Source organism: Streptopelia decaocto (assembly GCF_964273445.1).
Source record: "Streptopelia decaocto genome assembly, chromosome: Z".
Taxonomy (NCBI): Eukaryota; Metazoa; Chordata; class Aves; order Columbiformes; family Columbidae; genus Streptopelia; species Streptopelia decaocto.
In genome coordinates this window covers 61,707,575-61,851,753 of record NC_138657.1, presented here as the reverse complement: position 1 = coordinate 61,851,753, position 144,179 = coordinate 61,707,575, and the positions used below count along the sequence as shown (strand labels likewise).

General features: G+C 41.4%; 5 protein-coding genes across 8 annotated transcripts; 2 read left to right on the top strand and 3 right to left on the bottom strand.

Moving 5' to 3' along the window:
* Positions 1–603: 603 nt before the first annotated feature.
* On the top strand, positions 604–18,535 carry IL7R (interleukin 7 receptor). 2 transcript variants are annotated; one of them, XM_082075226.1, is made up of 9 exons: positions 604–704; positions 6,352–6,490; positions 8,304–8,458; positions 10,133–10,287; positions 11,364–11,387; positions 11,472–11,541; positions 12,282–12,372; positions 14,306–14,381; positions 15,662–18,535. In XM_082075226.1, the coding sequence occupies exons 1-9, from the start codon at positions 614–616 to the stop codon at positions 16,163–16,165; spliced, it is 1,305 nt and encodes a 434-aa protein (XP_081931352.1). In that variant the 5' UTR covers positions 604–613; the 3' UTR covers positions 16,166–18,535. The 2 variants fall into 2 exon arrangements, with proteins under 2 accessions (XP_081931352.1, XP_081931351.1); XM_082075225.1 differs by having other exon boundaries at positions 11,364–11,541.
* A 2,567-nt stretch (positions 18,536–21,102) lies between these two features.
* Positions 21,103–35,139, bottom strand: CAPSL (calcyphosine like). Its single transcript, XM_082074906.1, has 6 exons — positions 34,918–35,139; positions 31,211–31,347; positions 30,239–30,416; positions 29,168–29,377; positions 26,824–26,964; positions 21,103–21,360 (listed from the first exon to the last, which is right to left on the bottom strand). Exons 2-5 carry the CDS (start codon positions 31,345–31,347, stop codon positions 26,863–26,865), a joined length of 627 nt encoding a protein of 208 aa, XP_081931032.1. The 5' UTR covers positions 34,918–35,139; the 3' UTR covers positions 21,103–21,360; positions 26,824–26,862.
* An 18,159-nt stretch (positions 35,140–53,298) lies between these two features.
* LMBRD2 (LMBR1 domain containing 2) lies at positions 53,299–91,648 on the bottom strand. 2 transcript variants are annotated; one of them, XR_014186284.1, is made up of 19 exons: positions 91,454–91,648; positions 82,452–82,681; positions 81,919–81,998; positions 80,559–80,654; positions 79,646–79,813; positions 77,949–78,159; positions 74,742–74,816; positions 74,293–74,406; positions 73,543–73,726; positions 72,710–72,891; positions 71,828–71,961; positions 71,507–71,612; positions 70,648–70,745; positions 68,669–68,772; positions 67,415–67,461; positions 65,521–65,623; positions 64,107–64,236; positions 59,723–62,397; positions 53,299–55,188 (listed from the first exon to the last, which is right to left on the bottom strand). XR_014186284.1 is itself a non-coding variant. In XM_082075505.1 (18 exons), the coding sequence occupies exons 2-18, from the start codon at positions 82,623–82,625 to the stop codon at positions 62,337–62,339; spliced, it is 2,067 nt and encodes a 688-aa protein (XP_081931631.1). In that variant the 5' UTR covers positions 82,626–82,681; positions 91,454–91,648; the 3' UTR covers positions 53,299–62,336. The 2 variants fall into 2 exon arrangements, 1 of the variants encoding a protein (XP_081931631.1); XM_082075505.1 differs by having other exon boundaries at positions 53,299–62,397.
* An 851-nt stretch (positions 91,649–92,499) lies between these two features.
* Positions 92,500–105,987, top strand: SKP2 (S-phase kinase associated protein 2). The gene is made up of 10 exons (XM_082075855.1): positions 92,500–92,600; positions 93,360–93,619; positions 94,427–94,538; positions 94,807–94,950; positions 95,520–95,654; positions 99,800–99,898; positions 101,448–101,575; positions 101,956–102,007; positions 102,559–102,666; positions 103,832–105,987. Exons 1-10 carry the CDS (start codon positions 92,593–92,595, stop codon positions 104,043–104,045), a joined length of 1,260 nt encoding a protein of 419 aa, XP_081931981.1. The 5' UTR covers positions 92,500–92,592; the 3' UTR covers positions 104,046–105,987.
* A 615-nt stretch (positions 105,988–106,602) lies between these two features.
* NADK2 (NAD kinase 2, mitochondrial) lies at positions 106,603–139,111 on the bottom strand. 2 transcript variants are annotated; one of them, XM_082075851.1, is made up of 12 exons: positions 138,598–139,111; positions 123,379–123,467; positions 122,931–123,019; positions 121,410–121,491; positions 120,001–120,084; positions 117,769–117,905; positions 116,683–116,761; positions 114,246–114,389; positions 112,032–112,087; positions 111,895–111,948; positions 111,324–111,447; positions 106,603–109,418 (listed from the first exon to the last, which is right to left on the bottom strand). In XM_082075851.1, the coding sequence occupies exons 1-12, from the start codon at positions 139,093–139,095 to the stop codon at positions 109,280–109,282; spliced, it is 1,575 nt and encodes a 524-aa protein (XP_081931977.1). In that variant the 5' UTR covers positions 139,096–139,111; the 3' UTR covers positions 106,603–109,279. The 2 variants fall into 2 exon arrangements, with proteins under 2 accessions (XP_081931977.1, XP_081931978.1); XM_082075852.1 differs by having other exon boundaries at positions 114,246–114,341.
* Positions 139,112–144,179: the final 5,068 nt, after the last annotated feature.

Genomic DNA, 144,179 nt, shown 5'->3' with positions numbered 1-144,179 from the left:
GTGGCTCCTCAGGCCCCTCTCCAACAAGTCCATATCTTTCCTGTGCTGAGGGCTCCAGAGCTGGACACAGGACTCCAGGTGGGGTCTCACCAGAGCAAAGCAGAGGGATAGAATCACCTCCCTTGACCTGCTGGACATGCTGCTTTTGACACCAATGCTTAAAGAATAAATAACAGCAATTACATTTAGTGTTTCATAGTTGGAAGATTTTTCTCCCTTAGATCTGTCTATCTTCACTGAGATGAAAGTGGATGAGAGGAGTAAACCACGTTCTCGGGGAAATCGGCAGCAAATGTCCCACTAGCCAAGAGAAGAACATCGTGCACGAAACACACTCCTTACTCACTGGACTTGACCAGATTTGGTCCAATGTGCCAACGAGCCTGATCCAGAAGGTCCTTAGTTTTGAAGTGGGAAGCATGTTTCAAAGTAAAAGCTCTGAAAATATCTTTATGTGGGCTTCCTGCTCTCTGCCACTAGTCATCCTTGTCGGCATGTTTACATTTCCCCTTGCCTGCGGTCTCTTTATCATGGGTTTGTTCCGCCTCTAGTATAAAGTGAGTGAGTGTGGGTTTCTTGCACACACATACTGCACACATGCAGGGTGCTCAGGATGACACGGACGAGTACAGTGTTGAGCATTTTCGTCTTGTTTCTTCACACCACTTTTGGCGAAAGTGGTTGCACCTCAGTAGATGGTGATGGTGAGTCATTTAATGTTCATCTTTCCACTTGTGTATGATCTTGAAAAACATGAGTTAAGAGCTCTAGATGCAACTGCTGGGTTAAATGTGTTATTGTTTTAGCCTCCAGTCACTTTCTTTTAGTGACAGTACCTGAGGTGAATGTGGAACTGGAGGATAGCTATTTAATTTAATCCCCAAGTCTGCTGTCCTTGTAATATCCAAATCCTTATGAAATGTGGGAAACCATAGCTGTATGCAGATGACATGCGAGCCCAGACCTGTTAATCCTCTTGTTGTATCTAGTGCTCATATGAGGAGTGCTCATCCTGGGAGGGGGGAGCTGTGTCCCTTTTCGGCAGTCCATGGTCACTCCGAGCTGCCATCAGAGAGAGGTGAGGTTCTGACTTCCCTTGCTGTTGGCAGTTTCCTCCAAATAAAATATTTAAATGTATCTCAAACTTGGCCCAAGCTGTTCCACTTCTAAAGTTTGGTGGGTTTTTTTTCTCCTTGTCTTTAAGAAATTGCTTATTAAGTTATATCTGGGAATAGTCCCAATCTCCATTGTACTATGCCTGAAGCAGCAGCTCAGTCAGGGTGTTCTCACAGACCATGACTAAAAGCATTCATCCCTTATTCACCAAATCACTATAAATCAATTCAACAGTTTAAATTCATGCTTATTGCACAGTTCATTGCCTCATGTAGACAAGTGAAAATTACTTAGCAGCATCAAAATTAAAAAATCAAAACATAAAGAGCAGCAATAAAACCATTGTTTTCGTCTGCTGTCCCTTTTCTCAAAAGCAAACTGAAAAACTGGATTTAGAGATTCAGTCTCCAATCTGTTAAACTCTTACTTGTCTAATACTAAACAAACAGCAGTGACAGACCTCATTGCACTGTGCCTGAAGGACATGGGCAGTCGCTCAGTTGCTGACAGTTTTAGGGCTTCATTGCTTGGAAGCAAAAGAGTTTCTGCGTTTTAGGAAGACAATGGCTGTGTTCCTATGGTATCTTACAGATAGGGAATCTCATTTTCCCCTGTCTGTCCTGTCTTATACATGTATGTATGTACACATATATGCATACATACATGGAAAGCATATGTGTAAGTTTTTTAGTTAGGAGAAAACAGGGAGTGGCTCAGAGCTGCATCTAACAACCTTGTGTTTTTCTGTTTGCCTTTTATTTATACAATCTACAGCTGTTCAGAACCAGCTTTGGTGAGCAGCTATGGTGGTGAATAGTCAATGCTAGTGATTTATCGCTAGTGTCACTGAAATCTTCAGGGCTTCCCAGAAGCATATATGACTGAACCCTTCTTTGTGTTGTCACTAACTTCCAGTAAACAATAATTAACCTTTTGCTTAGAATTAAAGACAAACCAATTCACAAAATCCCCATTGAGCAATTAGCAGTTTTTATGATTTCTTTATGAGTCTTGTGGGTTTGGCCAACAAATTAAACAGTCCAGGGTAAAATGACCCATGATGGATGTTTGGCTTTTACTCTTTGCCTTTCCAACTCACTCTGCCTCCTGGCAAAGTGCCACTGGCTGATGCAGGCATGAGCTCTCACCCTTCTGGTGGGCAGAGGATGGAAAAGCTCACTGCAGCACTTGGTTTCATCACCTTTTCAGGGCAGCACACTGCCTCCTCAGCTCTGTCTCCCAGCCACGCACAGATGGTGTAAAACCCTGAAAGCCCTAAGACAGATACAAGCAGAGCTAAGAAAGGGCAGCCGTGGAGGCACAGGAGGATGTGGGCAGGGGGAGCAGGAGGCCACAGACTGCGTGGCCTCATGGGCAGGATGGCTGGCTCCAGTGGCCCTCCTACCCAGAATTGCATGATTTGTCCAACCCACATCAAAACTGTTGTGATTAAAATGAGTTCTGCCTGGATCAGATCAGCACTAGAGATTTCACACTGTCCATGGAGATGGTCACTTCAGTGACTTTGGACATTTGGCCCCTGATGCTGCAGGCGCTTACTGGTGCCTTTGGTTTCACATGTTGTGGTTAGTTCTGGTGGCTTACATCATAAAGCTCAAGCACGTCCATAACCTCTGGGAACACTCTTCTCTTGGTAAAGGCTCATAAGGCCCCTGCTGTGATTTGAACCATCCTGCTAGGTGTTGTCCAAACCCAAGAGACAACCATTTCTGTGAAGGACCTGCCATAGCTGTAGTTATAAGAGCAGATTTTTCCCACTAGAATCACCCCATCTCAAACCCTGCCTTGATTTCAGCAGGACCAGGCTCTGCCTGGTCTGGGCTTCTCAAGGAAAAAGGTATTATCTTGTAATTCTTTTATTGCGTAAGGAGTCCTTAGCAGTGTGAGTCATTTTTGAGTCATCAAAACCCTTTACATAGCAAACACATTTGTGTATGGTGGTTCTAAGGTTTTGGGAAGAAGTGTAACTGAGGCTACATGCATATTTATGTCAGACAAAAAAATTACTGTCAGCTCATGGAGGAACCATACCAGAAAATGCATTTCACATTGCTTACTTAACACCATTCATGAGGTTTAATTATCATATACTCTATGGTTGAGATGTTATTTCCATGAATAAGGAACCACATAATCATTTGGAAGTGCAGCGTCAAAGAGGTAAAGTCAGATTTCCTTCCAGTCTGGCACCAAAGTTGCACCGTGCTGGTTAAACATTAAATGGCTGTTTGAACTGCAAGACAAAACATTTTTATTTCTTTTCACTTTGCAGTCAGCCTGATAGAGAATGAATTAAAATTTCTGTCACCTTTCAGCAAAGGAGCTGCAGACAGCTGTAAGGGGTTTTTTTCTCATATTCTATTAATACAATGATTATCTATTTTGTGTGTTAATGCAAAATCTGGTGTATGTGGTTTTTCTATACAGAGACCACCAAGCAGTCTCTCTTATATAAAGGAAGATCAGTCATTTTAATTCATAAGTTTAATGTTATCTTAAAGGAGCTATGAGTATAAATAAGCCAATCATCTCCTGGCAGTTGCAAGTAAATTCTTAGAGATGCATAAAATGTGATACGTCTGTGCATGTGAGCTGTTTGGTGTACCTATCTATGTAAAATCTGGACTTTTTCCATTTTATGTAAATTCAGTTCAGCTTACTTGTTATGCCTGGAATTTCGAATATACGTATATCTATGTGCACACACTTTTACCCACAAGTATGTAGCCTTATGTAATATACATTTCTGTACATATGTGTCTGCCCAGTTGGCTCAGGGCTGTGTTGGTGAAGACTCTGACCTGTGTGAAATTGCTTGTTCTGGAGTTGCGCTGACCTGTGTCTCCCTCTTAAATGTGATGGTCGAACAGAGCGTCTGCTTTGTCTGTGTCTGTGCTGCACAGGTTAGCCCCTCAAAGCAGCAGCGCTGGTAGGTGATGGATTTTATCGTCTGTCAGGGAGTTCTGGGCTTCTGTTGGGACAAACACTGCCAGAGCTGTGGTGGGAAGGGAAGATGGGTATCTGCTTTGTAGCAGCAGTTGCGCATGGTGGCAAACAGCCACTCAATCTTAGCTCGAGGGATAGATCTGCCTCTGGGTTCTGGATTCTTGCAGCATCAGATGCTCCTGTCCCTCCCGCTGCCCACCATGGGTGCTGGTGGCAGTGGTCCCCTTCCTAGCCCCTATCCGCGCTGCTTTTGCATGTTTCTTTATGTTCCTGAATTACTTCTGAATTTCTTCTCTTTCTCAAAACCTGATTCAAGATGCAACTTGACTCTGAGGTCAGGAAGAAGCACCACTGATAGCATCCCCGGGGGTTGATGCTCTTTTACTTACATTTTAAAGCAATCACAAAAACCTCTCCCTTGCTTTCTCCCCACTGTCAAACCATGACTGTTTTGGATCTTCAGGTGTGCTCCCATTCCAGACAGGGCCTGGGTCTCCCTGCATGCTGGCAGGATAGGCCAGGGATCATACAGCATTACTGGCAGGACTATGAATCATGGTATCCAAGTATCTGGTCACTCTCAGAGATCTGATTGACCTGTGTACCAGCATGGATGACCATCATTTTCTCTGGGAGGGATTTTCCATTGGAAATGTTTCCACAGGCATTTCCCCACACTGTTTGTGAGTGTGAGTCACTGATACCCCTGGAGCAGCCAAGGTCTTGTTCTCGTGGCAGCAGGTAGCCCCATCGCCAGGGCACATCTGAGGAGTGCGTAGGAGAGGAGCAAGCAGGGGATCAGGAGTAGTCCCTGATCATGGCTACTCTTAATCACTGCTAAAAGGGAATAGAGGCATTCCTGCCCTGAGGATCTGCTCAAGGGGTCATGGCAATAACCCTTTCCCTGTCTGCTCAGCTACGGTGGGTGAGATTTCATGGAATGAGGCTGAACTGGAAGTTTCTGAGGGGAGGACTCCTCTCAGAAGCATCAGTTTTTGCCTCACTGACCTCATACACACCAAGTGTAGGACTTGAGACATATGCTCTTAATCAAATCGCAGTTGTTTTATGAGTCATCAAAGCAAATTTGCAGGAAGCCATGCACTCTGGCAGAAAGTCTGAGCTTTACCTCCTGGGCCCAAGTTTGTGACATTTCAGAAAACTTTGCAATACAATCAAAATGGGGCTTAATTACCTTGTAACACCAAAATACTCTTGCTTTCCTAAAGCCAATCATATAGTTTTCCAGTCTTCCCAGGAGCCTGGTGAGAGGCCAGACCTTCACAGCACAGGCATGGGCAGGGCAGAGGCAGGAGGACACAGCTCTCAGCTGTCTGCAACATGGCTGGATGTGATGCAGATGAAGCAATGGCAACTGCCAAGTGTACATCCTCAGCTGTGGGTCTGCTGCTTCGGAGCTATGAGGTGTTTGGTGTACTTTCAGGCTGTCCTGAGCTGAAATTCCCATTAAAATAACTCTCATTGAATCTAGCCCTTGTTCTTGAGCAGACATTAATTAGCCTGCAGCTTCTGCTGCAGACACCTCTGGCATTAACTGTGCTGAGCATATCCCTCAGAATATGTTTCTGTTCTGTCTATTTTCAGAAGTTTTTTGGTCCTTGACTTGATATTCTGCTTTTAAACAGGCATCAAGAATGTGTCTTCCTCCCCTTGCATGCTCAAGGAGAGCATTATTTTGTGGTTCCTAATAGGAAAACCTGTTTGATAAAGTCCTGAGATCATTTTCACATGGAGTAGGTCCTGCTTTTATTTTCGTATAAAGTTCGCCCATAACTTCTTAAATGAGAATTCACCTGTCCCTGTCTCAAACTTAGAAGGAATTACATTGCAGAGTGGACAATGTATTTTCACTGCTTCACACTTGATAATGGATGTTTTAACAGAAATTTCCAGGTTGACATCAGCACCCCTTTTTGCCTGTGATTAATACAAAAGAACAGACATAGGATATCTCATCTGACCAAACCATCTGCGACACTACGCCTTTTTATAGTTCGCAGACAGATGATGCAGAATGTACCTTTATGTGTGGTAAGTGAGTGGGCTTCACTGGTATGCAGGGAGAGCAACCTTGAAAGATGAAAGTGGCTTTTAATTTCATTTTGAACAAGCTTTCTTTGCTTCTTACAAAACAGGTGGGTTGATCCTCTTCCTTTCAGGCAACTATGCGAAGAGGCAACATGCTATACAATGGAGCTGCAAATCAAATACACTCACTGGTTTTATTCAGTGCAAATCTTTCCTTAGGGACTTTTGGAGATGATGAACCAGACAATTTTGACATCAACTGCTTCAGCCAGTTGGAATTTAAGGATTCCTATAGCAGCCTGACCTGCAATTTTATCGAGCTGCCTCCTGACAACACTAACTATACTCTGGCCCTGTGGTAAGTGCTGTCAGTCTGTCCTTTGGTAAACTGGGAAGCAAAATGCTAAGTACTAGTGAGTCATGCTGCCACATGCTGGGAAACACAGCAGAAAAGCTAGACAAAATTCTGTTTCAGAGTGTTTTACCAAATTTGAATACTATATTCAGCAAAGAAGAACAGTTTAGTGGAACAGAATATAGCTCCCTAATAAGAAAAAAAATCATCTGGAAGTGTCTGTAAAGGTCATTATAATGCCTCCAATAGTCCTGATCATACCTCTGTTGCTCTGATACACCTGTTAATACTCCTGTTGCCCAGCGTGAACTGAAAGCATTTTCTTTTTAATTAAATGGTATTTAAAACAAACAAACAAACAAACAAACAAGGAAAAACAAACAAAACACAAACAAACAAAATCCCCACCATCTCAGCCTTTATCAAGTGAAAAGTAAAAATGTTTTCAAAGAGGTAGATCCTTTCCACAGAAAATTCTTCGTCAAGAAGGCTGGTTTCTACTGAAGGGAAAATGCCTTTATCTACGTCAAGACAAAAATTAAGCAACTGTCTTCGCATACACAGACATGCAAAAAACACATTAAAATGAGTATACAAAAACCTGACAGTTACCAAACCTATCAGCCATCTCTGCTTCTCATTGAGGCCTTGAAACTCTTTTCCACCTTTTTATTCTAACTGACTGACCTAGCTGAAGAAGCTCAGATTTAGCACAGTTCTTTAGCACGGTTTCTTTAACACAGTTCTGCTTTTCCCTTTGCCTTTTTTTCTGAAACTGAAAGTTCTACTGCAACCAGCAAAATAAGTGTGGGGTTTTTTTCTTCTTCTTATTCTAATCACAACTTCATTTTTTCCACTTAGTTTATTAGAATTTTTCTGGTTTTGTGGGGTTTATTCTGGATTTTGATTGAAATTTTATGACAGTCCTCAAATACTTGAGTCACACAGATGGTGAAACACACAGATGCATTTCCACCTTTGAAACTGTGCCTTCATGGCCTGGCCTACTGTTGACCCTGTACGTGTCACTAGTTCAGCCAATAATAAATTTCACAGAATCACAGGATGTCAGGGATTGGAAGGGACCTCAAAAGATCATCGAGTCCAATCCCCCTGCCAGAGCAGGGACACCTGGATGAGGTTACACAGGAATGTGTCCAGGTGGGTTTTAAATGTCTCCAGAGAAGGAGACTCCATAACCCCCCTGGGCAGCCTGTTCCAGTGTTCTGATACCCTCACTGTGAAGAAGTTTCTTCTCATATTTAAGTGGAATCTCCTGTTTTACAGTTTGAACCCATTACCCCTTGTCCTACCATTGGTTGTCACTGAGAAGAGCCTGGCTCCATCCTTGTGATGCTCACCCTTTATATATTTATAAACACTAATGAGGTCACCCCTCAGTCTCCTCTTCTCCAAACTAAAGAGACCCAGCTCCCTCAGCTTTTCCTCATACAGATGTTCCACTTCTCTTTGTCTCCAGTGAGCAACCAAATCTATTGCCCTATATTTAAAAATGACAGAAGCAATTTTTAATGATACAAAGGTTTTTAACATAAATATATACCCAATTTAATAACTTCATTTTTTTCTCAGAGAGCTCCAGGACTCTTACTGTGACTCACATAATTTTTTTATTGTACTCAAAGATCACAAGAAAAAACACTATCAATCTTTTAAACTCTATTTGACCAGCATTTTTTCTTATTTCACATGGAGTCTCACTTCAGTTAATGTGAAATGAGCAACCAGGATTCATCTTTTGCTATGTTATAGTAAGACTGAGAAGAAACTAACGTTGTGTCACTTCGGTCAACAGTAACAAGGAAGACAGTAATTACGTGTGCTTCAATATGGAGAAACGGGAAGATGCGTATTTCTTACAATTCACTGATATACTCTCAAATAAAGACATTTGCATGGACTCTGAGATGAAGAGAAGGGTCTGCAGGAGTCTGGTTGTCACTGACATGGGTAAGACACTTAATATTTGGATATTTTTAATACACAGGGGTTACTGGGGAAAAAATAGCCCAGCACAAAGCCCAAGTGTCAGTCTGGAGAACAGTCAGTATAAAATGGTGTCCTAGCAGGGCATGGAGCCTGGATTGGGATGTTAGCAGAGTGTAGTACTCCCCTTGCTTCAAAGCCAAACATGATTAATGTTCATTCAAAATGAGAAGCTGAATTCTGGCTTATTGTAACACTGCCCAGGTCTGGACAGTGTTAGACCAAATCATGCACATGACCGAAGTAGCTGTGGCTGACTGTGGATGAATTGTCAAGCAGGGACACATTGTTCATCTCTTACAAGGGACTGCACAGTTTCAGGACTGACCACCCCAAGTCTAGTGTGAGCTCGATAGCACAGGGACCACAAGGTAGCAAGATTTCACTTTTTCACACCTTGCTTCTTGGTGGAGCCTGTTGTCTGAATGAGATCCTCAGGCATCCTGCTGCACACGAGAGTTACCAGAAGCCCATGACTAGGCTCATCAAAGTCACATTTGGGACCTATCTGAGCCAAGAAATAGGGGACTCAGGAGAAGAGGGGCTCCTTAGGATTTACCCCTTTTTGGAGCTGCTCTCATTTGAAGGCTGCAGAGAAGCGCATGTAGGACAGTTCTGTTCTGCTCTGGTGCCACATTGTTTTGCCTTCCTTTGTCAACAGGCACTGTGACATGTCTCTCTTACAAAACCTTTCTGCCTCAGCCCAACAGTTCTGTAATAATCTTACATTACCTCTCAGATTATGGACCAGCTTGGACCATCTCTGGTGCTCTCTCCTCTAGAAAGTACAGGTTCTGCGTGGAAGAATTAAGTATTTGAGGGTTGCAGAAGGAGCAGTCAGAATATTTTCTGGCTATAAGTATTTTCCTGAGAGGAGAGAGGTTTGAGTTCTCTCTTCCTGCAAGAGCTGATGTACTTTACATGGCACATTCAGGAAGCCTCAGCGGCACAGACACAAGTCTCTGCAGACCTCAGGCACATGCAGCTCAGGAAGGGCTTAGGGATGGTCCTGGGGGCTGCATTTTGGACTTGATGTACTTGCACAGATGGTCATTTGACAGAGTCTCCTTCTGCAGACCAGGTCAGGTGTGGATTCATAGCCATGTCCTGGAGCCACAACCTTCTCTGCTGTATCTAACATTCTCATGCTTTATCCCTTTGTCTGCCCCATCTGCCCCATCACTGCCATGATGGTCAGCAGCAATTGTACCCATACCCAGTTTGCTCCCTAGTGCCTTCCTCCCAGAGCAGCAATGGGTTTTGCCATGGAGTCTCTCTCTGAGAGCACTTGTTAGAGAGACTGACTCTCAAGTCTTCAAACAGTGCTACTGCAGGGATGAACACACTCAGGAATTACTTCCCAAGACTCAAAGTCACATCCCTAGGAAGCACTGTCACTGCTGGTCACACTGCAGCTCCAGCAGATCAACACAAAGCCCTTCTCAGGACCAAGGTGCAAGGATGAGCTGGAGCTTAGCGTAAGGCTTGCCCAGCTCAGGCCATATCTTGCTCAAGGTAGGTGACCCCACAGGGGTGTAACTTGAAGGGGACTTTTTTTTTTTTTACTTTTAAAAACCTGTTTATTTTGTAGTAACATAATTCTACTCCTGTTATATCCTGATTTGTTATCATTTGCAGTTAAGCCTGAAGTACCATTCAATGTAAATATCACATACCAAAAGGAGGCAAATGAATATCTCATTCATTATAGCACACCACACTCATGGAAGAAATACTTACAGGACAAGTTGATACATCAAATAGCCTATCGGCAGGAAGAAGGCACTTGGAAGGTAAGTGATGATGTATTGGTGAGTTTACACTAATTTCTGAAATTTAACATTATCAGACATCCCATTATCATGTAAAAACCCTCAAATCTGCATTTTTACATTTCTCCAGCTGAAAACTCAGGAAGGTGAAATATTTGGCATTTGAAATTTCATCAGTCGAAACAATTCCAGACTGACAGCACCCATGCCTGTTAGACACCTCCCTGGGCTGATTAACTTTCATTCATTTGGGGTTTACAGTGGGAAGAGAAGACACAAGGTTAATAGGCATACAGAGCCATCCTCAGTGCTTGGGTGGCTTGCTCTTCACTCTTATTTTCTGTGTTCATCAGTCAGTAGATCATATGACCCCTTTTTTAAAATTTAGCGACAGTTTCTTCATGTCCCTCTTTCATTGAGCCTCTCCAGGCTTCAGGTACAGTCCAGCAGCTCTCCCACACCCAGAGCATGTTTTGGGCTGCCGCTGCCTGTGAGCTGGATCTGGTCTGGGCTGCACAGCTGCTGGAACCTCAGTGTCCCCTGTCACAAGAACAGGCTTGCAAACACTGGTCCAGATGAAGGTGGTTTGAAAGCATGGACTATACCTGATTTTTACAGAGGGAACACAGGAGAACCGTAACTACAAAAAGAAAATTATTCAGACAACAAAACACATACAGATAAAGAACGCCAGAGCTGCACTGTGGGATTTCAGCTTCTTTCCTGTAACTGCTCTTTCAGAAGCTGTCTTTTTGTGCCATACAAATATATTTTTTTCCCCTCTCTCTTCTGGGCCTTCCCAGGGAAGTATATGTTTCCTACTGTGTTGTTAACAGCAGCAAAGCACAGTTAATACTTCCAGCTGTTTCCTAAAGAGATTTTACCCAGAGTTAGTCTCTCTTCTCGATGTTGCCTGGACTACCTAGCTGCTAAACTAAACTGACATTGTGATGACCACCTAGAGATCATCATAAGCAAAGAGAAGGAATAAACAGCACAGTACTGCTGGGATGTACCTGATCTCGTGCATTTTGCTGAAACTAAAATATTTTCCTGTGTCTTCTGGAAAAATAATTGGATTTTTTGTGTCTGTTTAGACAATAGAGTCACCATATCTTCAGGTAAAATTACTGGGGAAAAATCTCGAAAATGATGCATCATATGAGGTGAAAGTACGTTCACAACCCAATGGAGATTTTTTTAAGGGCACATGGAGTGAATGGAGTGCTTCCAAGAGCTTCAGGACCACAAGGGAGCAGAACTTCATGGAGAGCTGTAAGGGCAGAAACTACTTCTTTCTACCTAGAAAAAGCAGAGGTGGGAGCCCTTGACTCCCTGGCCAACCCCAGCAGCAGCCGTGACAAAAGCATTGAGGAGGGAAGAGCCCACGGCCACAGCAGGGTCAGCCCGCATGGGCACTGGGCAGCCCAGAGGAGATGACCCAGAATATGGCTGTATTGCTCTGTTCTGGGGCTGGCTATTCCCATGAGGTTAAATCTCACTCGAGAGCAATAAAATCAGATTAAATGTTGCTGTAAGGGCATGAGGGGTGTGCAAAGGGAGGTGGAGGCTGACTCACTCCTTTCTGCCAAATGATGTGTAGGGAGAAGGACCAGTTTACACTGAAGGTTTCAGGTAAGGCACAAAGAGCAGTGAAATAAGACACATTTCAGGGCCCTGGATTTGCATGCAAACCTGGCACTTGAAACACGAATACTATATAGGATAAAACCTCACCATTGCACTTGTAAATACAAATAATCCTTCTGGTCCTTGGGGTCCCTTCAGTCCCCAGGAGCACTTTGGCATTACATGTGTTCTAAGTCACTTTAGTGCTGCTTTAAGGACACAGCAAATGGAGGCAGGAGAAACAGAACACTGCACCAGTCCAGTGAAGGAAAAGTGCAATGTTTGTCGTTAATTCCTTATTTATTGCCTGAAGAGACATTAGGGTTACAGTGTCTTAAAAGCGAGGTATTTACATGCATTGCCTGATGTTCCTTGTTTTTCTTTAGACAGTAACGTGGTCCTGGTTATACTCTCCATCCTGGGATTCATGCTGTCTGTTGTCATGATTGTCCTGATTGGAACTTTTTGGGAAAACAGGTAATTTAAGTCTCTTACTATCAGAAAAAGTGCTGGAAGCCAGTCCTGTTCTGGCAGAATTGACAGTCTTACTGTTTTCATTGTTATACTTGTGAACTATTCTCTTCCCTTCTCTGGTCTTCTATATGAAGCCCAAGGCAGGCACAGAGTAGAAGTGGGCAATACAAGAAAGCGTGTTGGCAGGCAGAAGCTGACCTGCCACTTCAAACAGACTTTAGTCTTGGGCTCGAAACACTGGGACCTCTGGGGAGCTGCAGGCACCATGAAATACAGAGTCAGTGTCTCACTAGAGGAAACTTTGACTCAAAAGCTTCAGACATGATCCAGAAAAGAAAGCAACCTGTGGCTTTTAGTTAAGTCCCAGGAGGTGTGGAAACAGTGTACTGGGGAGATTGCCTCTTTCCCTTTCATTGTCTGTGTCAGCAGGCTGTTTGCTCTGCAGCATTTTCGGAAGCAGTGAGGCAGAGCTCTCTGCAACAAGGGCTTGATGGCATCAGCCACCAGCCCAGCCTGGTCCAGCTGTGTGGCAAAACCAGGCTCTGCATCCCCACCAAAACAGTCATGGCAGAGGTGGGACTAAATATACATTTTTTACACAGGTACTCCTTTGTTTGCATTGGTTTCTTCTCATATATTGGCTACACAGCAGTAGATGGATAGCTGTAAATATATTTTAAAATACATAGCTATATATCCCTATATAGAATAGATAGTTGACAAGATGAAGAAAACGAACAGATACATAGATAATTTGGCAAAAACAGCATCTGAAGGGAAAAAGTCCCAAGTTTAACTGTAGGAGCTGAGCCCCTCACAAGGCAGAATGCCCAGGGCTGTTTGGTGACATTCAGAGCAGCCCATCCATGACATCCAGATCCACTAACATCCAGAGAGATGGCTGCAAGTGAGTTGCTTTTTGGGAACAACATTTGGGCTGTGCCAGCACCTGAATTATACATGAGGATTGCTTGGCAATGTGTTAGTTGGCCCCAGTGAAACCATGCCCAAAACAATTTTAATAACTAACATTTCAGAGAGTTGAGTCTTCTGCCAGGGAATGCTCCCTGGTGCTATTTTATCTGAAAGTATAGATGTGGCTTGAGATTTCTACCTCTTGCTTTTTACTGTAGCTGAGCACCTGCAGTTCTCTAGCTTTGCTAGAAGTTCTGTGTACATAAAACTGCTGAAAAAACAGGCTTTTAGATAGTGAAAGTTTTTGAACCCAGAGATTTCCCTTTCAAAAAGGAGTTTTTACATATGTGTATGTATGTCCACATATACAGACACATAAAATCTAGATTTATATACATCTATAGCTGTGTTTATGTCATTGCAACGTTGAATGTCAGCCAGGCAATATTCTCTAGATGCATCACAGCTGAGAGTTTCCAGCCACACAACACGAGAACTTTTCTAATTAAGGCAGGAAAATGAGACCTGTGGGACAAAGATACAATATAGATATCTGAAGCACAGGTAGCTGGCCAAGGATTGGGACAATATGCAGTTCTTTGACTAATATAAACATGCAGAGGCAAATATAAGCAATTTGCACTTAAACCACAGCATGTTTTTTCACTTGCAGAAACTGTTTTTTTCATGCAAAACCCAATTAACACAGCTAGGTGCAAATGAGGTCTTTGTCAGCACAATTTGCTGCTTTTCCAGTACTTGGTGAAGATTCTTCCTCTAACTGTGACAATTTGTGGTCTCAAAGGAGCGATGACTATTCAGTGACCTTTGTAACTCCTCCTCTCCTCCTGTCATTGTTTTATTCTGATACTTCTTCATTGATATTGTGGGTAATGCAAGCCAGTTCTAGGGCTTTGTGAGAATTAGTAGGAATGATGCAATACAAACCTCTGATACCTCAACATGTCTGTCTTTTGCTGTTGTTCAACCAACTGCTTTTTCTCTACTATTGCTCTTTGAGGATCAAGCCTGCTGTGTGGCCAAACCTTCCTGATCATAAAAAAACGCTGGAGCAACTGTGCAAGAAGCCAAAAAATGTATGTACTCTCACTGTCACTTTCACCCAAGTATGACTATTGGGAACAAAACTAACACCCATGAGAGACAGTAAATGCTGCATGAACTGGGGCATCTTTCAGAAATTACTTCTATGTTTCACTGAAGACAGCCCACATCTGCACAGGCAGATGCTAGTGCCTGAGCTTTGAATTATGCAAAGTAATTACAAGGGCTAAGAAATTATATATGAAGAAAGGCTGAAGGAATTGAGTTTGTTTACAGGAAAGAGGAAGCTTGGGGAGGGGAGTACAAATCACAACCTACCAATACCTTAAGTGTAGGTAGAGGGAAGGGGAAGGTGCTCTCCTCACAAGGCTGCAAGGTGATAGGACCAGAGACAACAGACATGTGATGCTTCAGGGCAGACTTCATCTGCGTATAAGAAAAAATCTTCCTCCATGAGAACAATTAAACATTGAGTGGATTTCCCAGAGGAAAGGTACGTTCTCCCTTGCTGGAAATGTTCAAGGTTTGACTTGATAGGGCCCTGTATAACCCAGTCCAGGTCCTGGTTCAGCAGAAGTTTGGATCACCTGGACAACACAGGTCCTTTCCAACCAAAATACTTAGATGATTCTATGAAACTTTGCAAACATCTCTGGTGATACCCATGTACGGCACATGAACTACTCTGCCACATAAAAGGCAGATGGACGAATGTTACAAACTGTAAGGTGTGGAATTAACCCGTTGCCTTAATACTGTGTGTCTTGTGTACTTTTTCACCAAGATACTCATCAGTGCTGTTGTCTCCTGTTGGTACATTATTAGCATGTTCTTAATTTAACAAGAGGTCTAAGAAGACTTTCCCGCCACAAGGCCCCCCAGTGCAGGTATTCCTCATGTGTTTCAGGAAGTCATGACAAACTTTTACTTTCCTAACTGTTAAATTAGGAAGGTAAAACTTAAAGGAACTGCCTGGCTCGGCACACTAATTCCTATGAAATAGCAGTTGTGCAATAGATGTGTGGCTCAGAAAAGTCTCTGAAGCACCAGTTCCCACCACACTGTGTAGAGGTAAAACACTCTCTAGTGGTGCTGGCTTCAGCAGGCCACTGGATAGATTCAGATTAATATGGAAAAGGACTTTAAGCTATGTGATAATTCATTCTCTGCTAACCTATTGTTCAGCCTGCTCAGGGTTACTTTCAGAATTAAAGATAAATACCCTTCTAAAGTCAAATGAATTACCAAAGTACCTCTTCGGTTAATCTAATACACACTGCTAACTGATCGTACTGTTCCCTTTGTCATGCAGAATTTTGATATAAGCTTTAACCCAGAGAATTTTGGTTATGTTCATATCCATAAAGTGGATGACATTCAAGCAAAAACTGAACAAGAAACTTTTCTGCCACCATCAAATGCGCCAGCGACAAACCTTCCCGAAAAATTTAGGAGTGGATCAGACCTGAAGATGATCCCTGCGATGACAGACAAAAGCAATCCAAACCTGCCTGTGACTTATGGAGGAATCTGGCCAAGTGAAGCCCTGCACAGACTCCTGGGCACGTGCCAGACTGCAGTCACTGAAGGAAACTGCAGCTCCAGCACATACGAGGTGTGCCACAGCAGTGGGGTGCCCCTGCACGATGATGGTTTCAACCATTCTTCTGCTCCTTCCTCAGATGCCTCTGGCCAGCCTGGACCAGAGCCCCTAAATGCTGACACCATATCCCAAATGCTGCCAACTGGTGAAATGAGGTCACCGAACAACGAGGAAGCCTATGTCACAATGTCTAGCTTCTACAAAATTCAGTAAACCTTACAAGAATGACAGCGTAGCATTTTTTCTTGAACACAGGCAGGACACTGACCCCTTCTCTTTTCTTATGTCCTGTGTTAGTGGGTTCCCACCTCCACCATTGCACTCTGCTCACAGTGCAAGGCCACACCTGCAAGGAAGTGGGTTCTCCCACCTGTCAGTGATAAGTGGCCTAACTTCTAGCTCTCAGTATCAGTAGCAATCTCCACTGCAAGAGAAATGAAAATCAATTCAACCTGATTTTAATCTTCAGATCTGATTAATCCAGAGCAATGACACTGCACGTCCCAGCTGAGGATCACAGTATGACTTGTAAAAGTTAATAAATGCTTCTGTTAACCTCTTGGATACAGAATTAAGTTCCTGCTAATGCCTAAGTAAGAAATACAGCAACCAAAGTTAAATAGAATCTATTATCTTCCAAACAGCGGTAGGGCAAGAGTAATTCCTTTGCAGTCAGTGGAAGTCCAAGTTTGCAAAATGTCAGTAAAAGATTGTTGCTATCAAGCATTAATAGCCTGAGGATTCAGGCACTTGGTCACCACAAAGGGATTTTGCTGAGCCCCCAAGAAAAAGGACACATGGACTCACTTCAAGAATATGTTTTCTCAGACTATTTTTGTTTTTGTTTTGAGAGAAACTAAAATAAAGCAAAACCCTGCCACTACTTTTTGCTCTTGGTGAAGATCTGCCTCTGAGCCAATTTTATGATCCACAGGTACTTCTGCTATTGCTATATAGTGAATATCTTCAGTATTTCATGTACTAGTAAAGTTTAGGTAGGAAAACAAAACAAAACTGATGACTCTTCCTACAAAGTGAATTGGGGCTGTGAGATGCATGACGATGTCTTTTTCTGCAGCTCTTATGCAAGATATAGTGCAGCATGCAAGTTCTTTCGAAGACAGAAAGGCTGAGTGGGCAACGTGTGTTTACTAACATTATTCTCAATAGTTGTGGCTGCATGAGAATACTTTGAGTTTGGCCAGGCAATTTTCACATGCAACATCAGACCTAGGAAGATGAGTCAAGTGTCATGGATCCTGCCAATGATCAGAAGAACCGTATGGGTTTTTTAAAATAGTTCGTAAATTGCCTAGAAATAGTTGTGGTTTTTTTATTTCCACATTATGACAGAGGAAGACATCCTGTCACTTCCCATTGACCTTTCTATGGACTCTGTGCCCAGCTCTAAGGGACTCCCCATGTGCTGCCACACAGAGATGGCTGAACCACTTAGTCCTTCTGGGATGCTGCACATTACAGAGCACGTGCTTGGAGATAAAGCTGCTACAGCCGCATGGTTGCACGACAGCCCCGTGATGGGGCCATGGGAAATCCAAACCACTTTGCTGCGCTCTGGGATTGGGGTTCACCTCGCTGTGCAGTCTCAGTTCCTCCAGCTGCTTGAAAGTCCCCTTTATTGAAATGTATTCCTGTTCCCAGAGTCTATGTGTGAAAAGAGTCCTATCTCATCCTCAGAGCTGCTCAGATTATTTGTGACTGGTAATAATCACTGAGATGTCGCTGCATTTGATGTAGCCTGCTGGAGAAAAAACAACACTCCCGAGACAGCAGTCCACCTTACCCATCTCTGCCTGACACCAGGGAAACCTTCAAATGGTGACAACCTTGCGGTCCCTGCGCGTAAATGGGATGAGGATTTGGCTCAAGGCTTTCCAGTGACATTTTATAGCATAGCTTTTATTGCTGTTTCTCACCAAATCAAAAATTTATTAATGCAGCAGAAAAATATTAATTTCCTGGACATTTATTTGCTTTATAATGCATGTATTTTTTTTTTTTTTTTAAAAAAGAGCTGCTGTTAATGCTTACACTGTGTTGACTCGCACAGTGCGACTGTAGATGCAGACAGACTGTGCTGGAAAAACATCGTCTTCCAGTAACACAGTGACAAACAAAAGGGGGATAGAGGAAGAAGCAAAAGCACAGCAGAAAAATCCTGTACAGTATGTGCTATGCTTGTTTCGAACTTATACACACAATTTTAAGGATGAAAAGGGATATCACAAAGGTCTATTTGCACTATTTAAGCAGTAAGGTACCCATTTGTAATAGTCTTTCTGTTTGCTGAGGAAGATATACTACTCTTCAATACAGGAAATGTAGTAGAAACCTTATGTTTACTCTTTAATACAGGAAAAGTATTAGAAACCTGATGTTTATTTAGTTTGATCACTCTGGAATAGTTATATTTTTCCTATGCAGTACTCATATTTTTGCATAGCTGCTAATGTTTAAACATCCATTCTATTTTCTATGTCTTATATCTTATTTAAATAGAAGCATGTAATCTTGGTTTTATAAAGTTTTTACTGTATTAAAAGGACATGGCTATTTGTGTGACCTATTTATGCTGTTTAGTCTTCTAAAACACATCTATCAGGATAGGACTTATTCTGCCCTCACTAGAATTAGGATAACTCCATGGGCTCTACCTAGCTTCAAGCAGGATAAATTCCAAATTAATCCAGACAGCTCAGAGGTCTGAAAACACTGCAGGATAACAGCAAGCATCACCCTCCCTTCATCACCTCCACCCTGCGAACCAGGGAAGCCTCTCTTCAACTCCAGTCCCTGTGTTTTGGACTGGACATGCCTTTGTTCACCCTGACTCCACAGAATCACAAAATCACAGAATCACAGAATGGTTGGGGTTGGAAGAGACCTCTGGAGATCATGAGGTCCAAACCACCTGCTAAAGCAGGTTCACCAGAGCAGATTGCAGAGACTCCAATTGCCATCCAGCCCTTGTTATCCAGAAAACAGAGAGGTGACACCTCTGGGGACCAGGGAGGAGAAGCTGATTTCCTGTCAATGGTTTGTACATGCTCAGGCAAGCCAACAGTTTTGCTTAAGCCCCTCTGTGTGGTTGTGAGTCCACACCAAGAGCGCCAGAAAATCTCATGCTTGCGAGAGTGTAGGTATGCATACAGCAAGGCAAAGTCCTCTATATAGTGTCCTTAGAGATGGCACTTCATAATACACTGCTGAATATGCAACTGATAGAAAACAAAGCAGCCTTTTGTTAATTATGTTCATCCCAATGTAGCTTTTCTTAGTGTAGGATATAGGTTAACTCATGGCAGACATGGGGGTTACTTTATTCCCCACATGCACCTGGCACATGATGAAACCTACCTAGAAGAGTATCTTTCCAGGAAAGCAACCAAATTGAGGAGGGTTAAAGGCTAACATTAAGGTTTCTGAAGGACCCTGGGTCCCAGGCTTGGCTACGATACCTGTTCATTGAACCACATCCAGCTGCTACCAAGCCAATGCCAGTAACTGGGTCATTGCAGCAGTGTTCAGTCAGGTCCTGTCAGGCCAAACTTTTGGAAGTGCTAAGGTCCACTGAGATAACTGTGTTTGACGATTAGGCTGCTCTGAAGTGCACAGAGGCTAGCAGCTTCAGCTTTAACAATCTACCCTGAACTGTGGGAGCTAAATCTTTTGGAGAAATTGGTCACTGACTATTTTGCAGGTGCTGAGTTCCAATATTTGAACAGTCTCAGTGTCAGCACACTTGAACATTATATGTGATTTCACAGCCATCAACATAATTTCAATTGTTGCATACAGATCTACCAACTTTCAGCTGCCTTTTGGAAAAAAAGAAATCCAAATATGCACGAAAACAAGACAGTCCACAAGCATTTATGGTCCCTGGCCAGCTTTTAGAAGCCTATTACACGTATGAAGAGACAGCCAAAACTATGTGTCAACAACACTTCTCTGTGTCAGGACCGAGTAGTTTCCTTAATCTACAAGATGGTTTCCCCCATAGCTGTTCACAAATTCCCGTCTAACTCAACACCCACACAGGGTGATAACTCAGCTTTCACATTCTCCGTGCATCTTCTTTAGTTTAGCATAACCTTCCTCCTCCGCACTTTCTGCCTCCTGTGCTCATACTCAGCTGCGCACACACAAAAAGCTCAGTGACCTTGGTTTCTATGCAGCTGCTTTATGACACTGTGCCTGGAGCTATGAGCTCCTCTTTCTGCACATAGCCACCAGGCTCTGCTGCACTTGTTGTACAACACAGCCACTCTCCCATCTTTGTTTCTCCCCTCATATATGTGCAGCTCATTTGCACTATGCAAACATCTCCTAGTGGCACACAAGCGCTAAATAAAATAAGTCTTTTGCCAGTTATAACACTGAGTCACAGTCTAATTTTAATGACGCTGAAAAATGTTAATTGCCTCTCAAGGCAATACTTGTCCCCTGTTGAATTTATTAGTTTGTTTACCAAGTCTCCTCTTGTGCATGTTCATTAGACAGGCTGATAAAACACACAAAAAAATACGTGTGTGTCAGTGGGGCGGTAGAAACCTGAATGCAGAGCCATTTTAGGTGGGCACAGGCTGGCCACAAAGCCATCCCTTCTGGCAGGAAGGGACCTGGTGATGCTGGCAGGGTATTTCTGCAGGGCAGGAGTTCAGCCCCTATTAGGCTTCTTAGTAAAAGTGTTTATTGACTTGAAGGTCTGAATTTGTACAGCAGTGCTGCAACCCTGGGGTGAAGAGCAGCAGTTTTTTTAGTTAATATGCTTTTGGCTCAAGCTATTTATCTCTTTGGTTGCGGTGTTTCAACACAAAAGAGACGTACCATCTCTGTGAAGAATTATTTTAGGGTCACACAGTTCCCTATTAGTTGGCTCATGAAGCCTCACAAATTAGCAATCCTGTGGACATTGTGGACAATCCCAGGACACTGGCAAAACAAATCTAATGTACAGACACACATGAAAACAACTGATGGTGCCAGGAAATGCATTTGCTAATTTATACTGACTATCCCATCCCTTTGCTCACATGGCAAGCCCAGAATTCAGCACGCCTGGCTGTTCCTTGGCTTTTAGTCGTCACTTGTTGAAACATAACACTGCATGTCAGAGTCCAGTTCTGGGACACTTGTTTGTGTCTTCGAAACGCGCAGCTCTGAAAACGTTGTTCTGACAGGAACTGTCTGAAAAAAGAAAATAAACGCACAACAAACTACACAGTGTTTCACTTCTTTATAGTCTCTGATCCCAAAGAAGTTGGGGCAAATGTAAGCAGAAGTCAGAGTTTCCAGGATTTCTTCATCATTAAAATGAAGTAGGCATCACTGTCCACGGAAGCACTAACTCCAGAGTAGTAGTTCAAAAATTCATCTTTTGTGATCTAGGAATGAGAAAAACAGTGTTTACTACTGTGGCTCAAAGCAATCCATTTATGTAACACATCTCCATATTTTGCAAATTATTCTTTTGCATCTTCCAGAGGAGTCTGATTTTTAGGTCACACTGTCCTAATCTGACATTACGAAGTGTTGCTGCAGCAAGCTCTCACACAGCTATTGGTCCAGTGACACTGAGGTAAATGGGTTGAGTTTCTTGCATTGCTTCTTGCTACGTCCTTGAAAAATTATTCTGAGAAAAGTTATTCTGGTTATTGGTAAGTATTGTCACATAACTTAGATGTCACAATTAAATTAGATTAGTCCAATATTAGCATCATCACCAAATGAATGTTAAAGGCCCCAAAGGTTAGTCAAGCAAAAGAAAGTGAGAAACTAAGTAGAACTGCATTGATGGAAATATCTAAAGGAATAAATCTAGGCCACAAAGTCAGAGTTTCTCTAAAGCAATCTGCTCCCCCCCAAAAATGTACATAAAATAGAACAAACAAATAAACCCCTAAAAGTACATTTTGAATGTTGAAGTATCAATTGAACGTAAAGAATAAAAAAATGCAGCTTTTGGTAAAAATGTGATGTTTTCAAAAAAAAAAAAGAAAAATCAGATTTATCCCTGGAAAACAAACACTGATCGCATATTACCACAATGTCTGCTTTCCCACAGAAAACTGGGCTTGAGTTAACCTTCACAAAATGCTGCACTTCCTTTCTTTCTCATTTTTCCTACTTCCCAAGACATTCAAAAAGTCTGGGTCCTATCCCCATTCTTCAGCTGCAGCTCCCGTTGGGATCAGCATCAACGCTGAAAGCCAGGAGGAAGCCTGGGTCCAGGTTTTGGCAGAGACAGGGCTGCCGTACCTGGGGTCGACTGCAAACCGGAGAGCTGAAGCTTTTGCACCTTACGGTGCTCCTGCCTGCTGCAGCCTCTGCTGGCCTGAGAGCTGGAGAGGTGCTAGAGCCAAAACCAAGGTTTGTTTTGAGATCATGGGCACTTTAAACTCAGCTGGGGCAAATCACTGTGGCTGGGGTTTTTTCCAAATATCAAGGCTGCTTCAAACACCAAAGCTGCACTCAGCCACCAGAGGACTTGGTGTTAAGTACATGTCACTAGGAAACCCACTTTCTGCTCATCCCTTCCTCCTGAGCTGGTCATGAGAAAGGAATTCTAGAGAAATGGGAAGGGCTCTAACCACAGCAAAAGTCATAGGAAGTTGCCAGTCACTGGCAGCACAGGTTGCTCTCAGCGTTATCTGTTTCAGCAGGGAAAGCTGAGCATGCTGCTGCTGCTGCGGCTCTGGGTGCAAAGGACAGGAGCTGCCAGGCAAAAATAACCAAAATCAGCAGGCTTGCTGCTTTGGCCAGCCAGTGGCCACAGAGGTTGGGATCCTGCCTCTGGGTGGCTACAGAGGTCTGAGGCAGCACCATGTAAAAGCTGTTACATAAGGGCAAGTTGGCTTTCACGTGGCGATGTGTGCAGGTGGTTTCATTTGCAAAAACCTCAGCTGCTTCCATCTGCCTCTGCCGAGACAGCTTTGTGCCAGGAGACCAACAAAATTAATCAGATCAGTGGTCTAATTTCAATAATACCTTGTGGTCTGATTTCTATAATATATGCCAGTGAGCAGGGCTTGCATGAAAACTCAGTTGCTTGAACCAGAATTTTATGCTGTGGGAGAGAACATGAGCCAAACAACTGTTCTGAACTATATTGAGCCAAAAATTTCCCTTTCAGGACACAAACGTGAAGCCACAAAGGCACACCAAGGGGCAAGACTAAAATGCAGTGAAGGATGCTACAGAATTGCCACCTATCCCCAGGGAACATGCTGGAGGCAGAGGCTGTCCCCTGCCCCTCTGTCCCCACGCCTTGTGCTCTTTCAAGAGGCAGTTACAGTGATGTTCTGATGGCTCAGGTTGACATCAGAGCAGAGTTTGGGGGAGGTATAAGGGAGTCTTTTCCCTCTGTGGGGGGTCACAGGGTGCCACCAGTATTTTTGGAGCACACTCTAGGCGCTGCGTGGCAGACCTCAGCCCTGACAAGGCACTGTGCCACAAGGCAAGCTGTAGCTCAAGGTGCAGGCAAAACCTTCTCCTCTGGTATTGGCCCACAGCTCTGCAGACTCAGATGTTCCTATGGTTTATGCCATCCTGTTTAGCTTCTGTTGCACAATCAGAAAAAAAAAAAAAAAAGAAATAGTTCTTCGAACATGAAGCACCGACCAAGATCTGACAATCTTGATGCTAGCACCAGATACACTCGTGTGCATTGCCACCTATCTCCCAGCATCTGCCGTGTGCGCTGTGCAACCACAGACTAGCAGGACAGCCTGCATCACCACCTATCTGCAGCATCTGCTGGGTCTGTAACCAGCACACAGCAGCCTGCAGCTGAACATGGGTGCTTGAGCTTCAGTTTTGGCTCTCCCAGAACACAATGCAGCAGCCTCAGGAGGAAGGGACAGTGAAGTGCTAAAGGGCAGCTCTGGGCACCTGCTGTTAGCCCTGATATTCCTTCATGTCTGGTTCAAATACCTTTTAACTTGCCTTTAACTTCAGCAAAGTGCTTCCACTAGCTGAATCTCAGATTTCTGTTCCCAGTGTGTCATTACGGCTGCACATCTAGTAGAGATTTTCCTATCTAGCAGTTGATGCAACACCTGTGTCTGTTCCTGAATTTGCCCACATATTGATCAAATAACATTTTTTACAGCACAGATTCCAATTCATGTTCCACAGCATATGATTACAAGTGAAAAAAATGCAGGTCATTCTTTCCCACATTATTTCTTTTTCCTGAAAGTGCTATACCTTTTCTGCAGTTACCAGCTTTTACTCAGATTGCTCCAGGAGCAACTCTGTTCCCATGGAAGTGAAAGGAAACTTTGCCACCTACTTCAAAGGAATCTGAAACCAACCCTTGAAAACACGCTCTGTAAAAATTTTGAAATTAGTACATCGTGAAGAATGTTCTCCCAATGCTGAGAAACATATCCAGTGAGCAATGAGGTCTGCATACAGGCAGAGCTGAGGAGCCAGGAGCCGCTCTGGGGGCATCAGGGCTGCATCGTCTGCAGCTCCCACCTGCAGGGTGGGCACTGAGCTTTCCCAGCAGGATGAGAAGGCTGGAGCTCCCCTGGGTCACATCCTTCAGGTCCCCACACAAAACTCCGTTATTCAAGCTCAGTGCAGAAATTTCACCCTGGAGCACTGAGCTTTCCCCAGCCATCACAGGCTCCAGCTGAGGCTCCTGGACATTGGTGACAAAGCTTCTACTGGTTTTAGAAAAGCATAGTTGCGTCTAGTACCACTCCTCTCTTCTGAAAAGGTACATTGCACTCAGGATTAAGTAAAATTGGAAAGTGTTAGCACCGAAAAGAAAAACTGGTTGCAGTTATTAAGATAAAATCTTCTGCTGCACGTGATTAAATGTCGGCTCAACAGATCGCTGTGGGGTCTGAAGACAGGAGATAATGTGTCAGAAGGAAATAGTTTTTTCATTTTGCAATTCCTGCAGTCCATTCACATTACTTTTTATTTGAAACTGAGAGATAACATGACACCCTGTTGTGGAGCAGATTAATAAATGAAAAATAAATGGATTTTACTCAAGCTGCCAGGACATGTACAGCCAATATTTGACAGTAAGTTTGTTTTTAATATAAGGCAGGCTGGCACTTCAGTAGCATCATGGTAAGTAGAGCCTCCTCTTATGATTGTTGGCAATCATAAAAAGACTTTTTCAACCAGTTTCCAGTGTCAGCCCTTATGCAAGTTTCTGGAGGCTTTCAGATCAAATAATTGACTTTGCACAGTCTTGAATACAGTACTGCAAACAGCTATTGCTTGTACTGAGATCATGGCTGGACAAAACAAAAGCAGAATTTGCAAAGGCAGCAGGCACTCAGGACTTCAGTGTTTGAAATGTTAGCAACCCAGGCTAAATAAGAACTGACATTTCATGGAATGGTTTGGGTTGGAAAGCACCTTTAAAGGTCATCAAGTCCAACCCCCTGCAATGAGCAGAGACACCTTCAACTAGATCAGGTTGCTCAGAGCCCTGTCCAGCCTGGTCTTGAATGTTTCCAGGGATGGGGCATCTACCACCTCTCTTGGCATCCTGTGCCTGTGTTGTACCACCTTCCTCGTAAAGCTTTATCAGTCAAGCTCTTTTGAAAGTCCCATCTATAAGCCTATACTGCTTTTACTTGTCTGCCAGACTGACACAGAGTAGATGCTGCCATACAGAAGCGATTTGCTCTTCACTACAGCAGCAGCATCTCAGTCTGGGAGAGCAGCACAACAGTGTGAGAGAAGCAGAAAGATGACAAAAGGAAAAGGAATCAAGGCAGGATTAATAAGAGAGCACCTCCCCCTCCTGTCCCCCCAGCTTCTTTTTTTTCTTGTTCTTAATTTCCTCCAGTCTCCTTTGTGCACAATTTCCCCACTCTCTGTACTGCGAAAGGACAAAGACAGCCTCATTGGTGTGACCAGGAGGGCACGTTCCCATCCTTTTTTCAGCATGAGAAACAGAAAATGACAGGATAGTTACAAGTTCTGGAGTTCCCAGAAAGTTCCCTGAAGTCATAGCTTGGTCATAAACCCATATAAATACAAAAACCATTACACAACGTTTGGTGTAGGAGTGTACACACAACAGCTATCAGACCAGTAAAAGTTCCAGGAACAGTGAGAAGAAATACTGTAAAACACGTATGACCTTTAAAGAAAAATATTAGTGAGATGATCTCACAGTACAAAAAAAAAAAGAAAAAAAAAAACCAAAACAAATGAAAGTGGGGAAAAAAGCTATATGCAGGTTCACAGAGGTTTGAAACAAGGCACACACAGGAAAGATGTCTGTATGCTGAGTTGTAAGCCAGGGAGAAAAAAAGGAATTTAAAGAAGGTTTTGCATTTATTTTGGTCTGTGTCTCTCCTTCTACCTTTAGCCTCCTGGCACTGGGAAATCACATGTTCACAGCAGGAAGCTGAGCAGTTGCTCCATCCCACAAGTGAGACCAAAGAAACCAAGTGCTACAGTGCTGCAGGCAAGAGGGCTACGTGACCCTTTGCCTCAGACCACCACCCTTCCAGAATATTTCTGTTTCCTCCTCCTGTATCCTCTGTTGAACAGAGCTGTATCTAACATAGGAGGAGGAGATATGTTCAGGAGCCACAGGGACCTACTGCAGTTGCCTGAGAAGAAAGAGACAGCTTGTCTCAGAAAAGACAAGACATGTCAGGGACAGAGGGAGAAAAGGGACAGATCTGCAGAGTGGATAGATGCCAGATCTGCTCTCTGATTATGCTCATATACCCGGAGGCTGAGCCTACCAAAGCATCTGGGAATTATTTCTGCGGATTTACTGTAATTGGCACAGTTACTGGAAGCCGTTATTATGGAAAATGAGTGCAGTGTTGTGCATACACTTAATCATGAGAACCTACAAAAGGTGGAAGCAAAGTCTTGCTCCTTTAATCATATGATCAGAGTTTCCAAGCATTCTTCATCATGACGATAAAATAGACATCTGTGTCTATGGAAGCGCTGACTCCTGCATAGTAGTTCATGAATTCTTCTGTTGTGACCTGAGACAGAAGGATTTAAAATATCAAAATGAAGCTTTATTTTTTTAACACATTGAGAAGAACTCTAAATGAAACTTAACACCCACTATTTCATGTTGTTGCTAGTGAAAAGGAATCCAACAGAAAGAATGAAGACATTGAAAATTTGCGTAAGTTGACTTCTTTGCTAGAAATAAGAGCTCTTGTCCTCCAGGAACACTTGGATGAAGCATGCAGAAGTAAACTAGCCTTACCAGGAATTGTAGTTATAATCAGTCCTGCCCAAGAAGACCTATGTTTTAATGCATTTTTTTTTCCAGGGATGCTATAATCTGGTACTTTGCATTATTATTAATAAAAGTGGATGGATTTTCCAGTGCAGCACAGAGACAGCCTGGAGCTTTATATCCATTCACTAGAGAGAAAATATCATTGCTCTAAATGGGTCTCACTTAAAGAAGCAAACATTATTTCAAATACCTAAGAGCTTGTGATATCGTTCATGGGTATTTTGAGCTTGAATCACTTTTTAAACCACCATTAAAAAAAAAAAAAAAATCAGATTAGCAGATACAAACCACGCATATCTCTTGTGAAGCCTTAATTCTTGAAATTTACAGGTCATTCTTTGAATAAACATCACATAAAAAATGTTCGGTCCTGCTGCATTGTGCATTTGAGAGCTAAGTAAAACTTGACAAGGGGGAGAACTGAACACGGTTGACTGTTCTGCCATCAGGAACAGGTTACAAGCATCACTGACCCTGTGTATTTCAGAGGCACCCTGCAGGATCATGGTGAAGAAGACCTTTCCAGGAGATGCTTCGTCTTGGGGCATTTCTGCTAAAAACATTTTAAGTGTTCAGCTCACAGGAGTGTCATTAATGAGCTCTGACTCAGGCACAGGAAGGTCGCAGGCAGTTCTCGGAAGAAACTGCAATTGGGTGGGCTAATGTCAGGATTGCCGAACAAAAGGTGGGTGCTCAGAATAACTTCTCTATAAGCTCCAAAGACTGCAGTATTTATGAGGTACAAGGCACTGAACTTGTGGAGAATCATTCTGGAGACTCATTTAATGTGTTCAAGTATGACCTCAGCACAAAAGGCAGGAACATTTTGCTTGAGGTTTGCTAGACGTCAGGAAGGGGACAACTGGTAACTCTGACTATGACACAACAGGAAATGGGAAGAAATTCAGCTCTATCTAGTGCAAAGTCATGCCCAAGTGAAATAAAAACCATCACTTCCCTACAAACTGAGAGCATGCCTGTTGGAAAATAAATTAAGTGGAGGATCGGGGTGTAGTAGGAGTCACCAGTGTAGTCTAGCCATGAAAACCCAGATACAACCTGAGAAGTGCAAAAGACATCCCAGAAAACACTGATGAAACCTTATCTAGCTTGTTATCATCAACAGCTTGGACTCAGAATGTCAGCATGTGGACAGTGGAGATCCACAATTGCTCTGAGTTGGACAAACACATGTAAGTTCAAACCAAAGAAGTTTGGAGACATATAACAATGGCAAACAAAGCATGCTTGGCTCAAAGGTGGTGACAAAGCAGATGCGTAAGAACTCCATCACACAAGGTGCCCAGGCTTTGCACCTGCAGAATTGAGTGAAGGCTGGGGGCAGGAAGGGCTCCCAGCCCTGCCTCAGCCAGTGGCCCCTTAGGACACTTGGCTGGTGGCAGCTGTCCCAACTCCAGCCTCCCTCCAATGCTCTGTGGATGAATCTATCTCTATTACGGACTGATTTCCGAATCAAATGTCTCAGTAACTACACACACTGGAGAAGCGCTAACTGTAAAGTGTTTCACATACTACAGAACCTGCTTTTGACCTGGATCCTGGTATTTATTCTCCTACAAAGTGAAATATCCTCCAGTTTATGTGGATCTTGAAAAGCAGCAATCGTGTGGGTTAGTCTGAAGATATAAATACAATGACCTATGAAAGTAAAGCATTTAGGCTACATGCCTGAAAATGCAATCTCACATCTACACTTGCAGCTACTGCAGAGTCCCTTTCCCTTCAAATGCGTAATCAAGCTCCACCAACAGGCCTAAACAGAGGTTATGCATCCATTTTACACATTCTGCTGTCCCCCGTAAAAGTGATGCAACTGCATGTTTGGTACTGCAGTCACTCTCACATTTAATAATTTAAGTCGAATACTGAATCAGATAGTGATTTCATGGCTTGACATTAGATGTTCCACTCACCTTCCCATCTTTGTCATAGGGTGAATCAAAATTATCCAGAAAGGCCTTAAAAACCTGATCTTCTGTCCAGTCTCCATTTTGGTATTTAGGATGATGCTTTGCATTATACACGCCCCGTAAGTCTTCTATTGTTATGACACCATCTCCAGTCTTATCTAACTTCCTAAATGCTTGCATGATGATCTCTTTTCTTGCATTTGACATGGGAGGCTGTAAAGAAATATTAACAGAATAATTTTATTTCTGCCAGCTATTTTCCCAGTTCCAAATTCACGTAACTGCTGTCATTAATAGTAAACCTATTTCAACACACTTGGGACAACAAATTGCTGACAGTCTACACCATCCGTGAGCAAGGAAGGGCAATATATCCCCCAAAAAAGCAGTGTGATCAACATTACTCACTGTCTAACAATACAATAGTAAATGGATAATAAGAGACAAAATGCTACCTAGAACACTTTTCTATTCTACCATTTAAAATATTTTCTAACAAGAAATTACTAATTACTCAAAGCACCAATTATTTTCTCTCTTAATTGTTTAGACTTCAGCAGAGCAAAGAGGCTCCAACCAAAATCAGGCACACTGTGTCTAGTTAGAGAAAGCCACCACTGGATTAGTTCATGTTATACAGAGATGCATCATAAAATGATGGACAAAGAAGTGAGACTACTGGGCTGAACCACATCGGTACCTGGAATACAATATAGGTATGTAGGTATCTAAATCAAGGTGGCAATTCATTAAAAAAAAATCCATTTATTTCATTTATTTGCAACTATTCTTTTATATTTGTGAGGAGCCTTAGCTTTGCCAATGAATTCCAGAGATTTATTGACTTCTTAGCTCTCTTATCCACAGAGATGGTGTTTAGGGTAATTTTCTCCTCTAGCATATTTAGGTGGAAGTAGAGTAATTTAACTTCTCAAGAGTTACTGGCTTTTTAAATAGAGCTGTAGACTTTGACAATTACTAGGCACTAAAAGTGCTGTGTTTTGTGATCAGCTAATAATGAATCAAGGCTTTTTCTCAATTTAGTGCAGTAATAACATAAACCCACAGACTTACTCTCAGTGTAACAAGAAATTCATCAAAATCAATTGTTCCACTGCCATCTTTATCAAATATCCGGAAAATCTCTTGTGCTTCTTCTTTGTCTATCATCACAGCATAATCATTTAATCCTTTCACAAACTCTTTGAAATCCAGGGTCCTGCTGTTGTCATCATCCATAATTCGAAACACTCTGTGGAAAATGTGCAGTTTGAGGAGAATGCATAGGAAAATCTGGAGAACGCTGTAGTGGCTTAGCACAGTGCCAGAACGCAAGGGCACCTTACTGAGGTAACATTTCCCTTTTGTACAGTCTTCTGAGGTAAAACAAACAAGCAATAAACACCACACCAACTGATAGCAGACATGACTTGCTTAGATTGGGTGTCTGTATGTGACACAGTTGAAGTTACATGAGGTGATGGCTGCCTTAACTGAAGGAGTCTTCTTATTCCTTACATATTGAGTCATCTAAAAGGAGATGAAGTTTCACCTGGTCAGCTGGGATCCGCCTGGGGTTAACAGAGCTCAGGAGGGGTTTCAAGGCATGATGCAGCTCCCCTTTCCTAGGCGTCCAGCTTGGGCTGACTGCTGAAGGAGTCTAGATGCTCCCCACAAACTGGGCACCTAGCAGACCGCTATACACAAGGAATCACATCCCAAAGGAAAGGAAGCAAAAGATCCTCAGTATTGAGATACTTACAGAAAATACCAAAGAGTGAGATATGCTTTATGTTCCACTTCTCTCCCTGGCAGGAGTTGTTCTGGGTCTCAAGGACTCACATTCATCTGAGGGATTCAGGATCTTCTGTCCTTCAAGCAGGTCAGTCCTATCTCCCAAAACACAGAAGCCCCAAGCCCAGGCGCTGTGGGTTGTGGCATTTGCACTGGAACCAGGAAACTCAAGTTCTGGTCCTTGTTTAGACTGTGAGCCTCTTGCAGCTATAATTATCAGCCTGAATAATGGATTTGACTTTCTAGACCCACCTGCCAAGTCCTTTGATGCCTGCAGATCCCCTTGCTAAACACTGCAGGCGAAGTCTTTCCACGGGGTCGGTGGTTTTGGACAGATTTCTTTTGGCCTGGATTGCCATCTCTCGATCATGCCTTGCTGTGCCTGGCATCTGGAAGACCAAAGTGCTCATACACCATGGATTCACATACACAAGACAGAGCACTGAAACTTGCCTTAGTATATTGAGCATCCCAAATCCCTTTCTTGCAAGGTGCTTGCAACTCTCTCACAAAGATTCATTTGACCCTCTGCTTCCTTTTCGTTATATCCTTTTATCAGCAGGGGAAATGGCTAACATAGGCCACCAACCCTGAAGGAGGAGCTGAGCCAACTACCATGTGATTAACCCAGATGCAAATATGAAAATGTGGGTAAGAATTTGTGCCTACAGTGAAACACTGTGAAACACAAACACACTGCTGCCTCCACACCTCAGCAGCCCCACCGAGCCTTTTCAGCCTGGCTAGGTCTGCAGTCAGCACTTGCCCACAGGTAAACCTGTGACAGCAAAAATTGTCCTGGGTGAGGACCTTTTCCTTATGTCTGCTGATGTTCTACTGTGGTCCTAATTCTCCAGAGGAAGGCTTTCTCCCATTACATGTCTGAGCAACAGTGACCACCCCAAGACCTGACCTGCCTACAGGTGATACCTTGTGCTACTTTAACACAATTGCAGAACAAATACCTTAAACATGCATAGCATTTAGCACCCCAGTTCTTCAGGACACTGCCAATAGTCACAGAAGCCTTCCAGTTTTCCTCAGAGGAAGTGGAATAAAAGGTGGGAAAACCAGCCTGTGGACGCACAGCATGCCTGGGCTAGTGGAATGTTGCTCCTTCTCCCACAGAGACTATTTGTGTCTAGCGCTGAGGGCATCGTTGCTGCTGATGCCCACACTGACATTTTAGGGGCATGTTGAATCCTAGCTCCTGGGCACACGGTCAGGACCAGGACTGCTGCTCCCTAGCGTGGCTGCTGGGTCTGCAGATCACAAAGATCCCCAAAATATTCTCCAGCCTTCAAAGCATCACAGGACCAAGGTATGAAGGGGCCACAGAGGGACTGGGCTGAGTTACAGCAAAGCTCATGACTCGCAGGGCACCTGCTGCTCTGCTGAGGGTGTACTGTGGAGATGAAGAAGATGAGACATCACCAGTGCACGTTGCACTTCCAATCTCATTGTCATTGCATGTGCAAAAGTGTGAATTCAACCATTCAGAGAAACGTAAAATTAAACATCTTAACTACTCTGCTACTGTCTACAGAGCACTGGCTGCAGCAGCTGCCGATGTCACGTGTGCTGACTTTTGCAGCCCCTTCAGACAACAGCAGCTGGACTTGGAAAAACAGAAAAATAAAATGTTTTTTTTCCCCGCAGATGGTTTCAGTACTAGCTTATTGTAGAAGAGACCATATCGTCTTTTGCTTCAGCCAGAATGAGCAGAGTTCTGGGAACTCATTAACGAGTGACCAGGAAGACCTTACAGCTATGTGAGATAAATAAAAAAGTTTTCTGTCCACAAGGGTAAATGTTTAGCTGGCAAGAACATAAAATACAGTGAGGTTACATGAACACAGTGCAAAATTGTATTTACATTATAAAATTATGTACTATAGCTGATTTAGATAAATAATGACTGTGCACCTATATATAGAGTGTATAATGCTTGCATAGCACTGTACATTATTGGGTTCAGTGGCAGCATCACCAGTATACTGCGATACACTCAAACAATCATTGCAGCAAGATTCATTAATTGAGGCTAGGGAGGGATCATCTGATATGATATCTATTGTGATCTCCTGTACCTCAATAAAAGCCACTGAAACTGCCCAATCCTCAGTTATCTCTGCAATAAATACAAATTTAGCTTATACACCTACAGACATTTCTAGCTGAGAACTCACTATCTCTAGGCTAAATTGTTGCGGTATTGAATAATTTTATTTCTAAAACATGTTATTTGTTTCTAGTCTGAATTTGTCCCATCATCAGATGCTGATTTGCTTTATTTTACTAGATTAAAGAGCTACCCATTACAAACCTGTCCAGATGCATACACTTGAAGGTCCCTTTTAAAACCTCTTTGGCTAAGTGATTAGACAGAGCTTAGGACTCTTGCTACAAACTGAGTTTCCAGAAGTCAGATAATTCTGCTGTTGCTCCTGAACTTTCCTATTTTTTTCAGTGTTCCTTTTGAAGTGGGACAGAGCACTCTAATCATCTCACTAATGTCATAAGCAGAGGTATTGCAATTTTTCCCCATGTATCCTGGTTAAAAACACCAATAGTAAATATTTCTGCTGCTCTTTGCAAATCTCCATTCTCTGTAATGTTCAATAACAAAATCAGCAACATTATGTTGCTATATAAAACTCAGCAATTAAAGTCTGTAAAGTGATGGCCTCTTAACATGGCCTGGCTTCCCGTGTCACACAGCAGTATGCATTTGAGAATCTTTTCTATATGTTCAAGGAATATGGAAAAGCAGTTAAATATAAACCCTACTACATGCAAGCCTGGTCTGTAGTAACAAGACTACTACTTCCCTGTTTCTGTTGGCTGCTGGTTTAAGCTAAGGATAAATCCTGCTGCAAAAAGACTGTACTGCATTGTAAGAAAGCAGATTCTGAATCAGAGAAAGGAGGGAGGACACACAGCGATTCACATGCTCTCTCCTCTCATTTTGCTTTTGCCCGTTTGGATAATGTGAGGTAATTAAAGATACACTCAGGATTTACTGAATAATGACAGTTCTCTCTATACCTTACAAATGTGTTTTGTATTAGTAACCATTAATAAAGCAAGGAAAGGTTATAAATATAATTTTGCATGTTTTTAATTCTTATATCTCTTCCAAGATCATCAGGTGTCTCCTGAGGTGAAATGAAAAAGGGGCTGGTTAATTTAACTCTGACGGCTAGAGTGTTCTGTTTTGCATAACATCCTGGCCTGTGAGCAATTACAATACCTCACCTTCTCAGCATTGTTTGTTTCTAGGGGCAATGCTGTGTTGTGCAGGCTGAACAGAGATGGATGTGTTTCTTCTTAATGAGTACAAACATGAAATTTTGGGTTGTTTTTTTTTCCATAAGAACCTTGGGCTGCTCAGCAACAGCAGCCCTTACATCCCTCTTAAGCCTCAGGCTTAAAACTGGAAAGAGTCAGATTTAATCTAAGATCAGCACCGTTCATTTATATATTATTCTTCAGCTGAGCCCAAGATCCTCCTGTGTAAATCCTAAAAAACACCCTACTGCGGCAGACAGACACTCACATTAGGCCCTGGATTATCACAGGCTCCTGTAAGGCCCCATCCCAGCCAAAGGCATGAGTCACACACCACCCCCAAGCAAAAGATCTTTGAGTCTGGGAACAGATTAAGTGGCCTAAACCAATTACACACATTTGGTTATCCCTAATAAATTCATTGAATTATTAAGAGCATGAAAACTGTGCAAGTATTTGGTAATCACCCAAACCTCAGCCCCACTGATCCCTCTGTAACAGCTTCCCCTTTGCCTCTTCACCATCCCCAGCATCATCCAGGGGGAGCAGCACCGCTCTTGCTATTTTGATATATGCATATAAAAATACCTAACTCTTGGTTGAACCACAAGCTCAACTGACTGGAGAAGCTCACCGAGACCTAGCGAAAAAGAGAGAAAATCCTTTACCTGTGATGCTATCCCGCACCCAGGGTTTCCACCCAGGACTTGAGAAGTGTCAGGGGGCTGGGACGGCACCGTGTCCCACCTGCCTTCCCACTCACGGGTTCTTACAGGTTCAGGCCACAGGCTCGCTGCAGAACTTCGTTGTCCATCTCGTTTTGCTTGTTTACACACCCGGCTGCCTTGGCCCCCGCCTTTTTTGGGAGGCCCGGAGTTTACCAGCCGGTCTCCAAGGTGACACTGGTGGCTGCGGCTGGCCCAGCCTGCAATTACACCGCTTCCCTGGGCGATTGCTGCTGGGTTGCAAGAGTCCTTTTACTTAACCTCTTTTAAAATCAATGCCTTCCTTCTCCTCACGGCTGGGGTGTAAGCATGGGAGACACCTCCTGCTGCCCCTCACCGAGATGCCTGCAGATATCTGCAGCAGGGTGCAGCATTGCCATGCCAGCTTTGGCTATGGCAATGTTTTGATAACATGTTTCTTTGCTCCATAGTTCATAGGGTTGAAAAAACTTGCAGGTTCAATCCTTTACTCAAAACACAATAGGAAAAAAATCAGTAAAAGGCTGTTGATTGTTTCACAAAACAAACAAATGAAAAACCCACAAAAAAACAAACCAAACAAAAAAAACACAAACACATTGCTGGCCTATTTTTTTTTCCCTTCTGACTAATTGCCATTTTGAACACCCGCTGCTGGTGAGATCCTCTGGGGAGATGCTGAGATTGTGCTTATTTGCAGCAAGAAGAAAACTGAAAAGGCTGACACGGAAATATTGCTGTCTGCTTGGATACAGTTATTAACAACTCCTGCTGCAGAAGGTCACAAATGTTAGCTGTGACATAGTGTAACACACGGAGTAGAAATCAGTGCATCCATAGACTCCTCGGGGGTAAAAAATGGCCTGTGTTATGCTTGCTGGCCCCCTCTGGCAGCAACAAGTGTAACACACAGGATCATGTCTGGTGCCAGCAGCAGCTCCTACAAGTCTGCACAAGAGCACATAAGAAATGGAGAGGGAGCTCAGTTCTACCCATGGATAAAACACCGAGCAAAGAATGAATAAGTGCATTGTTTCCTCAGAAGAGCATAAAATTATTTTAGGCAATTACTAGAGTAATGACATTTGCATCCTGGTGTGCTGCTTATCTTTCATCAACAGGTACTTCCTGGTACCAAACCGTAGATTGTGCAAGACTTTGTAGACGCTTCATATCTCTCATCTGGCATCTGATTGTACCTTAATGCACAAGCAGGAAACAATGCTTATTTAATCATTCGGTGATTCAAAAATATTGACTTTGTGACAATGTAACATCCCCCCAACTGCTATCTTTGTTTTGTGAATTGATCTCCAGAGGCCACCTGGGAATGCAGAAGAGATAAGGGTCTCCGAATATGAGCCGGGCTGCCAGTGCAGGAGGAGCAGCCCCTGCCATCTGCCAGCACACCCTGCAAAGGCAAAACAGAGACACTGAAGACTGGAGAAATAATTTTCATTGAACAACAACTCAGTCCTTGAAATCCAGCATCTCACCTGAGTAAAGCAGTTCTTCAGATGCAGAATTTGCATTGATTTCAGAGGCATCCATGTAGATTGAAACAGCAAGAATGAGCTCTAGAAAGCAAAATAATAAGTTAATTTAACATCTGGATACTTGGCTGCCTTCTGCTCTGTTTTCTGCCTTTTGCCAGTGAGCACAGGCACACACAAACACATATGGATGTTCAGTCTACCTCCCACACACTCCTGAGAACTTGACTGTGCCATGTCTGAGCTGGTTAATGAGTTAGAGATCTGAATAATTATTAATGTGCTTTGAGGTGTCTCAGATTGCATCATGCTGTGATTAAGTTTATTTGATTGTACCTGCTTTGTTACTGTGCACAGAGATGTAAGCAGAGATTAGTTAATGCATAGTTTTTCATAAAGGTGATAGAGATTTCATCAGAACTCTGGAATTTTTCCTCCTCTTTTTCTAACTAGCACTGAATACATAGCTGTTTGCTTTTTGGTTTTCTTCAATCTGAACAGCCTGAACAGTCTGTTCAGTTTGTGGTTCAGCACTGGACTGAATCTACTGAGAAAAACATCTATGAGATCTAATGTGAGGTGCATACTCATGACAGAGATTGAGATCTTTTCAGTTTAGGTTCCCAAAAGTTCAGATTTCTTGTTGAATTTAGGCAGAAGGTAAGGCAGAAGAAATGCCTTGTAAGCATTATAAAAAGGACCTCAAAGAAAAAAGAGAAGCCACTGGGTATTTTGACGTAGATTTCACATACACTAGCATTGTTTCTTCATGTGCTGCCTGTGACCATCACTGCCTAGAACTGCAGCAGTGAGAAGAGTAGGTGTGAGCACACCCACTTGTACTTGATAGGGGAATCAGCATGGTGTTTAATTTTCAGTACAACTAAATTAATAAGTAAAAAACAACCAACCAACCAAAGAACCCCACCGAAACAAAGAAACCAAAAAAACAAACTTCAAAATCCCCAAACCAAACCAACCCAACCCACCATGAAGTATTAGAACACTATATACACCAAAGAAGACTAATTTTACAGGATAAACCTTTGTTTTGTTGTTGTTGTTGTTGTTGTCATTTTGGATTTTTTGTTTGGTTGATTTTGGGGTTTGTTTTGTTTTGGGTTTTCTTTGTTTTGTTTTGTTTTGTTTTGTTTTGTTTTGTTTTCTGCCATTAAAATTGAGAAAATTTCACATACACCAAAAAAGAAACCACCATAGTAAGTAACATTGTCAAGGGAAAAGTATTCCCGTTTTAAACCAAGCTATAATCCAATTAAATTGAACTTCCAATCCAAATGAAGTACTTTTATATCCAAAAATGCTGTCTCCCTGAGTGGTTTGTAGTTATCCATCTGAAATTAATTGCTTTCCAGAGCTGAGACCAGCTAGCACACGCAGCCCATGCTACTGAACTCTTTCTGAAGGGGTGGAGGGGTCACATCCAACCTGCTTGCTGAGGACGGTCTCTCCAAGTGGGTCTGACCCATCGCAGTGACCCTTGGCTTGTCCCCTGCCTGACAGATCCCTCTGCCACATCTTTGACACTCCTTACCTTTACCTCATCCTGCCTTACCTTTTCTCCTCACTCTGGGGAAGCAGAAACATTTACATTTTTTAACACTGCATCTGTTTTGTGACATGATATTTAAGGTGGTTTGAGATCAGGAATATTCCAGAAAAGAGAGCAGTTGTTTTGAAATAGTTGGGCTTTTTTTTCCTTGCCAATCTACCACAAATATGTTTTCAGTTAGAGAATGAAAAATTTGAACACTAGATACTTCTGCTTTTTAAGAAGTTTACCAACAAATATTTACAAAAAATCAATTATTCTTACCCTGTGCCTTGAAATAATGAAAATTTAAGTTTTAAAGATTTTACACAATGTGGAAAAAACTTATTTTGGGTGTTTTATTTAGTTTTATTCTCTCACATTTTTCAAAAATATTGAGCTTCTGTCAATCACAGTCAAACAATGCAATGAAGGTCTAATGGTAGAAACTTCTGTGCTCAAAGCTATGAAGGTCTGACATGCATGGGCAGCTTTTATGTTCACTTCCCTGTCTCTCTTTCCTCCAGAAAATAAAATAGCTAAATGGACCCAGCATTTAGTAGGATCAAATACCTTTTGATGCTGAAAAGCTGTGCTGGATCTTTGCAAAGGGGAGGAGGTAAGAAGGAACGGGAAAGCAGCCTGCAGTGTGCTGCAGCAAAAACAAGAACAATGTGTTCTCAGTGAAGAGGGCACAGAAAAGGCAGCCAAAACCAGAGAGGAGGTCTTGGTTAGTTGCTCCACAAAGAGGCCTCTCTAAAGATGGTCGTGACAAAGGGCTGGCACAGGCTGAGGAAAGAAGCTTTCTTGTGAAGACTCTGCTCTCGGCACAGGCCAACACGGGAAGTCTTCATCATTTCTTGACAAATCTCCAGGTCCTCTACACTGTGGATGTTTACAGGTATATGGGATTGCACAGGCCTCATTTGGCAGGAGGGAAAAAGGAGGAGGAAAAGCAATGCCAGCAGTTGTACAGGAGAGAGCAGAGGCTCTTTCTTGTAGGACATGGGCAAAGTGTTGGCTGCAGGAGGCGCTGGATGCTGCAGAGAGAAGTTGCATTAGGTGCCAGTGAGGGGAATGCTTCACCTGTCAGCCTGAGGAGTTTGTGTGTCTGCAATTGTTACTTCAGTGCAGGGATGAGTTAACAGACTAAAGACCCGGAGTTAGATATCAAAGCAGAGTAATGCAAAGTACTGGCATTTACCCTCTCCTAATGATGCAGTGCACAAAACCTTGTGGCTTGTGATCACCAGAACCTGAACATTTGACTCCTTGGAAGTACCATTGTTCAAAAAGGGCTCCCTCACCCAATTCTGACCTGCTCTCTGAAACAGTGAGAGTCCAGCCATACATACGTAGGGCCATTTTAGCCACCCAGGACACCCCAGGTACCTGCACAGAGGCATGCAGGACTTACCTGAGCTCTCCTGGGAGAGGAGCTGAAGGGATGGCAGAACAGCCAATGATATCAGATACTGGCATTTAGGCAACTGAATCACCCTCTAGCTGACCCTGCTATAGGTTTTACAGCATCATAAGAACATTTAAAGTCAAAAAATAATTTGTTTGGGCCAGCCCAAACATCTCCTGACCCAGTTTCTTAATCCCACAGTGGCTAGCAGCCACCATTGGGGCAAAAGCACTGAGCATGCCTATAGAGTTCTCTCCACCATCCACCTTCCAGCATCCAGGTATTTCCTGGTGTCCTGAGCTAGAGGTACCACATACAGAGTAATTCTCCATGACTTTATCTAGCCCCTCTTTGAACCCATTCACACCTTTGGCCCTTGTGAAAAACCTCACAGCAACAAATACCAGAGGTGCTGAGTTGTCACATCCTGTGGGTCACATGTGGTGGTGCAAGCAGCCATTCAGATTTTGGGGCATCCTCATGGGTGAGAACTAGAATGCAAGAGGTGATGCAACTGGTAAAGTCCAGAAAGGGTGTCTCTGCCAACAGGCCTCCCAGTATTGTGACAAGGGCTTTAACCCAGGTTTGCTGGGACTGGTGACCAAACCCTGTGGAAAAGGAGAGGCATGGAGAGGCCATAATACTTTCTAGCTGAAAGCAGCACACCTGGCAGCCACCTAAAGTGCCCACATAGCACAGATGTACACACTCCAGGAGAACAGAAGGAATTAAAAGTCTAAGTGACTCTTCTTTTACTGGTTTCTTCTTATTTGCCTGGGGTAGGAGTCAGACATGGGTTTGTAATTCCAGGCTAGGTCATCAGACACGGCTTTCCAAGGATGCTGCTCTTTAGCCTTGGTGGAATTAAATCTGCTTAGCATAAGCACTTTCATAAGCCTCTAAATTTTTGGCCTACGGGGAAGACTGTCTCTTAAGATGAAAGTCCCTGCAATTCCCTACCTAATCATGCACAGGTGCCTTCAACAGCCTCAAGGCAAGCCCAAGGGAGTTTGGTGTCTGGTTCTACTGAAGCTCCCAGGAGAGTGAGGCTCTCGCAGACGTTTTTGGGCAATCTGCCATCACAGCCTTGAGTCCTGATCTGAGCCCACAGCTTTCACAAAGCATATATATGGAATTAAAATGAAGACAGATTTCTTCTCCACTACCTCCTGGCACCTAATAGTTTAGCTCTGGGATTATATTTTCCAATGTTGTCCTCCACCATCCAGTCTGGATATGGTTTTCATTACTGGAGGAAGCAGACCCCTGACACAGGAGACTCCAGCTTGGGCTTGTGAACTCCTGCGGCTTGGTAAAGGATGATGGGGAGAAACTGCCAAACCTTACTTTCTCTGGGGTTTGAGAGCAAATTTAGTGCTTTTCAGATATCAGCAAGATCTAAATAACAGGCTCAGATGCTGCAGCCCTTGTAGCTCTGAGCCCATTTCCATTTTAGCAAAAATCACATCCTTATGACTCTTTCGCTTAGAGGTGACTGGGGGAGCACGTCTGCTGGCAGGTGAAAAGGAGAAACACACCCTTCCCTTTCAGATGCAATCCTGTGTTTGCTTTTCACTGCAAATGAAGACAAAAACACACTTGAAGTTTCTGGTGAAAAAGCTTTCTGCAACACCATTTCAGGTAAATCATAATGTCCACTTCTGATAAACCCAAAGTGCTCTGGTTCTGGCATGTATCTTACTGCACATCACCAGCCAGCCATCGTTGAAATTATGAAACACTGAGATGCTCCTCTTTCTTCTTTACAATTTGACATGCAAAATTAAAACAAAACAAAACAAAATATCTACCCTACTTTTAAAATTCTGAGGTTGTTTGTCTGTTCATTTGTTTCATGCTTTTTAACGTGGAATGAAATATAGGTAATTCCTTTCAGTAGCTGCACAGGATCTCAATTCTACAGGCTCCTTTCTCCTACCCAGCAGGTTTTTAAAATCAAATTAGAGTTGTCTTTCTATAATTTTTTGTGTCTCTCTGTTACAATGACATTAAAGGCTTCAGCCAAACAGAGCTTACTTTAACAGGAATACATTTAAAACAAGTTTCATCTGCATACTACCTCCTGTGCATTGCAAACCACTGCAATGAAAAAGTTATAGTGCTGAGATGATTATATTACAAGCAAGTTTTCCTCATGCCTTTGACACAAGCAATTCCAACCTTTGACTCCAGTTTGGCAGCATAGTACCAGTGGTAGGAAAGGTCCTGAAATACATGTTCGTGCGCTGAAAGTTTAATTTGGTGCAGGATGGGAAGCTGAAAAAAAAACCGAAACAAAACAAAACCAACAAAACAAAACACAACCAAACCAACCAACCAACCAAACAACAAAACAAGAGCTGTTCCTGATCTCTAAAACTTTGAAACTCTGCATAGTTTCTTTTATCAGTGAACACTCAAGAGGTGTGGACTTGCAGAAGATGTACTGCATCATAAAAATATAAAGAAGGACTCAACACAATAGCAAGTCTCATTCCCTGAGAGGCAGACAAGAAATGCAACCTGGCATTGCCCCTGCTATCAACAACCCACCAGCTTTGTAGGGAGTTTATAGAGCTTCAGGATGAGGGCCTGCCACACTTGCTTTGCCTGAACTTTGCCCAAACTTTACTTGACCTACTTGTACCTTTCTTTTATTTCTTCCTGTGACAGCAATTTCTCTAACTGACTAGCTGCCTATAGTAATTAGTTTTCATTTTGTTTGTATATGCATGGTGCAGTTTTATATAGACAGCAGTAAAATTAGCAAGTCTATGTATAATAAGGTATTTATGACTAATGCCATGCAGGTTTGAGAAATACGAGACTGTTAACAATTGCAGAGGCCTTGAGAAGTAGAGACACAGGATGCCATGCAGAGCAATACTGATGTGAAATGATAAAAGCTGGGGCACAGGCTTGAATTGGTGACCCCATAGCTCCTCATCAGTGGTCAGTTAGGGAATGTAGACCTGGAGATGGATAAAACTAGTTTTAGGGGTAGCAAAGAGAAAAAAAAAATAGCCTCTAACATATGTGAAATACACTACATACAGCAAATTCAGCTGTAACATGGAGCTGCACACCAGTGAAAAAAGAGGAAAATGTAAATGCATGTTAGGAAACACAGACAAACGACCTCAAGTAGATCCTAGAGCATCAGCATGATAATATTCCCAACAAAGGACACCAGAAGCTGAAGATTTACAGTGCTAGGTCATTCTTCAGGCTGAAGATGCTGACTTTAAGACCCAGAGGAACAGCAGAAGGGAACAACATAATCCCCAGAAAATGGATAAAATACTAGGACATGTGTGCATTACAATTTTAATTGTATTATTTTTGACACCTTTCCCTGTATTGAAGTATTTTAACTGCATTATTATTATTCTCAATTCTATAACAATTAGATTTGGACTAGCAATAATATTAATAGACTCTTAATGTTTCAATTAACAATGAATTCTTGGCTTTACTTACATGTAAGTTGTTCTTTCTTTTTGCGCATAAGCAAGACTTTGAGCATAATAGAAGGGAGGAAAGACGAGCATGGGAGCTTCTTCAAACTGAGCTCCCAGTGAGTGGCTAGAAGGCACTCAGTAACACCAGTCCTGCCCTTTCCAAGGTCTGCTATGCATGTTGCCAGCTGCCAACCGCCTTAATGGGAAGTTTTACTGTTATGTTGTGTGCAGTTATTTTCACATCCACAGAGCTGAGGTCTGTCCTGACAGTGAGATTGCTTTGTCCATTTCCAAGTATTTTGCTTGAATGGGATGGTGAGTTTTTTCTAAACTGGGAAGTTAGGCAGGCGATGTCTCTCTCCATAATGGCTGCAGGGTGATGTTGTCTTTGTCTTTGCATATACCATGCACTTGACCCTTGATCACAGTTTAGCATATCATCACGAATGATTTTAAATAGAGGTGTAAGCATGTGTTGGTTATGCCCAGCAGATTTGGCATCAGCTACTCAGATCTTGCAGCAAAGACCCCCCCATCCAACCCGTAATGAAATATGCCCCAGCTGTGGCATTCCCTTTCCTTCACACCAGCAAGCTTTGTTCTCCTTTTGTCTACCCTCTAGTTTAACAAATACTAGAAAAAAAAAAAAGAAAAAAAAAAAATCCACGTTAACCTCCCCCAAAATGCACACAAGCTTTTCTTCCATAACCCAGGTGCTCTTGTCCAGCTGTGGGTTGGGTGGGAGTGCCAGCAGGAGACCACAGCTCCCAAGCAATTCATGACCCCACCTTGCACAGTGCAGTACACGTCTAGATGGCTTGTGTAAGAAGGGACCAAGAAGCATTGTATGGTGTCACAGTTCTGCAGGCACATGCTGGAGAGGACATCCAACAAGGAAATGCTGAGAAGTAGGCCCACACAATGCTGCAGAAATGGTAGCGGAATTCCCAAAACTTTTCTAACTCCACAGGCCAAGTTGTAACATGTTACAGACCCTCCTTTGTTTTGAGACCTTCTTCACCAGTCAAGTCGTAAATTCACTCCTTACCAAAGTTCCTGATGATTTCAGAAATTTGGCATCTAACGTGTAGTTAGATGCAATAGAGATGAAACATCCAGCGTCCCACTTCTCCCTGAAGTTAGTCACCCGGGACATGACCATTTACAGCAGCCAGTGTTCTCACTCTGTGTCTCGCTGTGTAGCTCCATTGCAACACTGATGTTGAGGGGGACCCTGCCACAGTACAAACCACAAGCAGGGAAGCGGTCATTTACACAGCATAAAGTCTGGGATACTGGCATGAATCAGCATTTAAGTGTTTGTAAACTAGTTTTTGTGCTTGAAGACTTGTCCTCTTTCATCAAATTGTCTCAAATGGATTTATGCTAGTGAAAAATGTAGCTCGGCCATACGAAAAAGCACCCAGACCACTAATACTGCTTTGTTCCTGCATTTGAAGCCAGATAATGCTAACAAGAATTTGTTGACATTATCTACCCAGACATTTCATAATCTGGCATGTTTGTTATCTACAGGAGGAAGTCACTATTCTCTGATGGATGAAACCTCACAAGCTTTAGTACAAACAGTCATAGGATCTGGATATCACCAAAGATGGCTGGTTTGATGATGCCAAGAGAAAAAAAAAATCAGCTCATATAGTAACAACAAAAAGTAACTAAACAATTCTCAAAATAGAATATTACAAGAATAATGTGAATCACAATTATATTTCTACTGTGAATATTATGTGGGCTCTAGTGATGGTGCATTTAGTCTACTGCCAGTTGCTGCTGCCAAGGACAGAAGCTGCAGTGCTATGCTGCAGTTCATGGCCAGTCACTCTGCACAACGTCCTTAAGCAAAGGAAGCTCTACCAAGTGGCACCTTTGCTGTGCCAGTCCAGCTCTTCCTCTGAGGTCACCTGGTGTCACTCCCTACCCGCACAGTGTGACCTGGCCCAGCCCTGTCCAGCCATCACCAACGTGGCACGTAGCATCAAGAAAGAAGGTGGGAGCTAGAGTCCTAGAGACTGCTTTGGCTGCTTTCAGCAATGTTTTGACACAAATGCCAAGTAAATTCTCCTAACATAACCAGGTGGCTAGATGATGGCAAAGCAGTGGATGTGGTCCATCTTGATTTCAGTAAAGCATTTGACACAGTCTCCCACAGTGTTTTCCCTGTTAAATAGAGGAAGTGTGGTCTGGACGATCGGGTAGTGAGGTGGACTGGGAACTGGCTGAAGGAAAGAAGCCAGAGAGTTGTGGTCAATGAGGCAGAGTCTAATTGGAAGCCTGTATCTAGTGAAGTGCCTCAAGGGTCAGAACTGGGGCCAGTATTATTCAATATATTCATCAATGACTTGGATGAGGGAATAGAGTGTATTATCAGCAAGTTTGCTGATGACACTAAGCTGGGAGGAGTGGCTGACACGCCAGAAGGCTGTGCTGCCATCCAGAGACCTGGACAGGCTGGAGAGCTGGGTGGGGAAAAATTTAATGAAATATAACAAGGGCAAGTGTAGAGTCTTGCATCTGGGCAGGAACAACTCCAGGTTGCAATGTAAGTTGGGGAACAACCTGTTGGAGAGCAGTGTAGGGGAAAGGGACCTGGGGGTCCTGGTGGACAGCGGAGTGACTATGAGCCAGCACTGTGCCCTTGTGGCCAGGAAGGCCAATGGCATCCTGGGGTGTATTAGAAGGGGGGTTAGTAGGTCAAGAGAGGTTCTCCTCCCCCTCTACTCTGCCCTGGTGAGACCACATCTGGAATATTGTGTCCAGTTCTGGGTCCTTCCCTGGAGACATTCAAAACCTACCTGGACACCTTCCTGTGTAACCTCATCTAGGTGTTCCTGCTCTGGCAGGGGGATTGGACTAGATGATCTTTTGAGGTCCCTTCCAATCCCTGACATTCTGTGATTCTGTGAACTGCACTATCACCCCAGTGATACTACCACCAGACCTCCTCTAGCCAGAAGAAATACACGGGGCCCTGGACCTTTGGAAAATTTGGGGCTCCAAGCTTATCCTGGAGGATTTGTGGTTACATGGCACAAATCAATGCCTGTTTCTTAGGGACAAAGTAAGGTAAATTGGGAGGATGAAAGCACAGAGACACACCCTTGGCCAGTAGATCTTTCTGAAAGGTTTGGTGCCTGACATCTAGATGTTCTCTGACTGTCATTGTCACAACTGGGATCCAGATCAGTATGAACTGTGAACTCTCTGTCTCCTTTTGCCCCAGAGCTGTGAAAAAGCAAATGTTACTCATTCCTTATATTTGAAATAAAGGAAAAAGAAACAAGCTGAGTTAAAAGCAATATGTTAAAAATGTCTTCTCTTTGAAAACATAAATATCATATGGCTTAAAATAGGAGAAGTCCAATCCCCACCAAGGTACCAAGTACTGTGGTGGCCAGCACTATGCTGATGAACTTAAGAAAGGATTTGCCAGCAAAACTAACAGGTTTGTGGAGGCCAGGTACACAGTCTTCGTGATTTCTCTTTACAGGCAGTTAATAACAATCCATCTTCGATTATCTGCAAATCCCGTTCACATTCCTCACAGCTCCAGACAGTGGCTTCATAAATACTAGGCTTTAAATAATGAAGTAAGGCTGCAAAAGTAATTCAGTGGAAGTTCTCTCTCGCTTCACCATGTACGTACAGTTCTTTACCACATTATTCCTAGGAAAAGCTAATGCCGCAAGATAAAATAGACTTTACATAAACACATTCATGGAATTTACTTTTGTAGTTTCAAGTCTGGAGATTTCTCTGGTGGATCTTGTTCTTTGAATAAAACACAGGACATTTCTAGGCTTGAAATTCAGTGGTTGTCTATTAACACATCAGTGTAGGGCTGCTTCCCAAACTCAGGAATGTGGAAACAAAAGGAAACACAAAACGCAATGCATCTCTTTTTAGACAGTGTGACACTTTCTCCCAAGGTTTCTAACTTTTGGATGGGACATACCTGGTCATAATCAGTGTCAGAAATCTTCTGTGGGTGGCACGGGTAAGGCATCAGTCCCCTTAATGTTCAACTCAGAAGTCACAGAGTACACTGGAGGAACTCTTGGGTGGTATGAGGTTTCCTTTGTGAAGTTTACTAAGCATTTAAGTTCATCCACTCTCCAGCCTTCCCCCAGGGACTTTCCCAGTAGAGAATTTCCTGGAGAGACGATGTGCCGTGTTAGGGGTTCCTGACATCAGGCTCTTCTTATCTGTCACAGCTTGGATTCAAACCAAAGCAAACACCAAGCTCCTTCTGCCCAGTGCTAAGGGCTCAGTCCAGTCCTTCACTGTTGCAAGGCAAGGGAAGAGAATCCTCTTGAAGAATTCTGCTCTTGTCTTCCTCAAATCTTGTTCCAGAGTCAGCGCAAAATGTGGGAGGCCACTCTGGGGACAGGCTCTTCTGTTGATGAGGAAGATGAATGGGTCATTACACTAAGCTCAGCGATTTGATGAGTTTGGAGCTATGACAAATGAGCTTCTTGTCAAGTGCCTTGGCTGGTGTTTCTAGCTGGCTAGCTAGATATGTAGATAGATTTTATAAATAGATTTTTGCCTACCAGCATAATCTGTTGTCTAGAGTTTTTCCACACTGCCCATGGTTTCCTGGGAGGCAGGGCTTTGCCGCACTTGAATCCTGAGGCTACTCGAGGCACCACAATGTTCACCTTAACTCTGGCCTCTTGAAAAGCAACCTATGGCTTCCAGACCTCACAAGCAAAGCTGCAAGCAGCCCAGAAGAGTGTGCTGTGGTGTGGGATGGGAGGACGCGGGTTTCAAGCGGACAGTCATACATATAGCTGACAGGGATGTTGTGAAACAAGGTACATGCTCCTTCTATTTAAGAATGCTTTGAAAGTAAGCAAATCTTGTAAGTATGGATTTCAGTGGTACCAAGCATCAAGGATTTTCTTTGTCAATCCAGAAGTATTAGTGTGCACTTGATTTTTTTTTTTTTTTAATACGCTTTGTTATTCTTTTCAACAGGACCAATTGAAAAGTTAACTATATTTGTTAACATCTAAAGCATTAAAATTTAAAGAATTCACAATCTCTAAAACTGGTGAGGAAGTAGCAATTAAAATGCTCAGTACCAATTAGACAGTCTTGCTTTTCCTCCCATACAAATAGATGTTCAGCCCCTTACCTGAGTTGCATGAATCATCTGGCATATCAATATTATACTCAAAGAACTCAGTTCCTTGAAGGAGAAATTTGGCGTAACATGGTTGATGCTCTTAATCCCTCCTGCACTGCTGTAGAAAAATTAAGGTGTGCTCTGTAGCAGAGTTCCCTACTGCTAGCAGGACACAGACTGAGATGGACAGTCCTATGTGTTGTGTCTTGATATTTCATCCCCACACAGCTGTGGATTTCTGGAGTCGTGTGAAGAAGAGTTTTGTGCCTCTCTGATCACTAATAGCCAAAAGTTGGGAACAGACTAATTTGAAAATATCAGCAAAGAAAGAAAAACAAAATGCACTCTCTGTACAGATTATGGTTGGTTTGTTTGTTGGTTTGGTTTGGTTTTTTTTTGTTGTTGTTGTTTTTGGGTTTTGGGTTTGTTTTGTTTTTTTTTTAAAGACGTAACAATTCTCTCAATCTACATAGGTTAACAGTTGCTGCCCTGTCCTTCCTGATTGAGTGGCAGAAGCCAAGGTGGCAGACAGCAGAATCTGCTGAAGCTCTTAATTTTAAAGCAGTAGAGATATGAAAAAATATCTCAAGAGTGTAAGCATCTGTGGCAGGATGCAAACCCCTCTCTCTCCCCCTCCCTCCTTCATCATGGGAGGAGTAGGAACATCTCTCTCTCTCTGTGCTACAGCTTCTTTTGTTTGGCCCCAGAGCACCCTGGCCAGGGCTGTCAGGAGAAGGGAGTGCCGAGGCGCCACTGAGCCACTGGGCGCCCACGGCCAGCGTGGGGGATGTTTGGAGGCTTCAGGGGCACCCACAGCCAGGGGGGGGCGTGCAGAGAAGCTTCTGGAATGTCTACAGTCAGATCTGATCAGCCAATAAAAACGGGATTCTCGTCGAGACTCCGCCCATTGTTGCGGGTCTCTCGGAGCACGAGCCAGATGCTGCCGCCGAGAGCCCCCCTCCCCGCGATGGAGACTCCGCTCGCCTGGCCGCCATGGGTGTGAGTAAAACTTCTCGCAGGATTGTGAGTGTATTTATACTTATCGTGCACATTTGCATGTGCAACTTTCTGTGCTCAATATGAGCGCGTGTAAAATTCATCCTCGCATAATCGTGGGTGTATTTTCCTCCCGTGCTTCCATGTAAGCACGGGTAACTTTCCGTGCACATTTGCACGCGTACTTTCCGTGCTTAATACAAGCACGTGTACTTTCCGTGCACATTTGCACGTGTAACTTTGCGTGCTCAATACAAGCACGTGTATAAATTATTTCCTCGCACAATCACAAGTGTATTTTTCTCCTGTGCTTCCACATAAGCACGTGTAATATTCTATGCACATTTGCACGTGTATTAACACTCACAGGATTGTGAGTGAATTATAAATTTACCCTCGCAGAATCGCAAGTGTACACTTTCCATACTCACGACGAGTACTTGTATCTCTTTAAAATAATCCCACACTGTGTACAGGCAAGTGTGTGCTCCTCCCGGACTCAGAGACGGCTCCAACATTGTTTTGGTGAAGCCATGTGCATGCACTCTGTGGACCGCCTGTTGTATTAGTTGCTGCCCCTTAATAATTTTCCTCAACTCATATCCAAACCTGTATTTAAGTCACTTTTGGAGTGCTAAAACCCTGTTTCTCACTGGTTAAATAAAAGTTGTTTTGAACCCTGTTGTCCCTTAAACTAACCGCAGGGTGCCTCCGTGACAGCATCCAAGGAAATAACTGCTTGAATCCAATGCTGGTACTGTTAGAACTGAAGAATGGTTTCACTTGCCATCCTGTTCTATTTGTCTCTGCAAGTGCTAAAAGACCTCATAGCCAAAGTAAAAAGTTTGGTGGTGGTGGTGGTGTTTGTTGTTTTGGGTTTTTTTGTGTGTGTGTGTTTGTGTTTTGTTTGGTTGTTGTGTTTTGTTGGTGTGTTTTTGTTTGTTTGTTTGTTTTCTTTTTAATTGTGACAGTGGGCCAGTTCCTTTCAGTCTTGTTAAGGAACCTTCTCTTCTAGAGGAGTACCGGTTTGGCCTATCTACCCCAAAGTAAATGTCACCTTGCCTGACAGTTGATGGGCTCAAACTGCCAGACTGTTGTATTAGTTGCTGCCCCTTAATAATTTTCCTCAACTGATATCCAAATCACAGTTGGATATCTCAGGTGGACTGAGTAGCTGTGGACTCCAATAGCAAGTATATATAGCTGATCTAAAGATTGGTTCCATATTTCTTCTTTATTCAAATATACTAGTGCATTCAGACAATCTCTGTAACAGTTCCCAGAGAAATAACCACATAAGACATGGTCTGATATTGCTAGTGACAAAGGTCTTCATTTAAATGAGAGCAGAATCGTGGTCTTAACCCCTAAGGCTCAACAGTAATTTTTGTTCCTGATAAATGGTGACTGAACTTCTGATTATACTGCTGCAGCATTTCAACAGATGTCTGCTTAAACAGGAAGGAAGTCCATCCCATTTTTTAGAACAGTCTTTAAGGTTTCTACCTCAAAATTTGTTCCAAATCACTCAGAACTGACAAAAGGGAACACTGACCGGAGTTCATGCTGTAACCCCTTCAGCAGGGAGCTCCCACCTCAGTGGGTACCCTGGGACAGACCCTGCTACCCAGCAGCGTTCAAGCCTGCTCAAGCACTGCAGCCACAGCCTCTGCAACGTTCATTGTTCAGACCTCACAAGTTGGAGCTGATACATAAAGATGTTTTAAACAGCAGTCCAGAAAGCCTGACTCCAACTATGTCCTCCTTACCCACCACTGAACTGTCTGTGAGAGGCAATAACACAAGACATGTCTTTATTTTATTTTGGTGCCCTGAATTGCACCACACTTGCTCAGTTCTCAGTCTCTGCCCAAGCTCACTCCCTCGTTTTCTCTTTGTGTAGGGACTCTCAACTTCAAGCTCAGGTTAGATGCCTGATATAAGAGAGGCAAATTCTACAGACTGTTTGCACAATGCTGAGCCCAACACAGGCTCTTACGGCTGCTCTGCAGTCAAAACTACGTATTCTTAGACCTTAGGTACCAGCCATTGGCATGTTGTTATCAGATTTCCTACAGAAAATCTGAGGTGAGGCTGTGAGCAGGAAAAGGTGTAAACTTGCACCAGGAGCACACAGAGATCACATCTTCCTCATCACCACTACTCAGTCTCTCACATTGCTTTGCCCCTCAACCCACTTCCCTTGTCCCCTCTCTCTCTGCCCTGGGTTCACTTTGCCTCAGTCCTTTCCACACACGGTGTGACACACACAAGTCACCTGCGCACCCTCTGAATGGGGTGACACTGTGTCACACTGGCTGCCACTGATCCTAGCCTCTTACAATAGACTTGCTAGGCTTTTGTGAAACCAGGGCTTGAAAGCTGTTGCTTGCTCATTGAAATACGTCACAGCAGCACACTACTTTTGCATCTTCTTCTTGATTCCCACAGACTTTAAACCAGCAAATTCTTCCAAAATAAAAAGCATGATGTTTTTACAAGAGTACTAGTGCTTATGGAAGGAGCCAGACCCTGGGAGATAAGAGGAACATGGAACACACAAGAAAAATTCCCAGCTGCATGCAGCCTTTGTGAAGTTTACTCAGAATAGATGTCCTTTCCTAAGCATTGGGAATTATTTCATTTGACAGTTAATTGTTTAACTATAAGTGTTCGCTTGGGTTTCAAAGGCCTAGATTTCCACAGAGCATGTCTAGGTACTGCCTCAGTTACACCTTTGCTCTCATGTTGACTGAGTGACTCAAAACACACACCCTTTAACCAGAGAGGCTGTGGTGGAAGGAACCTGAGAGCATAACGCACATTCATAACACACTCCAATACCTGACCTCTGTTTATGAGCAGCATCCTTATTCGCAGTTCGGGTCATATTCCCTAAGAAGGGAAGGAAAAATGTGTCTTCTGTCCAAGTCAGGCCCTGAACAACTTTGGCTTCTTCATAAAGCTCTCAAAAAATCCTGAAGGCAATGGTGTATAATGAACTAACGCATAACAAGATGGAGCAAAAAATATAGGATGTTTATGCAGAGGAAGGGTTAAGATCTGTACTACAGTATGCAGAGAGCAGGATGAACAGGCAGCAGGCTGCAGCAGGCACACCATGGCACCACGCAAGCAGAGCTGAAGTGAGGAGGACAGAGCAAGGTTAATTCACAACCCTGATAATTCAGTCAGTCAAATGCTATTTCAGAAGACTTAAAACTCACAGAACATGTATGCTAGTTGCATTAGCAACTGTTGACTATTAAACAACAAAATTTATATTGCTCTCTGGGCAAACAAAAATCTGACAATGAATAATGGAAAACTAATATCTAATGCAGGATAATTCCCACCCTCTGAACTATGTACTGTCAGGCTTACAGTAGCTACTTCTCACAGCAAGTCTGAAGAGTGTGGCTGCTTGACTATGCTGGGAGTGATTCACTTCAATAACCAAACAGTCTCTGGAAAGAAATTTAAAACATACAGAGAAGATCATTCTGCTTCTCCTACCTCTTCCCTTGTAAATAGAGAAAGTGCTATCCACAGGATGATGATGATAGATAGTTTGGTCCACTGCCCTTTCTGTTACTAATCTTTCTTAACATCTGCATGCATCATTCATTCATTGTGTTATGCATCATTCATTCATTGCGCACTTCTACTGCAGCGATGGCACAGGCTGGTCTTGAGTGTCCAAAATGTTTCCAGCAACCCACTTAAAACAGCAGTTGCAGATTAACTATAGGAGACAATAAATAATCAAATACAGGAATCACCTAGTCTTAGTTGTTACAAATACTATGATGTGCTAAAAAGATTACTTACTCCAGGGTATGGTTCTTCGATTATTGATATCCAGAAGATACTTCTGTACCTCTCAAGAAAAATGTCACTTTATCAGTGCAAGAAGAAAACTAAAACCATACCCTGCCACTATAGCTCTATAGAGACAATATTTAAATTAAAAAAAAAAAACAAAACAAAACAACAAACCAGTCTCTTCTTCCTTCACCTTATTTTTGCCCCTTTTTTTTTTTTTTTAGGTAGGGAATAGAAAAGTGATAAATACGCAAGCTTCTCAATTTCCCTTTTTAATCTGCTTTAAAGAAGATGTAAAAAGATGAGCAAAGCAAGGTGAGATTGTACAGTAAAATTACAATTCTTCTTCAGTAAACCTAATTTCTACCTGGAAAAAATATTTAGGTAAAATTTCTCCAGTGGATCACTATAAAAAATATTTCAGAGAAGCATGAATATGTAAAATACACCAGGGAAAATGTATCGCAGAAATTATTTATTTCATGCCAACTTAACTCTTTCACTAGATATTTTAACACACATTTCAAAAATACATCCAGTACAACAATAATTTAGAACACTACAGTGAAAAATCTATAACTCAGTGAATTTCAAAACAAAGTATTATGCATACATACTTGCATCATAAGGCAAAAGAAGATCGTCTATGCATAAGCAGCACTCCTACAACCTATCCTTGATAAACACTGGAAAATGAACATCTTCTATTACTACACCTCTACTTACAAATTCATTCCCTTATCATCCAGATACCTCTATAGAAATATAAGGTATTTCTATAGAAAATAATTAATTTCTACTGTGATGGCTAAGCCATCAGTCTGCAACTATTACAATTCACAGGAGTATGTAAAATATAACAACATTATCCTGAAGAAACAACTGAAGTTGCATCTTATTATTGCCTGCCAATTACAACTAAAACACACATGCACAAAACCATGCTGAGGAATACATTCCAGTGCATTTTAATAGAAACAAAGAATAAACCTGATGGGGCTTCCCATATGACTGAAACAGAAGATACCAAATATAACGCAACATAATCAATGACAGCAAGTAATGTTTTAGAAAGGGATCTAGTTCAAGGTGCTTTTATGCTAGGGATGCTGGGTTTCTGTTAACATAATCCAACGGTGTAGGAGTGTCTCAGCTTTAGATTAGACTACTTAATTAGAGGCACAGCTAGTACTGGAGAACTGCCATGAAGCAGCACATATTCCTGCAGAGCTCACTAGAGAAAAAGACCGTAAAAGTTTCAGAAAGTTTGTAAGATGCACAAATAAGCTGCTCTGAAAAAAGTAATCATTTTCTGAATTTTAAAGAGCAATTAAAACCTAGAAGATAATACATACTCTAAGTAGTGTTTTTGTTAATAATCAAGATGCACTTATTTGTCTGTTATGAATAGGTCACATTTCTTTAACAAACCTCCTAAAAAGTTTTCCTCCGTAGAGTGATCTCTATTTGGTATTGTAAATGCCCCTCAGATTGCAAGTAATTATAGCAATAATGAAAACTAGAACAAAATACTGTATTTTTCACATAGCACTTACAGTATTCCACAGTAAATTCAATAAAAGACAAATTACCATAATCACAGAAAATCAGGCTAATCACTTTTTAATACTTTGTAAAAATTATTATCATAGTTGTTGTAGCAAGAATAAATATGGAAAAGACAACAGTTTTCGGCTATCCCCATTAATACTGTCAATGACAATTTTACAAGTGCAATTTTGATTGCAAAATAAAGGCAGATTATACATCATGATTTATCCAGCAGTGTGAGTTACAGTAGTATAAAGTTTGTTGTTTCTTAACATGTTATCGTACCTAAATAACAAAATATACCATAGTTTCTCCAAAGTGTCACTAAAAGTTGTATATCCTTTACCTTCCCTCATTAAAAAAATCCCTCACTTCATCACTGAGAGCTGCACCTTTCCTAAGCAGAGTGCAGAGGACTCATTTCCCAATATAGATATCAGGATATGTATATTTGTATATTTGTAACTGCCTGAAAAAAACAGAACTACAAATCTAGTAGGAGTAGTAAGTTTGACTAGAGCTTTTTGCTATTCATACTTTTAAAGAAATCTAGTACTGACACCGTATGAAAGTAGCTACTGTTTTCACTCCCACTTTTCAAAGTTCACTACAACTTGCATGGATTATTTTCACTGGTTTAAATCTTTGACATGAAGATACTTAAACATTTGTACTTAACTTGGGTGGGTTTTTTGGTGTTTTGGGGTTTTTTTGGTATTCACAGCTGAAAAGGAAACTGCAGAAATGATGATGAAATGGCAGCATATTCTAACTGCTCAGTAATTCAGAAAGTGAAACTAAAAAAAAAAAAAAAGAGATAATTGACATTTCTTAGCTGCAAATGAATACGACTATATACTGACAGAATAAATAAACCAACATTCAGTTCACAAAAGCAGAGTTTGCAAAGCAGTTATATTTTAAATCACCTAAGCTGGAGCATCAAATGTGATGCAAGAACATGATTAGCCTACAGTACAGTAATGTCTTCAACATATCAAAGCTAGTTTTGAGTTTTTTTAGCTGTGGTAGTGTTAGAACTAGAGCTAAAGTGGCAACTAACTTATAAAAAGTTGCTGCAATTTGTCTATGAATTGTCATAGAATCACAGAACAGTTTGGGTTGGAAGGGACCTTCAAAGCTCATCTAGTCCAACCCCTCTGCCATGAGCAGGGACATTTTCAACTAGATCAGGTTGCTCAGAACCCATCCAGCCTGGCCTTGAATGTCTCCAGGGATGGGGCATCTACCACCTCTCTCAAGTGGGGTAAATCCTTTGGCATGTAGCCCCCAAACAAGTTCTGCATTATTTGTACAAGCAGTAAGCAAATTAGTTTAAAACTAGCTCAAGTACGCAGCAAATGTCGTGCAGGCATTAGTTCCATGATGTTTTTTAATACTTGTAACTCTGTATTTCTTTTTTGAAAATCTTCCAGATTTAGCCACATGAGCTCACAATTGCTTTTCAAAACACACTTCAGATTAATTTGCCGAAAAATTGCACTTAATTAGAGCAACTGCTTGTCAGCAATGACCACTGTGGATGAAACCTGACTTCACTAATCAACCCTGTATTTAAACACCCAGCATCCAGGGAGCATGTGACACCAGGGATCTCCAAGTGCAATCCAGAGAACTCCAGCACTGCCGGAGTTTGCTGTTGGGAGGGAAGGGGGTCAGGCAAAGAGTAAAGTCAGAACCCTGAATTTTAGGAAAGCCAGCTTTTAGCTCTTCAGGGAGTTAGTCAGTCAGAAACCCTGGGAAACTGCCCTCAGGGACAAGGGAGCAGAACACAGCTGGCAGATCTTTAAGGACACTTTCCACAGAGTACAAGAGCTCTCGATCCCCAGGTGTAAGAAACTGGGAAACAAAGGCAAGAAACTGGCATGGCTGAATCAAGACCTGCTGGTCAAACTAAAGAGCAAGAAGGAAATGCACAGGCAGCAGAAGCAGGGACAGGTGTCCTGGGAAGAGCACAGGGACACTGCCCAGTTGTGCAGAGATGGGGTCAGGAAGACCAAGGCACAGCTGGAGCTGAACTTGGCAAGGGACGCAAAGAATAACAAGAAGGGCTTGTACAGGTATGTCAGCCAGAAAAGGAAGGTCAAAGAAAGTGTACTCCCCTGGTGTGCAAGACTGGCAAACTGGTAACAACAGACAAGGAGAAGGCTGAGATATTCAACAACCTTTTTGCCTCAGTCTTCACTGGCAGCCTCTCTTCCCACACCTCTTGAGTGGATGAAATAAAACACAGGGATAGGGGGATCAAAGTACCTCCAACTATAAGAGAAGATCAGGTTCACGATCACATGAAGAACCTGAACATAGGTAAGTCTATGGGACCTGATGAGATGCATCTCAGAGTCCTGAGGGAATTGGCTGATGTAGTTGCGAGATTTGAGAAGTCACAGCAGTCAGGTGAAGTTTCTGGAGACTGGAAAAAAGGAAACATCACACCTATTTTGAAAAAGAGTAGAAAGGAGGACCCTGGGAACTACTGACCTGTCAATCTCACCTCTGTGCCTGGTGTGCTGGTTTGACTGAAAATGGGTTAATTTTCTTCATGCAATTAGAAACCTCTCTTTTTCATAGCTAGCACAGTCATTATTTGGACTTAGTTTGAGAACAAGCGATAAAACCCCAGCACAGGGTTAATGTTTTTAATTGCTCTGGTCTGAGAGCCAAGGACATTCTGAATGCTCTGCCCACAGGTGTGAGGCATCGAAGAAGGTGGGCATGGATGGGGCAGAGCTTGACTGACACCCAGGCTGATCAATGAGAGTATTCCATCCCATTAGTGTCATGCTAATTATTTAAGGGGAAGCTAGGAGTTGGGATCTTCTGGTTTTGCTTCTTTCGCTATCTCTTGCTCTTGCTAACGAGCTGGGGGAGTTTCAGTCGGGATGTTGAGCTCGGCCTTTTGCATCCAGCAGAGGCCTCTTGGTTTCTCTGCCTTTTTCCTCTCCTTTTTTTCTCTCTGGGATCGGCTGTTTGGACCAGGTGTGGCTTGCTGGCACTGGCTGCTCAGTTGTGCACAGAGTTCATAAGGAATTGCCTTGAGTACCTTTTATTTCTATTTTATATATATACACATATGTACTACTAGTGTATTAGTATTTTGTTATTTTATTAAACTGTTTATCTCAATCCAAGTTTCTCCCTTCCCTTTTGATTCTCTCCCCTGTTGGGAGACACCTGGGAAGATGACGAAGCAGATCCTCCCAGAAGCTATACTAAGGCACATGAAGAACAGGGAGGTGATTCGAGACAGTCAACAGAGCTTCACAAAGGGCAAGTCCTGTCTGACCAACCTAGTGGCCTTCTGTGATAGAGTGACTACCTCAGTGGACAAGTGAAGGGCTATGAATGTCATCTACCTGGATTTCTGTAAAGCCTTAAAGCCTTTAACACTGTCCCCCACAACATTCTTCTCTTTAAATTGAACATATGGATTTGATGTTTGGTGTATTTGACTGTTGGTGTATGTATTTGACTGTTTGGTGTATGAGGAATTGGCTGGATGGTGGCATCCAGAGGGCAGTGATCAAGGGCTCGGTATCGCAATTGACACTGGTGACAAATGGTGTCCCTCAGGGTTCTGTATTGGGATCAGCACTGTTTAGTATCTTCATCAATGACACAAACACTAGGATCAAGTGCACCTTCAGCAAATTTGCAGATGACACCAAGCTGAGTGGTGCAGTTGACACTCCTGAGGGACAGGATGCCATCCAGAAGGACCTGGACAAGCTTGTGAAGTGGGTCCACGTGAACCTCATGAGGTTCAACAAGGCCAAGTGCAAGGTCCTGCAACTGGGTCAGGTCAACCACCAATATCAATCCAGGCTGGGAGATGAAGGGATTGAGAGCAGCCCTGTGGAGAAGGACTTGGGGGTGCTGGTGGATGAAAGATTGGACATGAACCAGCAATGTGCACTCGCAGCCCAGAAAGCCAATCATATCTTGAGCTGCATCAAAAGCAGTGTGGCCATCAGGTCAGGGGAGGTGATTCTGCCCCTCTGCTCTGCTCTGGTGAGACCCCACCTGGAGTCCTGTGTCCAGCTCTGGAGCCCTCAGCACAGGAAAGACATGGACCTGTTGGAGAGGGGCCTGAGGAGCCACAAAAATGATCAGAGGCTGGAACAGCTCTGCTGTGAGGACAGGCTGAGAGAGTTGGGGTTGTTCAGCCTGGAGAAGAAAAGGCTCCAGGGAGACATTATTGTGGCCTTTCAGTGTTTAAAAGGGGCTTATAAGAAAGATGGGGACAGAATTTTTGGAGGGCCTGTTGTAACAGGACAGGAAGTAATGATTTTAAACTGATAGAAGGGAGATTCAGCCTAGATATAAGGAAGAAACTTTTGACTGTGATGGTGTTGAGTGAGACACTGGCACAGGTTGCCCAGAGAGGTGGTCGATGCCCCATCCCTGGAGACATTCAAGGCCAGGCTGGATGGGGCTCTGAGCAACCTGATCTAGTTAAATACGTTCCTGCTCATTGCAGGGACATTTAAAGGTCCCTTCCAACCCAAACTTTTCTATGATTCTGTGATTCCATGACCTCTTGAGAGATTTTCAGAGCTCTAATTCCCATGCTTTCAAAGAGCAGCCATTGGTTGCTCCATCACTCCACTGCAACATCAAAAAAGGTCAGTGGATTCCCACCTCAATTTCTATGTTAGCAACTGAAATCCCACTGCCATTAATTTATACAGTCAACTCCTTTAATTATTGTATCCCAAGGAAAACTGCACAAAGGACTTGCACCAGGGACTAGTTAGCTTTTGTATATGAAATCCTGACCAAGTTTCCACTGAAAATTATGTTTGCAGTCATTCCACTCATTTCTGAGAGGCAAAGAGCAGGCCCCAAGAAAACTCAGTTCAACTCTCTGAAGTCAGCAAGAGCCAGGTAAAGATACTTCACAAGCATTCAGAAAAATCAAACACTCCTTCTATAATTTTTTCATTAGCACTGAATTAGACGCCTTTGTAATGACATTTCAAGACCTAAAGAACTTGAGCCTCATTTCATCCGAAGATTTTCACAAATAAAATTTCAGGCAATTAAATGAGAGATAATTTTTTAAAAAGGAAATATTAAGTCTAAGAGCACTGATGTGGATGGATTTCTTAGGACTTATAAAAGGCTGAATTCAGGATAGCATTTCTAAGTACATCTAAAATAAATTTAATAAGTGCTAACATAAAGTCGCTAAAGAACAAACTGAATAAAAAGAGTTTCATTTTCTTGACTTCCAGTCCCTGATACAGCCATAAGATTTTGATCAAGCTTTTATAATACACATAATAAACTAAAAAAGTGCCGTCTTACAGGTGATCTGGAAATTGCTTGAGCGTGAATGCATGCGGGCATGGCTGTCATTCAGTGTATTCACCTAAGAACAGAACTGATGATTATTTTATGTCTTCTGATTTATTAATATAATTATTTCTATACAAATAGAGTATTTTTTTCTCCTTCATAGTAACAATTCAGTGTTTTAAAACAGGCAGATCAATATATTACAAATACCACTACTGTTAGAATACATAAAGTACTAAATCACAGGAGGTAGTTAGATCCCCATCAACAATTACTTCAGAAAACAAAGACTATTTTTAAAAATTAGTAGAACACCTCATTAATGAAAATATACTTTAAGAATAACTAATACCCAGCTGCTTTAAGGAATATCTGTTTTTTAAGCATGATAAAAAAATTAAGACAGAAAGATGTTCTCTTTCAGTTTTCAACATAACTTTGCAACAGCACATAATAAAACTTTCAAGTGGTAAAGACATAAGACAAACTGCAATCAAGCAATGTTTTAAATTAATTTTTCAACGATAAAAAGAATTTGACCACATCTTTTACCTTATGATTACACTTGAAAATTCCTTCAACTAACTACAGTTTAAAAATTTATCTACATCAGTGAAATTAATGTGAAGCTTTTTTACACTGTTATAATTGGCATTTTTGAATGGCATTCAATTGAATAAGCATTATTCTTTTTGCAAGAACTTACTGCAAAATACAGGCACCTTAAAAACAGATACATAATGCAACCTGGGCATTTGGAACATCAAAAGTGTTTACCGTTATCTACTCATGCTATGTATTTCCCTTCTTTTATGAAAAAGTCTACAATTTGAAGCTGTGCCTGAGGTGTGTGCAAATTATAATGTTTCAGCATCTAACTCAATTTTCACATTATATTTCTTTTACATTTAAAAAACCATTATTGTGCCAAGATTTTCAAACATTACAAGTGTAAAAATCTTAAGCAGATATCATATAATCAATAATGTATTCTTGCTATTGCACATAGACTCACTCATATGACAGTGAAACTCAGGTCCATAATCAATTTCAACCATTTAAACATGCTACAATCATTTATCTGCATATACAGTTAGAAAGAAAAAAATATAGCCTTTCTTGACCGATACATCTTGCTCCAAAATTTATGCCACCAAATTCAAGGAAGAACAGCCTGCCATGATTTTTGAGAAGTCATGGCAGACAGGTGAAGTCCCTGGAGACTAGAAAAAGGGCAACATTGCACCTGTTTTGAAAAAGAGTAGAAAGGAGGACCCTGAAAACTACTGACATGTCAACCTCACCTCTGTGCCTGGGAAGATCATGGAACACATCCCCCTAAAAGCTATGCTAAGGCGCGTGGAGGACAGGGAGGTGACTCGAGACAGTCAGAACAGCTTCACCAAGGACAAGTCCTGCCTGACCCACCTAGTGGCCACAGTGATTACATCAGACAACAAAAGAAGGGCTACTGATGTTGTCTACCTGGACTTCTGTAAAGCCTTTGACACTGTCCCCCACAAAAACTTTCTAAGTTGGAGAGATATGGATTTGATAGGTGGACTGTTTGGTGTATGAGGAATTGGCTGGATGGTGGCATCCAGGGAGTAGTGGTCAGGGGCTCAATATTTGGATGGACACCGGTGACAAGTGGTGTCCCTCAGGGTTCTGTACTGGGACCAGTACTGTTTAGTATCTTCATCAATGACACAGACACTGAGATCAAGTGCACCTTCAGCAAAATTTGATGACACCAAGCTGAGTGGTGCAGCTGACACGCCTGAAGGCCCAGAGGGACCCAGGCAAGCTCAAGGGCCTGTTGCAAAAGGACAAGGGTTAATGGTTTTAAACTAAAGGAGATTAGGTTAGACACAAGGAAGACATTTTTTACAATGAGGGTGGTAAAATACTGGAACAGGTTCCCCAGAGAGGTGGTAGATGCCCCATCCCCTGGAGACAATCCAGGCCAGGCTGGATGGGGCTCTGAGAAACCTGATCTAGTTGAAGATGTCACTGTTCATTGCAGGAGGCTTGGACTAGATGACCTTTGAAGGTCCCTTCCAACAAAAACTATTCTATGATTCTATAATTCAATCTTCTTGCTTATATGGGGTCTGATTCAAAGACCACTAAAGCCAAAAGAAGCCTTTATGCCTAACCCAAAATCTACTGAAATGAATTAAGTTCAAATAGAAAAATTATATAAAGTGTTTACTACAGTAATTGATATAACTGCACTTTGGGTGCATCAAGATGCCCTCACAACCTCTCTTAAAATATAAAAAAATTTCTTCTAAAAATCGCCTTCCTAAAACTTGCAGTGCTACAGTTCAAGGTATATTTATTAAGTTTACCCTCTATTAACTCAATTAACAGTCTTCTCTTTTTGGTAATGACACAAAAGCCCACACTGATGCACAACAATATCTACAATAGAAGAAGCATATTCTTGTCATAAGCAGTATAGTTATCATACAAGTGCATTTCCAAAATAGTTGTTCCTTCATATTCTTTTTCTAAACAAAAATGTTCTTTCTAGTTCAGCAATATACCATTAATACAATATTTTCTAAGCAATAAGTAGGAATAGATTTCCAAGGAATTTTCTTTAGCTTTGAGGAGTTTAGACATCATCAAAAATTTTGCTTCGAGACATTGACAGGTATCTTCCACCAGGCTGGTACCTGCAGAATCAATTTTAAATATGAAAAAGTATCACAGGAAGTAAAAAAAAAAAAAAAAAAAAAAAATCAAGACCCATGAAATCATATAGCTTTCATTGTACTCTTACTCCTTCACTCTCAATGTATTACAGGATCTGAAGTTCTACTGAATTACTGTTTCCATGAGAATTTCATAAGTAGTTATTAAATTAAATCTCATGTGACCAAGAAAAACAGTGATATGAATACCAGGAGCCTTAACAAACTTTCTTCCCCTGATACAAAGGAAAGAAGTTGAATGTTTTTGTTGAACAGAATTTTCCTCTTTAAAAAATCCCCAAAATATCCAATAGCAAAAATAGTTTGAGTGACACAGACACGCACAGACACGCACACACAGACACACACGCACACAGTGCTCTTACTGTCCTAGAATGTTTGTAATTATTGCAGGAGCTCTAGTTGTAAAAATCAATGTAACATGAGCTCTTTTTAAGTGAATTGAGACTTCATACGCAATTATTCTTGATTTATTACCTCTATGAAATGAAAAGTAGGTTGCCAGAGGAAAGCTCAACTAAGCTCTGTGGCTCCAGATTTTCTTTTTAAATAAAAAGTTCAGAATATTCCACTCTGCATAGTTCATTATAGGTCCCAGAAGACTTCAGGTACTGTACTTGAAAAGTATTTGCTCCAAAAGAATTATATATGCATATTGCTATTTTTGCAGACTACTACCCCTTTCACACTCTATAGAAGACAACAGCTGAGAGAATGGCTAGGCTAGTTCCTCTTTAAACTGTTGTGCTTAAAAAGAAAAAACTTTTGAAATGTGGTGACATTAGAAGCGTTAAGTTGTTGACACAAACTAAGATTGCTGAATCAATCTGTAAAACCTGGCAGTGGCATTTAACAGCATTCTTTGCATGTTTTTGAAGTGACATTTATTAATATTTGTTGACATTATAGATAAGTCATTTATGATTTTTTAATTTGATTAGGTATGCTGGTTTTAGCTGAAAAATAATGTAAACTATAACTTTTTGTAAGGGAATTTAGAATTATTTCTCATTAAATGGTTCTACATTGTAAATACCTAGATAAAAAAGCACCCATAAAATGTATTGCTTCTTATTACAAATAGGAGCAGAGCTTAGTAGCTATACTCTATTTCACAATTAAGGAAATTTGGTGTTGCAGTCAAACCCATAGAATCACAGAATTCTCCATTATAGATGTACTAGGCTGTGTACTCTAGGACTTCTTGTTCAATAAGATCAGATTTTAATTTACTCCAGTAGTTCCAAGATTGGATCCCCAGGTGTATTCCTGCAAGTTCTGGTCTTGTAATACTCAGTTTTATTTCTTGCAGCCCTTTGTGACGGTCTTTGTACATGGAAATCAAGTGAGCTTTCTGAAGTCTTACAGGAAACTATAGAAAACCTTTTATTGTACATATACATGTCATTCTTCAGTTCTTTCACTTCCGTTTTTATATGCAGTATTTTTCATATTATGCCAATACACAAAATTATATTAAACCTTCAGGTTTCAATTGGCTCTAAAACAAATCCCATATCATGGGAGAAAAGAAATAAAGGAAAAGAGCTAGGTGAGACAACAAATTTTGTTTTCAGAACTATTTTTATGATACCATCTGATATAGCTGCCATAGTTCAGAAGACAGAAGACATTAGTATATTTAATTGTAAGTGACAAAGACTCCTCACCTTCCCGCATCCGATTCAAGAGGGTCATCACTAATCGACTCTGCATTAAAGTCCAAAGGTTCTGCATCCTGGAGGAGTTCTATTCTATCTCTTTCAGTCCTGCCATTTGATCGGGTATATTTTGATAGTGCTGAATAGGTAAAAGGAAGGAAAGACTCATTTGCTCTATGAACACCTTGGAGTATGTGGAGACATAAAATATAAGAGACCATAATAATGATTTGCCAGTATCTCATTCAAAGTGTAAGTGTGATGATTTGGAGTAGATTCAATATTAAAGCAAATCTGGCTACATACTCAAATTTGTACTATTTCATTTTTGTATCTCCAAAGCAATTTAACTATAACTTTCCCTTAAATAGTATGGTATCTGCTTTGCAAAGAATTAAAAAAAAAAGAAAAAAGAAAAAAAGAAGTTGTACGCAAACTTTACCTTTAAATTGATAAATTATCCATTCACTTTCCCAAACTCCCACTTTAACTAATCTAATTGGAAGGTTTTGGTTTTGTTTTCAAAGAGGCAATCTCATGAACTAATGAAATATAGGTATTTTGCAGTTCACTCTGCCTCGTTCACTAGGCTAGTACCTACAGATTGTTTTGGTGCTTGAATAATACATATTTATATGGTTAATATTAAAATATAATTTCATATAATTTCAGTTAGTCTAGCACTGAAAATTTGGGTTTCCAACTTCGTAAAGAGGAGAGGGAAAGCTACCAGAGTTGTCTCAAAAGCCTGTTCAAAGCTGCCCTCCTCCTCCCCCTTTTTCCTTCTTTTTTTCAGTTTCACTTACTTGTTGTCAGCTTACAGGAGCACATAGAATACATAAAAAACTTACTTTAACACTGTGACAAAATTTTTCAAGGCTTAGAGCATCCACAAAGGAGTGTTTTGCTAATAGACATTATTAAATGAACACATATATGCTCATGTGATAGATTATTTGCTTTATATTTGTTGGTCATTTATCTGATTATTCCATTATTCCAGTCTGAGAGAGTTCACTTGCAACTAGAACAGGTGAATTTAAAGATTTAAAACTCTCAACTTCAAGACACAAGACACATCCTAAATAAATTCTCTTTGTTGATAACTGCTACTCTAATTGCAATCATTGTATCCCATAAGAAGATCAAGTAATTGACACCAGCCAGAATCTCCAGCCTCAGCTAGTTGAAGCGTTGAAGATAGAAAGAAACACAGCACCCTTTTCAGGTGTCTTTAATGGGCAAGATGGTACTGTGCCACAGAAGGGAATAGTCATAATCATCTAAGGGAATAATAATCTAAGGGAATAATCATAATCAAAGACAAAAAGGAATCTATTTGAAGCTACTCACACAACCAGTGCTGTACACACAAGATACTAAAAAAACAAAGCGAACTCAGCTCAAAATGCACAAAGCTTACGTCTATTGGTATTGGCCTCTGAGAAGCTGGATTCTTTTTGGTCTGTGTGGACAACTCTGTTTCTAGTGGAATCGTCTCTATTTCCATACCGTTCCTTCCACTCCTGAAAAAATTACAAAAATGAAAACACAAGCTGTTATGAAAAAATAACACAACGAAAGCATACATAGGATCAAGAAATATTCCAGACCCACTATTTAGAGCTAATTGGTCAAGTGCATCAGACTATGAAAAGTAATATTTTGAAAATGGTCCTCTTGACACAGAAACAATTTTTGTTTTGTTTTAAACTCAAGATATGTCCCTTCACTAAAGCAGTTACCATAATGGTTCTTAAGAAAGACTTGCAGAACTACATATTACATCTGCACATGAAGTTCATTTAACTGCTCTAAGTTATGGTGAGAATGTTGCTTTTTTGGATTTCTGCTTCCATCTAGTGGTAGAATGGTAAAATAACCAGATGCAGATAGCACGAAAAAAAAAAAAAATTTGACAAGCCATGTTTTCTAAGCTTGTTGTTTTGTTGTGTTTCCATTCCACTACATTTTAGTACATACACATTTTAGTATGAAGTACAATAAAATATTGAAGAAGAAAATGTCTCATGCTTTTATTAGGCCACAACTTCATGTCTCAATAGAAACTTCTCCAATTGTTGCAATTACTTCAATATGTTTTGGATGCGTATCTAGATCTCAGATCATGGACTGGTAGGAACTGGTATACTCAAAATTACTGTGTTAATCTATACCACATGTTACAGTTCTAAGCTGCAGCAGGATCAAGCTGCATGCTTGCATGCAATAGAGTCAATCATGATCCAGAAGAAGGTAACACTCTCTGAAGCCCCACAAGTTTCAAGAATGAACGTACTACAGTATTTAACAAACTCAAAAATCAGGTAACATCTGAAATTGAGTTTGCTGTTGAATTAAAACTGTTGCTTAATGTCAGATCAGTTTATTGTATACTAAATGCATCATGCATTTGCCACTACTTGGTTTCACAATAAGTTCAAGTTCTAAAATCATGAGATTGGGGGGAAAGGATCAGAAGAAAGGTCTATGCAGTACAACTATGCAGTACTGGCTTGCATAAAGAATTGAAGTATCCCTGACCTTGAAAAGAAGAGAGTTTTCAGTCCCAGTATTATCTTCCTTTCTGCAGATAATATTTTTCCCTTATTTTAATCTGTTCATTCTTTGTATGCATCCTTTCAATTTACCTCTTTGATTGTGACTTTCTACACTAATTTCCAAATGTTGTAACTTAATGAAAAATAAAGCTTATAGTTAACTAAAGCTGCTTAAAATGAAGCTGCCTGAATTATTTTCTTATCCAGACTGACTGCCTTTACAAATCTTGCAATTCAATATGCACTCAAAGTATAATTTGAATCAAACATTCTGTTTGTAACTCAGAGTTAACAGTATTAATTCTGTCTTAAACGTAATTCCTTCACCTGAAAAAAAAAATTGTACCAATTACTTTCCAATGAGCACACAAAGCTACAGGTAAGTTTGGGAGCAGCATACAGTCCTCATTTCAGTGAATATGATGACATTGCAACTGTGGTTATTTCAAGAAGAGCGGTATCAACAGAAAAAACTGATAATAAGACCCTGCTTAATGCTTATTGCACTTTTTGACATAGACTGTTCTCACAGAACACTGAGTAACAAAAGTGTCCAAGTAGCATGACCACAATCATCCTCTTACCCTTTAAAACTAAAGAATAAATTGTTTTTTCCCCTCAGCCAAGACTATTCTGCAAGATTAAACTGATTCCATCAATTATTGGATTTTTTTTTTGTGAAATACAACATACTGAATTAGATAGCAATGGCAAACCCTATCAGATAGTGCAGTAGATTAAAACAATATCTCATACCCTTCTTCTGTTTTCACCTTCTTCCTGCCTTTGTCGTTTTCTTTTCTCTATAAATTAAAAAAAAAAAAAAAAATAGTTTGAGCTATATACAAGAAAAATCGTTACCATTTTTCTAAACAAACAACGAAAATCCAAAACTAACTAGCAAAGACTCTTATTGAAATAGATGGCTTATACAATTAAATTAAAGCAAAAGACAGAGCTGCTTGTCTATCACTATGAAGTTTTCCATTAAAATGAATTCATCAATATGATATCTCACGTCAAGGCATAACATCTGGATACCAGTTGGCAAAGCAAAAAAACCTCTTACAAATAGTTTGAAGAAGTATAACGTTAGGAAGAAACTTGAGCATTATTGCACCAAAATCTTGCTGAAGTTCTGTAAAGGCTAACATATGGCCCAAATAGTTCATGTCCACATCTGCTATTAAGATGGAAGTGGAACATAACAGTAACAAAGAAAGAGAAACCTCTTGTTTAAGGGAATGAGAGATACTCCTCTTTCTCCAAAAAAAGAAATACTGATACTTCAAGTAAATTTAGGTCTTGTTTTTCATAATCTATGAAAGAAGGATAAAAGTATTTTATAACACTGTATCCAGAGATTTTAATATCTAAGCATTTACTCAAGAACCACAACAGCTTTTAACAACTTTCAAGAAACACTTTCAATAAAAATTAACTCTAAGAAAAAAAAAGGCAAGAAGCTCTCCAAAACAGCACATAATTACAGCTTTACAGAACAGCATATTTTGTATGATAAAACACAGCCATTAGTTGAAACAGTAAAAAATCCTAAAGAAAATTACAGAATTCAGACAGCTCAATCAACACATTTACAGAAAAAAAAAAAAAATTAAAATGAGTTTGTTGATGGTAAAGATAATTTAAGTGCTAACTATCCTTTATGCCAGATTACACAGGTACCTGCTCAGGTATTATTATATCAGCAACGGCTTCAGAGGAGTACCACTTATTTGAAGTGTAAAATCTTTAGAAGTATCTAAAATTCAGATGCTGCACAAGTAAACCTGATATTTCGTTTCAGATTCCAATGAAGTCAATAATTGTTTATATAGCAAACACAGAGCTGTAAGTCTACTGCATTTTGTGCAGCAGACTGCCTCAGCAGTTTTTGAAATACTGACAAGCTGCATGTTTGGGGTTTTTTTTTGTGCAACATTTCATACAAATTCAATGCAACAACATACTATATTTTGTAGGAAAACTAGGACAGAGGACCTAACTTACCTCTTCTGATTAGCTCTTTTCCTTCATCAATCAAATCAGAGGTCATTTCGCTATCCCCCATGAACTGCTGGAATCCCAAAAGATTCAAACAACGAGTTCCTAAACTGGTAAAATCAGGAGAACCAATTTCCTTTGTTAATTTACAATTTATAGTTTATATTATACTGCAAAATGTAAGACAAATTATTCAGAAATGTATGGAAAATTAAAGCAAAAAAGCAATATATAAAAAAGACAGATTATTCTACCAGTTGAGAAATCAGAAAATTCAGAACAGTGACAGGTTCCTAAATTCAACTGAGAAGCGCTGGAATGACGCCATTCAAATAGTGAGATAAAACTGTTTGTAGTCTGAGAGCAGTGCAAATGATTTAAGGTAAGACAATTGCTTGAAATATTCTCAGATATAACCGAATTTTTACCCATGATATCTCATTGACTCTTCTTTTTCAGAAGATGATTACTATAAAAATTCTGCCTATTGTAACTTTCATGCTTTTTTAACAGTAGTAACACAGGAAAGCCACCTGGATCTAAGGTTTCACTCAAGAGAAATGCATGGCACACTCTTACACTGTAGGGATGCTGGCTGCCACTTTGGATACCCATTATGCAGCAGTCAGGTAACAAGCTTGCTCCATCTTTTTTAAGCCAGTCCTGGAACTAGGTATCACGAATTTCCCCTTTTCCCCAATTTCCCCTTTTCAACTTCACACCAGAACAGAACTGCTGTTTCTGGTACAGTTTTCCTCTCTGCAAACTGGAGCATCAATATCGTGTTTGAATTTGGCTTCACTGTATATTTGTGCTGTAAAGTTTTTTTTCCTATAGTATCTGAACTTTAAGATTGTTGGATTAAACAAGGGAGACAGCCCTCCTTGGTAAATTTTAATTAAACATTAAGTTTTGCACTTATCTGAATTATCAGAGGGCATTAAAGTTCATGCAAAGCAACTTCTCTTTCAGTTTCTTTCTTTTTACCATGGCATTCTAGACTCAGGATTAACGTGGAAAAAAAGTCACACAAATTATTTTGTCATTAGCTTTCCTGTTTACTTTTCGGTTTAGTGGGCTTTTTTGTGTGTGGGGCTTTTTCTTTGTTTTGGTTTTGTGGTTTTGTTTGTTAGTTTGTTCTGGTTTTGTTTTTTTTTCCTCCACCTCTACTTTTGTCACCTAACCTAAAGATAAGCAGTGAAAACCTAGGACTGACTCCTTGTCATCTTACTATCTGTGGATGCAACCAGGGTATTAATGGACATTCAAGGCATTTAACTACAATATATGACTCACAACACATATATTGCTTCTGATTGAATGGTAATGCAAAACTGATTAAGTGAAAATAAATGCAGCCGCGCAAAGTCAGACAGAAAGTATCTCATCTTTTACAGTGGTCAAAAGCAGACATTTTGAAATATGAGGATAAAGCAAGCATATGTTATATGAACAGTGTTTTGTTTTCTGCAATTATCCTTCCAGCCTCCAACAAACTGTGGCTTAGGAAGACAAGATCAAATGATCTAAACCAGTATGCTTTCAAATGGAATTCTGTTAATGGATCAGAGATTTGCTATATGTCTATTGAAAAGTTCACTACATAAAGTTTCTGCTAAAGCTTTTTAGCTTATTAGAAAAACCTTGCTGATAACATAGCTTCCTCATGGTAATTTTAATGGCAAAAGCCAAATCCAAATGTTTGTGGCTCCAAAGTTTGAGCAGATCAGACCTCAAAATCTATGACTGAAGTTTAACAGGGAAAAAAAAGCTCACAAACTCAGTTATGAGTTCATACAATCAATATTCTTAAAATATGTAATTTCATTATTGTTTATAAATTTCATTATTGTTTTAGTTTTGTATTTTTATTAATATGTCACAACTCAACTGCTGCAAGATGAGAAGTGAATCTCTTCCTGATTGCTGAAACTAATATTATTAATGTAAAGAAACATGGAGGCTCTGTCTTGCAAATCTCTTACCTAAAGTATGTGGCAATACAAAGAATGACAACAAGCATGGGGTAATATATATAGAAACCATCTGCAATAAAAGACAGCACCCTCATGGATCCCATTATCTGAAAAAAAAACCAAAAAAACAAACAAGTAAGAACAATCTCTAATCAGATGTACTCTAAATATATCCATAAAAATTGTGCCACCTCACTGTTTGCAGTCCACAACACACGAATACACAGTCTTTTACAGTTACTGAAACATAGGTAAGTATTATCATCACAGACCTGATGCAGACAGTTGACCCAAAATGCCCAGATACAAAGGCTGCCTCTAACAGTGTATCCACTTGTAGGTTTCTAAAATGCTAGATCTTGTTGTCTCACCTAATCCAGAACCAGTGCAAATCTGGTGACTCTTTTAATCTGCTGTGAAAGGAGTCCCTGGACAACACTAAGAATCTACTCGCTAACAGCAAAGGTGTGAGATGTAACACGGTTTCCTAGAGAAACTTGTTCAGTAAAAACAAACTCACTAGTTTCAAATGGCAAGTTAGGTTTGCTCCCAACCTGTAACAATGCCTCATACGCTAAAGCAGGTGGAAGCCAAAGCTATTAGGGTATGAAGCACAATCTGAACTCTTCAGCGTAGTACTCTACTTTCTTAGGATAAAGAGACCAAAATGGAAAAAGTGACCTATTGATGACACCTGTGTAGCTAGTAATCACTGCCAAATGCCTGGTCTATAAGTAAGTATTTCTACCCCATTTAATAGTACTGGAAAGATTTGAATATCTGAATCTTACTATAGGAAGTATTTAAAAATAGATTGCCTATTCTCCAAACCATAGATAAGCCTCAAAACCATATTTTCTGTACTTACAGATGTATAAGCAGTTGGCTGAGTTTTTTGGTGAGAGATTGTTGCATCCATATGGGTCAAGCCCAAAAAGTTCAAGCATAATGGTGGAGTAAGACGGCAAAATAACCTGCACAAATGCAAGTGGCAACAACAATTTAAAGAATTTCTTGCACTAAAAATATTAAAAAAATCGTAACTGGATATATCACAGAATAATCATGTACAGGTCATTAGAATTTATACCCATATGTCTATAAATGGAAGAATATAAATGAAGGTTTCATGGACATTTTCAATAGACTATTTGACAGAAACTCTGCAAAGTATATGCCACATACTCACATGCCACTGAAAAGGAGACTGTACGCATCTGTCTGATGATGTGAAGCTAAGTAATAATAGTTAAATACACGGATCCTGAAGACGGTAGAGTAAACACAAATACTTAGGAAAAAGATGGTAAGAAAACAGGCCATCTACGGGGAAAAAAAATAAAGTTATTTGAATGCAGAACTCTACTAAAGGTTTTAATCTATTCAAGGCACAATTTGTACATGTAACAGGTAGACTGCAGTCTAATTTTTCATTTTGAGATGAGACAACACCACCAGCTCCGAGAAAAGTTTCCAGTTGTTTAAGTTGAGAATGATACTTCTAACATTCTGCACTTCATATAAGCTAACACAACTGACGCTAGAAGTGTTTGCTTTTTTTGTTATGTAAATGAAATTGTTGTAATTGTCTTAATAATTACTGACTGGTTTGACATTTCTTCTCACAAAAAGTGATAGAAATAGTGTTTTCAACTCAACCTATTTTGTTAATATATCAGAAATTTTCAGCTTAGTTCCTTTACTGATAAGTGTCTGCACGTATACGCTAGCCACACTTGTGACTGGATTTCTGGTCAGCAGCAAATTCCCGCTCAGTAAAGAGAGGTCATGTACATGGTTGATTAGACACAAAGTCTAAAAAACTAAGCTCCAAGCTAATGTTTCACAAATTACATATCATACTCAGCTCAACTGAGTATCCGCATATTGGAAAGTTGTAAGAAGTGGCAAAAGGCAGACACAGAAACAAAATTTGGTATTATGTATTTCAGAGACCTTCTGAAAACAGACAGATTATTCAGAGATATATTTTTACATCAATCTGGTCTACTATTATTGTAATAAAAATCTATCTGAATATATTTTTATTGAGCAATTATCTCAAACTTACCTCTATGTATATATAATTATATGTTTTTTCTGCCAGCTGAATGAAAACTGCAAACAGTGATAAAACTGGTTTTGTGCTGAAAAATGTGCACTCTGACCACACAACAATTACAGAAAACGTGGCCAAAACAACTGCAAGCACCCTGTAAAACCACGGTCGTAGAAGACATTCCCAGTACCACTCTGGAAAAAACAAACACACACACATCCGGAATGGATTAATGAAGATTACACAACCAGAAACAGAACTCCCTCACAAAAAGTGTTATGAATTTCTTGCACACACACCCTTAAAATCAAGGCTGGGTCACACACTTAATTTCAGGGCTATTCCAATAATTATATTGCCCTACCCTGGAAATAACTCATTACTGGTGCACAACAAGTTAGAAGTTAAAACATAATTAGAAGACACTTTCTAGAAAGACGCACAAGCAGCTGCATCTCCTCATGTTTGGTACATGACAGATGAAGAGTCCCTTCCTCTTTGATTTACTGGAAGAGTGGTGCCACCTCAAGAATATCCCACAAATGTAGAAGGCAGTCATGATCCAATAATTTAATTTAATGCTATTTTTCTTCCTTCTTCTAAGGCTTGAAAGTTTGCTATTGCTACTCTAACATGTAACTGCTATTAAATTTGTAAAAAAACTTAAGCTTATGGTCAAATGCATAAATCAAAACCTGATGGCTATTCCATTATATAAATGCATTAAAATACATATTTGGTTCCCTCTATTGTAACTGAACATTTTACATAAACCAATTGGGTCTCCTTACAAAACAGCAGCACTTGTTCCTTTACATATTCAAAATGTGCATGACAGCACTTACCAACAGTTGGTGTGTAGAAATACTGAATAATTTTATTCTCTGGTTCCTGGGAAAGAAAGGTATGAACAAACTGTCGAGTTGCACTGGTTTCATTTTTTGCCACATCTTCTAGATAAAATGCTTGTTCTAAAAGAATTTGCCACTGGACCTGTGTACGACGATGTCTCTGTACTGAATAGATTACCTATAATAAATTCCAAGATAACATGGTTACAACATACTTGTTTCAAAAAATGAGACAAAAAACTTGCAAAATCCCTTCAAAATGTCTATATTACAGAGTTACAAAGATGAATCCTGCATACCCACAAACACAGGCAGTTAATTCTCTAAATATATAAATCATAAGAGGACTATATACATGACTGCTGAGTTGCACAGCTCTTTCATCACAATCTATCTGCAGCAATTACTTTTTCCAATATGTCGCTTTTTTTTTTTTTTGCATCTTAGTAAATACCAAACTTCTAATATTATTTCTTTAGAATGCACTGTCTATCAATCAATACAAGGTTTACTCACAGGTAAAACACTGTTAAGATACAACACAACAAGAACACTTTTACAACATCACTTGGGATATTAAATTTCTGTGTTTTCTTTCACTAAGAAAAGTTTATTTTAAGTAGCAATCCCAAACCCCAATATACTCAGCAATTCATGTAAAGTGCATTTAAAAATGTTTGTTCGACTAGCATTTATTCTAATTACACTACCATAAGTGAGGCATCCTCTTATTTATTACTATACCTGCTTGTGAAGTTTGACCAAACTTTTTTCACTTGGGTAATTGTTCTGTCTTTCATCAAAATCTTCATAATCGTCCATGTTCCTACCCATTCTTTCCTGGTACTCAGTAGGACACTAGAAGGAAAAGGGAAAATTAACTGGAAGACAAAGGATCAGAACATGTTCTTCTTAATTATGTGTAAATATTTGGGGCATTTCATGCAGCTGAAAAGCTCACTCTAAGCATAGGTTTTTCTCTTTCTAAAATGCTATGTATGTTAAAGTACAGCAGACAACTAGATACAACATAAGAAAGTATTCCACAAAGAATTTGAACCCAAAGTCTGGTCAGAAATTCAGAAGATGCCAATTAGATTTTACGTTAAGAGGAAAAGAAAGCAACATACAAGTACTCAGTAGATACAGAAGTACCCCCTCCCAATTATGGCTGAAGATGAGCAATTTGTTACCTTTTTCAGTATTGTATCAACACATTTTCTCAAAGGATGGTTATACTTGATACTCTCACTTACTTTACGGACTTCCTGTTGAGAAAAAAAACGTAAGAGCTGTTTCATTATGTTAAAAAGATTAAAAAATTTAACAGGGTCAGATAAGAGTTGCAGCCCTCCCAATGGAAGAGATAACCATCAGAGCTTAAAAACAACAGAACTTCCTAAAAGCCCCAGCTTTACTAGACAACTAATAACAGATAATTGCAGTATTATTTATAGGGAACATTATACTTTAAAAAAAAAAAAAAAAAACAAACAACCCCACACATGTTAGTGTGCAAACATTACTCTGTGAAGATCTGGAGGACTGGTTTCTATGTATGAATGCTGAAATGAAAAATACTTCCTTGTTTTAGTTGTAGGTAAAGAGGAGGAGCTTCCATCTTACCTCATTTAGTTTCACTTTTATTGCTTTAAGCAGCTTGATGAATATCTTCTTACAGTACTTCATTTTATATCTTCTTCGCATTTATCTGCACATAGATCATTTCTGACACCATTTGGCATTTAAATACTAAAAAGATGTTACCTAACAGCTAGATAAGTTGTGTCAGAATTGACGCTAGCAGTTTATCAGGCTTAGTGAGAACTAGGTTTTATTTTTCATGCTATTGGCAATCCAGAGATCCTTTTGATGCTTTTTTGTTATTGTTACAAAGGGCACTTAGAAAAAATTATGTCAGTTCTGGACTCTGGAGGACAGAAATAACTGTAAAAGCTTAGAAATCTTGTGAAACAGGATGATTAGGCAGACAGAAGAATTGTGTTTGTGTGGTGTGAGACAGAAGGCTAACTGGATATAGACAGTCCTTCAACATGTAAAAGGGTGTTCTAATAGAGGAATGCCAGTAATTCTAGATGCCCTCTGAATCTTCTGAAGGAATGATCACAAGAGATCTGTTTAGTCTATGGCAAAGAACTTTTCATTATGTAGTGGGATTATGAAAAACAAACAAGCAAACAAAATTCCACAAGAATGTCTTAAGGGTACCAACCCTAACATAATCAGGCCTGTCAAGTAGAGCCCTGTACTGGAAAAAACAACTGGGATGCATCCTCAAGTATTACACTGGCTTGTGTCTTCGGAATCTCTGATAAGGGAAGAAAACAAAAGCCTAAACTAAAGTGGGTGAGAGACAAATGTTGTGACTTATTTGACACAGTAGCCAGTCATAATATTTACAATCAAGCTCTCAGAGTCAGCACAGGCATTCTTATGAATTTTTCAATATTTTCACACATTTCAGTGTTCCTGTGAAGGCTGAAAACAAAATATTGGCCGGAATTTCTAAAGTATAGTGCAATTGTTTCTAGACTGAAAGGAAAAAAAAGTGGATAAATAAATGTGAAGGACCAGTACTGTTCAATATCTCCATCAACGTCATAGATACTGAGATTGAGCACACCTTCAGCAAGTTTGCATATGACACCAAGACTGACACAAAAGTTTGGATTGACACTCCTGAGGGACAAGATGTCACCCAAAGGGACCTGGAAAAGCTCAAGAAGTGGGCCCATGGGAACATCATAAGGTTCAACAAGGCCAAGTGCAGCGTCCTGCACCTGGGTCAGGACAACCCCTGGTAACAACACAGGCTGGGGGATGAAGGGATTGAAAGCAGCCATGTGGAGAAGGATTTGGGGGTGCTGGTGGATGAAAGATTGGACACGAGTCAGCAGCGTGCGCTTGCAGCCCAGAAAGCCATTAATACCTTGAGCTGCATCAAAAGCAGCGTGTCCAGCAGGCTGAGGAAGGTGATTCTGCCCCTCTGCTCCACTCTGGTGAGACCCCACCTGGAGTCCTGTGTCCAGCTCTGGAGCCCTCAGCACAGGAAAGACATGGACCTACTGGAGAGGGGCCTGAGAAGGCCACAGAAATGATCAGAGAGCTGGACAGCTCTGCTGTGAGGACAGGCTGAGAGAGCTGGGGTTGTTCAGCCTGGAGAAGAGAAGGCTATGAGGAGACCTTACTGTGGCCGTTCAGTGTTTAACAGGGGCTTATAAGAAAGATCAGACAGACTTTTTAGCAGGGCCTTTTAATGACAAGGGGTGATGGTTTTAAAACTAGAGAAGGGGAAATCCAGGGCAGACACAAGGAAGAAATTTTTTTACAATGAGGGTAGTAAAATACTGGAACAGTTTGCCCAGAGAGATGGTAGATGCCTCAACCCTGGAGACATTCAAGGCCAGGCTGGACAGGGTTCTGAGCAACCTGATCTAGTTGAAGATATTTCTAATCATGGCAGGGAGGTTGGACTAGATGAGCTTTGAAGGTCCCTTCCAACACAAACTATTCTATGATGGTTCTATTCTATGGTTGTATGAAGTGCTAAACCTTGAAACAAGGTTTTATCATACATTAACAATATAATGTATTTATGTTGTGTATGACATAATCTCAGAATCTGTCAGTCACCCTACCTGACTTAAAGGACAATCTAGCACAAGACAACAGTCTAGTACAAGACCCTCTTTTCAGGGAAGTTTACTGCCTTCCTGGGACTTAAATTAGGGATGTCACAAGACTAAATAGCTTACTACAACAGGCTGGAGAGTTGGGCAGGGATAAATTTAAAAATATTTCAGAGTCCTGGGAAGAATGCTAGAAAATCAGGAGCATCAGTTAGTGTTTTCCTCAATCCTCTCAGTAACGTGGGGAGACTTTGGAAGGAACAGGCGAGCGCAGGATCTCAATACCTGGCTCCAGAACTGGTGCCTCCACCAAAACTTTGTGTTTTTAAACAATAGAAGACTGTTCAAGGCACAAGGTATGTTTTGTAGAATAGAACAGATTAGAATAGTTCAGTTGGAAGTGATCTACAATGATCATCTAGTCCAATTGCCTCACCACTTCAGGGCTGACTAAAACCATATGATTTATATTAAGGGCACTGTCCAAATGCCCCTTAAACATTGACAGGTTTGGAGACACCAAGTTGCCATGGCTACCAAGTTGCCAAGTTCTTCACACCAGGGATGACTTCTCTTGATTTTTAGACATTGAGTGTCATCAAGTGGCACACTATGATGATTCTCTTAATTTACTGGTACTTCACAGTAAGTTCACAACATTTATGTTTTCTTGCCACAAGTGCCCAACATGAGGAAATTCAGAGATGATTAGCAGCAGCCTTCACTTCATAGTGCAAGCTAGTTACTTACCTCCATAATATCCTCTAAATTCTCCTCTGCATCTGCTTTTTCAGTCATTAGTTTGGCAGCTTTGAAATAGGTCTTCATGAGTAGATAACCCCTCTTGGCTCCATTCCAGTGAGAACGGGGAATTTCCACCAATCCATAACCCAAAAGCAACACCAGAAGAAAGAGACCCCACGTGTTTGCAGCAGCTATCCCAATAGTCTGAAGTTGGTTCCTAAGGAAAAAAAACAAGAGCAAAACCAAACAAAACCACCCCAAATAAACAGCATCCTTGTACCACACCTGCAAGAAATCAACCATGTTTACAGGATCTGGGGGTGTCGGTTGACAGCAGCTGAACATGAGCCAGCAGTGTGCCCAGGTGGACAAAAAGGCCAACAGCATCCTGGCTTGTCTCAGCAATAGTGTGGCTGGCAGGACTGGGGAAGTGATTGTCCCCCTGTACTCAGCACTGGTGAGGCCCCACCTTGAATCTTGTGTTCAGTTTTGGGTCCCTCACTACAGGAAAGATATTGAGGTGTTGGAGAAGGTTCAGAGAAGGGCAACAAAGTTGGTGAGGGGTCTGGAGCACAAGTCTGATGAGGAGCAGTTGAGGGAACCGGGGCTGTTTAGCCTGGAAAAAAGGAGGCTGAGGGGAGACCTTATCACTGTCTGCAACTACCTGAAAGGAGGTTGTAGAATGGAGGGTGTTGGTCTCCCAAGTACTGAGCAACAGGACAAGAGGAAATGGTCTCAAGTTGCACCAGAGGAGGTTTAGATTGGATATTAGGAAAAACTTCTTCACAGAAAGGGTATTTAAGCAGTGGAACAGGCTGTCCAGGGAAGTGGTGGAGTCACCATCCCTGCAAGTGTTTAAAAGATGTAGAGATGTGGCACTTAGGGAGATGGTTTAGTGGTGGACTTAGCAGTGTTAGGTTAACAACTGGACTCGATCTTAAAGGTCTTTTGCAACCTAAATGATTCTATGATTCTAAGTATCTATGCAACAATATGGCTTCCATGTTTACAGGAACAGACATCTGCCACAATCTCATGTTTCTGCCCTTTCTGAAGTGGAGACAAAACTGTTCTCAAAGGAGCATGTTCCTCTAGGAAACAACACGAATTTAGCAAACGTATTGAAAATCAGGTCAAAATACCATACTGCCAGTCACTGTAAGGAAAAGCCTCAGAACGCAGGATTTGTATTCAGAAGTGAAAATTGAAAGCAACTAGGCACTACATGACAGTGTTTACTGCTGTATATAGTATGAAAGACTGTTAGCAATGTTCTGAATACCAATTCTTTTAACTCACCTTATGGCCTTTAAATAGCATCTACAGGAGATAGAAGCACTAAACAGGAAATACTGACACAGATTTTTGGAAGATGTTACTTTGAAAACACTGAGAAAGTTTCTACTAACTTTGCAAATGCTTTTGTGGGGATAAAAAACCCAATGCATTGCAAATGTAAGAGGATTCCTCTCCCCTACTTATCAAAATTAGAAAACCAAGAGACAAATTTCTATAAATATTAAAAACATCCCTTTCCATTAAAAAATTAACAAAAATTTCCAACTGTCTAGAAAAAAATCATTAACTAAAATTGTTTCCATTTTTTTTTGTTTGTTTGTTTTAAAAAAGACCCATTTCATCTACAAAAGAGATCACCTGGGACATTTCTTAAGAACTCATCCAAGTGCTTACATTATTCTTACCATTGCAAATTGAAGTTTGGGTTTACAGCCACATATATTAAAAACGCTCCAAAAATCAGCAAGTAAGTGCCATAATAAATTGCGTTCTCAATCAATGCAGTTTTAATTTTTCCAGTAATGGAGAACCCTCCTGATCTGGCATATGATTGCATGAAAGGTAGCAGAATCCTAGGAGCAAAGCAAACAAAACCAAACCACATCAGCCAAACAAAACACAACAAAAAATAGTTTAGCAGTGGCAGGATACTGAGACAGGGATGTTCAAGCTAAAGACTCCCAAGCTTCCAATAAAATTAGCCAGTTACATGGTTTTATTCTTCATCTACTAGTCTGAAGGCAAACATTAAACAAGCTGACTTTAATAAGAAAAATCTTTGTTAACGAAGAACTTGCTATCAACCCTGATATTCTTGACTGAGCTACAAAAATCATTATTTGATGCTAGGTTGATAAGCAACCACACATCAATCTAGCCCAAAAGCATGGACAATGTGTTTGTTGTAGCTGTATCTACAGCTTTATATAGGATTCCACACAAAATGAAATAATTTAAAGAGTTCTCAAAAATTACCCAATTTTCTGGTGGAATTATTTTGGTGATCCGTTGCTTAAAATCGCTTTTCAGATAATCTATCCATAAACACCTCTATGTGTAAATTACTCAGTTTCAACTACAAAAGTTAACCAAGAGTACATGGTTGCCACCTGAAAAGGTGTAAAAAAAAAAAAAAAGTATGCTCAATAAAGCACAGTAATTATTAGAGAAATTTCACTAACAAATAACATATAATTAGGTAGCTGTGTGGAATAGTTACATATATTCTTAAAGAGTATGCTATGACTGTTCAGATGTTACACTTAAAAAATATATATCTATATTATAGTCTTTGCTACATGCTTTTGCCTTACTTACCATGTTAAAAACTGCGATGTCCAATATACAACACGCCAGAAAATTGGCATAATTCCATCAGGAATATAACTCCATGGTTTGAAACATTTTTGCTTGCTGCAACAATGTACAGAACTTATTGTTAGTTGTAATGAAAAGAGTATAAAAAATATTTTCTATAAATTCCCCTATCTAGAAAGGTCTTTGAAAATAGCATAGAAGTAATACACTACTATTTGAGTATGTACTCAACCATCAAGCATCTCAGAAGAAAATAAATATTTTTAAAGGGTGGTTCGGTTTATCACTCTCCGCTCTGCAAATAACGCATCTGGACAAGACAGCTTTCTTAGAGAAAAATACAGTACCTCAAAGACTCAAGAGAAATAAGCAATTAAGCAATTTAAGGTAACAAGTCTTCTCTTTGGGCAGGATATACTTTTTTCATGCAAATAAAAACATTTCTGTAAACGGAAGACCATTCAACTTTACCAAGTGCAGCAGGTTTTTAAAATATATTTAGGGACTCCATCACCCAGCTCTAATACCCAGAGCATTTAGTGGTAAAAAAAAAAAATATATTACTTGTTTCTTCTGTCACCCAGCTGGTTTTAGTCAGGCTTATATACACTTTCATTCGTTGAGCCAAAACTTTTCTGACAGGTAGTGTTTTCTTCAGAAGACCAGAAAAGCTATGAGAGCCTTTTAGTTTAAAGAGACCAAAAGACAAAGTGCTCATCCACACTATAACAGTTCAGGTTTTTTCAACCCACACTTGTCTAGGTAATGAAACAACGGTGAGTCAAGGGGCAATGAAGTCAATTTAATAAGAGTATCTATTGAGAAATAATTGGTGTTTTCCAAGATCAAACTAGTTAAGCTTGAGTGGTGAGTTTTTATGTACATCACATAAATATTTTCAAAATTATCAAACTACCATAGCATGACATGTAGAGTGACCAAAGGTTTCAAACAAAGTTTTAAGATCTGAGTAGCACCACCACAGTACCTGCTGGCTTACTACTTAAATTGATATTTCTATTTGATATACTCAAGTCACATATAGTACGACATCCACCGGAATGTTCTGAAACTATAGGTAAACTAAAAGGCTATGGAATAGTTTTCAAATTGTGTATTTACCTAAGATTAGGTAATCAGCTAGAACTACTGTATAAATTACTACCAATAGATGCAGATGCACTTGTCTTCACTTCTTTTTCCTCACCTTCCTGTATGCTTACAATCTTCAACCATCATATCACACAAGAAACACTTCCTTATTAGCCTTAAAACTATATTACACTCCTACCGTTTGAAAAAAGAAAATCAGAAATACTTCTTTAGAAACAGGCTAAAGAAGAAAACATATAGCTGATACCTTGGAACAAGAGTACCATCAGAGCCATTACTTTCTGCAGGGCTGGAGTTAACAGCAAGTTTGCACCGATTATAAATAGTCTAAAAGACAATTAATCTTATATCAGTGACCAGAAAAAGGTATAACATTTATTTAAATACCATAAGTCCCATTTTTAAAGACATTTCCTGTATTCCAGGTTAACATATGAGAGCAATTACACTAATAAACCCTCAAAACAGCATGCAACCTGCAGGACAAGTAAATAAACTTGCAGTTTTTTTATGTTGCCTAAGCAGATAAAAAATTGCTATAAACAAATAATGAAATTTTAAAGCATTTGAAACACTTTTTTTTTTTATCTGATGAGATCAACAAAAAATCAAATTAATTGCAAACACAGACACTGTCATGCAAAAAGGTAACAAGTGTTTAGTTTAGTAAAATACTATTCAAAAAATTATTTCTTGTTTAAGATACTGTCGTAATTATAACTAAAAAAAATACCATACACATTTTATGCAACTAAGCAGAAAATCTCGCAAATTTCTTACCGTACTGACATCCAGAGGCAGTATAAATACAATAAGAAAGCAGAGATACCAAGCCAATAATGTTGCTACAATCACCAGCCTATGCTGTTTCTTGAAGTCTCCATACCGATGAAGTAGGAATAAGGCCAGAAAAAAGACAAATACTATCTCAATGCCCAAAGCTGCACCACTCATTATTGAATGTTCACTCCAGCCACACAGCCCAGCTCACTTAAGAACACAGATCCAAACTGTAAGAAAAAAAGACATTTAATTACATTAAAATCTCTGGAAGATATTTATGCAGAGAAGAGTTGTTTAACAGACATTTTTAAACATACTAATATACTTTACTTCACATGACAAGAACTCTGATCAGATGAAGAATAAGATTTTCAGCAAGGTGTTTTAAAGTCCTCTGCAGAAGTCAAAATGTTATTTCATTCCAATTTTGCAATTTCTAGCAACAATTAGTAAAATACCTCTTCATCTTCTTAATATACAACAGATCCAGAAACCAAATCTCTGTCATTGAATAAGACTATAAACCAAGTTTGTAAGTCCAGTATAAATTTGAAAAGCAAATCTCTTCTGGTCTTTTCTTTCTTCTAGAATAAATCAACTAATTTAGACACAGGTTATGTGTTTAATTTAAACACTTCTGGAAAGCCAATGAGCAATTTTTAAAACGGGCCATTCCTCAACTATGCATTTAAATTCTGTGCTAACAGAGCATAGAAACACAACAAAGTGTATGTTAGTCTACTCATGATGTACGTCTTTTAGGTTTGAAATTTAAAGTAATAAGTGGGAACATGCTAGCTAATTCATCTTCCTGACCCTCTTCTATTTTTCCTCAGAGAAACAAAGGTTCCAATTAATTTGTGATTAGTCTTGCCATAACACGTTTTTGCTTTGCTCATCCTTCTGGGTTTAGTTTCTCTATGTTATTGTCAGGACTGCTGGAAATGCCTAGAAAGTTCATATGTCTTCATACTGGCATGCTATTATGCAGAGGGCCAGTAAGCTGCACAAATCTATTAGAGAAAATTTCACTGACTTGTTACATTGTTAGTTAAATGGCTTCTGGCCTTTTTAATAAGCATTGTTTTACCACAGACATTTCACACATAAAAAACCCAAGTTTATTACTCTGGTCAGGTTAATTTGCTTCTCCAACAAAACTGCCATTTTAGTTGGTTTGATTTAACTGAAATAGCTTTTGCTGTGGCTTCCCCAGCTGTATTTTCAGTGCTTTCGCTTTTCACTGGAACTTCAGAGACTTAGAAGAAATGCTACTACTAAAATTTCCCTCAATTTACTTTTAAATCCCTTCAGAATTTGTAAAAGTGCACCGTTTACTTTACTAATCTCTCAGTACATCGTTGAAGCAGATCTGTTATGTTTGAGGGCATGAAGCAGTGAAAAGTGTCTTATTTTCATTACCAAATTCCAGAGTTCGTGATGCCAGTATTTCACTGAGGTCACACAGGAGAATTATTCTGTCATTTTGTTCCCTGATGCATTGTTTCCCCCATTTTGCACCTTGCACATTTAATTTCCAAACAGAGGTAGGAGTCTGTTTACGCCATACTGGCTGTTCTACGCAGAGCATACCATGTTCTGAAAATAGGTCAAGTTACCTTCCTGTTTCTTATCAAGGATCACATATGCACTTTTTATCTTCGGCCTTTCATCTAATGTGTTTCTCAAATTATTAGCATTTCTGTTTGGTCAAAGCATCCCCTTACTATGTGCCTGTACATTTTGGCTAGATCATTTGTAAATCATGAATGTAGGATATAGCTAACCTATTTCTCAATCACTTCTCTATTGTATTGTACCATTCTTGTTTCCTCAGAAAACAGTGCCTTTTATGTTTATAGTATAGCACCAAATTAAAACAGAAAAAATGAATGGAAAATAAATATTATTTATCGCCTTTGTTAAGGCAGTGCTTTCTGCCATATGTAGCTTTAAGTGCCTATTATTGCCACACCTTATGCTATGTGATCAAAAAAAAAATACAGTATACACACCTATTATACAGTAGTCACACCTATACAATTTTTTACTGCAGTCACACCTAAAGAGCTGCTATCAAAACGTGAAAATTTTTTGTGCCAGATGCTCCACACCATAAGGGAACTTCCAAAAAGACTATAAAAATGTACTGAAAATGCTAAAATAGAGAAGGAATTTAGTCCTTCCATAACTTACCTAATTTTCAAAACCCAAAGCAACTTTGCAGTTATCAAAGTAAACTCAATTTTTTTGTTCTTCACCTGGTTCCTGTTTTAATCTCAAAATAAAGAACAAGATGCCAAATTCTATATAAGACTGATGACAAATAGAGTTGTTTTGAAATAAGGCATATACATTTTCAAAATTATAGTTCAAATATTTTAGACAGAGGCCACTTAAAACTAGTTCTCAACACAAAGAGCTTAAGTGGAAAAAAAATGACACAGTGAGAAATGCAATGCTTGAGAGGAGCTCTCATTATGAACTAAGTCCTGCCTAACAGGACAGTCATATTTGGGACCCATGCTACTAGAACTACCTGTTATCAGACATTAACATATACTACTGCAGTAAAAAAAGCCTGCGTCTTCCTGTGGCAAACAGCATTTGCCTCTGATCCTGGCCGTTAGCTCAAAGAAAGTTAAGTTCCTTACCAATTATCCTGTTTCTTCATTTTATTTAGACAGGCTCCTCAAGATTAGCACATGGCTCCCTAGTATCAGCTGGCTGTAATTCCTGAACCCCTAAAGAGTGTTATTCTGAGTTCAATGAACTATTTCAGAAGACTTCTCTTATACTGGACAACGTTCAACGGCTTAGAAGATGTTTCTATGAAGCAATGACGGAAAGTAACAAAATTCCTCACTCTGAAGGGAAGCGTATCTATCAGCATACCCTGTTTCTGAAGAGTATGGCAGCTACAGATGAAGACAAAGATCATCAAAAGCTGAAACACTGGCAATGGAAAGCACAACTTAACCAAAACGACAAAGACATGCTCTTGTGTAGGCTCACGATTTTCTTGCTTTGTTTCACACACAGACAAAATCAGTAAGCTTTTCATTTTGTGAATGGAAGAGTTTGGCAACCCCCATAAGGGCCATACATTTCAAACTTCTGACGTGAAAGCCTCTGTAGAATCTAAACTCAGCTAATAACTCTTCACAAACACCACAAAGAGGTCAGTTCATACTTAATTTTCTTGGAGACACCCTGCTATCAACAGCATTAAATTACCTTGCCAGCCTCAAGACTAACTACATTCATGACAATCTACATTACAAATGAACTAAACTACTCTGCCTGGCAAAGAAATACTCAAGTTACTAAATGAAACATCAGCAAACAAAACACCACACACTTTCTTAGAGCTTTTATATAGCACCAATTTAACATTTGAATATGATATTCTTAAGGAAGGGCTACAAAGAGTAGTGCATATCTGTGAAGAAGGAACTTTGGTCTCACTGAAGTGGACTCCAATAGCCCTTTAATCAGAAATCCCAGATGAGACTGTAGCACAGTTTTATTATTTTCAAACTTTGCAAGAAAGCATTTTACCAGTAGATTGTCCATTTTGCAGACTAATGTATTAATAATTGGTCCAGTCAGTCTAATAACCCATGCAGTGTCCCAGCCAGTGCCTGAGAAGGCCTGAGGGTAAACATCGCTTCACATGCCTTATGGAAATGTATAAATAGAAGTATAACCTGCATGATGCTCCCTTCATGTATTCAGCTTATTATGCTCTCTAAATTACTTCCCTCTACAAAACACAATATTGTTCTCTATCCTGTATTTGCGTAGCTGATACTCCTGCTTAAGCACAGCCACACCACTCATTTGTATCCTTTCCCCTTCCACAAGCTTCTGAATCTTCAAGGCATTTTGATTTTCACTACCACACTCAAAAACATCTGCAATACCTCCTAGCTTTGTGCCTTAAGTTTCAGTAAGTACATTATTTCATTATGGAAACTGCGAAAAATAATCAAGAGTAGTTGACAAGTGACTGGCCTCTTAATCACAACAGCAGCTGTTCCCAACTGTTCTTCCCCAGCAAAAACATCATGAGAAACAGAATCAAAAGTCCTACCAAAGACCAAATACAAGATATCAGCTGATCCTCTCGTATATAGCAGGCCTAACAGTGAAATAAGTTAGATTATTTCAACAGTCTGTCCTTGACAAACCAAAGCTGTCTTTTACCCAGCTATTATATTCTAGATGCTTAGAAACAGCTTTTGTTCCAGACTTCTTTTCAGGAATCTAAAAGCAAGCAGACTAGTCTGCAGGTCTCCCTGTGCTTAAAAACTGGTCATAAAGACAGTCACCATGCTTCTGGCTTTCCTATCTTGGGTACCTCTGTAATTTTTTGAATACTATAGACTTTTGTTGTTCTTCTTCAGGTGTTCTCACATAAAGATAACCAAAACAATTTGGAAAAGTTACATTTCTAGAAATCTTGGATACTTCAGGTAAACCACTTGAAGAACCAACCAGCTAGACATTTCCTTGCCTTACTCTGTATTTTCAACATCATAATTACATCTGAAAAAACTGTCCTCAAGAAAGTTACCGAACTATGAAAGAGGTATCAAAGACAGTACTGGACAAAACTGAGTGAGAGCCACAGCATGTTGAAAAAATCACCTGGGCAACAGTATATCCCACCTCCATCTGAATGCACAACTCAATGGCAAGTATAAACCAAAAGCTGCCATTTCCATCAAAATATTAATGGCCAGTTCAATTATGAACTTTTACCATTCTGTCAGCCTGCTAGTTCCCATTGTTTCTTCCAGTACATTTCACTTAGCAAAACAGTATGCCACAACACCTGTGAATCATGTCCTCCTCTGCAAAACTATGCTGTTAAGAATCCTGAAGTAAGACTTGACTTTACAGACATGATTAAACTTTTTGGACTGACAGAACTGCCCCACAATAAAAGCCCCTGGCACTTCCATCTCTAAACAACAAAATAGGCTAAATTAACATTTTAGAAATCTTTGAAAAAGAACAAAAATTAAAGCAATAATCTAAATAAATCCTTCAGCCATTTTCATATCCAAGTCTGCTTAGCGTGTTGTTGGGACTTCTTTTTCCTTTGTTTTTGGGGAGGAATTTTGTTTTGTGTTTTATTTCCTTATTACACACTGACCCTTGCAGCTTGGGGAAAGGTAAGTATCAACAGAGCTGCTTAGTCTCAGCACAGTGAGAAAACTATGTTAAGAAAGAATATAATAATGAACTGCCTGAGAAAACTGACCAGAGAAGTTATCTGATTGCACTATTTGGGAGAAATAATCTCTGAGATGAATCAAGAAAACATAATTTGCATAGGTTTCTTCTTCCAATAAACAACAGTCAGTCTATATACTACTTGATATTTTATTATTACTTGTAATTTCAACTATACTGCAAAGAAGAAAATATTTTAAACTGATTAAACATTTAATTGATTGTATAATAATTTTAGGGAAACAAGTTTTGTATCTGTTAATGACAACCAAAAAATAATAAACTGCTGCCCTAACTCAACTCATGTGATTATCCACTTAAATAGCCTTTAAACAACTCTTTAATGACTTTAACTAAAGCTAAAGCTGGCAACGCAGACTGAGGTTTTGCCCTGAACTGTGGCTGCTCAGGTCTCTGGCTGCAGGGAGTGCCAGAGTCTGCTGCTGCCGGGGGAGGGAGGCCAGCACTCCACCTGTGTGAGGTGTGAGCAGGTGTAAGATCTGCTCAGCACGGTGCTGAAACTTAAGGAGGAGGTCGAGAGATTGAGGACCATCAGGGAGTGCGAAAGGGAGATCGACTGGTGGAGTAACACCCTGGCGTGCCAGGCAGAAAGGCCCCAGGGAAGTACCCCCCAAAAGGAGATGGACCCCCTGCCCCCTCGGGCAGAGGGGGAAGTCCCGAAACAGCCCCTACCCCATCACTGTTGGGCAGAGGTAGGGGACTGAAAAGACGATGAGGGACGGAAGTGTATTCCAGTTTGGCGTCACGGGCAGCCCCCCTCCCCGCCTGCTTTGCTTCCCCAGGTGCCCCTACATAACAGGTTTGAGGCCCTGGATCTTGAAGAAGAGGTAGGTGAGGAGGTGGTGCCAGACCTGCCTGCAAGGTCACTTAGGAAGAGGCAGTTGACTCCACAACTCAAGACTGCCTCCAATAAGAAGGAAAGAAGGGTAATTGCAATAGGAAATTCCCTCCTGAGAGGAAAAGAGGGCCCAATATGCAGGGTTGACCCTCATTAATAGGGAAGTTTGCAGTCCACCTAGTGCCCGGATCAAGGATATCACTAGAGAGCTCCCCAGACTGGTGCACCCGACAGACTACTACCCGCTGCTGGTCTTCCAGACAGATGGGGAGGAAGCTGCTTCCTGTAGTCTGAGGGGAATGAAGAAAGATTTCAAGGCCTTGGGAAGGATGGTGAAGGACTCCGGGGCTCAAGCAATCTTCTCTTCACTCCCTCCATCTTCGAATGACGATGTGGGATGGAACAGGAAAATTCAGACTGTAAATGACTGCCTCCAAGGCTGGTGCTACAGGCAGGGCTTTGGATTTTTTGATAATGGCTGGATTTATAAGACTCCAGTCCGGACAGTGATACGTGGGAAAGGTTTACCTCACAGGGGCAAAAGGAGGCTGGGGCAGGAATTAGCTGGGCTCATTTGGAGAGCTTTAAACTAGGTTCGAAGGGGGATGGGGTTGTAGCTGGGCTTGTCCCAGTGGGGCAGCATGCTAGAACCGATGAGGACCAGGTGGCCTCCTGTACCCCTAGAGAGAAATCGGTGTGCTCAGCATGCTCCCTGAAATGCCAGCACACCAATGCGTGCAGCATGGGGAATAAGCAGGAGGAGTTAGAATCCTGTGTTTGATCAGAAGGTTACGATCTAGTGGCAATTACAGAAACATGGTGGGACAGCTCACATGACTGGAATGTGGTCATGGATGGCTATGCCCTTTTCAGGAAAGACAGGCCAGCCAGGCATGGTGGTGGAGTTGCTCTCTATGTGAGAGAGCAACTACAATATACTAAATTCTGCCCAGGAGCGGCTGAGGAGCAAGTTGAGAGTGTATGGGTCAGGATCAAGGGGCAGGCCGGCAGGGGTGATACTGTTGTAGGTGTCTATTACAGGCCACCAGATCAGGCTGAGGAAGTTGATGAGGCCTTCTATGGGCAGCTGGGAGGGGCCTCACAGTCTCAGGCCCTGGTTGTTGTGAGGGATTTTAACTTCCCTGATGTTTGTTGGAAGGACCATTCAGCCAGCCAACCACAGTCCAGGAGGTTCCTCCAGTGCATTGACCATAACTTTCTCATGCAAATGGTGGAGGAGCCGACTAGGAGAGGAGCACTGCTCAATCTCATCCTCACTAACAAGGAGGGTCTGGTCGAAGCAGTAAAGGTTGAGGGCTGCCTGGGTTGCAATGACCACGAGATGTTGGAGTTCAGCATCTTGTGTGGTAGGACCAGGGCAATAAGTAGAATTGCAACCCTGGACTTTAGCAGGGCTAACTTTGGCCTTTTCAAGCAATTGCTGGGGGAAATCCCATGGGCAAGGCTGCTTGAAGGAAAAGGGGCCCAAGACAGCTGGGTGGCATTCAAGGATTGCCTCTTCCAAGCTCAGGATCAGAGCATCCCCACATGCAGGAAGTTAAGGAAGGGAGCCAGGAGACCTGTGTGGTTAAATAGGGATCTGTTGGGTATGCTCAAGCAGAAGAGGCGAGTTTACAGGTCATGGAAGCACAGAACACAGGTACCAGCAGGGCAGTCAATCACACGATTACAACCCTAACGTAGCATTGAGACAAACTTACGACTATTCAGTAATCCAGAGCTTTTTAAAAAATAATTGGATTTTATCCCCTTCAGCAAATTCTTCTTTCAATTTCCCATGTATTAACAGAGAAAAGTGAAAATACTGACAAAGGAAAAAAAGGGGCTGCAGAACAGGTTAAATATAAGCAGCTTGGTTTTTTAAAACTAAAAATACCACCTTTCTTTCATGTGATTATCCACTTAAATAGCCTTTAGACAACTCTTCCATGACTTCAGCTAAAGCTGGAAACAGTTAACACATTTTTTTAAGATTATATGAATGCTGATTTGAGTCACATCATCGTCCATATGTGACTTAATAGCTGTGTACAATTTGGCCTGCATTCTATTACCATCTAAAATTTTATAGGCAGTTCTCTCCATCACTAAGCTGTAAACAAAGGACAGCATTCACAAGCAACCGGCTGACTAAGAGTGGAGTAGTAGGTGTATTCAGAATTAGTTTTCCATCCCCACCAATTTCAAAACAAGTACTTTGGAGATAAAGCCTGAAGAGCTGCATTAGTGAAAGAAAGCCTGGTGTAAGTCTGAAACATGGTACAAACAAACCGCAGACTTTAAACTACCATGCTTAGAGACAGGACCAGAATACAGTGGCAGTCTCTCAATTTCAGGCCTTCACAGTGAAGGCGTTTCCAAAACGCAAGAAAACCTTCGACGGTAAAATGTCACTGTGAGTGCGATTCTGGTCTTCCAAACCAGACACTGCCACTGCAAACTAAAGCGGGTGAGGCTGACCTCTGCACATCCACTTCCCTGTAAGGGGCTCAGAATCAAGGTCTATGGACGCTTAACCAACACCAACCTGCATGTCCCAAACGTACGTGCTTGGAGTCCCCGAAGGACGGAAAAAATTAGCGGCTATGAGCACAAACATGAAGACGCCGATTCCTGCCGTTCCCCTGGCCTCCCGCAGACCCTGCCCCAGCCCAGCCCTCCTCACCGCCTCCTCAAGAGGGAACCGGGACGCCCCCGGGCTGCCCCACTCGCGACCCGGGCCACGGCTGCACCCGCCCGGCCAGGCCTGCTCCGGCACAGGCCGCCGCCCTCACCCCGCCGTGACTCGGCGCTGCGGCTCCACCGCGGCCCGGCTCTCCCGCCGCAGGGCCCGCGCCCTCGCCCGCCGGCGCGCTGGGCCGCCCCGCTCCCTCACCGCAGGCAGAAGCCCCCGCTCAGCAGCCGGTCCCTCGCGGGTCACCGCCGCGCTCCATCCCCGCTGCCGCCGGCCTCCGCACGAGGTCTCAGATCGCCACGCACAAATCGGCGGCCGCGCCCGCCTCCTTCCGCGTCAGGCCGAGCGGGGCCGCCGCCGACATTTGCCCCTCGACACCCGCCCGCCAGCCCCCACGGCGCTGACGTCGCATGGCCCCGCCCCGGAGGCGGCGCAAGGCACTGTGGGTACGGCCCCTCCGCGCGGAGGAACCCTGGCCCCGGGTTCCGGTACAAGGTGGGGAACGACGTAGTGGAGGGCGGCGTAGGGGAAAGGGACCTGCGGGTCCCGGTGGACAGCAGGATGACCATGAGCCAGCACTGTGCCCTTGTGGCCAGGAAGACCGATGGCATCCTGGGGTGTATTAGAAGGGGGGTGGTTAGTAGGTCCAGAGAGGTTCTCCTCCCCGCCTACTCTGCCCTGGTGAGACCGCATTTGGAATACTGTGTCCGGTTCTGGGCCCCTCAGTTCCAGAAGGACAGGGAACTGCTGGAGAGAGTCCAGCGTAGGGCAATGAAGATGATGAAGGGAGTGGAGCACCTCCCTTATGAAGAAAGGCTGAGGGAGCTGGAGAAGAGGAGACTGAGGGGTGACCTCATTAATGTTTATAAATATATAAAGGGTGAGTGTCACGAGGATGGAGCCAGGCTCTTCTCGGTGATAACCAATGATAGGACAAGGGGTAATGGGTTCAAACTGGGACACAAGAGGTTCCACTTAAATTTGAGAAGAAACTTCACAGTGAGGGTGCCAGAGCACTGGAACAGGCTGCCCAGGGGGGTTGTGGAGTCTCCTTCTCTGGAGACATTCAAAACCCGCCTGGACACCTTCCTGTGTAACCTCATCTGGGTGTTCCTGCTCCGGCTGGGGATTGGACTGGATGATCTTTGAGGTCCGTCCCAATCCCTGACATTTTGGGATTCCGTGAAGGCGTGCGCGCGGCGAACTACAACTCCCGGCAGTCTGTGCGGCGGGCGCCGACTGGCTTCCGGCCGGCTGGGGCTGCCCCGCGCGCGCGGCGGGACGGCGCGGAGCTGCAGAGCGCGGGGCCGCACGGAGCCGCCTCCGGGGCATCCGCCGCCATGCACAGGTACGGGGAGAGGGGCAGCGCCTCCCGCCCGCAACGCCATCCTCGCTGGCGGGGCGGGGGAGAACCGCGTGGTGCCCGGGCTGTGCGCGAGCTCTCGCGGAGGCGTGCGCGGTTTCCCCCTCTGCCCGGGGGTGTGCGTGGGAATCCGGGAGCGCGCACGGGTCCCGGAGAAGCACGCGTGGGTTCTTGAGGGCCCCCAGGTGTTCGGGGCGGGGGTGCGTGCGTGGATCCCCCGAGGTGCCTGGCAGCGGGGACTTGCGCGCCCAAGGCCGGGGCGGGAGGCACAGCGTGCGCGGGGTCCCGCGGCGGGGGGAGCAGGAACCGGCCCCCGGGCATCCCGCCGGCGGCGGCGCCCCCGCTGCGCGCCCAGGGCCTTGCTGCTGGCGCCCAACGGCCGCCCCGCGCCTTCCCGCCGTCCGCCCCTTCCCGCCCCTCTCCGGCGGCTGGTGCCGGGGCCGCGTTCGGATCCCCGGCGCTGCGCGGCCTGCGCCGCCGCAATCGGCTTCTTTCGTCAGCCCCCTGCTCGCCTCGCCGCCCCATCCTCGGGCGGTTGCTGGCGTGAAGCCGCCCGGTCGGGCAAACGCCTCCGCTGTGGCCGCTCCATGTGCGCCAAGCACCCACAGCTTTAGCTGGAGTTACTGCCCTGCGCGGGATGTGGGTTACGTGTGACTGTCAAATGCTGCAGTACAGGGAGCCCCATCCTGTGGTCGGTGTCAGTCTGGGTACCTTAAGATCTGGTGTGTTTTGATGTGTCCTCAGAAAACACCTCCAGGAGATCCCATCCTCCAGCAGCAATGTTTCCACCAGCTTCACCTGGGACTGGGACTCTAGCAAGACCTCGGAGTTTCTCTCTGGCATGGGAGTGTCTGTCCTTAAGAAGGACAAGCTGGGCAATGAAAACACGCCGCAGGACCTGCTGGTGTCATCCTGTCCTCCTCAGAAACGGCAGAAGGTGAAGGAGAAGGAAAGAGACTTTGTCATTGTGCGCCGGCCTCGGCTGCTCCGAGAGCCAGAGTCAGGTACCATCATCCTGGTCCAGGTTTCATTGGCTCTTCAGTAGAGATGGAAAGTGGGCATCACAAGTCATTAGTACTATATTCTTTGCCTTTTTTGCTCTCTCCCAGAAGAATATGACTTCTAAATCTGGTCACTTTCCGGCTTGGGCCGTTAAGTCCTGTTTTATACAAGCCTTTAAGCAGAGGTGGTGTGTCTGGCTCCAGAACTGTGACCCATGTCAGCCATGGTTGTCTCCTGCTGGGCCCTGCCAGCCCGCCTGTGTATGGCTGGGGATTGTGCTGCATGTCCCTGTGTCAGTCCTTGCTGCTGGGGGGTTTTGTGGCACCTTGGTCCAGCATGGCCTTGAGCTGCATCTGTTGTTCTGCCCAGAGGGCCCATTCCAGGAGATGTTCACATACCAAGCAGGGCCAGGCTCTTCACAAAATGTGGCTGCAGCTGCCAGATGAATATAGATTATTGGCACTGCCATCCCCAATATAATCCACCCAGAAATCCCCATGTGAATGGTAACACCTTCTGGAGCCTTTTATCTGCTCTTGAGAAGTTGAGATCACACCACGTCCTTTCAGATCAGATAATTCTTGGGGGGTCATATTTAGCATGCGTGTTTTAAGGAAAAAGCTTGGCATTTGCCAGACATAAGAAGGCAAAGATTGCCGTAACATCTTCAGCCTACAATGAAGAACTGAAAGGGGGATGAGTAGTGGGCTGACAGTGTAGCCTTCAGAGACTAGAGGTGTTTTTAGCAACCAAGCCAAACAAGGCATTTGATCAGCTTTAATTAGAACATGTTTCCTCTTTCCTTAAAGGTGTTTCTTGGGATGCACTTCCAGATGAATTGCTTTTGGCAATCTTTGCTTATTTACCCCTATATGATTTGTTGAAAGTTTCCCAGATTTGCAAGAGATGGCATCATCTTTCGTAAGTATTACTTCTCATCATTTAGCAATAAGAAAACCTTTGCTTCAATAGACTGTTAAATGGTCTGGTTCTCACCTTGTTTATTCCTGTGTAATTCAGTCTGTGCTCTATGTGGGTTAAATGTATGTATAATCAAATGCGGCTCGCATTTTAACATTAGAAAGTTCTATTAAATGGCTTCCCTCCTCTCAGTCTTTAGTGACACTGTGGTTGTACTCATAGTTCTGGCCCTTAATAACTCACTAACAAGTAAAATTCTGTGCCTTAGGTTTGATGAATCTCTGTGGCAGACTCTTGATCTGACTGGTAGAAATCTGCTGCCAGGAGTGATTGGACGGTTGCTGCCTGCAGGTGTTACTGTGTTCCGTTGCCCAAGATCATGTTTGTGGAATCCATTGTTTAAAACGAGCAAGTAAGGCTTTTTCTGTGTGTTCTGGATCCTGAAACTACATCTCAAGTATTCACAGTTTCTCTTGATCTTTGGTTTCAAGGTCTCCACCAGTAGTAGCATTTGTGCTGTCTCTGGAGTGTGGAACAGCTGATCAGTGGTTAGGCGGGTCTTCAAGTAAGAGGAACTGCATTCACCCATGTCAGTTATTTAAAACCAATTTAATGCCATTTTTGAAAATATCAAGAACTATTATCCACTTGCAATTTATATCTCGTAGAACCATGAATTGCCAACATCTCCAGCATTTTAATATGGGAAACTCAACAGAATTCTGTAACTCCAGCAGGATATATTTTCAGCTGTTATGATGAATCTTGAAAATTTCTTGAAGATAGAGGTTCTGCAGTTTTGGCTGGTAGCTTAGCAGTAGGTCCAGTGAGCTTAGTAGTATGTCCAGTGTGCAGCTGAATACAACAGTATAATTTTTTTCTTCAAACTTTGCATTGTTTTAGTGTAGTATTTGTGGTATGGGGAATTTGTGGAGTGTGTTTGAATGCAATTTCAGTAACTTGTCTTTCTCCTTTTTTTAGACCTCTCAAAGTTCAACATATGGATTTGTCAAACTGCACAGTGTCTGTTGCAGATCTCCAGAGTATTCTTTGTCGGTGTGAAAGGCTGCAGAACCTCAGCTTGGAGGGACTAGTGCTTTCTGATGACATCATCAAGTGAGTGTCATGTTTGGGAATATTCAGTAAATACCTCTTGTTTGGTGCTATCATTTTGTGCAAGGCTGGCAAACAAATGCAGTTGAGAGTTTCTTATTGTGGTAGTCTTTTGAAATGGCACCCCACAGAGCTAGCTGGCAGGCTGAGTGAGTGGCCTCTTTCCTCTCTGTCCTCCAAGAGACGAGGAGGAAACACTCCTCTGGAAGAGTGTTTCTTGGTGGCTTTTTTTAATTCCCTGAAGTAGTGGGAGCCTGAGAACTTGCACATCTCTCTAGGATTTATGTGTCCATTGGCTGTTCCCACAGCCAATGTGTACAGCAGATCTACTTTTATTTTCCATTTTCTGTTCTCCAAAGAGAACTTTGTGTTTGGGTTACAGGTTACTTTTTATTTTAAAGGGTCTCAGCAGCCCTCCCATCAGATGCTTGTTTTGCTTCTGTGTGGTTTCTCACTTCTTTGTTGAACACTGAGTGTTTGGAAAATTAGATTCTGTCAAGCAGATGAACTGTTGTTTGGTTAAACTGGCTGAACAGACCCAGCTCTTTCAGTCTCTCCTCATCAGAGGGGTGCTGTATGCCCCTAATCATCTTCATAGCCCACTGCTGGACTCCCTCCAGTAATTCCTTGTCCTTCTTAAACTGGGGAGCCCAGAACTGGACACAGAACTCCAGATGCACCGTCACCAGGGCAGAGTAGAGGGGGAGGACAACCTCCCTCAACCTGCTGGTCACACTTTTGCTAATGCACCCTAGGATACCAATGGCCTTCTTGGCCACAGGGACACATTGTTGACTCACGGTCAACCTGTTGTCCAACATAACTCCCAAGTCCTTCTCTGCAGTGCTGATTTCCAGCAGGTCCACTCCTAACCTGTACTGGTGCCTGGGGTTATTCCTCTCCAGGTGCAGGACCCTGCACTTGCCTTTGTTGAACTTCATCAGGTTCTTCCTTGGCCAGTCCTCCAGCCTGTCCAGGTCTCTCTGGGTGGCAGCACAGCCTTCTGGTGTGTCAGTCCTTCCTCCCAGGTTGGTGTCATCAGCAATCTTGCTAAGGGTGCACTCAGTTTCTTCATCCAGGTCATTGATGAACAGGTTGAACAGGACTGGACCGAGTACTGACCCCTGGGGAACCCCACTAACTACAGGTCTCCAAACAGACTTTGTTCCATTGATCACAACCCTCTGAGCTCTGCCATCCAGCCAGTTCATGATCCATCTCACTGTGCACTCATCCAGCCTGGGGAGGTTGTGAGAGATGGTGTAAAAAGCCATTCTGAAGTCAAGGTAGGCAATATCCACTACTCTTCCATTGTGTATCAGCCAGTCATACCATCACAGAAGGCTATCAGATTGGTCAAACATGATTTCTCTTTGATGAACCCATGCTGACTACTCCTGATACTTCTTTTCCTCCACATGCTTGGAGATGACGTCCAGAATGAGCTATTCCATGACCTTTACACTGACGTGACTAGAGTGACGTTGCCTTTCCTCCAGTCCTCAGGCACCTCTCCTGCTCTCCAAGACCTTTCAAAGACGATGGAGTGTGACTTAGCAATAACATCTGCCAACTCTCTCCACACTCTTTGGTGCATCCCATCAGGGCCCATAGGTTTGTGCATGTCCGGTTTGTGTAAATGATCTCTAACCTGCTTCTCCTCAAGCAAGGGAACCTTTTGCCAGACTTCCTCTTCTATCTCTAGGGTCTGGGATTCCTGAGGGTCAGTTTTAGCAGTAAAGATGGAAGCAAAGAAGGCATTCAGTAACTCTGTCTTCTCTGTATTGTCTGTCACCAGGGCACCCTCCTCATTCAGCAGTGGACCTACATTTTCTCTAACCTTCCTTTCGCTGCTGATGTACTTGAAGAAGCCCTTCTTGTTGTCTTTGACATCCCTGGCGAGGTTTAATTCCAAGTGAAGCCTGGGCTTCATCACTGCATCCCTGCACACTCTAATAGTCTCCTTGTATTCTTTCCAGGTGGTCTGTCCCTTTTTCCACATTCCATAAACATCCTTCTTCCCCCTGAGTTTTGACAGGAGCTCCTTACTCATCCATGCTGGCCTCTTACTCTCTTTACTTGATTTCTTGTTTATAGGAATGCATCAGTCTTGAGCTTGGATGAAGTGATATTTGAATATTAGCCAGCTCTCTCAGACCCCCCTACCTTCTAGAGCCCAAACCCATAGGATTCTTCTAAGCAGAACCCTGAAGAGGCCAAAGTTTGCCCTGCTGAAGTCCATGGTTTTAGTCCTAATTATTGTCATGCTTCCTCCACACAGGATCCTGAATTTCACCATCTCATGGTCACTGCAGCCAAGGCTGCCCCCCATTTTGACATCTCCAACTAATTATTCTTGGTTTGTTAGGACAAGGTCTAGCAGTATGCTTCTCCTCATCGGCTTCACCACCATCTGTGTCAAAAAGTTGTCGCCAATGATCTGTAGGAGCCTCCTGGACTGTGTGTGCTTAGCTGTGTTACCCACCCAGCAGATGCCAGGGTGATTGAAGTCTCCCATGAGAACCAGGGCATGTGATTGTGATGTTACTTCCAGCTGTCTGTAGAAAGCCTCAACAGCTTCCTCCTCCTGATCTGGTGGCCTGTAGTAAACTCCCACAAAAGTGTCCCTCTTGTTAGCTTGTCCCTTCATTTTTACCCATAAAGATTCAACTCACTTGTTGTCCCCCTACCCAGGCAGAGTTCAAGACATTCAAGTTGCTCTCTCACATGAAGTGCAACTCCTCCACCTTGCCTGGCTGGCCTGCCTTTCCTGAAAAGTACATAGCCCTCCATAGCAGCATTCCAATTGTCAACTGTCCCACCACGTCTCCATAATAGCAATGAGGTCGTGGTCCTGTGAACATGCATAGATCTCAAATTCTTGCTATTTATTCCCCATGCTACACGTGTTGGTGTACAGACACTTCAGTTAAGTACTCAAGCATGCGGGTTCCTCATCAGGGGTACAGAAAGATCTGCAGCTGTGCGTACCCTTGAGGTGGTTGGCCCTCTGGTTCTCATCTTTGGAAGCAGCTAAGGAATGTTTGTTGCTACTCTGATTGGTCTGGCATGTTCCCTAGTTGGACATGATTGCGTGAGCATCACCACTTTGGACCCCGCCCCGCAAGCTTATCAATTTAGAGCCTGATTCACCTCACCCCTCTGTGCTTGCAGTCTCATCCCATTGCATGTTTTGTTCTGGAATAACCTCCATCTTGCAGAAGTGTGACTTCAGAAATGGGGTGATTACTTTATCTTTTGTAGAGTTACAGTCACCTCTAATAAGCCATGGTTCTCCTCATCTACTCCACTCTGGTGAGACCCCACCAATACTGCATTCAGCTCTGGGACTCCCAACATAAGAGGCATGTGGACCTGTTGGAGCGTGTCCGGAGGAGGGCTGTGAAAATTATCAGAGGGCTGGAACAGCTCTGCAGTGAGGACAGGCTGAGAGAGTTGGGATTGTTCAGTCTGGAGAAGGGAAGGCTCCAGGGAGACCTTATATCTGCCTTCAAGCACCTAAGGAGGCCATACAAGAAAGCTGGAGAGGGACTTTTTAAAAGGGCATGTAGTGATAGGACAAGGGGTAATGGCTTTAAACTGAAAGAGGGGAGATCTAGATTAGATATGAGGAAGAAATTCTTCATCATGAGGGTGGGGAGGCACTGGCACAGAGAAACGGTGGATGTCCCATCCCTGGAAGTGTTCAAGGTCAGTTTGGATGGGTTTTGAGCAACCTGGTCTAGTGGAAGGTGACTCTGCCCATGGCAGGGCGTTTGGAACTAGATAATTTTTAGGGTCCCTTCCAACCCAAACTATTCTATTATTCTGTGGTATGTGTTTAACGGCATGTAATAGGAGAAGATGAAAATAAATTGTTTCCTTTTAAACTTAGTAGTTTATAAATATGCAAACTTTTCAGGAGTGTCAGGTAAGTATCCCTTTCAAAGTTTTACTGTGATGCAGCAAGTACAGAGCTGAGATCCTTAGCGAATCTTAGGCTGGTCAGTTTGCTAAAGATGCAGTGGGGCCTGTTTAACAAATAATTATGTGCTGGGGTCTTGGCTTTTAATCACACATCCTAGTAATGCAAGCAATGTTCCAACATTTAAATTTTATCAGACCTTTTTTATTTTTCTTCTCTACAGGAGTATTGCTAAGAATCCCAGTTTGATCCGACTGAATCTCTGTGGGTGCTCAGGGTTTTCTGCAGAAGCATTGGAGCTGATGTTGAGCAGCTGTTCTATGTAAGATAAAAATAGTTTTTGCCATTCCTACTTAGTTCCATTTCTGAGAAAAATGATACTTTTTATTTTTTCCATAGACATCTCAATTGTACTTGTCTTTACTATCATTTTTATGAGCCTGTTTGTGTTCCTAGATGTCTAACAGTTGATTGTTAGCTGAACAGTCCGGTAGTTTCTCCCTATCAAGCTATTTTCTTCTTTAATAGGAAAAACGTACTCCAGTAGTTTTTCATGAGTTTCTTTAATCATCCTTAAAGGAAGTCTTGTTAGTGAGTAAATCCCATTTACGTTCCTTTGATTATAATGTAAATTTGATTTTCTTCATGAAAGCAGTATGTGGTCCTCATGAAGTGAAAGTATGGTGGTTTTTTTTGAAACTGAAAAGTGGAATCCCAGAGCTCCTTTTGCAGAGTACAGCATGAATGGCAGAAAACATTGTGCCTTTCCATCCATGATAGAATAGTCCTTCAGTAACCTTCTATTTCATGAAGCACTGTGATTAGATTGACAGCTCAAATAATTAAACCATCTGGCAGGAAGTTGCTGAACTGAGCCTCAGTCAATCTGGGATTTATATCCTGATCTTTCTGCTGACTTCCTGTGAGATGCCGGACAATCTATTTAATCTTTACTTCTGCAAAAGCATGTTTTTAATCAAGTTGCAAGTTAATGGACAGACAAAGCCCTAATCTTTCTCTGCCTCTCATGGGTAGATAACGCTTTCTATTGCTTGGTCTCATTACTTGGATCATGAGCTCTTTAGAGAATGGCAATCTGTACAGTGCACAGTGAACAGCAGATGGCAAACCTGATCCTAGGAATGCTAGTGTCAACTTAACTGTTTGTTTTTTCATTTACGCAGAGATTGCCAGCTAAATACTCTTGTTGTGCTCTTCATTTTGTCTTTGTCCTCTGATTACAACACCTGCACAAAACAGTTTGTCCTAGCCAGGAATGGTGATAGGCTATAGGTAGTCAAGCATATAAAAGAGAGTTAAGGTCACAGAGAGTTAAGGCCAGTGCTTATATGAAACTACGAAGTATTTTATCCTAATTAGGATTAATTGGTCATCTGACCAAGGCTGATAAAGGATCGCCTTTTTTCTGCTCAATGTGAACATCTGTTCAGTAGTAACAGATTCAGGTCATGCACCAGAAGCAAGATGAAAAGACAGTGTCTCCCCTTGGCAGTCCTGAGAGAGAAACATTTCACTTCCTAAGATTTTGTTGAATCATTCCAGTTGGAAGTCACTTTGGAAGTCACTTTAACCCTTTGTTCAGAGTAGCGCCTAAATTCAGGACTGGCCAAGCTGATGAGGATGTTTTCTTGTTGGATCCTGAAAACCTGCAAAGACGGATTCCACAGCCTCGCTGGGCAACATGCTCCAGTCCTTAATTGTAGTGAAATTTTTAGGAATGAATACAGGAAGTTGGTAATAGACATGTTAAAAATTTTTGCCTTAAAAGTATCAACTGTAATAGATAATATTAGGACTCAAACTGTATTTCAGTTATTCTTCCAAACAACACTTTGTTCATTTGTGTGTAGGTTGGAGGAGTTGAACTTGTCCTGGTGTGACTTCACAGCCACCCATGTCAAAGCAGCAGTCAATCATGTTACTTCAAAAGTAATCCAATTAAATTTAAGTGGATACAGACAGAATCTACAAATGGCAGGTAAATAGCAGCATGGCAAGCTTTTATCCCAGTACGGGATAAAGCAGCAGGCCATAAATTTTCTTCTGGTTGTTGTCTTGGTAGATTTCTACATCAATATTATTTGAATTATCCACTTATTAAGTTGCTGGTGCATTTGACTTTTATGATCAGTTCTTTGGACAAAATGGATCTGTTTTGCTGAGGATTAAAAAAGTCCCTGTAATGTATCTTGGTAGGCAGACTGTATACTGTAAGTCTTACATGTGTATCTTTTTAACAAAATTGTGGGGGTCCAGTAGAGAAGATATGAACAAATGTATATGGAAGTGAGTATGCTGTATAAAGCATGTTTGTCTTATTACTGAAAGATGGACTGACTCTATGTGACCTCTTTTCAGACGTTAAAACACTGGTGGAAAGATGTCCTTTCCTCACCCATTTAGATCTAAGGTAAGGAGACTTGTGCAGCTAGTCATAAATCCCTGTGGTTCAGGGGATTGCAAACTCTGTTGCAGTGAAGGAATTACATAGCAGTAATTTATGATTGTGTAGGATTGCACAACCAGAAAACACTTTTTATGCTATGTGGCATGACCTAATCTGGAGCACGTAACTAGCTTGAAGATGTATTTATTACCTTAGTGTAAATATTATGTACATATATATAGGATTTGTTAACTAACAAGTGATTGTAGGCAATAGGTAGAGTGGAATGAAATATTTAGATGCATACAGTTAATGAGCTTAGCATTCTAGAGAGGGTTTAGTTCAGCTCTGATACAAATTTCTTACTTGGTCATAGAACCGTTTAAAAAAAAAAAGTATATTTTGATTTTGACCTAGTCAATTAAAATATTTTGAAATCTCAGTGTGTAAAGTAATTATCTTCTCGTGGCATGAGAAGTTCATATTCATTAAATTTCTCAGTCTGAATTTTGAAAATAACCAAATTTACTGCTGCTTTATACTTAAACCTCTATTTCATATGCTTTCATGTACAGCGACAGTGTGATGTTGAAGCCTAAGTGCTTCCAGTATTTTCATCAACTCATCTTTCTAGAACATCTGTGTCTTAGCCGATGTTATCAGATATCACCTGCTGCATTAGTGTAAGTAATCTTTAAATGGCTTTAGTTCGCTATTCATACAGAGGGTAAGCTAATTTAAGCTTGCTTTATTTTAGGTTTAAAATTGCAAATACTGTTTTGAAAAACTACTGACTGGTATGAGGAATTAGGAAGAAGGAACTGAGATAAAATGACTGTTAGTGTGTACCCTTGAGAATCCAGACTGGAACCAAAGGTATCTGAGATGAGGTTTCCATGATGTCAGTCTGTGCCCATGGAACTTGCTGCTCAGTGTGTGCACCGTGTCTTCCTTCAATAGCGTGATACTGCTGGTGCTCATTGGTGAGAGGTGCAGCTGGAGGTTCCAGTCCTGCCAGTGACCAGGACCGGTATCAATCTTAGGCTTTCAGTTATGCAAGGAAGGTGTAGTCCTTTGAAGAGTTACCAGAGCTGACAGTACTTGCTGACTAGCTAATCTCTTTATATTCCTTTGCTTTTTGTCTGCAGCTGTGTCAGTTATTGGTTGCTACTGAAACACAGCTTAGTTACTTGGTGGGTTTTTCCTGCCTTTTATTAGTATAGCAGCTATCCACCTTAATCCTCTCAGCAAGGATGTCAATCCTAAGTAAATGATCAACACCAAGGTGTTTTGAGAGGAACAGGACTATCAAAATGGGAATCTGAAGAACGTTTTCTGTAGCAGTGTGTGCTGTCATAAGCTTGTGTGTCTCTGCCTTTTGATTTTGTCCATTACTTGCTTACAGATTCACAGTTCACATGATGACTGGGAAAACGTGAAGCAATCACGAACCCAGGGCTGGCTGCTTTCCAAAATGTCCCAGCAAACTGGAGACTGATAGTACATAGGGGCTTGTGTCCTCTGAACGATAGCCTGAAGCTTCATGTGAGGCAGTTCCTTCCACTTGCCATAAATATTTAAGTCCAGGGAAATGGAATGGGAGGAACCAGTTTGTTTTCACTGTGTCTGAGAGAAACAGCAAGAAGCAATTTATTCAGCCAGTTTCCTGAATTACCAGTATGGAGAACTAGTTTCAATTAAATATGTGCTTTTAAGAAGTGGGAAGGGGAATTTAGCTTAAGTAGTTCTCTTCTAAAAAAATAGTAGAAATGCAGTTATGTAGTTTGGTTACAGACTGGAAAAAAAAAGTTCAGGTTAATGATTAGTTTCTTATTTTTCTCCTTCTAGAGAACTTGGTGAAATTCCAACATTAAAGACTCTTCAGGTATTTGGAATAGTGACTGATAGCTCTCTACAGCTTCTCAAGGAAACACTTCCTGACATGAAGATCAATTGTTCACATTTTACAACTATTGCAAGGCCAACTGTTGGCAGTAAAAAGAACCATGAGATTTGGGGCATCAAATGCAGATTGACGCTGACAAATCCTAGTGGCTTATGATCATGTACAATGTTCTGGATGCAATGGACACACTGCGTGTAGTGAAGCTCCTTACAAAACAGAGTGCTGGAGCACCTTTAATCATAGTACTGTTTTTGTAAAAAGCATTCTAACTTCTTAGTGCCTTAATGTAGTTTCATAAATATTTTTACAGTATTTTTTTACTTAAAGTCTTTAGGTGACCTGATCTGATGATCTATGAGCAATTGCAGAATTTTTCTCTAAGTCATTTTTTTTACAGGAGAGCTTTTTTTTAAAAAAAATAAAATTATGAAACAGTCATGGTAATTAAATAGTATCAGCCTCTGGCAACTGTTGCAGGTTCTGATGGGGCATTTGTTGCTCCAAGGTGTTCTTAAAGGTGTTTTTGGTTAACTCTTACCAGCAATGAAACTCCTGAAACGGCTTGTAGGGGTGCTAGATATCTTATTAAGGGTTCTATAAAAATTGTCTTGGTCTGAGTTTACAGAACTCAAAATTAATCATCATATTAAACCTATTCAAATCCTTAATTGAACAAGATGTACAGTAAGATAAGAAGCTACCTGCTGTTTAGGAGAGGAACAGAGGACTGAGTCTGAATTCACCAAACCTGAAAACAGTAAATTGTGGAAGGGATGTCTACATAAAAGCAGATAAGAGACAACTCAGTACTGTACAAGTTAAGATGTGGTATAAAGGACCTACACTGAAGTTTAGCAGGTAACATCTATTTTTAGTATTCTTCATTGTTAGCAAAATACAATCTGAAAACCTCAGTCAGAACAAGGATCTGTAAAAGTAGATGCTGGCTATCAACTGTTTCATGTTGTGGTGCTAGGTTTTCTGATCAGATATTACAGAACCTCTATGTAGCTTCTGTAAGCTTGATAGCAGATAAAACTTCTTAAAAATATTATCTTATTTCCTTTGAAGAGTAATATTTTTAAACTGCAACTGATGAGTTGGCAGAAATACTGCAGGAGGGCTCAAATGCTTCTAGATCTCAGACCAAAAAAAAAAAAACCTGGGACCACAGCATAAGAGCACTGAAAGGAAGAGACACTTTGGTGCTATTGACATCAGTTTCTCTTTTGGAATAGCTTGTTTGTTGTATCATTTCACTTCTTGTACCTATAACACTGACCACTACTGTTTAATGTTGGTTTGGTTTTTTTTTGAAGTCATATGGAAAGCTGAGTAGTTGTCCAAAACAAAACGAAACCAAGCCAAAATAAACCCCAACCAACAATGAAAAAAAAACAAAACCAAGCTAAGGAAAGGGATGGGCAATGACTTTAAATAAAACTTTGATCTGGGCCCTAATGCATAAACCCAGAATGTTCCAGCAGGTGTGTTAGTTGATAAGTCCTAGGGCAAAACTTGCACCCTGCATAGGGCATGAGTGTGCAGCTGTTCCCATGAATGGAGTAAGTGAGCAAGTGGTGAATTTAATCACAGATGTTTTAGGTTACCCTACAGCATTACTGTATAGCTGTTGCCTAGTTATAGTGTTTACCATCACAGTCTGAAGAGTTTGGGAGTAAATCCCTGGTTGTACAGATTACTTACTGTGGAAAGCTGTACGAGTATTAGTTTTATATTGAATTCACTTTTCTATAGTGTAGAAAATACAGCACTATCTCATTAATCTGTTCTAAATTGTTTCATTTTTTATTAAACAGAATGTAAGTAACACTTGAGTTGCTAATGGGCTTTTGCCCCTTAGAAGAGTAAATGGACAACATATCTTATGAAAGATGGAGTGGAGAAGTGATGGGAGGTTTGGGGATACTGGATATTTGATATTCTACTGCTTCACAATTTGCAGCCTTAGGTTTATGTCTTAAATTGCTTCAAGAAAAAAAAAATCTTTGCAGCACTATTGTAAATGCTTCTTCTCCCTTTGCACAATGTAACACAAGACAACTTCTCTTGCATTTAATAAAGATCAAGGAATTGCTATATTGTACAAAGTGACTGTGAATTGGAGAACACTTACTGACTTGGTGCCACTTTTGTGTCATGAGATTTAAAAAAAAAGATAAATTTGTCCAAGCAATGTCTGAACAGTGGTGGTTTAGAGGACAGGGTGTTATACATTTAGCATTTAATAGACTGCTTTGGGATAGTAGTATGGCTTTAGCCATACTTTAGTACCAGGTTCAGTTTTGGAAGGGGCCGAACATTTCTGTTGCAGGTCTATTGGTTATGATGGCAGCTGTACCATAGTGTGAGTTAGCATAATGTAATATAACAACCTAATATAGCATAATAATATATAATAATATATATTATATACATTATTATCTATATATTATATTACATATATATTATGTAGTGTAGCATAATGGAAGTCCTCTGGGTAGGGTGTACCACTGACCTTTTCCTAGCTGAAAAAATCATTTGGTAGCTCCAGGCAACTCATACCAAAAACTGCTGCATAGATAAACTCTGTGTTTTACCTAAAGCATTAAAGTTTAAAAACCACTATTTTAAAAAACTGCACAGTAAGTGAGAAGCTGAGCACTTTCAACACTTTTGAAGCTTCTGAAATAAGGCACAGGACACCTTCATGTATCTATTAAGTTTTTAATTTTTATTACATAATGTATAAACACCACTTTTTTAAAAAAAGCCAAGAATGACAGGTCAAGTTTAGCAGAACACAGTGTGGACTGGCAGTTAACGAAAATACTATGGATTGATTCAGCTTATATAAGAGGTGCAGAGTTCACTGTCTGTTCAGGCAGACTAAATCAGTGTTAAACCAGAAAAACAGCCCTGTCGTGGAATACTGTCTACCAGGTAAGTTCTCGGTACTGCAATCCCTTGTGATAAAGGATCCTACAATTCTAACTAGCTGTTTACTGTTCATCCATTACAGATCTCTGAATCATTCTAGTTATTTAAACCAAGCATTCACTAGTAAATGCTTCAACAGAAGTGCAATTAAATACAGACAAAACCAGTAGAGGCCACTCATGAGCAGATCAAGTTTACATTTTGCTAAGCAAGTCAGGAATTTGACTGTGAAATCTCTTACTAAGCCCTAAAGCAGATCATACGTTGGCTCTGTAGGGCCTGAAAACATCGTCTTTTAGTCTCAATGTTTGTAATAAGGAATGACAGGCATCTTTAAGAGGTATGTACCCTGATCAGACAGATAGGTCTCTGTGAAAGCATGACAGCACAGTCTCCGAGTAGGGGACAGGGTTTCTGTTGTGAATTTGTCTATGCAGGTTTTCAAGGACACTTTCAATACCTAAACTGCTGATCTAACACAGTGGTAAAGTCATAGGAAGTCATAAATTAGTGTGACTGGCATTGGTGGGTTGGGTGGGATTTTTTTAATCTTAACAGCATCTTGACTAGTGTACTAGACAGAGGCACATAAACCATCCTTAAGTGGTTATAGATGGATTAGGAATAATTAAAACGCCCTGGTCTTTGTGCATCCAACTTTCTAAAGAAAGATCGCTCTTTTGCATCTCTACCTTTATACCAATTTTGCAGATTATTTTAGACACTAAGAGCTGTATTGTGATAGTTCCTGAACATACATAGTTTTGAAAGAGTATTTGGTTACTTTGATTATCCCCTTCTTGTCTGCAATCCTGATAACTCAAGCAGACAGTGTAAATAACAATCTACAGCACACTTAAAAGGTGAAACGTACACAAACAGTGACAGCTTATTCAAAGAGCTCCATCAGTATCACATTTTCCTATAATTGAATGGTCTAGTCAAATCTATTTCCTCTAAGTTCTGGTTTATAGTGAGTACAAACACTTCAGCAGCAGAAGGAAAAATGCTTTATCCACTTCCTCCACCTATAAAGATCAGTTTACATTTTTTGATTGGCAACAAATACACTGATTAGCCACACCAGAAAATGTTTCCATTAGACCTCAGAACATCTGTCAAAGAAGTCTCTTCATTCAAAAGCAGTGGGAAGAAAACTCACTTTTGGAAATAATCTGCAGTAGACAGGACAAAACACATTTGTTTCAAGTCATGTAGCAGAAGTGTTCCTGCTGCAGGAATCTTCATTTTGTCAAATTCTGCCCTCTCATCTATGTAATTATCAGCACAGACTGCGAAAGGCAGTCATAGTTCACAGCTTCTCTAAAAAAACCTATCTGAAAAGTCCCTTCCTCTTTTCTAAGAGCCTTTTTTTCTACTATCAACTTGCTTACCTAACTCATGATTACAGGCATGTAAAATGAAAATTAATTTGTTGCCAACTAAGTATCAGTAGAATTCTGCATAAGGTTGGAAATTTAAACTGTGTGGGGAAGTTAAAGACTCATACTTGGAAAACTGGGAGACATACAGATACTAACTTGTGCTCCAACTACCAGCACACTGCATTCTTCAATTACAAAGAAACTTGGAACCTAAAATTCCAAACCATTCAACTTAATAAGGCCAAATATTTTCCTTAATGACAGCCACCTACCTACACTATTGTGACTGAACATTGCTAGCTAGCTAACTCATTCAGTGAACGAATATATCTTACTTCAACGTGTCTCCTATACTTTTTATATTCATGTTAAAGGGCTCAAGAACGCCCTATGGGTGGGTTTCAAGTCCCTTTCTAGCCAAAGGGAAAAGGTAAGAGCCACCTCATTCAAGATATGATTAAACCAGACTTTTCATGAACATCTACAAAGTAGAAAAAATACTGGAAAAGGAAAAAAAAAATTGTCACAAGTTGTATGAAACTACAAAGTTGTAAAATATTTGAAAAGCATACAAAAGGTTTGTATTTTCATTTCTATTACATCAACATCAGAATTTACCAAAATCTATATATTCTTGCATCAGATCACCAGATTGACAGTCAACTTCTCTACAAAAGTTTTATGTATGAAGGTGTTTAGTTACATCAGTCCCAGACTGTTACTAAAAAAACTGTACATCTCAGTATTTAATGCTACTGCCTTGATACCTAACCTATCTGTGTTTAAAAAGAGCTTTTTCTCATGTTTGCCTTACAGGTTAAAATGTCCATTTTCACTGAAGTTAGAGGTAAGACTTCCGATATATTTCTTTTACACCAGATGCAAAAAGAGCTTAAATATCAGGCTAAGATATCCCCAACCCAAAGGAATGAAAAGCTTCCTCCAAATGCTCTTGCATCCAAAAAGGCCAACTTCCAACTTAATGCAGCATTGTGATGTGCTGTCTATCCCCAGGAGTTCCCTTTCTGGATCCAGAATTGTTTCAGCAGAAGACACTAGGCTCCTTCATTCTTCCAGCACAACAGTGCACAGTGCATCCTCTGTATCAATCATTATTGATGCTATCGCCCCATCATTGAACTCAAAAGATGTTCCTCCATCTACAACCATACATGCATCCCAACAACGGGAGCGGACACACACTCTGCAAAAATAAGAAAAAGTTTTCAAGAAACAGCTTAAAAAATAAAGTATTTCACACAAGCACTTATCTGAGCAAGAAGATTGGTTCTTGGACATTCATGTGTGTGGGTCAGTAAATGCTTAATCACACAGCAACATTCTTAAGAGAAGAATATTGTACCAAGCACTACAATCCCCCAACCTAACAGTTGTTCTTATAGACTTAGCAGAGTCCAGACAGAACTGGAGGACTTGCTACTAACCATCTTCCTCTTCATTTACCTTTAAAAGGAAAATTAAATCAAGCACTGGAATTTATTCTTTCACATATGCAGAAAGTAAGAACACTGTTAAATAAATAGTTCTCCAAACTTTTTTCATATTGCTGGATGAGAACTAACAGTTACGCCAGAGCAGCTGTAAGACTGCTCGCACATGGATGTGCTTGATAATTTCTGACTTAGGCCCTGGTCTAAACAATGTTCTGATCTCCAAAACTGAATCAGCAATGATCCAGTGATTTTAAATTTTCATGAAGACACATCTTGAAGAAATTTGAAAAGCTTGGAAGCACAGCCACAGCTTAACTGGTCGGTGCATCACTAAAACACAGTGAAGTCTGGACACTGCAGAAGAACATAAAGGCAGTTCTACTCCTCCATTTCTCTCTGGGCAGCTACTATCTCAGAAAAGATAAATAAGATAAATAAGAGCAATGGGAATACATCTAGTATCAAGAGCTAAGAACCTCATCTATGTGCCTTTTAAACCCCTCCAGGGATAGTGACTCAACAACTTCCCTGGGCAGCCTGTTCCAATGCCTGACAACACGTTCCGGGTAGAAATTTCTCCTAATATCTGATCTAAACCTTCCTTGGCGCAAATGCCCTAACTGAATTACCAAATAATTCCGTTTGGAAGGGCATCTAGTCCAACCTTTCACTCAAAGCAGGTCTTACTTTAAAGACAGATTAGGTTGCCTAGGCCCTTGCTCAGTCAAGTTTTGAGTATCTCCAAGGACAGTGAGAGCAGAATCTCTGGGTAACCTGTTCTACTGCCAGACCGTTCTCATTGTAATTTTATTTTCCTTTTTTAATCAGAATCTTACATCCTATAAAATCATGGCTGTTGTCTCATATTCTGCTCTGAAAAGAGTTTAAGGCAGTCAGCTCTATAACCATCCACTGGTGGCTGAAGACAGCAACTGGGTCCACCCTGCTTAATCTTGCCTCCTCCGGGCTAAACAAAAGCTCTCTTTGAGTCTCTCCTTTATATACCATGTATTTCAACCCCCTAGTCATCTCAGTGGCCCTTTCCTGAATTCACTCCAGTTTGTCAATGCCTGTGTCTCACACCGAGAGAAACGGCACACACCCAAAACTGGGCACAATTACAGTTTTTTATTCTGTAAGATTGTGGATGGCTCAAACATTAAAAAAGCATAACACAACACAGAAACATTTTCTTCCTGTTGTTCTAAGAACAACACTCAAGCCCCTCAAAACACAAACTGGATGCTGGAACACCTCAAGGGAAACCCCTGGATTACTTATACTTTGACAATCACACAGAATCCCAGAATGGTGGGGTTGGAAGGGACCTCTAGAGATCAACTAGTCCAACCCACCTGCTAAAGCAGGGGCACCCAGAGCAGATCGCACAGGAACGTGTCCAGGTGGATTTTTAATGTCTCCAGAGAAGGAGACTCCAGAACCTCTCTGGGCAGCCTGTTCCAGGGCTCTGGCACCATCAAAGTAAAGAAGTTTCTCCTCATATTCAGATGGAACCTCCTGTGCCCACTGCCCCTCATCCTGTCACTGGGCACCACTGAAAGGAGTCTGGTCCCATCCTCTCGACACCCACCCTTGAGGTATTTATAAACGTTGATAAGCACAACTCTTCAGTGTCTGCTACAGCCAAAACTTACTTTGAAGAGAAGCCACGCTGCTGAGTACTTGAGAAAACTCTGTTTACAATAGGTTCTCGAATACTGAAAAACATCTTTGGTTCTTCTGGACTGTAGAGAAGGGACTCATTGTAATCATTTGTTACTGTAAATAGAGAAATCAGCCATTAGTTTTTTGCAGAGAAAATTAGTTATTCTCAGAAATACACATTCCCCCAGGAAACAGCAGCTTCCCTACCAAGAGGGAATACTAAATCTTGCCATATGTTTAATTGCCTTCATCCAAAAAAAAAAGAATTAACTTCACAGACGATTCCTTCCCATTCTATTGCATGATGAAAACTCAACAGGTCTCTTCAGGCAATTAAAGTGTATCAAATCTCTTGAAGATCGGCACATACAAAAGTCTAAATAAGCGCTTTTATATCAAGTCACACATTTTGCACCAAATGTGCCTAAATAATTTTTGTAAGAATTACTAATATTGCAGGAGCACTAAAATACTGATAGCAGTGCCAAGTATTAAGAATATAAGCAAAAGGAACTGGTCAAAGTTAAGATATCTTAAAGAAATCTTGCCTTTTTCACTGACCTTTTTGTACTAGTTCCATGTTCAATGGCATATTCAAACCTCCATGCTTTTTAGCTGTTGAGCCAAGAGAAAGAGCCCCAATTAGATAGGTGTATCTTTATATAAACTTGGCCAGTAATGCCACACTGTTCACTCACCTATCTTAAGGATCTCTTCAACAGCTTGATGTGCTACCTTGTTAATATTATAGGACCTAGACAGAGAAGTAGAAGTCTTGTTTGATAAGCAACACAACTTGGGAGAAAAACAAAACAAAATCAAAACTTGCATTGCATATAGAAGAAGAACTATGTCCAACAACAGGAAGAAAGAAAAAATAAAGAATGATATTAGATGTGAGCAGACATCAGTTTCTTAAAATAAATCCCTTAAAGTTACTCATGGCTTGACCCGTGGCTTTCTGAACTTTAAGAATCCATTAAGTGAAGTCTTCAGGAAAGAAGAGCATGATACACAGGATGTAGTCTCCTTATCAATAATCCTCCTGCCTCAGAACCCAAATAATTGCTGATTTAAGTCTGCATTAGAAAAACTGAACCATGACGGTTCTACAGACTGTGTGTGTTCTTATCTCCTCTATCCATCTCCTGCTAATTAATTTCTTCTGCTAGTTCTCATTTATGAAACCAACACTTTTTAACAAATATTCTGCCTCTTTGTCTGTATCCTAAGGTGTGGGCTTGAATCTCACAAGAATCAGTGTATATAGAAAAGAAACAGTTAGATCAGGCACTTTTGCATTTGCCACATTTGCATGCCCAAGTCAAAATAAAACCTCAATCTGAACCAAGTCTAAACTCTGATAAAAGTCTCCCTTCTGTGCCTAGGATCAAAAGAAATTAGTTACTAATCACAGCCTCAGTGCACCGGCACCGTGAACATGTCAGCCGCCCAGGTCTCTATACAGCTTAAAATCCTCACTCCAGCACTTCTGTCATGGCAGTAAAACACCTCAGACTGCAACAGACATCCACCATACACCTAACGCACTTCAGAGCTGCTGATGGTGCTTGTCCAAGGCTCCTTCTCTTTCACGTGTTCCCTACCTGCAAGCCTGAGTAGATACTAGCAAGAAACTGAGATGCACAGTTTGAAGTTGTTCTCTCTCAACTATTCTTTCATGCAAGTTTTGGCAGCTGAAGGAACAGCTCGGACATTTAAGTGCCTCTCAGGCCAAGGAGGTCTGAAATCCCAGGAGAGTTCCCAGACCACAGGCTAAGGAAGATGACTCTGCTGAGCCTGAGCCTTGGTTTAGAGAAGTTCAGCAGCACACACCGCTTCCAGCAATGGAGATGGGCAATCCTGGAGTTGGGTCCCTGGTTCTGGGATTGCTCAGTACAGAGTGTATAAGCAAATGAAATGCATACGAACAGCTTTGAACTAAGACTGTACATTCCCAAGGTACTGAACGCTAGGAAAGTTCCCCTAGCAGTCTGCCAATTTCATCCTGGGCAGCCTCCAGGACCAACTTATGTTGACTGAATGCAAAATCCTGAATTACAATGAAGAGTAAAACCTAGTAACCATGGTTACAGCATGAATATTCATTTTTGAATTTCATTAAAAGCTTGGTTTAGTTCATCTTAGCTTGCCACACAGATCCAGGGCCTATTGTACAACTTTAAACTATAAGCACAACTAGTGAGGCTCTCACTGTACATCTCTTTCGCAACTCAAAACTAAGTTTATTAGACTTGGAGCTTGCTTAAACTGAAGATAATTTATCCCTTTGATTAAGCTAGCACAGCTCCAGTTAGATATGCCTGTCTTTTTCTAGTGGGAATATTTTGGCAAGGAGACCACGCCATTTCAATGAAGTTTGAAAGAAGCAAGAGGCTTGGAAGAAGAATGGACAGTAGGTATGCCAGAAAACATTTAACACTGTTCGCAAGTACAGGTTTTATCATTCTTCTTCGAGCTTAGATTTTTTAAGTTTTCTGAGCTACTTCATCTAAGAAGTTTCATTTTAACCAACAGGAGTAGTTCAGGTCAGGGCAGAATCTCCTCCCCTTGCCACCCCTGACCATTCACCTCCACATGCGGCATGCAACCACTTTCATTAAAAGCTACACCTAAGGTAAACTTCTGTCTCAATGCCTGAGCTCCTCATCCTTTCAGCTTTTCTCTCCATACCTATGAGTGAGGGGTGCTCTGCTTTTCTCAGACACCCAAGACAGCTCTGAACCATACCAACTGTGAGAATATTTGGGTAAAACTGACATGCACTGTTAACCCATAGCCCAAGAGAGTCTCAGTATGGACAAAATGCTTAAGCAAATTGGTCCATCTCACCTAGCTTATCTGAAGTGACTTTTTGTATCAAAGCAGCAATATGTAGACCATGTACTCACCATGCTTTTGATCCTGTTCCAGTACACACATTAAGCCCTGAACTCTTCTGTTTTTCCCAAGGACCATCATCAACTGATATCTCATAATAGGATGCCCTATGAAGCGAGAATTTAAAACTGGGTTTGCAGGACTTAAAGTTCTCCCTGAATAAGACAGAACACACAGCCTTATCAGGCACATAAAAATTTAGAGGGGCTACTTTCAAATCTGGATGACAATTTCACACACTTTGCACAGTGTTTCCAATTTGGCAGACACTTTTGATTCACTGTTTTATAGCAGCTTTTACAATGGATAAAAGTGATTTGCAGCATAAACTTTTAAGCAGTATTTCTGGAGCTACTTTTCAAATTAAATTCTGCACAAAAACCTCTGTGGTTCATCTGGGAATAGCTCTGTACACAAACAGGGTTTGCTGGACTTACAAATGAAACCACGAATACATTACCTTGTTTGCATAATTGTTGAACTACCAAAAAACTGTGTTTATGCTGTGACTGGGTCTCATAAAACTACATCAGTGAACACTAAGAAGTTAGGGACTCCAACGCCAGTAAGTAATACCATGGCTTCAAGCTGAATTCTTCATCACTTCAGTAATTAAAAATCCACTGTGATTCTTCACGAACAGTTTTAGATTTACAACAGTCAGCAGGCTCATGTTTCTCTCCAGGGCAAATTCTTCCTAAAACTCAAATGTAGTAAGTCTTGGGGCACAATCATCATTCTGCATGGTATTATTTATTTATCAGGGGATTCCTAATGTTAGGCCTAGAGAGACCAGACAGTATCTCTCGCTAAGCTTCAGAACATCCCAGTGTATATTTATGAACTGAAGTTGCTCATAGTGCCTAATTCAAACAGTATGACGTGGTCTTCAGATTAACAGGTACCCTCAGAAAAACACCACATTCACTATGTTCAGCACAACTGAGTTTCACCGTTCTCAGTAAAAGGAGCTTACTGATGTGTTTTAGTGTGACAAATAGTTTAGACTCTTGGTAACTAAGAGCATTTTGTGTACTCACTCTTGAGAAGATGGGAAGATGAAAGAACTGGAAGCAAATCAAGAACACAGGTGCATAGCTTGATTCAGTTTGAGATAATTTTTGCAAGCTACACATAAAAGGTGGTGGTGTTTGCTTTTTTTTCTTTCAGTTTCCTTGTTTTCTTAACTGACATGCAGAATAAGACTTTGGCAGAAGCATCTAGAGTCATTTTGTCTTAATATAGAGCAGATGAGTGTATTTGAACTTTACACATCTGTGTGACATCATTACTTAGTTTTCAAGTGTAAGGTCCTACTAACAGAAAATCTATCACGAGAGATTTGTTCCTACGGGCATCGTTTCCCTCAATGCTCCTCAGACACAAAGGAACAAAAAAGCACAATGTGTTTGTGACACTTAGAAGGAAAGGGCTATTCTAAAGCATTGGAAAGCAGCTTTCTGTTCCTCTATCATGGTAAGTTTAAGAAACCTTTTACAATCTTGACAAAATTAGGTCTGATTTAGTAGAGAGCAAAATTTGTGTCTCTTTGAGACTAATTCCTTCTGCCAGTCTGAGGCTGCAGTCCAGACGGAGAATAAAGCACTCATGGAACATTTAATACTGTTTCCAGCAGCAACCACAGTGTTCCAGGCACTGTACAAACACAAGAATATGTTACTCTCTAAAGTTAAAAAAAAAAGATACAGAATAAAGGGAAAATACAAGTAAAAACTTGGCCAAGTCCTGACCACAGATCACATTTGAACGCCTTTCCCGCAGCCCCAGTCACATTTCCCACATCTTTCTTGTTATCATTTGGCTGGTAGAAATGCATTGATCTTCAGGACAGAAAGAACACCCAAAGGTATCCTGGATAACACAGTACCAAGGTTTGATGGAGACTGGTTTCTTACAAGGAAATAAATGGTTTCCTACAGTAACAAAGCCTCTGCCAAAGGCAGGCAGATACCTTTGCCTCTAGTGACAGAGAGGTAGGGAAAGGAGTATTTAGTCATGTCAAAAGTTATCTCTGCTTGGTCATGCTAAAAGCTTATGAAAATATATTTAAGAAGAGATGTAGGAGAAAAGGCAGTTTAAATCTTTAATCCACTGTAAAGACAGTAACTTAAGGTATTTGGGTACGTAACAACTAACTAACAACTAACTAACCAGGAAAGGAGTAAAATGATGAAGAGGAAAGGAAACAGCCAGGAATGATGAAAGAATGGCCAGACAGAAGGTAGAAGACCAGAGATTAACATCGCTGCACCTACATCTCTGAAAATACTCTTTGTAACCAGCAACAATACAATCAGTGTTATATATTCAAGGACTAGAACTGAAATTTGACAGCAAAGACATCCCATCATTGACTGCCCATTGCAATGTCATAAAAAGAAATTAAGTAAATTGTGCCTTGCTGCAACAACAAACAATCAAACATACCTGGAGGAAAGAGATTCCCCAATGAAGACTTCATTGAGTGCTCTCACTGGTAAAAGATGTGGACCAGAAATGTCAGACCCTGCAGATATTGAATATAACAGTTTTGAATCATGGCTCTAAACCATGGATTTTGAAAACAATTCACAAGTCATTGGAGGACACTCTCTGCTGCCTTGGTTTGTTTTCTAGACCTAGTGCTCTACTTTCCTCAAGGACTCAATTTTTCACTGATTAATTAGTCTGTACCCAGTCAATGTCCTTTACTGGAGACTACAAATATTTGAATCAGGGTCAATAAGGCAAAGGCACTTACGTTCAGACATTGCTTGCCCTGAAAACTCATTGAGCAATCAGACAGACTGAAGTCTTCTCTTCTGTCAGTCCCTCTTACAGCCTAGTTTAATTTACTGACAGTGACTTAACAGACAGTTCTGATGAAGTTCCAAGAATTAGAGTTTGTACCACAGGGTAATTAAGGGAGATTTTGTTAATGTTCATGTTGCCTAAGGACTTCCCACTGAGGAAATGCAGTGGTAGACACAGATTAAGGATAGAACCATGCATCTTCGAGCCCTCATAAAACAGTCCAAGGTGTCTGATGACCCAAGAACTGCCCAGGCAGAGATTCTCACTGCTCATTTCTCATTTGCTTGCTGGCAGTCTGAGACCAGCTTTTTCAATTGTCAAGTAACCTACCTCAAATTTAGCACAAATTAAGAGCGCACGTGCACACTCACACACAACTTTTAGTGTGGAGCAGCTAAATGCATGCTAAAATGTTCACGCGGTAACTCAAAGTGTCTGCAGAAACCCTAAAACCACAGCATTTTAAAAAAGCTCAGGTGTTTTGCCAGCAGATACTATTTAAAACCATCTCTAAATTAACTGTTAATAATGAAAACTGGTTCTAAGTGTGCAGTCCAGAATAAATATACCTTAATCTGGGTCTTAGCTAATTAGAGCTGTCTCTCCCTGTCTCTCAAATACAGCAATCAGGCTTCAAATACTTCAGCTCTTAAAAATCTTTATCTCCTGTTCCAAGTTCTCATGGCAAAGTGATTACATTCTCGTCAGATTTTAACTTACTTTGATCCTGGAATCTTTCATTTATGTGAGCCCTGCTGTGCTGCTCTTGGCTTAGCTGCTGTTCATGCAGATCTACAGGGGCTGGGTTAATACCAGTTCCTTCAAGATACAGTCGGATTCTTTGCCGCCACTGCCACCTTAGAGAGAAGAAAGAAGCTGGTATCAGTACCTGAAATATTCATTACAAAATTAGATAGGATCAGAGTGTCTTCACTCTCAAAGCGGAGCATCTTAAGATTAAAACTTAAATAAATTCAAAGTCTGTTTCAAGTTTTATAGCTTCCACTATCATTTCTGCATTTAGAAAGTTAATCATACTAAAATGTAAATACTTTACACTTACGAATTTGCTACCTAAGTTTTTTTTGTATATGTGAAATAAGAGGACATTGGCCAAAAGTAGACTACAAACATTATAGATAACAACTAATCTTTTTAGGCATGGGATCCTAACTTAGGAAATAATGACTGATGCGATGATTTCGAGAACAAAAAGCTCTCAGGAATCTATACAGCAATGTATGTATTTTTACCATTGTTTGCTTGAAAAACAAACCTTTTTATACATAAGGGCTACAAGTATCCTCATACTTTAAGTATCTCTCCTAACCTAAGAACGTTAGGATGCTTAAGAGGAATTAAACTGAAGAAAGACAAGGATATAAAAGGCATTCTTCCTTTAGCTCTTACAACATTCAAATTTTTCAATTTTTCCTACAGGAGGTATTGATGGGATTTGTACCCTTATTATACTCCTATTCTGAGATCCTGTTAAACGATTTACCACCAAAAATAAACATGCACAGTCTGATACAGTTTGTCCTTTATAAACCAATGATGACATTTGTTTCATGGGACTACAGGGAAGTGCTTAGGCAGACTGTTGCACTGAAGTGTCTGACACTTCAAGGATAAGGAGAAAAGACAAGCCCCCTTTTCCAGTCTCTGGCACCTCACCATCCTTATGGAGCTCTGAGCCACCAGAAGCTCTTCCAGATGGGCTCATCCAGTTGCCTACCTATTCTGAAGTTTCCTTAGGGCCAAATAAATCTGAGAACTGCCCAGTTAAACACCTGCTCAGGTCCTTGCTTAGGAATATCAGTTCCTATTATTCTGAAAAAATAACCAGGGAGATCCATTCTGTTTCACTTTGGCAAGCCTTCAGCTCCACCATGAGCAACAAGACAGCAGTGTCAGCAACAAAAATATAATATGGCATCCAAGAAAACACTGGAAGTGCCACATTACCAAGGGAGGTTATCTGCATTAGCCCTACCAGCTTTACTTAAGCAACTTAGCATGATTGAGAGATAAAAGCTTCTGTTTTCTGAGTTTCAGAATATGTGACTTGAAAGTACCTTTACACTTAGTAGTACCTATTGAAACTTCTTCAGCTATCTATAATCAATCCAAATGACTGTATTCACCTCATTTTAGAACTTGGAACAAATACAGTTACACTTCAAGCTACAAATCAAATATGCCAGAAGTATCAATAAAATCCAATTGCAATATATTTTCACGTGCATGGCTTATTTCTGTTTGAAGGTTTGCCATCATAAACCATCATAAAATTATTCTGGAATGTTAACACACCACAGAACAATGTCTCTTTTTAAACAGTTCTTAAAAAACTCTTCCCTGGTGTTATGGAAGTTTTACACGTAGTCTGTCCTTTAAAATTCAGCTTGCTTCCTTATTAATTCAAGTAAGATTCTATTTTAAGAATATCTAGTATTAAAAACATCGAGCTATCTTCAGCATAAAAACAGCTTTGCCTTACACTAATCTTTTAACAAAACGGTAGCCACTCCACCTTAATCACCAAAACCCCAGATGCAACACACTGACCATATATGCTTCATTTGCTTCTATCAGCACAGCACACCCCTCTACTACATATGAATTTGAGTGTTAAAATATGTAAACCAATACAGCCTTTATGACAATGCAGTTCTTAATTTATGAATTTGCTAAGTCAGAAAATAATATCCATTACTGATGGTCATAACAAGTCTTTTTGCTGGAACTGACAGTCAATTTTATACTTCCTATTCCAATCTCATTCTTGATCATAAACTCATTTTTGAACATGGTAAACATCTACATAGAATTCACTATTTGAGGCATTAAGATTTTCACTAAGCATCATCTGTTGCTTAGGAACTGCACATCATTATGTATTTGACAATGATAACAGATTCTGGAAAACCAAAGATCAGTGAATCCTACCTGAACTCACCACAATAAAGCTTCTGTAGCGCTTCAGGGAATGAATGTGTGTACCTCACAGGCAAGCACAAGTGACCCTCTGATCTGGAAGAAAAAAAGGACAATGAAAAGGACAGTGTAACTATTAAGATCTGGCATCTTTAGAACATAAACCAAACGCCTCCTTCTGTTACATAAAGCAAAGCTAGGTTTTGATCTTTGTGATTCTATACTATTCTTACATAACAGCACATCAGCAACAACACACCTCTTTCAGCTCCTAGGGTGTACGTGTGAAACATAAGATCTTCCTCCCACATTTTCCCTAAAAACTGGCTGTCCAGACAGTAATCCTGCAGGAATATGTAGGTAACTAATATAGTTCCTGTCAGCATAGTTCTTGGCAAAGAATTCAAGCTTAATAAACCTTGCAAGTTAGAAAGAAAATTTCTTCCATTTACACACAAATTAGTGATACCAGACAGGTAACCAACATGCCTAAGATCAAACGAATCTCATGTCAAAGCCAGAAGACTAAATGCTGTTCCACTTTTATGAGTGATATTTGATAACTTGAAGGCACTTGTTATTTGAACCTGGCTATTCAGGCTTGATACTGGAGAACATCTATTCACAGCATTTGAAAAGTTTTGGAAGTAACATACAGAAGGAACGAAAACTTCCGGCCACCACTTTCTTATCTACTAAGATTAAATTAACTGGTAATATCAAAAGCAGAAATCTATATCTGGGAATCTCAGCAGACACAGCCTTGGTGAATTCTGAGTTTTGCTTGTCATCCTTTTGAAGGTTATACCAACCAGGCAGTACTAAAACACTGTATCCACCTGCCCAAATCAATCTCACAGCTAGGTGGCTGCAACTTGTGTGCAGTTTATAATAGGACAACTAAATGCCATTAATCGGCTGAGGAGACTGCGTCCTCTGAGCTATGACATAGTTTACATGAAGAAACCAAAGCAAACATCTTCATCTGTGGCCCTATCAGATTTCCAATAGAATTCATCTTCATAGAGAAACCAAGTTTCTCTGTGTTCAGACACCACATTGTTAGTTCCTTTTGTTAAGTCCCTTTTCCTGTCCCTGTTCAATACTGCCATCTTTAGCCTCAAACTTCTGGTCAGTAATATGAGTTAACTAACTCCAAGTGCTGTTACACTGGTGTGTGAAAACAGCTATAGCAGTTTAACACAGTCATGCTTATCCAATACCCCTTAATGTCCTCTCAAGACAAGATAGGATAACTCATTGTGGAAGCTTTTCTAATAAAACAACAGGTTCATTTGATAGCTACAATCCACAAAAAAAATACATTTATGCTGCCAAATGCCAGAGGCATGCATCATGGAATTAGATGTATATTGTGCCTGATACTCAATAAAGCATAGCTTTCCCAGATGTGCTTTTACCTTTCAGGATCAGTATTTACTCCAATAACTGGTTTAAATTTATCAAAGACTTTACTGGCTGCCAACAACATTGTACCATCACCTACAGAAAAAGCAGAACCAAAGTTAGTTTCACTTCATGTTTTGATATCCCAAAAGAAAATAGTTTCACATCTCCTGCAGCATTATCACTACATGTTTTTGTATCAACAATCGGTCACATAAGCTGCACAGAAATAAAATGGGACCACAAAACTACTAACCCCTTTCAAAGTGGTGGAGTGACAACTGAATTCAAGATGACAAATGTGATTGGAAAAAGTACTACTTCTCTAACAGCTACACAGGCCTGGGCAACTGAGAAGCGAGTTTGAAAAGAGATTTATGGAAATTTCTCTATGTTTATCAGCTGGTAAGAGAAATTCTTTAAGAAAGTAAATGTATAAAGTATTGCTAATCAAAGCCACAGGACACAAGAAACAATACCAAATTTTACTGCGAATCACATGAACACAATTACTTTCGTTCAATTTCCATTTTCATCCTAGAAGGCACAATTTAAAGGTCTTCTTTGGCCCCAAATAAGCACACTTGGAAAAGAAGTCTTAGATAAAGCTGTTGAAACAGAATTCTTTCAGTGTCATTAGCTTCTTCAGCTATTGATATTATGTCCTGTCTGCTAAACAGAAGGACAGCAATAACCTGAATCAGTCTTTGCACCAAGACACAACCTCTGAAACCCTCTGATGATATATTATTACCCAGCTGCTTGCCTCATAACCATGACAGATGTTGCCACAGCCAAACTGGCACTTTAATCTCCAGCTTGGAGGAGTTCTTTGGAGGAGTTCTACAGGAGTATATTAGGATGCTTCTAGAAGGCAGAGCCTGGTCAACTCGAACTGCCACATATGACTGAACATTATGTCAGAGCCCAGCAACACTCTGCAGTATTTGCAGCAAATCACAAAAATAACTGAACGAACTGCTGCAATCCAATGTTAAAAAGAAACAATCAGGTTAGCTGTAGTTGCTTCTGAGGCTGCTCAAAAGACACGTACATTTACCTGTACCATCCAACTAGATACTACAGTCACTGGAATTAAGTGCGGAAGCAAGAAAGACAGTTTGAGCAAGGGCAGGAAAAGGTAGTACATTAATCTCCATCTCGCATACAAAAAGCTAAAGAGTATTGTTTAGGGCTATGTATAATAATATGACAGAAAGCATTTTATCCTCTTTATTTGAAAACTATAGTAAATTCCACAGTCTATACTATTTTACACAAAACAATACTGAACATTTCCGAAGTGGCCATGCACTGGGATTCACTTCCCAGTGCTACACTTTTAAATACTAGAGGTAGAGAGGGCGGTCACAACCACTGCATTGTGTCATATTTTCTGACAATTAGATGACCAATTTGTTTTCAAAATGTGCATACATTCAAAATGTGCAGATGCTTCATGCACTGCAAATTTTTTTTTAAAAGTACGTATGAAAACATACTGAAACAAATACTTCCCTTCCATAAAGTCATACCTCCTGCTGATATAATAGCATCTGCCCACCGAACTGTTTCTTCATTATATTCACGACGTTTTACAAGACGAACTTCTATCCCCTCGTTCCTACAAAGTGCAGAAAAAGCCTGAGTGTATCCTATATTGTTTCCTGTCACATCCTTCTGAAAAACTGATACGTAACTAGTGACACTATTTAAAGTGCTATTTGGCTTATAAGCATTTGACAGTCACACAAAGCCTTTACATCTTTTTCTTGTGTTTTCAAAGTATAACACGGTGTGTTACTTAACTGAACTGAGCTAGTCCACATTATGATTGTTTCAGGGATGACTGTTGATCTGTATCACCCTGTTTTCCATATTTGTTTTATCAGAGTTTGTAACACAAAGCTTCCTTCTGTAGATTTACACAATCAATGGATATTTGCACTTTGGCTGAAAATGTCAACATACATACATTCTTACCGTAAACTCTCTACAACGTGCTCCACGTTTTTTGTATGAATGCGATGCCGCTCCAGCAGGCCAGCATAGTTAGATCCCTTCAAGGCAAGCTGCAAGACATAAATTGATTTTGTTGAAGTTAATCGCTACAGCAAATGCTCTTGAGTAATACAAATTGAAGCTATAAAAAAAAGCCATGTATCTTATCTCAGTAGAGACACATGCTTTTATAAGAATTCCATTAGTTACACCTCTATACATACCAGTCAGCTCACACTGACTGGTTCATTAAATGAGTTACGTGGCCACAGCAGCCAACAAATCACAGACCTTTCAAGGGCTCTAAAAAAATATTCAAACAAGTATGCTACACTGTCTCCTGTGCCACTTCAGACACTCTGTGTTCCCTGAATCTGTTAAGTAATTTAACCCTAGGTAAATCTACATAAAATAATTATAGTAACTACACTCCTATCATGTGCTAAAAGCACCCAGACAAACAGCTAATTACCTGAAGAGTTAAAAACACTGTGCTATAGAGGACAACAGAAAATGCAACAGGAACAATAATTAAGAAAACATGTATCTTTGAAATACCTAGAGAATTGACCTTCTAATTGTATTTGAGCTAAAATGGCAGACTGCCGAGTGCTGACAAAGGTGACACGTCCCCTGTGTCAAAAAAAGCGTAAGGACATTCTACCTACTACCTTTGACAATGTCCCCTGGATTATAAACCAGATTTTTCAAACAAATTCATAGCAATAACAACATAAACAGTATTTAGCAATTCTATTTTAGCAGCATTCTTCTTGGAAGTCAGAGAATTTAAATCAAATCTTCACACAACTTTTAGACCATATGAATGTTTTGCAGTTCATATAGATAGACTCTTATGAGCAGGCAGATCAGACTGCTGGCCGAAGACTGGATTTTTTTGAAACAGGTTTCTGTGCAAGTGCTCATGTGGGGCTGGTACTGCCCCATACAAGTTTGCATGGAGATTAAGCAAGTAGAAGAGGGTGGAAGGGATGTTAAGCAAAATGAGTTTATAAACACATTCTCATAATTATAGTGATCCTGCTTTCAGCAGCAGGCTAGACTAGATTAACTCCTGAGGCTCCTTCTAGCCTGAGTTATTCTCCAATTATACTGCCATTGCTTCCTTTGCCCTGACCAGTTAAAACCAGAACTTCTCCTAGCATTTGTGTAGAGAAATTAATCTGTGCCAGATACCTTGAACAAGCACTTCCAACAACTTACTCAAGTGCCTTTACTCACTGTTGCACACCCTTCCAAGAGAAAATGGTGCCAGAGAGCCACATCTAATTCCATTTCCACAGAGACTCCCATACCACAGAACTCCACAGCAAAGGGGGGAGGACTGGCAAGATATGACAATTACAGTTAACTGCAATCCAATGCCCAACAAATGCAATCTTTCTTCACCCAAAACTGTTGATGTCAAGTAATCCAAACATGAGCTAAGCAAAAAGAAAGATTCAGTGCTGAAGGAATTGCAGAAAAGAATGGAACTGGTTGCTCTGGAACTGCATCACAGTCCTATTAACAGTGTTTACAATCAGCAACTGACCTGCAAGAACAAAATCTTTAGGTGGTCTTACAGCTGGGATCAGGAAACTGCCTCCAGCAGAGCTGCTCCTGGACTTTGCGGGGATGCCACCAACACCACTACAGGCAGAAATGGAAGTGGCTTCCAGCCGTGATTAGTCCCACACACAGATAAGCACGTGAGTGATCAGAAAATAACCAGAGAAAACCTGTTGATACTGATTTACTGTGGTACATGGTGTTATGTCCCATCACTTTGCCTCACAGACCTACACTCCTTGTTTCTACTCCCCACTACCATGCTTGCACACATTTTGCTCCTCCAGTGCCCATGGTGTTGCACAGGGAACCTGAACGGTGCTCCTGTTCTGCTGTGGGGAGGGAAACAGTATACAGGGCCATGGCCAGTTACAGCTCTGCCCATTGCAGGGTCTGCTGTCAGCCTCTCATGATCCATTTGGGGCAGAAAAATGTAAGTGGAAAGGAGAAAAGAAGGTATTTGCCTCCCACAGGCAACATCTGCTTCTGAGCACCACAGGTCTAATTTGCTAGAAGAGGGATTTTCAATTATACATTTGAAGCACAAATTTACCTTGTTTTACTACCAGAAAGAACAAGAAATCCACAGCAAATAACCTCAAAAAAATCAACTATACTGCTAAAATCAGGGTTCCCATTCATGCCTCCTCTAGAAATATCTGCCATGAATGAAAGACGAGCACCTGAAAAGCAGATTGCTGCTGCAGCATACGTTTTTCAGGCTGCTATTTCCACACACAACAGGTACCAAAAACTCCATCTTGCCATTTTATGTACCTTATTTATTTGGCTAATCTGTCAGCATGCTATCTTTCAACTTGGTCAAAGAGCTTCACTCTCAGAACAAAGAGAGTGTAATGAATCTCTGTATGATCATGTTCAGGCCTTTGAGTCACCAACATCAGTGGCGAGCCTACAGATAACGTTTCACAGGCACTACTAGCAAGGACAGGTACGGGTAGTGTCACTGGTGTGGAACAGTGTCTATTCTGTAACTTACATTTCCCTTAGGTGTGTTAAAGTATTTCAACAACGTCTTCACAAGGCAGAAGAAGATGCTTAGCGAATAAACTGTCTGTATCCTCAAGACTGGCTGAAGAATTTCCAGGGATACTTCCACTCTTGCTAAGAGCAGGACCACAGAGCAGGTATCATATGGGTAGAGGTCTCCTCTTTGAATTTATCTCTAGATCAGGCAAGCAGGTATCACTAAGCAACAAAATAGGGCCTTGAGTTTAAATGGTGAAGATACATCTACGGAGTTAATGAATCGTCCTAATTTGCAAAAGGCTCCAGAGATTAAAAACATGCTGCTCATCTCTAGCCTCATCCCTCTAGTTCAGAGATAAATAACTCACCAGCCCATTCATCTAAGCACCCACAAAGTGAGAACCTGCCGGAGCCTAACCACAGTCAAGTATATCGAACAGGAATGCTGATCATCAGCTGCTTTTCGTGTAACTGCTCCAAAGAAGAAGAGAAGTGCCTACGGCCCTTGTTGCCAGAGGCCACAGACTCACAGAGTGGCTAAGGTGGGAAGGTACCTCTGGATATCATTTGGTCCAAGCCCCCTGCTCACACAGGGCCACCTGGAACCACTTGCCTAGGACCCTGTCTTTAGGCTTCAGACCTTCACAGACAGAGCCTCCACCACGTCTGGGGGCAACCTGTCCCTGTGCTCAGCCACACTCACAGTGAAAAAGTGTCTCCCAATGTTCAGACAGACCCTCCTCTGTTTCAGTGTGAGCCTACTGCCTCTGATCCTGCCTCATAGCCAGGATCTGAACACTGAAACAACAACAAATACTCCTTAAAAGAGCTCTGCACCAAGGATAAAGAACAAGATAAATTACAGACCACCACCTCTTTTTTGGTCTAAAAGAGCTGAAGGCAAAGATCAGACGGTTGAGTTGCTGTGTACATGATCACCTTCCCAAAGAGCCTGGGAGGAACTTGCGATGTACAAAAAACCCCAGACTGCAGGAGAGCCTGGCTCCTGAGCCCACTCATCGGACAGGCCTGTGAACCCAGGCCTGGGTCTTACCAACCCACCACTCAAAAAGGCCCATTGGTTTTAGCTTCTGCATTAAGACAACATGCAAATACTTCTTTCTTCAGAGGAAGCTCTGATTTACAATTGTCATGGTCATCCTTCCAAAAGGAAAGGGTCTGACAGGCCAGCCTCCACTTTCAACATTCAAAAGCAAGTCCAAAAGTCTTACAGAGCAGGTGTCTTTGTAACAAGTATTGCCATTCTTGGCTAAAATGTGAAGAAACAGCTATTATGACAGACACATATTGAGTTTATTTGGCATTTGAAACTGCATGGAGTAACAATTTGATCTGAGCACCAAGTCTACCTGAAGAAAAACAGATACCAAACGTCAGGTAACACCTATGTAAGCAGCTTTCTATAAGGTAGTTTCTTTGGGTTTTGTTTTTTAAAATCCTCATTAAGACTTAAATGAAGTGAAACAACAGAGCTCTGACATTTTACAGCAAAAAGTTCTCATCCAAAATAATCCTACTTCATTTCACCACTAGCCTTTTTATAAAAAGTCACTTCCTTCCATGGAATAAGAGGATATGTTTGGCCCATGAAACTGAAGAAAACCTCATAAAATGGAAAAAAATCCTTAACTAAGTGTCATGGTGTAGTACTATACACTCCTGCAAAACTTACTTTAGTAACACAGAGAACTTAAAAAATAACAAAGAATGGGAAGAAGCCTGTCAGGTCAGTAAAAGGAGTATACTACAAAATCCCAACATTTCAACTTAGCGATATTCTTCCAGAAACTGCAGAATGACCCTCTAGACATGGGTGAGAAAATAAAAACACTATTCCTACAGAGCTCAGGACCTTCAAACTGCAGAATACTTGGCATTTCTTGGTGTGGAAGCTGTAAAAGCCTACGTGAGGGGCCACACACAGGTCTGGAGCCCCGCACTGCAGGTTGAGTAATTCCCTCCAGCGGTTATCTGCAAAGATCAGTAAGAGCAAAGGAAAAGTACTGATGAACAGAAGTTATCAGCTCTAGGTCTGCAAACACACAGGAAGCATGCTGTTTGCCAAGTCCCACTTGCTGAGGCTCCTAGAACAGGAAAAAAATAAGGCTAAAATGTGCAGGAAATGTCACATAAGAGCACAAGGGTAGTCAGCTACAGGTGGCATTAGTGGAAGTTCTGAAAAGCAGAAGTATTCACGAAGAGTGGGAAGAAACAAGAGCAACTGTAGGCCTATTAATCTGACCTCAACAGCCCACAAGAATGTAAAATAAAATGTATTAATATTTACATGAGAACTACTGTAGCTATAAGTACATTAGCATAAGAAAACACGGACAAACTGGCCAAAAATATATTCAGGAACAGTCTCAGTATTCTTAAACCTCACAGCAGAGATGTGATGCAAAGCAGACTTCCAGAAGAGCTTGCACTGGAAAACACACTCAGGTGAGCAGAATGTGCCCTATAATGGAGCTATTTTTCCTTAGGAGAATGAAGGACAAAAGGTCTAGCACGCATGTCTAAAAAAGTTCTGGTATCTTCTGGCCAGATTCTTTTTTGATAAAAGGATAATTCTTCACAGAGCTCCTTCCTCCTGGAGCCTTATCTCTCACATCTGGCAAGCCTCACCCCACTGGGTTTGGACGCTGGGTCTGCTGTCCTTTGGTAACGCTGGCCCTCCAGGAGCCACGCTGCACAAGGAGGACATGGTTTGTAGCCGCAAATATGGAAAAAAAAACAAAAACAGGAAGCCGAATAACACCCAAATACCCACTGTTGTCCACATATTTGGATTATGATCCTTGAGTTAGCGAATGGGAAAAAGAAAAGCTACAGCCAATTCTCACTGGCGTTGCCAACCTAGGCGTTAGGATAGAACAGCATGCTCTCTCAAAAGAGTAATGTGAATGTTGTCCAGAATGCAAATGTGAATCAACCACTTTCTACATCTCATCCTAGTACACCAAGATTAACAGGAACCTTCCCAATCTATTGTGCCTATATATGAATATGCATATATGAAACATATATTCATATTATTTTTATTATGCTAATCCTGGATTGACAGCACTAACCTTCATCTTGCCTTAAACTGCCACTGCATCAGGTGGAATTAATGCCTCAGTGTACCAATCAGTTGCTTGTTAAATATCTGATTAGAAAAACAAAACCCACAAAAATCCCACAAACAAACATAGACAAACAAAAAAACACACAGATCTAGAAAGTATTGCTCTCTTAATTTTCCACAATGAACTTGCCCACACATGCACCCCAGCAGGGAAACAAGAACAGATTACAGCTTGCCAATCTGGCTAATTTTTACAGCAAGAACCACCAAACAAATGGATTTAGAAAGCAACAGCTGAACACAGGAGTTTAACATGAAGATGAAAATACTAAGACATTGACAAAAACATCTAACCATTTCTCAGCAGAGTACAGCACTCTTAAAGAGAAATTGCCCCCCTTCCCAGGTATAGACAAAGTTAGTTCTCTCAGTTTTAAAAGAAACAAGCATTTATTTTGACAGGAAAATGGAAAAAGAAAAAATTCCAAAAGCATTAAGTTTTGAACTTACACTAGAAAAGCTTTGAATATAGCACAAGCCTCAAATAATACACTCCTCAGCTTCCCTGACAAATAAGAAACACTGACTCAATATTTGCTTAAGTGCCAAAGACTGGCATCTATGGTTGCATGCAAGTAAATTTCTTATGTTCTAGTGTTAACTACTAGGTAAGTTAAATCTTCACCTGTCACGTTAAAAAAATCCAGTTTTCTTCACAGGTCAGACAAACACTGAACTTTCTAAGAGCTCAAATCACTTACTAAGCTTTCCTATTTGTAATGTAACCCACATACAAACAAATAGGATTAAAGCATGACTTAGCTTCTGAATCTTAAAATGCAGAAGACAAAAGAGATAAACTGAGCAGTTAGCCATGGCAGAACCTGCCAAGTGGAAATCTGCACTTCAGAGACACATTTCAAGTGCTCCACAGAAGAGGATTTCCTTGATGCACCACCACAGCAATCCTGAACATTCAGTGGGTTTGACAGCATCAGCTGAAACTGACTGGGAAGTTGAATTTGGTGGCTGAATACAACACATGTCCAGGTTTGGATATGACACCAACTTTCACTTCAAGTATAGGACCGCATGCCACCTGTAATTTCCTCTAACTAGAGGACAATTATCATGACAATTATCACTTAGGAGCTTCAACTGCTGTATTTATACTTATGACAGCAAATCTGCAGATGACACCAAGCTGAGTGGTGCAATTGACACACCTGAGGGACAGGATGCCATCCAGAGGGACCTGGACAAACTTGAAAAGCAGATCCATGTGGACCTCATGATGTTCAACAAGGCCAAGTGCAGGGTCCTGCACCTGGATCAGGGCAACCCCTGGTATCAATACAGGCTGGGGGCATGAAGGGATTGAGAGCAGCCCTGCCAAGATGGACTTGAGGGTACTGGTGGATGAAAGATGGGACATGAGATGGCAATATGTACTTCCAACCCAGAAGGCCAATAGTATCTTGAGCTGCATCAAAAGCAGCATGTTCAGCAGGCCAGGGAAGGTGATTCTGCCCCTCTGCTCTGGTGAGACCCCACCTGGAATGCTGTGTCCAGCTCTGGAGCCCTCAGCACAGGAAAGACATGGACCTGTTGGAGAGGGGCCAGACGAGCCACAGAAATGATCAGAGGCTGGAACAGCTCTGCTGTGAGGACAGGCTGAGTGTTCAAGGTGAGGTTGCATGGGGCTTAAGCAACCTGGTCTAGTGCAAAGTGACCCTGCCAAGACACAGGTGTTGGAACCATATGATCTTTAAGGTCTCTTCCAACCCAAACCATTCTACAATTCTGTGATTCTGCTTTCACAGAAGTTTCTTGAATTAACCTTCTCAGAAGGGGAAGCGTGCTCTCCTACTTGCTTTCACATGAAGTCTGATATTGCATGGTTTTGCTAGAGAAAAAAAAAAAAAGACATGGTAGGGTCACCACATTTGGGAAAAAAACACCAGCTGAATTTTAGTTTTTGTTGAAAAATTCCATTCTCCTTAACCTTGGTTAACCAAGGTCCTTAAACCTTGACGTCAGTGAATTCATGCTTTATTTGATAAGACTCCGGCTCAACTTCTTCGCTAACAACAGGGCAGGTTTAAGCAAAATCATGCTTGCAGTACTAGCAGATTTACTCATTTGGGGACATCCAGTTCTTTCAGAGACCTTTGGTCCAGGTAATTGAGACTAGCAGGAGTGCTCTGAGGCCCTCTCAAAGTGAACCTGAGAATCAGTTTCACTGAGCACCTGCAGATCCCAAATGGACTTAAAATGATTGGTGTCAGATAACAGTTAAAAAAATGCAATCCACAAACACTGTTTACAGGATGGCTTTAATAATAATCATTTACCTTAGCTAAAGCAGTAGCAAAACATGCAGCTTCCCAAAACAAAGTCCTACGGATAATCGGCCCTACTTCGGCTCAGGTTTAAGTTCTCTACAAAGCTTTAAACATTAATCAAGTCTTCAGTTACAAACCACTGCTGCACTGCAAGCTGCAGACTCTCAGCCCAGTTCTGCCTCCCTTCCCAGCCTGGGTTATTAGACATTATACAGGCCATTAATGGCTTGTTTATAAAAAACTGTGGTAGGTTAACCTATGCAGTAGGTCAATACCTACCACAAAGGCAAGGCAGTAGGCTGGTCCTATCTGACCAACACTCTTGCCTGTCTGCTGTTACCTCATTTACTAATCAAGTTGTTGATTGCTCAGAATTGTTTCCAATATTGCTCCTGCCCTTTTGCTCATTTTCTACCAGTTTTCTGTGTCATCTCTCGTGCTGTAGAAGCCCACTGTGCCACTTTAGCTAGGAAATTTTTTTGCTTATACTTTCCTCACTGTTTTCTTCAGCAACTTAGACCCCTAGCTTTCAATACACAGCCATGGCAGCCTTTCAAATGCTGCCTCTATATCTGCTGTAGAGTAACGAATATCAAGGGGATTGTATATTGTAGCATTTTGTATGACATCACTTCTGTAGCAGCTGACTTGAACAATTTCTTCACGTGGAATGTGAAACTGGCAATGCTATGTTCCTGAGGCTTTACAGAAATGCTGCTTTGGGGCAAGAGTTTGATCTGTACATGAACAAAAGTAAAAATGCCACAAACTGTTTTCTAATTCTTCATCTACCACATTAAAGTATTATTGTCTTTTTAACCACAACTGAGGAATGCACATAGTGGTTTTAATTCAACGGCTAATGCAGAGCAAATTGTTGTGTTAACTATAAACAGAGCTGTAACTACTTTCTTGCACTGGTAAGTTTCTAGAAATTCAGTGCAATCCAGGCAATTCAATCACTCAGTTCTCACTAATTCAGCAGGATACCAACATATCATAAATTGCAACTAGATAACTACTTTAAAACAATTATTAACATCACTTCCAAAAAGTGGTCTTTTTCAGCTGTATATACTATCAGGTGCTTGGTGAGGTAGTCCATGAATTTTAATTCAGGTACACTGGAACACCATACTTTTGCATCTATTTGCTATATATGACTGAGTGTACTAGAATAGCTTGCTGGAAAAAACAAATCTTGTGGAAAAATGAATTAGTACATCCCATTTGTTTCCATCATTTTCCAGACTCCTCTTATGACAGAATGACAACCTAGGAGGAACTTTTTTAAAAAACAGATGGAACTGAAGTTACTTAACATTGATTCAAGTATAACAAATTTCAAATGTAAAGATGAACAACTGTACATAGAGATTGTGTAACGTGAAAAACATTTACATCCAAGTTTTCAGTGGATTAGCTCAAAAATTTTATTTCTGAAAGAAGTGTCTTTACCTTTATATAACCTTGGTGCACTATAACCTCTGTCCTGAATGCTTCAAATTCAGTAGATTGAGATGAGGCCTTTTCAGGGTGAGGTACAGCTAACAACAGTCCTAACAGTTTTTAGGCACTTTTATGTGCTCCCTGGAACAACTACTGAAATAATTCACATTAAAACATAAGCAGAGATGGGTAGTCTGAATTCATCAGAAGGATAAAAAGCTTCACAGTACCACTTCACTCATTAAATAAGTTTCTATTTAAAGATATTACCTTCAAATGTACCACTGTACATTTGGATCCACAAGAGAACGTGGAGTAAATACCCTAGTACTTACTGCTTTTTAGAATAGCTCAACTGTGTTTTTTTAAGAAAACAAAACACAATTTTTGAAGAGACTGCTGAATTATCTGATTTAATTTTAAAATTAGAATTCTGCTGAACTTTGAAGTTTGCATAATACTTTTTCCTTCTGCTGCCTTCCCTGTATCTGTAAAAATCCTGGTGTTTTGAAAATATTTGGGTAACATTTTGTAATTTGAGTTCTAGTGGATCACACACACCTGGGTTGAAGCACAGCTCTCTAAAACAGGAAACTAAGAATTAAATACCTGGCTAGTTTCCAAAACCCCACCTTGGGGTGGTACTGTGAAATTCCCAAATGTGAAAAACTAGTACTTAGGAAAGGTAATTCAAAAGCAATACTAAAAATGTATCTTTCACCCTTTCATGTAAAAGGTGGTTAAGAAATTTTTTTTTGTAATTAAAAAAAAAAAAAAAATCAATCACCTATCACATTACAGGTAAAATAGTACATTTATCCCAATAGAGAATTTCCTAACAAACACGACAGCTTTAACGTGCAGATCAGTAACAGCTGGTGCTAAAAACACTTAAATTAGGAATTGGGGGGGAATGCAGGGGAAAGGTGTCCCACACCCCAATACAACCCCCCCTTCCCCACCCTCCACAGTTCTGTGGGATTGTTTTGGTGCACCAGACAGCAGGAGCTCCAGCTGAAGCTCTCCTCCCCCTGGACCAGCCCTGCTCAGGACACCGAAGTTCATGTTCTGCATCTTTTAGAGGAGGCAACGTCCTGCTGACAGGTTACCTCTTCTCTACGTGGATACCAGTTTGCAAGAAAGCTGTATGAACTTCACACTTCTGAGATGACCATCCCTACCAACTTGTTGCAGTGGTCCAAAAGAGCCAAAACTTGTCCCAAACTCCAACTCCTTCTTCTCCCTCCCCACTCCAAATAAAGACACATTAACCAGCCACAACATAATATCAGCTGTGGTCCACACCGAATAATTTTCCCTGTTCAAGACCAAAACAAACAACTTTTCATCTGACAAGACATTTTCAAAGGTAATTAAAACCACATATGAAGTGTGTTTGGACAGCTAAATCATTGGTCTTCCCTAGACACCTTCCAGCACTGAGAAGTCACCAGCTGTATCTCAATTGCACTATCAAGAAAAAACAGGACTCAGGAAATTAGCTTTATCTATTAATGCTACTGGCATATTCAGCTCTCTTAGCTTACGTAAGGACAACAACAATGCTTGCTCTGCATGGGTTTGCTGAGAGTTAAATGAAGAGTCAGGACATACAGCAGCCTTATTAGTTGACTGGATCTTTCGTTTTCATAACCAGCTGTATTTAGACGCCAATCCCAATAACCAAGTCAGAGGAAATTCAAATTGCTGTCATTTGTGGTAAGCAAACTGTTTGTAGGGACTTAAGAAAATGACTAATTTTTATTTAACTTTAAGCTGGTAACTGTGTTAGAAATCCCACAGTCTTGTTACATCTCATGAAGGAAAACAAAACTATTTCTTGTGTGATTTGATGCACAGAATTTAGTGATGCAACACTTGTTTTTAAAGTGCTGGGTCACTTGGGGGCATTTTCCTTTCCTGGTATTAGAAGAGAAATCTCTCATTTTTATAGGTCTCTAATCTCCCTTCTGAACTAAAGACTCTAAAATCCTCCCCTAGACAACAGCATTCAGAGCACTCAATTACAATTTTCAAAATAGTTCAGAATTAGAATACTAATTACAATAGTCAGATGTGATTAGGTACAGCTATAAAGAGATTTAGAAGACCTGCGCGTAAGCATCTGCCATAAGATATATAAAAACAACCACCTGGAGCAAGCATGTATAACATGTGCGTAGAGATGCAATGAAAGACTTAATCATTCACAGATCTACCACTCTTCATTTGAAGAGTGTTCACCCTTGCTCTCCATCTCTTCCCCAACTGCTCTGTTCTTTTGCTGCTTCTTCGCCACCCTGGTCTCTGTTTGCACAGAGAAAGAATTTGGGAATTGTGACCTTGCAGCTTTGACTCTGCAACATTCAGTAGCATTTGTACAGTACAACTCACTTGGTGTGCCCAAAAGCAAGGCCACAGAAGCATTTAGGCCACAGCTGCTCAGGGCCACTGTTGCCATTAGAAGCACCAGCCAGCCAACTTTGATACTCAGATATTCTGATTCTTTAAGTATGCTGTGATTTATAGAATATATCATATATATGATACATACTATGATCTGTATCATACTTCAATATCTATTGCTGCACACCAATGATTCATCTTCAGCCTTCTTAAATATGGAACAAATTTCATTTAATGAGGATTGGTGCCCAAAGGCACACATGCAGTGTCACTTCTGCATTGACTGACTTTCTGCATTTTCTGTCTTATTACACAAACACATTGACTGCAACAGCTAAGTTCAGGTCTGCTCTCCTGTTTCTGTCACCAGGCACAACTGCTTAAGCCCATGATGATCATTGTCTATGTTATACTAAAATTTGAAGCTTCCAAATAGAGACAGTCATCTTCTAGGAACTTGCAAACATCTCTTCTAACTGCAAGCGGTAGGCAAACAAGCCCAGGTACAGCTTCTCAAATATAAGCCTCTAACATTGCCTTGAAACTGAACTTCTGTATTTCAGATAGTCAGCATCTGGACACCTGAAGATCTGTGGTATGGGCCCCCTCACATCTCCATGCTGTCCCACCACCAGCCAGCTCCAGGATCACCAGAGCCTGAGCACCTGCAATGTAACACACCCACCCACCAACCCATCCTCTGGGTTATCTAACAGCATCAGGCAACCCAAACCTCTCCCATGCGCTTTTGCTTTCACTCTTTGCCACTGCCCCAACAGCACTGTCCTGGAAGCCTGGACACCCACCCTGCCCTCTGCACAGCTGTTTGGCCACCGAGCCCCCATGTGCCCCCATGCACGACAGCTGCAATTCATAACCTGTAGGATAAACCCAGCAGCACCCTGGGCGGCAGCAGCAGCAGGGACTTGCTGCAGGTCCAAGGGCAGCTTCTGGCCCCATTTCTCCGGGATCAGCAGCCTTGGGAACAGCATCTGAAGCTTCCCCAGGAGAAGCAGGGGCACAGGGAGCACAGAGCACACACAGAGCACACCTAACCTCAGGAAGCAAAAGGCACTGCATTCCCAAGCTGCCCGCAAAGTACGGCACAGAGGGCCAGGCACAGTTTGCAACAATCACTCCGCTAAGAAGTGATCTCTGCCCACAGCACAGGGGGTAAGAGTTTCCTGAACCTTCACCCAACGTATTTACTGAGGCTGCCATTAGCTCAGACAGTTTGAGGCGGGGGAAGAGATCAGTCACAATAGAATGTAAAAATGTGAACAGAGAAACTTTTACAGGTCAGCTAAAAAATTTCAGAAATGGGCAGTAAGGAAAATTCCTTCACTCTCTTATTTCACATTTCAAAAGATAACATTCTGGAAGAGCTTTTCAGTGTGCTCTTGAGTAAATCTTTGTACTCCCACTGATATGGCAAGAGCCAAACTTGATATTGCTACACACACAGGCAAGTTAGGCTACCTGGCAACATCATGAGTTTTACTGCTGCAAGCCCTCATGCAGAGGTATTTCCACAGGAAAGCTAGATTTTAAAAACCACCAGTCCTAAAATAAAAATTCTAGAATTCTCCTATATATGGAAAATTATCTTATACCTGTAAGTTCCTCCAAAAGGACAAACTCTAAGGTTTTTCTGCAACTATTGCAGTCAGACACCGTGTGTTCACTTACTTTTTTGAAAATGCACCTTCAGAGAGACACAGGTTACCGAAAATGCAAAACTTGCATTCCTGTGAGAAGAGGAACTGCAACTATTGTTACATTCAGTCAGAAGCACCTTCAGGACTCCGCAATGCTGAGGACACTGCTTGCTTAGTAATTCACTGTCCCATTCCTGCCTGTACACATGCGGTTAGGGAAAGGTGACCAAACATTCTGTTTTTCCTGGTTTTAGTTGTGCACTAAGGACAACCTGGTTCTCTACACTTAAGAGCAAGAAAAGCTTCCTCAAAAGAAGCTTAAAAAAGACAAAAACCAGTCTTAGAGATTAGCTGTGAAATACATTGCTTTTCCACAGCTACCGTATGAAAGGAAGCACAGGGGCATGTCAGCAACAGGAACCTACATGTAGCTGAGAATAAGAACACGCGTTGATATTTACATGTTAAACTTGGTGCCATATAAAATTTGACTAGAGCTTTACAAAAGAAGTAAAAATGTTTGGACAGTAATTCCACAGGAGATGGATGACCAAAGTACGCTGAAAAATTTAAGAACAATCTTGCTTTAGATACTGTACTTTTTATCCTAGCGCTTTGCAAAACAAAGCTATAGCAACCACAGCATTTGTCCCTGCTATGTATGTTAAACACACTTTCAAGTTTAACCCAAGCACTGCAAAAAAGTAGAGGTCTACAACATTTCCAGTTGTAAGAGACCAAAGACCAGACAGACACAAATTAACGGGCCTTATTCAGGATAAAGACAATAATACGAGCTCATGACCTGTACTGCTGGCGACCAAAGCATCTCCATAGAGTACCATGCTTTATTTCCACCAGCAGCAGATGAGCACCAAAAGGAGACAGTCACAGGGATGTGGAGAACAGGATGGGGTCACTAAGCCTGGTGGAGATGAAGACACTAGTCACTGGGTGTGTACATCAGCACTCAGAGATACCTCCTTTCCTTAGCACACCTTCACTGGTGGAACAGCTACCTGGTTTTGTGCTGAATGTTTCTTAAAGACCAAATAAATGGGCTTTTCTAAAAACTGGAGCAAGACGGATGTGAATAACAGATTTGGCTGCTCAGCTGGAGGATTTTTTAGAAAAATACCTGGAGAATGAAATAAAGCAAGGTGACAGAGCAAAGGGGCGGGAGAAATGGGAATGAGTCCCTTCTAAGTCTCAGAGGTAATTTTCACAACATAGTGCTTTTCTCAGCATGCACTTCTCTAAACACATTTTATATTACACGCTGCAAGAGAAAACACCCTGCAACTTACTGAAGGCTGCTGGAATCACTCCGAGGATAAAACCCAAACGCGCTTACTACACAAATCCCTCGGTAATTTGCAACAGATGAAGGGAGAGCGGGTAAGGGGCGCCGCCAGGAGCGCCCCTCCCGGGCTACCGCGGCTCAGAGTCGAGCTCTGGGGCCCGGTGAGGCGGCGGGACGGGCAGAGCCGCCCGGCAGCGGCCGCGCCCCCGGTGCCGCCCCGCGCATCGAGGCGAGGAGAAGCCCCAGGCCCACTCCGGACGCCCCGGCCCAGTGAGCAGCGCACGCACCGCCCCGGTAACGCCTCAAGCTCCTCTGCTCCCGGACCCACCGCCACACCGGCGGCTGCGCCCGGGGAGGTTGGGACCGCCGCCCCCTCCCGCCGCTCACCAGCTGCTTGAGATCCTCCTCGGATAGCCCGGCGTAGCGGTACCGCTGCTGCTCGAACTCGTACCGCGTCGTCTTCACCACCACCGCCACCCGCGACGGCCGGAACCCGCCACCCGCCGCCCCCAGTCCGCTGCTGTCCCGCCGCCGCGGCGCGCACGGCCTGGGCCCCGCCGCCCCACGCCCTGCCGCCGCCCAGCGGGCGGCGGGACTCAGCCCGCGGAGGGCGAGGAGGCACCGGCGGGTACCGCCGAGCAGCGGCAGCCCGGGCACAGCGGAGGAGGTCCCCACCGCCCTCTGGCAGAGCAGCAGGGCACGGCGGGTGGCCGCCCGGCTGGCGAGGCAGAAGTAGCCGTAGAGAAAGCCCCGCACGGAGCACATGGCCCGGGCTCGCTCCCCGCCCGGGGCGGGGGCCTGCGGGCGGGAGAGCGCAGCGCTGCCCGGCGGCCGCTGCCCCCGCTCTGAGGCGGACTCCGCGCCCCGGCAGCGCTCGGCACACATGGCACCGCCGCGCCGCGGGCCCCGCCCCTCCTCGCGCGCAGGCGCCGCCTCCACCAATAGGGAAGAGCGTCGTTAGACACCCACCCTTTGCAGGGGCGGGGCAGGAGAGGCGCGGAGCGTTCCCGAGCCGGGCCCGGAGCCGCGTGCGCATGCGGTCTGCTCGACCAACCGCGCTGACCCAAGGACGGGGAGGCGGGGGGAGCGCGTGGCGAGCGCTCGCTGTCCCGCGCATCGGGAGTACGAACTGCGCATGCGCCGGGCGCGCGGTGCCTTTCTCCCGACACGCCTGTGCGGCGCCGGCGGTCGGGACGGGGCGCGAGGCACGTAGGCTGGTACGCGGCTGGCGCGAAGGGCCCGGTCCGCAGCTGCCGGGTCCGCTCCCGGCTCGCCGCTCAGCCCCGGCCTGTGATAACACTTCGGGGAATGAAGGCAGCTGTGTTCGTGTGTGAGCTGGCGGCGGCAGGAATCGGTACTGAGCAGACTGTGGAAATCCTGAGGGGGACCTCGGTGAGGCCCCTCTGTCCAAGAAGGGACGGGGAACTGCTGGAGAGAGTCCAGCACAGGGCAACAAAGATGATGAAGGGAGTGGAGCATCTCCCTTATGAAGAAAGGCTGAGGGAGCTGGGTCTCTTTAGTTTGGAGGAGACGGAGGGGTGACCTCATTAATGTTTATGTAAAAGGTGAGTGTCATGAGGATGGAGCCAGGCTCTTCTCGGTGACAACCAATTATAGGACAAGGGGTGATGGGTTCAAACTGGAACACAAGAGGCTCTACTTAAATATTAGAAGAAACTTCACAGTGAGGGTGCCAGAGCACTGGAACAGGCTGCCCAGGGGGGTTGTGGGGTCTCCTTCTCTGAGACATTCAAACCCCACCTGGACACATTCCTGTGTAACCTCATGTAGGTGTTCCTGCTCCAGCTGGGGATTGGACTGGATGATCTTTGGAGGTCTTTTCCAGTCCCTGACATTCTGTGATTGAGGTGCCTGGCTGGGAAGCTGGCTGGCTTCGTTGTTAAAACTCTGAGGAAAAGGACTTAGAAAGTTATAAAAAGACAACAGGTTGATTGTTCTAAAATTACTAAATACCACATTTTGTGAGCATCTGATAAGAAATGTAGTTTGAGAAGTCTGTCTCGTATTCATGACTGTTCTCGTCTTTATTACATCGGTAACAATGGATGAGGAAGTGCAGAACAGGTAGCAAGCTAAAAGCAGCAGGTTTGGGAAAAGACCTGTGCAGCAGTGCTGTGAATGCATGTGAGTCTGTTTTGTAAGTCCACGTAAAAAAAAACCAACTAAATAATTGATCATTTTTTGATATTGCAAGCAAGATATCTAGAAATACTGAGGGGTTTTTAACTGCCTTTTCAGGTAGGGGCTTTCAGAGACAGTACTTCTGCACTAAATGCCTCATTTATGCACACTTTACTCACCTTGTGTGTGTTTTTTCCCTGGGGGATGTCATGGCCTCTGGCTGGAGAGAGATTGAAGCAGCAGCTTTTACCTGACAGTGCAGCCCTTCTACAGTTCTTTGCTAAGACAGTCGCAGGACAGGAGAGCAGCTAAAGTTGTTCAGCTCTTCCCTCCTCTTGTGTAACAATACAAAAGCTCCATGCAGTCTTTACTGATGGGTAGGAGGATTTTCTCTCTGCTAATTAGCTTAGCCTTCAATGAAGCTACCACAAACCAGATTACCAGGAGAGTAATTAAATATACCTAATTCCTCTGCCAACCTGGAGATGCCTCATTTTGTGTAACTATTAACTTTTGGATTGTACAAAGCAGTAGTTAAAATGAGATCCTGGAGACCAAAAGTATATAAGAGGTTTTGAAAATTTACAGCTCTGATTTGAGTGGTATCTATGTTATAACTTGACCATTGAGCTGCACCTCTAGGATTCTGTGCTTCATGTATTACCTACTTATATTGAACTGTTTGGATTTTTCTTTGAAAAATAAATCAGCTTCAACCACTAAGGCAAGATGGAATATGGATCAGTATTTTACTCTGAGGTCATGCAGCTATTATATTAGGGTCTCTGAATTAATGCCCATAGCAAGCATTATAAGCATAAAATATGAAATATATAATTTAAAATGTAAATTCAGAATAGTAGGTGATATCGTAATGCTCTGGAGGCAGAGCTGAGGCACAGAGTGTGAAGTGATTGACCCAGGGTTCCCACAAGCAAGTCTCTGACAGACTAGCTGAAGGGTACACAGATCATCTGACACACCATTGTCTAGGTGGAAAAATGCCTACACTTTCCACAACACATAAAATAGAGTTTGGGGAATGTTACTTACTCTTTGCATCTTACTTTGTAAATGGACCTACTTACCAGATGTTCAACAGACATGACTTAATCTTTCCGTTACTACAACTTTTGATTTGAACATACACTTGGTACACAGGAAAAAGACACAAGTATCTGTCAAAAGACACTTATTCTGAAATATATTCACAGTTTGTGACATATGACATGTCTTCATGCCCCATCTTCAGTAACTGCAGAGCAGTATATCCAGTGCATTAAGGGACAGATTTGTTCATACAGAATTAAATTAGTAAGCACAGGCATTTTGGCCTGCTATTCTTACAGGATATGAGTATGGAGCATGGATGAATTCACTATAATTCAAACCCTTGGCTGACTACAACTAACTTTGTTTTGGGCGTGAAGTACTGTCTGCAGTATGGAAAACGCTTTAGAGTAATGCCCATTTTAGACACCAAGGAGTGATAATACGTGACTTAAACTTCAAGACACAAATCCATAGAAAACCAGGCATCCTTTGCTCTACATTCTTCAAGTTATATAGTGGACTTTTTGAAAAAGCTTATATAACAAAATAGTTCTGTTTTACAAAATAATGTAACCGGAAAAATTGCTATGTAAACACTGAATTATTACTAAGTCATTATACTAGCTGCAAAACTGTCAATGCACAATTGTACCAACAGTTTTACATAAGTTGGCATCCAAATGTAGACTTTTTTTCATCCAAAAAGAATTCACATATTGCTTCTACTCCTGTTACAATCTAGGACAACTGTTCATTTCTCCTCCTTGTTGAAGTCTGTGAGTAATGCCTTCTTGTGATCATTTAATTAATAACCAGATATATAATTAACTAATCCAATCATTTAGGCTTTTTTTATATGTCCCTAAGTGCTACTGATACCTGAAAATGATAGTGCTATCTTTGTGTTGAAAATGATAATGCTATCAGTGCCGGTTGCATTCTCAGAGGAGGAGGTAAACAGACCATCATGGTAACATTTCACAAAACTGAGTCCTCAGATTTTAAGCCCAGCTGACCACAGCTGTTAATTCTGATTATGCAGAGGAGAACTCCAGACTAATGCTTAGAGAACATATCACTTGTGTGATATGTCAGAATCTTACAAATCAGGCAGATTAACACATTAGCAGTTGTAGTCTAATTGAATTTCTGATCCCAGGTTCTATCCATGTGTGCTTGCATTTTGATTGCAACGTATGTACCCTCATCAATGATTACATAGTTAGATTGTATAATTTGCTTCATAAATAAAAAATAGAGGATGATGCTTCAGAAGAAAGAAGAATAAATGCAGTTATTCTTGTGAATTCAATTATTGAAACAAAACTAATGAGAAGGGGCAAGGTTTCTTGTCCACACTTCCATCAGAATGTTTTATTTAACAGAAATTTACTTTTCTTCCCAGTCTTTGCTTACGCAAACTACACCATCCCTGAAGTAGACTGACACAGCTGACTTCTACATTTCAGAAGCAATTTGAATATGCTCGAAGAGCTGCAGACACATTGTTTTGTAAGAATAATTTCTGTGTTTGTGAAAGGCAACTCAGAAATCCAAACTCCACTTTTTAGACAGACAGCTGCTGTAGAACAGGCAGTGTATGCTTCTTTCTAGATTTTCTTGCCAGCATGTCTCACTGGTCAGTCCTCTAAAACCTGGCTAGGGAAAAGAGGATGCTCTTTTGCTCCCTGTATGTGTTGTACAGGCTGTCACTAGGACTGAAAGCAATATCAAATGTGCTAAATGTTTCCCCTGTATTCCTTTATTCAATGGAGACATTACCAAACACTACATATAGTTCACGAAAACTAATTCAGAGGTCGCTAAAGATGATTACATGAAAACCTGAGTGGAAAGATTTAGGAAGAGATGCAAACATCTCCAGGACATAAAATAAGCCATTTAGGCTAACCCATGCATGTAGATTTTGCCAGAAACTCTTAGCAGCAGATGCATGTGTATCCTTATATGAGGAATTGTTTTCCTTCCTTTCAAAAATTGTTACTGCAGTAATACATAAGAGCTTTCAGCTCTGCTTTCCTTATGTATATAAATCCATCACTGGGAATTGTTATAAATAAATAAATAACAGTCATCTGAAAAAAAAAAAAAAAACAGGTTGCTCCACAAACAGCAAAATTAGTGATGTCTAGTTTCATAGGGATTTGGGTCATAGCCCTATACTCCTCTTCAGGCCACAGTAATGAGAGCTATCAGTCCTTCCATGGTTTTCCTTTCTCCTTCCCTCCTTCCCCCCCAAAAATGCTGCACCTTGGAATGCACCACTCAACCCCACAAACCTCACAGAAAATACCAAGCTTATCCTGAAACTTTTTCCTCAAAGGATACTTTACTCTGAGTTCTGTCACTCAACAACTGCCAGTTTTCCTTAAGCACTTAAATTGTCTTTGAGCTTTCTACCTCCCATCCAGTTTTTCTGAAACTGAACAGACTGACAGGTAGATGGACTGAGTACAAAACTGTTTAATTCTTGTTTTCTTAGGAAAGCAGGCTTGAAATTCTGCAGCATGGAAGGAACTGTCTGTAGGAAACATTAACTGGGACACAAAATAAGACAACTAGTTAGATGGAAATTACAGCTGCAAGAAAATTGTTTATCTTTTCAGGCATAGAAATTGTTGCTCTGATTGTCATAAAATGACAAATTTTACATTTTTAAAACCAAGTTATTATATTACATGTTAGCATGACTTCAGTCTTGAGAAACAATGCATTTTAGTGCAATGAGACTAAATAAAATAAAGTATTATGAT

What these genes read in the sequence shown, in the direction of transcription:
- IL7R (XM_082075225.1), top strand. Translation starts at nt 614, where the DNA reads ATGACACGGACGAGTACAGTGTTGAGCATTTTCGTCTTGTTTCTTCAC. An exon ending in AACTATACTCTGGCCCTGTG is followed by an intron (nt 6,491 to 8,303) that starts GTAAGTGCTGTC and finishes TTCGGTCAACAG; the next exon opens with TAACAAGGAAGACAGTAATT. An exon ending in GCAGAACTTCATGGAGAGCT is followed by an intron (nt 11,542 to 12,281) that starts GTAAGGGCAGAA and finishes GTTTTTCTTTAG; the next exon opens with ACAGTAACGTGGTCCTGGTT.
- CAPSL (XM_082074906.1), bottom strand. Translation starts at nt 31,347, where the DNA reads ATGCCAGGCACAGCAAGGCATGATCGAGAGATGGCAATCCAGGCCAAA. An exon ending in AATTTCTTGTTACACTGAGA is followed by an intron (nt 29,378 to 30,238) that starts GTAAGTCTGTGG and finishes ATTTCTTTACAG; the next exon opens with CCTCCCATGTCAAATGCAAG. An exon ending in CCTATGACAAAGATGGGAAG is followed by an intron (nt 26,965 to 29,167) that starts GTGAGTGGAACA and finishes CTTCTGTCTCAG; the next exon opens with GTCACAACAGAAGAATTCAT.
- LMBRD2 (XM_082075505.1), bottom strand. Translation starts at nt 82,625, where the DNA reads ATGAGTGGTGCAGCTTTGGGCATTGAGATAGTATTTGTCTTTTTTCTG. An exon ending in ACATCGCAGTTTTTAACATG is followed by an intron (nt 79,814 to 80,558) that starts GTAAGTAAGGCA and finishes CTTTGCTCCTAG; the next exon opens with GATTCTGCTACCTTTCATGC. An exon ending in AGAGGCCAATACCAATAGAC is followed by an intron (nt 64,237 to 65,520) that starts GTAAGCTTTGTG and finishes TTACCTATTCAG; the next exon opens with CACTATCAAAATATACCCGA.
- SKP2 (XM_082075855.1), top strand. An exon ending in GCTCCGAGAGCCAGAGTCAG is followed by an intron (nt 93,620 to 94,426) that starts GTACCATCATCC and finishes CTTTCCTTAAAG; the next exon opens with GTGTTTCTTGGGATGCACTT. An exon ending in CTCACCCATTTAGATCTAAG is followed by an intron (nt 102,008 to 102,558) that starts GTAAGGAGACTT and finishes TTTCATGTACAG; the next exon opens with CGACAGTGTGATGTTGAAGC.
- NADK2 (XM_082075851.1), bottom strand. Translation starts at nt 139,095, where the DNA reads ATGTGTGCCGAGCGCTGCCGGGGCGCGGAGTCCGCCTCAGAGCGGGGG. An exon ending in GTAAATACTGATCCTGAAAG is followed by an intron (nt 120,085 to 121,409) that starts GTAAAAGCACAT and finishes TTTTTCTTCCAG; the next exon opens with ATCAGAGGGTCACTTGTGCT. An exon ending in CAGCGTGGCTTCTCTTCAAA is followed by an intron (nt 109,419 to 111,323) that starts GTAAGTTTTGGC and finishes TTATTTTTGCAG; the next exon opens with AGTGTGTGTCCGCTCCCGTT.